At 35.8% G+C, this 122,032-nt stretch overlaps 3 protein-coding genes across 4 annotated transcripts; all 3 read right to left on the bottom strand.

Annotated features, from left to right (window-relative positions):
- Nucleotides 1–21,190: 21,190 nt before the first annotated feature.
- LOC110105050 (nucleolar protein 56-like) lies at nt 21,191–26,144 on the bottom strand. Its single transcript, XM_020834407.2, has 8 exons — nt 25,790–26,144; nt 25,493–25,707; nt 25,242–25,399; nt 24,967–25,154; nt 24,641–24,893; nt 24,162–24,310; nt 23,922–24,068; nt 21,191–21,754 (listed from the first exon to the last, which is right to left on the bottom strand). The coding sequence occupies exons 1-8, from the start codon at nt 25,992–25,994 to the stop codon at nt 21,390–21,392; spliced, it is 1,680 nt and encodes a 559-aa protein (XP_020690066.2). The 5' UTR covers nt 25,995–26,144; the 3' UTR covers nt 21,191–21,389.
- Nucleotides 26,145–31,639: 5,495 nt separating this feature from the next.
- On the bottom strand, nt 31,640–76,645 carry LOC110105057 (exocyst complex component 5). Its single transcript, XM_020834417.2, has 24 exons — nt 76,299–76,645; nt 75,985–76,224; nt 75,789–75,863; nt 74,786–74,887; nt 74,597–74,647; nt 74,403–74,508; nt 65,659–65,778; nt 65,472–65,563; nt 57,972–58,140; nt 57,812–57,888; nt 57,606–57,704; nt 57,418–57,508; nt 48,053–48,138; nt 47,780–47,953; nt 39,033–39,086; nt 38,786–38,914; nt 36,703–36,795; nt 36,484–36,630; nt 34,513–34,610; nt 34,359–34,443; nt 33,037–33,095; nt 32,329–32,427; nt 32,131–32,214; nt 31,640–32,058 (listed from the first exon to the last, which is right to left on the bottom strand). Exons 1-24 carry the CDS (start codon nt 76,362–76,364, stop codon nt 31,983–31,985), a joined length of 2,472 nt encoding a protein of 823 aa, XP_020690076.1. The 5' UTR covers nt 76,365–76,645; the 3' UTR covers nt 31,640–31,982.
- Nucleotides 76,646–78,916: 2,271 nt separating this feature from the next.
- LOC110105056 (chromatin-remodeling ATPase INO80) lies at nt 78,917–107,176 on the bottom strand. Of its 2 annotated transcripts, none has more exons than XM_020834416.2 (22): nt 106,752–107,176; nt 106,333–106,420; nt 105,243–106,108; nt 104,964–105,164; nt 104,707–104,817; nt 93,199–93,620; nt 92,895–93,003; nt 92,713–92,793; nt 85,149–85,321; nt 84,917–85,042; nt 84,437–84,598; nt 84,304–84,361; nt 83,581–83,811; nt 83,203–83,349; nt 82,547–83,098; nt 82,161–82,418; nt 81,785–81,892; nt 81,269–81,363; nt 80,973–81,129; nt 80,624–80,821; nt 79,785–79,937; nt 78,917–79,707 (listed from the first exon to the last, which is right to left on the bottom strand). In XM_020834416.2, exons 1-22 carry the CDS (start codon nt 106,818–106,820, stop codon nt 79,414–79,416), a joined length of 4,659 nt encoding a protein of 1,552 aa, XP_020690075.1. In that variant the 5' UTR covers nt 106,821–107,176; the 3' UTR covers nt 78,917–79,413. The 2 variants fall into 2 exon arrangements, with proteins under 2 accessions (XP_020690075.1, XP_028549356.1); XM_028693523.1 differs by having other exon boundaries at nt 106,329–106,420; nt 106,752–106,794.
- Between the last annotated feature and the right edge of the window lie 14,856 nt (nt 107,177–122,032).

Genomic DNA, 122,032 nt, shown 5'->3' with positions numbered 1-122,032 from the left:
TGCCCGCGCGCTTCCGCCCGCTGCCGCGTCTTGCGCCGCTGCCGCCCGCTACCGCGAAACCGAGCTCTTCTCAGCCGCGCGGGTCGGGTCAACCCGGCAACCCGCCGGGTCGGGTCCGGGTTCGAATTTTCGACCCGTTTCTCTACCCGGGTCGGGTTAGGGTCGACTCGTTTGCACCCGGGTCAGTTCGGGTTCGACCCGAACCTGACCCGTAACCCGAAATTGACACCCCTACCTCTAACTGTAATCTCTCCATATCTCGTATCAGATAATCATCAGAAGTGAGCTGAATACCTGATAATCCAGAAGACTTCCTACTCAAAACATCTGCTACCACATTAGCCTTACCAGGCTGATACTGAATAGACAGATCATAATTCTTGATCAACTCAAGCCACATTCTTTACCTCAAATTCAGATCCTTCTGAGTGAATATGTACTTTAAGCTCTTATGATCCGTAAAGATCTCACATCTGACGCCATACAAATAGTGACGACATATCTTCAAAGCAAAAATAACTGCAGCCAATTCTAAATCATGCGTCGGGTAATTCTTTTCATGTGGTTTCAACTATCTCGAAGCATAAGCTATTACCCTACCATGCTGCATCAGAACACAGCCCAAACCTTTCAGTGACGCATCACTGAACACCTGAAATCCTTCCGTACCTGACGGAAGTGCTAACACTGGAGCAGACGTCAAACAATCCTTCAACTTCTGAAAACTAACCTCACACTCTGAAGTCCAAACAAAAGCTACTGACTTCTGAGTCAGTCTCGTCATAGGCGTAGAAATATGAGAAAATCCCTTCACAAATTTTCTATAATATCCGGCCATGCCCAAGAAACTACGTACCTCAAATACCGTAGTAGGCCTTGACCAATTAGCGACAGCTTGAATCTTCTGGGGGTCAACAGAGATACCTTCACCGCTCACCACATGCCCCAGAAAAGAAATGCTCTTCAACCAAAATTCGCACTTGGAGAACTTAGCATATAGCTGATGCTGCCTCAAAGTCTCCAACACAATGCTCAAGTATCTAGCATGATTTTCCTCAAAAGCAGAATACACCAGAATATCGTCGATGAAGACGATCACAAACTGATCCAGATACTCCTTGAACACTCTGTTCATCAGATCCATGAAAATAGCTGGTGCGTCGGTTACCCCAAAAGGCATAACCAAAAACTCGTAGTGTTCATACCGAGTACTGAAAGCTGTCTTCAACACATCAGCTTCCTTCACCTTCACCTGATAATATTCAGATCTCAAATCAATCTTTAAAAATACAGAAGAACCAGAAAGCTGATCAAACAAGTCATCAATCCGTGATAATGAATACTTGTTCTTGATCTTGACCTTATTCAAATATCTGTAATCAACACACATACGGAGTGTTCCGTCCTTCTTCTTCACAAACAGTACAGGTGCTCCCCAAGGAGAAACACTAGAACGAACAAATCCTTTATCCACCAACTCCTGGAGCTGAACTTTCAACTCAGAAAGTTCCTTCGGTGCCATCCTGTACGGAGCTTTCGATATAAGAGCTGTACCCGGAAAAACATCAATAGAGAACTCAACATCTCTATCCGGAGGTAAACCAACCAGCTCCTCAGGAAATACATCATAAAACTCCCATACAACCGGGATATCAGAAAGAGAACCCACATCTATGTTTATATTCCGTACAGAAGCCAAAAATACCGGGCAACCCTTCTTCCACATTCTTCTAACTTCCAACACAGAAATAAGACAGGATAAAACACCTCGTAATCCTTGGAATACACATCTCTCACCATCCATGAGCAAGCTAACTTGTTTTTTCAAACAGTCAATCTAAGCCTCATACAGACTCAGCCAATTCATGCCCAAAATAACATCATACGAAGAGATAGGCAACAGAATCAAACTTGACTTCCACTTCTTACAAGAAATATCAATATCACAAAAGCAAAACTTCTGGGTGATCAAATTGCTTCCAGCCGGCAAAATAACAGAAAGCGAAATCGGTAGAAAAACAGAATCCATATGCAAAGCATCAAAATAACGCTTGGACAAAAACGAATGACTAGCTCCAGAATCAAACAAAACTCGACAAGGATGTTCAGAAATATAAATTGTACATGTCGTTACCACATCCGGAGCATCACGAGCCTCCTGCTGACTCAAATTGTACACACATGGCTGAACTGGAGCTGGAGCTACTGAACCACTAGACTCTCTCTGACTATCAGTAGGTGGTCTCCGTGCCACAGAACTAGATCCACCACCTCTACCAGAGGATCCTTCAGTCATAGTACGTGGAGGTACAGTCCTCGGCCTTCCTGCTGAACCAACAGGTCTACTATCAGATCGGAACTCAGACCGTCTATCAAATCCAGCCTGTGGACACTCTGCAATCCGATGTCATGGCTGACCACATCTGAAGCACTGACCAGTCATCCTGTAGCACTGGCCAAAATGTCGTCGTCCACAACTTTGGCAAATAGGTGCCCCACTAACTGATTCAGAACTGGTCGTACTTCCACCACCAGAAACTATAGTGGATCCTGACTGTCCACTCCTCCTGGAGTCTCCGGAAATAAATCTCCTCTTGCCAGAGAAACTACTGCTAGAAGTATCACCCCCAAACCTCTTCCTACTCGCAGTCCACCGCTGGTGAGTAGCCATCAGATCATTCTCTACCAAACGAGCTCTCTCCACAAGCTCAGAGAAATCAGAACTGTAAAATGGTACTAGGGGCTGCCTCAGACTATCTCGTAGTCCCCTCAGAAATCGATAGCACTTCTCAGCATAAGTACTCACTAACTGCGGAGCATATCGAGCTAAGGCAGAAAACTCAACCTCATATTGCATCACAATTCTGCTCCCCTGAACAAGTCTCAGAAAAGTCTCATGCATCTGCTGTCGTGCAGAAGGAGGTACAAATCACGATCAGAATTCCTCAGAAAATTTTTCTCAAGTAATCAAAGAATTTAGCTTCCCTTGGAATTTCGCCTCCTGATGGCCTATCCACCAACGCTCTGCTTCCCCATCCAACATAAAAATTACCAACGGTACTTTCCTGTCTGGCGGACACTGCATACCGTCAAAAGTCTTCTCCAACCTCCTCAACCACTCCTTAGCTGCTCTGGGCTCAACAGTGCCCTCAAACCTCGAAGGTTTCAATCTCAGAAACAATTGTAGATGTTTATATATATACTCAGATCGAACAGTAGAGGCTCTACTCTGAGTCTCGCTCATCATCTAGGCAATTAATGTTGCAAACTGAGAAAGTGTATCAGAACCAGCCACTGGGATAGTACTGCCCACTAGGGCTGCCTGACTAGCACTCTGCCCGTCTATCATATCAGGGTCTGGCGGATCCATGATCACACAGAAAACTAAGCACAAAAGCAACACAATAAAAATCCAAACAAACCAGAACTGCCCTGACATACTCACAGATCACTTCCTATAGCTCTGTCTTACAATCCAAATTCCAAAACCATTTCTCTGATACCACTAAAAAGGCTTGTCACGACCCAACCCGACCAGGATGGATCCCGCTTGCATCGGGCCGCGACGGAACCTAAACTTGAAATTCAGGATCTAGTTTTGAAATTTGCTTCAGAACTTTCTTCCAAATATTACACAGACAGAAAAACACAGAGCTACTATAAACATCCAAACACAGAAAAGTTCATCTATCTTTACTTTCCTCAAAATAATCATATACAGATACAGTACATGACTTACGGACATAAAGAACAGAAAAGTCATGAATGTTCAAAAATCAAAAGTATCAAGTACCTAATCACAGATCCGACTCTGAACTGCTAATCCACGACTTCCTTCCCTTTCCCAGAACTTAAAAATCATGCAGAAAACAAGGATGAGCTAACAGCTCAGCAAGACATCACTCACCAATAAAAATCCTCAGAAATCCATACTAGAAAAGCATCCGTACAGAATTCGAACAATCGTACAGAAATCGTACAACAGATAGAACATATAACAGCTCAATCAGAAATCAAATATCGGATACGAAAAACTGAAGTCATGTCGAATCGGAGTTCAGAACAGATATCAAAAAGCTTTCAAATCACAGAGCAGACAGAATCGTACAGAATAATCAGAATCGTACAGAAATCAGAAATCAAATAATTCACAGAGCAGATTCAGATATCAGATTTCAGATGTCCCTGACACAAACAGAATCTCGACGGATTCTGGCCCCTTATGCCTCTCTTCCCTGACACAGACAGAATCTCAACGGATTCTGACCCCTTATGTCTCCCGTTGTGCTTATAGCACCAGAACAGAACAGATATCAGAGGTTCCGGAACATTTTCAGATTTCAGAGCTCATTTTAGATTTCAGAATTATCTGACCTAGACAACATAATCACATAGGATTCCGGCCCCTTATAACTCCATTCTGATAGCATAAACACATCAAATATTCAAATCATCTTATTGCAGAAAATTCAGAAATCGCACGAAAATTCAGCGGCATAAAGGCAGTGTACGGAATTTACAAAAAATTCACAGATTCAAAAATTTATCAAATTATCACAGAACATTCACAACAATATTGTAAGACTTTTATTGTACTGACAAAACATTTTTCAACATCCTGATAATTTCCAGTTTAATTAAAACACCGCAAAGTCCAAAATATCCGGTAAAAATCTTCTGAAAAATACTCAAAACGTGCACAATTATTATCTCAGAAACATACCAAAAGTTACGCGGCAAAACCTTTGTCAGACAAAAATAATACCATAAATTCGCTAACGGAAATAAAATTCGGAACAGAAAACACGTCAAAAATCTCATTTCTGAAATTGAGAAAGGCAGAATGTGCCTTACCTCGAGTCGGTCAACTTTCCCAACTACGGCGACGGACGGAAACGGACGGAAGTCGCCCAAAAATCAACTTTTCCTCTTTTTCCTTCGTTTTTCTCTCTCTTCGAAATCGGCACTATTCAAATATTTAATACACAGGATCGTCCCGGATGATGTCCTGTTCGTCCCGGGACGATCTCCCATATACACAGATCGTCCAGACTAAATTAAATGCCAATTTCGTCAGCCCGGGACGAAACCCTCGGGTTGGTTCGTTCCGACTGTTCGTCCCGACTCTTCCAGGTTCGTAAAGACGAACAGACAGATTCTTCACAATTCTGTACAGATCGTCCTGGACGATGTCCCTGATCGTCCCGGAAGATCCTGGGAGAAACAGCCTTTACATTTATGCTGTAAATCCATAAATCTAGTATTTAAGTGAGATTGAGATTTACGCGGCGCTCTGAAATTGTTTGGCAAGATTCACCATCAACCTGACATAAATCCAAGTACAAATTTGATACTAAACAGCCCCTTTAGTATTTTAAAGTAAGATTCACATATTTTCAAGCATTGATGTCAATTTATATCATTGAGAATAATGAGGTCTAAAAAGATGTTAGATGAGGGAGGAGGAGTGTGTTAATTCAAATTTTCAATAATAAAGATGATGCACAATAGTGTGCAAATTATAGAGGAATTAAATTAATGTTAAAAGTATGGGATAGAGTTATTGAGCATAGGTTATGACGTTATACTAATATTTCTCAAAATCAATTTGGAATTAAATTAATGATATTATCAGTAGAATCCAAGCTGAATTGAATGGTTGAAGTGGAGGATTTTATCGAGCCTATTGTGTGATAGAAAGGTACCCCTCAAACTCAAGAAAAAATTCTATAAGACGGTGGTGAGACCTGCAATGCTTTATGACATATAATGTTGGCCATTAAAATAGAAACATAAAATTAATTTTAGTCAATACAGGAAATTCAGGCATTACCAGCGGTTAATGATAGATTTCCGGTGATTTTGTAAAAAAACCGGTGGCTTTCCGGCGGTTCTAAAACTGCCAGAATAAACCGCGTAGGAAATAATTTCCTGTGGTTCATTTCCAGCGGTTATACGTACCAAAAATTTTCTGGCGACCTAGACAGCTGGTAATTTTTGGCGGTCGTAGCGCCGGTGACCGCCGGTTAATCACTAGCAGTTTACCAGGCGTCCGACCATCATTTAAAAGCGGCGGCCCTGGCCGCTGGTAAAGGCGCTGATATAAAATTAAACTGGCGCCTAGCCCGCAGTTATTAAACCACCGCTAATTCCGGCTGCGATTTATTAAACACCATCGGTTAAACCGCCGATTAATACCGGCGGTATTATCGACGGCTATAGGACCACCGATAAAAGCCGTCGGTAATACCTAAATTTCATGTAATGAGTGTTGCAGAGATTAGAATTCTTAGATGGATGAATGACTTCACTCTTAGAGACATAATGCAAAATAAGAATATACATGAAAAGATTGGACTAGCTCTAGTGGCAGATATGATTAGAGAGAGTTGTCTTAGATGGTTTGGACACATAAAATACCAACCTTCAGATGACCTAGTTAAGAGAGTTGATGCAGTAATCCAAACTCTTAACTATTGAGGTGCTTCCCACTTTGTCCTAATGACCTCATGATTTTATCTCATTAGTGTAACTTCCTAGATGGTCTCCCATCCAAGATTGCTCCCACATAAGTACCTTTAGTTTAGAGTTTCTTAATAAAATCTCAACCATTACACCAAAAAGTATCTTGATGTTTAAGAGCATAACTTCTTTTTATTTAAGGGGTTTCACAATCTTCCCCACTTAAGTAATTGACCTCCTCGATCTTCAGTATCCCTATCCCAGAATCATCTACATGGTAGATATAATTCTAGAAGTGACCTCTACAAGTTCAAGTTGTCTCCTACCATCTAGCACTTTATCTTATATAGGATTTAAGAGGTGGCCCCCCATGGCGTAGCATTTTGTCATTTATGACACTTAGTTCCCACTTATGGCAGATGTATTGAATTGATTTCATTTTGAAACAACTCAAACTTTTAACTATCGGATTGTTACATGCTTTGGTCTAATGGCCTTATGATTTTATCCAATTGCTGTAACTTCTTAGGAGGTCCCCATCCCAGGATAGCTCCCGTATAAGCACACTTAACTTTGGAGTTTCTTAATAAAGTTTTAGTAATCACACTAAAAAATTCCTCAATATTTAAGAGTTTAACTTCTTTTACTTAAGGGATTTCATAGCAGATGTATTGGATTTGGCCTATGTTAAGAAGGTTAGAGATAGACCTAAAAAGGATAGATAAGGAAATGACACATTAAAGAATTTGAATAAAAAATATTTGACTAGAAAATATTAGAAATGACTTTTTATTAAATTTAAAGAAAATATGACTTTTAACATGACACAATGAAGAAAAAAAGATTCATATAGCTAGCCCCACGTAGTGGGATATATATAGGCTTGATACTATTGTTGTTGTTGTTCAATTATATTTTATAGATAAAGAAACTACAAAAAGTGATTCAAAGATGGGCAATGAAAAATCCCAAACTGTTAGTGATAAGATGATTATCAATAGAGGTGATCAAAACTAATAATATACACAACTCTCCTTGGCCTATTGGTTGAGAGCTAAGGCTTCCATCTAAGAGGTCTAAGGTTCGAGTCTATGTGTATGCGTTGTGTGTGTGAGTTTGCCTTAAATGACCTAAATGTCCCAAAAAAAAAAAAACTAATAATATTTGATATAAATCTATTGTGGTGAGGGGCACCACTAGATCCGAAAAGAAGCAAAAGAAAAAAATAGTACTCCTCCGTGGCAAGATTAGCAAATAATAGTATACAATTCTAAATTAAATTGAAATAAAGTTCCTAAATTTATTTATTTAAAATTCTAGATTAATTTAGCTTCTTTAGTTGAAATATTATATGTGATGAATTTCAACTTTTTAGATTAAGGATTCATTTAATTGCTTGTAAATTAAAAATAGATAATTTTAATTTTATCTATTATGAGCATGAAAATTAAATTAATTGTTTCAAAATAATATTAATATCTATCCACATTCAATTAAATAATATATTTTCTAATTGAATAAAATTTTAAATTAAATTTATATCTTCAAGATAAAAGTGATTGTAACTTCATCAGTACACATTTGATGGTGCTCTTATACTAAATGAAAAAGGTGAAGGAATAAATGAGATAGACAAGGAATAAGTTACTTGAAAGGAATATAATTGGAATCTATATTTATATTAAATGTTTATGTATATATTAAATGAAAAGTCCCGTAAAAGAATATGACTATTTTTATGTATGTTTAATTGATATATCATAAGTTGTAATTATCCACTAAGTTATTAATAAAAATTCGAAATGTTAAATGAAAATTTTCGATAAATACTATGAGAAATAAATAACTAAAAGAAAAAAATTAGTACGCAGAAAAAAGAGATCAAACAAAAATAAGTAAGAACTAGTTTATTGAATGCTCAAATTGGAAAGTTTGTTTTACTGGATTTTCACTTATATGTTAAATATTAATATTTTAAGTAGTGTTTTATGTTATTGAAAGAAATGTATTAACCGTCCGATCATCTATTCTCGTCTCATTAATTTGAGCATTCAAGCCGGATCATGACCCAACAATAGGGTTATATTTTGGTAGGAGTCTGAAGATGGTGGCGATTACTAATGGTGATCGCTGGTGGTGATGGTGATTGTCGGTGGCAATAGTTGGTGGTGGTCATCAGAGATGATGGATAAAAAAAGCAAAAGAGCCTCTCTAGTTCTCTCTGTTCTTCATCACTTAATGTGGAATGAGGTTCTATTTATAGGTTTTATGAGATAGGCATTTGATAATTTGATCCATAATAAAAAACACTCCATATTACGACGTATATTGATTCGCTTGATCATGAAATATTTATTCAGCATTTAATTATATTAATGATGTCAAAATTGAGTAATATTGGGCTCTTTGGATTCGTTTCGTCGAACCGCTCAATTCGATTATAAGCATGTCTAATTTGAAGATCTCCGGTCTTCCAATTAATGTTATGAATCTTCCAAACTTGCTGTAATCCCTTGATTTAAGCACATCTAGGCTTAGATTGGACTGATTTTGGTGCAATTTGGTTCGTCTTGCCGAGACATTCAGTTTGACTACAAGTTTGCTGAGATTGGAGTTCGGATGATCACAAAATTAATTGTGAAAGTTTCCAATTTAAATAAGCTTTGAGATTCGTGTCTGAATAAGATGATTTTTTATGAAGTATCATTATATATATATAATCATAATTTTCCCCTTTTTTTTCAAAGTTGTATATAAAGCAAAATTTTAATTTCGAATTTCTTATGATAATTAGCTTGTCATGTTATATATTATAACCGAATATACATCATAAAAGAAGCTTGCGATGCTCTGATACTCGAATAAGCTATTTAGACTTCTTTTTTAGAACCGATGAGATCCATTGAAGCCACGAAAGTGAAAGGGAACCCAACGTTAAATGATTCGTGACTTATTAATAAGAGGAGAGAATTTTTTATTAAATATCATTAATTCAAATCTAATACTTTGAGATTTTTATATGTCATTAAAAATTATATTTTAATAAGCAGGAGCGAAAAGATTCATTTAAATTTGATTCTTAAATAAAAATGAAGAAGTTCTTTCTCTGTAATTTGACTTTTATGTTATTTCTCTTTAATAATTTAATATTTCTCTTAAAAAAATAACACCAAGTTCTTCAGTTGTCGTCTAGTTGATTTAAGTTTGAATAGGATTGAAGAATGGTAAGTATTTGGAACATCTTTCTTACTATTTTATTTTTTAAAATATAATCATAATTTCTATTTGGTCACCTATTTTTTTCTTTGCTTTAAAAAAAAAAAAAAAATTCATTAGGAAACTGCTTTCTATACCAACTTTTAAAAGTTGTTTTATCTATAGCAAGTTCAGAGTTTGTTTGAAACGGTTGTATCTTTTTATAAAGGTGGTTGTAAAACTCTGATGGATAAAGTAACTTTTTTGAAAGCTGTTGTACAAAGTAGCTTCATTTCAGAATTTTTTTTATTGTAAAAAAAAAACATCCAAACAAAAGCTGTGATTGCAATTTGAAAAGCAAAATAATAATAAAATTGTCCCAAACAAGGCCCAAGAAAACATTTCATCCACGATCAACAAATGAAAGACAACCATTTTATTAAGAATCACATGAAACAATACAAAATTCTATTGATGATAGAAGACAACCACATGATGAACGAATGCAACAAAATCTAATAAGAGCTGATCATTAAAGCGTACATACAGATTTATAATGCTAACAACGTACAAATGCTTGATCTAATCTATCTATTTGTTGTATCTGGCTAGCTACATGCTTCATTACAGATATTTCCTCTTCCCAAAAGCATCCTAATGAAGCTTTTAAGTATCAGATATCACTATCAGATTTTCAGTTCCGCGTACTTCCCTGTAACAAAAAACATTAACTAATACATATCAAATATGTTTCTCATACATATAATTAACGTTGAAGCACAAAAAAGATAACTAAATACCTCATACAAATCCAACAAGGCCAAGGTCTCTGCAATTGACAGTTCAAATCGAAATCTATTGCCATAATAATGATGTAAAATAGGCCTAAATGCATGTTCTTCAAGGGGCTTGCAGATCTTTCTGGTACGAATCCTCACTTGCGCAGGAAACATAGACTCCCCTTCGCACTTGAAATCTTTCCAGGCTGTTGGATCTATATTAGAACCTCCAAAACTTGCAGCTTCGAAAACTCCATGAAGCCGACGAGTTGTGTAGTTGTACAGGAAAAGAGGTAATCCTGGAGTAATGGCTCTGACAGAGTCGCGGAATCTTGGGGGCAAACAAAATAGCTGGTTCTTAAGATCTTCCTTCATGGTATCACTGTTGCAGATAAAAATATAACCCCCGAGAATCTCATTTCTTGGCAGCGTCTCAGTTGAAGGCAATGTCTTAAAACGCTTTCTATTGTTCTTCTTGTTTCCATTTATGATTTTTACATTATTTGCATTGCTTTTCTCGCAGGTGGAGTTCATGGAGTTTTCAACATTGAATGATGTGTTTGTTGCAGCTTCATTCATCATATTCATCAGCAGGTTCTCAAAAATGGCATCTTCTAGGAAATAAAGCTTTTCCCATGGTTGGGTCTCAGGAATGTTCAGAGGATAATCGGAGTTTTTGATCTGCTCACCCTTTGATTTTGTCATCTTTGCCAGTTTGGAAGTAACAACAGACCATTGGCGATCGTCTGAGACCTTGGGGAATTGTTCTGGTCGAAATTCAGAACCCATTTGCCAGAGGCTGTTCTCCATCTTCTTATCTGAAGTAAATAAATAAATATTAAACTTAAAACTACTTGACATTGACAAGAAAATAAAACATAAATATATGAAATTATTTTTCCTCATTTATCATATATATGTTATTGAGGAAAAATAAGCTATTGACAAAATGTTTTTATTATTATTATTATTTCTGGGTATAAAGAAAGAAAGAGAGAAAGAACATCAATGTTTAAAAAAAAAAAAGAATTTTTGTAAAGTTCTGGGTGTTTTTTTCCCCTTAAACCACCAAAATTTTCTTTTAAAAGAAACGCAACAACAAATACAAATAATAATAATAAAACCTAAGCTCTTCAATCTATGTTTATAATAAAATTTGTTTGTATTTAATCAGCTTATGCAATTTATAGATTATGACTTCGTTTGAGATGACTCTTTTATAATTTTCTAAAGCAATTTTTTAATATAAAATTTTTAAAAATTTTATACGGAAAAAAAGTATTTTAAAAAAATAATAAAGAAACTATCACATTGTCAACAAAAATCATAGATTCTAATGGAAGTATCGAATATGTAATTACTATTCAGAGAAAGACTTGACAAGTCAATAAGAAATGAGAATCAGATTCAAAACCCTAATGCAAAATGCTAAATGAAGATCAGATCAAAACCCTCGTGTTTAGCAACAGCGATTTTAGAGCTCTCGAGAGGGGTCAAAACCCTAATGAAAAATGAACACTTGAAAAAAGAAAATTTGCTTTGCTCCGAGTTTGCAGAAGATAACAAAGATGAAAGATTGAGAAAAACCAGTTTTTAAAACTGTGATATGTTTTATGATAAATCCCAAAACTTTTATTTTAAAATTAAGAAACTTGACATGAAATTCATTATAAAAAAACATAGAAACTAACTTTTATCAGATTATGCATCGGCAATCAAAATTAAATATAGTGGAAGTATCAAGCTGTATGTAGTACTATTCAGAAGGAAAAAATATTATAAGGAAGAACTGAGAACTGAAGAAGAAATGCTTCAGTTGAAGTCGGAATCAGATTCAAAACCCCAATGTCCAATGCTAGAAGGAGATCCGATTGCTTACCAGAAGCGATTATAGTGCTCTTGAGAAGAATAAGCAGAGATTTCTCGATCTTTTGCAGACGCTGAAGCAGAAGAAGGATTTCAGAAGGAATTAGTAAACAACCAGACTCTTCTTCACTAATTAATGACGGATCAACAGTTCATTATATAGAGGATCGGGTTTCCTTTTTTAAGATTTTGTATATTCCGAATCTTTTCGAATTTTTATTTTTTCCGCCTATTTCGTAACGGTCAACAACCTTCACAAGCAGAACGCCGACTCATTTGGGGTTGGGTCATTAGTACTTATTTAGTTTTTAATTAAAACAGTTTTAGTTCAGGTAATTATATTCGGATTAATTAATTTTAAATCGTACACAATCTTTAAAGTTTAGTTAAATCAGACTAATTAGGACAAGAAAGCATGAGATTTTTAAATAGAATATTTCATATTTAATTAGACGGTAAATTCAGTCTCATATTTAAACTAATCTAAATGGCCTAAATAATTAGTAATCTTAAATTAATTGGCTATTAACTAAAAAATCAGAGAATTTCGTGTAATCTGTCTATTTTATTAATAAACTTTCATGTTCGGGTGCCTAATCTGCCTCTACTGTATTCTTTTCATTATTATGCGGGTACTCTATTTTTATTGTATTTAAAATAGCACTTTATTTTCTAATATTTTTTTTTGGACATTTAGGTCAATTAAGATGGACTTACACACACATTGCATTACACAATACTCGAACTTAAGACCTCTTAGTTGACAGCCTAAGCTCCCAACCAACATATTAGGATGAGTTGTCTTATTTTCTAACAATGCATCGAGTGCTTGAACAATGGTAATATGGAGAGCAGTTAAGTTTGTGTTCTAAATGTTGAGTAAAATACTTAGAAAAAATATTTATTAAGTTCTATTTTATCTTGCAATGGTGAACTAGATGAGATTAAACAACAAGTTCATTATTTAGTTTTATAAGGACACCTTAATAAAGTTTCTCAACCTTTATCGTGTGATTATGATCCACCCATTTACAATATTTTTTTTTTGGTCAAAAATCACGGAGGGGCCTACGCGTTAATAACAAAATTGAGATTACAAAATCCTTAATAGGGACCTCCAGCTTACTACTGCTCATAAGAGCTACAAAATAAAAGGAAAAATAAAAACTTACAAGCCGGTGGTCCCTAAATCTAATAGTTACAAAATTACCTAATAACATGCTAGGGCTGAGAGAGTTCAGCACCCAAAAAAATGAATTGACCAAAATTAACAATCAGAGCACAATTCCTACAAAACTTAAAAGCAAAACTCGGTAAAATTTTAGTCTTCGACATCTCAATATTTTTTCCACAGCAACAGCAGCATAGATATCCTTCGAGCTACAGTCCTGCAAAACAAATAAACTCCAAAACCACACATTGTTGTTAAAATACCCATGTTTCTTATCATTAACAGAAATAATTAAAAACTTAAAAAACCTGCTAGCGTAGATCACAACCATCTTACTGTGCCCATTCATTAGACTGACATAATGATCATCAACACATTAAAACAACCAGATGACCCTAACCCTGCTAACACCCCAAAAATAACAGCTGCTCAAAAAAACCACAGACCACCTGGAGCAAACAATATCAACACAAACCTGCATAACCCCGTCCCAACAGCTATACCACCGCCTGCAGACAAATAGACTCCCAGCCTCCACGAGACCCGCAAGCACAGCCCAGCAAAAAGAAACAAATAACAGCAAAAGATGACAACCACCACCACAACACCAGCTAATGATGCCTGATATAAGGTAACCTAGCACGGTCCAATCTAGCCAATCCTTTAACAACCATAGGAATATCATAGTCATTAAACTCACGAAAATCCAGCAAATTGCAACCTAATTTAGCCAGAGCATCAGCACAACCGTTCCCCTCAAGAAAAATATGAGTAAGCTTAAAATCAATATAAGAAAGGTCCTGCTTCAGCTGCCTAATCAAATAAAAATTCTCAGCATTAAACAACTTATTACTGTTAATATAATGTAAAAGGAGCATAACATCAACCTCAATCCAAACTCTGTTATAACCCAACTTAATGCATATATTGATACCATAGCTGAGCCCTTTTAACTCAGCCACAAAAGCAGAATAACCAGAAACAGGACCCGCAAACACCTTAAGCACCTGACCCACATACAAATCTGTGTCCGAATGTGCTGATTAATAAGTAGTAAGAATGCTGCTCAAAATTCGTATATCTATTTTGAAATTATCATAACATTAGTTATCTTGGTATGTATTTTATTCATAAATAAATCTAAAAATTATGAGATCAATCAGACTACTTAGAGCTCGGAGCAGGAATTTAACATTATTTATTTAATTTTTAAATGTCTATACCACAAAGTTATCGTCAAAATTGAATGTGGCATTCCAGAAGGCTAGGAGTCAAATGTTGGTGCATAATTAAAAATAACCTAAGGAAATATTCCTCCCATGATAAGCAAAAGTGAGACAATCATTTTATTAAGTGCACTCAAAACAATACAAAATGGGCAAATTTGTAAAAGGATTAGGCTTTAGGTATAAATTAAGAGAAGGGATACATATAATTAAAATTTAAAAGGGGTAAAAAACGTAAATGTGTAGCTCGTTTTGCCAAAAACGCAAAGCATAAAAGTGTTTTTAGGAAAAATGCAATTGCCCTTTGCGTTTTTAGGAGAAATATTCATTTTATTTCGCCTCGCCGTAAAATATTGTATTTGATCTTGTTGCTCTACACTGAGGAGTTGTTGCTGCAGATCAATGCTGCTTTAAGAAGCAGTAAGATTTCATTTTAAATAGCTTTTTAGAGCAATTTTTAGTACAGAAATTTTTGTAACGGATTTAGAAAACAGAAAGAAAACTGTCCCAAACAAAGCGGGTGACTTTTTACTGTTTTCTAAAGCAATTTTTTAGTACAAAAATTTTTCAATTAAAATTTTTGTGCTAGAAAATTACTTTATAAAGCATTAAGAAAACTGCCCAAACGAAACAATGCCTTAGTTTCTTTAGTGTAGAAAAGAGCAACAAAGTATTCATTGAATACAAGTTAAGCTCTATTTTAGTTAATTTAAGAGAAAGTTTCATTTTGTTTCTATTTTCACCGACATATATTGGTTGTCGATAAATTGCAACAAAAAGTAAAATTAAGTATTTATTAGATAATTCACTATTAACCTCACTTAATTTTTTGAAATATATTCTAAAATTTAAAAATTTAGTAAGTTACAATTAGATTTTAATCAAATTACACTTCCTCTAAAGTTATTTTGTATTATCTTTCGAAATAATTAAGTTAACGAATATAGAAAATCTAAAATATTTAAATAAAAAATTTTATAATTTAAATATACCCTAAACTATTTACTTTCTTTCATTTTTAACATTAAGTATAAGCACTTATTATAATGTGATAAGAAATAAATGTCTCTCTAAAAAAAATAGTAAATAATTTCAGATATTTTTTTTGCCTCGAAGATTCTGTGACTCTGTCCGAGCAATTACTACAGGATTACCTCTTTTCCTTTACAACTACAGAACTCGTCGGCTTCATGGAATTTTCGAAGCTGCAAGTTTTGGGGGTTCTAACATAGATCCAACAACCTGGAAAGATTTCAAGTGCAAAGGGGAGTCTATGTTTCCTGCACAAGTGAGGATTCGTCCCAGAAAGATCTGCAAGCTCCTTGAAGAGCATGCATTCATGCCAATTTTACCTCATTATTGAGATATAATCAAAAATTAATCTTGATCATGCGCGCTCTGAAGGCAAATTTGAGTTGGAAACTTCTGAAATTTAATCTTTGATCATTTAAACTCCGATTTCAACAAATTTATAGTGGCCGTCACCCTACTACGATCTTTCTGACTTTTGTTGCCGGCCAACTATGGTCCTTCCGACCACTGTCACCTGGCTACAGTCCAATCCGACCTCCGTCATCTGCCAATTATGGTCCATTCTGACCACCATCATTCAACTACGGTCCTTCCGACCATCGTCGCTTAACTTCGGTCTTTCTAACATCTGAAGCCCACTAACTACGGTCTTTCAGACTACTGTCGTCTCTCGACTATGGTCCAATCAGATCTCTATTGCTCGCCGACTACGATATTTCTGACCTCCGTTACCCGCCAACTACGATTATATCTGACCACTGTTATCCAACTACGGTCCTTCCGAACCCCATCGTTCGATAACGGTCTTTCTGACCTTCGTCGCCCACTGACTATGATCCTTCAGACCACCATCACCTGACTATAATCTTTCTGGCATTCGTTGCCCACAGACTATGGACTTTTCTACCTCTGTCGCACGACTACGGTCCTTCCAACCAATGTCACCTGATTATGGTCTTTCTGACCTTCATTGCTAGCCAACTACGGTCCTTCTGACCACCGTCGTCCGTCTATGATCTTTCTGACCTCAGTTGCCCGATTATGATCTTTCTGGTCACCGTCGCCCGACTATGGTCCTCCAACTTACATCGCTCGTCGACTATGGTCCTGCCGACCAAACGAACATGTTAGCACTGATTCCTCCAACTCCCACCATGCAATACACTCTATATAAATGTATATTGGCTACATTAAAGCCAAGGCTTTCCCCCCCAAGAAAAAGCCTCATTTTTAATCGACTGTAAACATTAGTGGATTCATTTAAACTGAGCAAGGCCCCATGGTTTTTCCCATTTTCTAGAATTTCCATGTAAAAACTCTAGTGTCTCTTATGAATGCTCACCCTCGACTATTTACTGTTTGTTTGTTGGACTTCGTACAAAACTAGGGGCGTTAAACTTTATATATCTCAACTGCCGCGAACACTCCAAGACGCAACAATTATTATGTTACCAGATGTTGCTTTGAACTCTCAATTGCAGAGACTTTGGCCTTATTGGATTTGTATGAGGTATCATTTTCTCATTGACTTTAGTTTTAATTATCTTTTGTGCTTCAAACTTAATTACAGGAGGTCCGTAATTGATCTATATTATATTATGCATTTTTCACAGGGAAGTATGTTGAACCGAAATTCTGATATTGATATCTCATACTTGAAAGCTTAATGATGCTTTTGGGAAGAGCAAACAGCTGCAATGAAAATATGTAGCTTGCAGCTAGATACAACAACAGATAGATTAGATCAAGCTTATGTTCGTTGTTATTATTCTGTAGTAGTCAATTATGTGCTAACATTAACTGCAATCCTCTTCGAACTTTAATATATTGGCTGATCTTCAGGCCAACAACTAAATAACATGTCCATGTTTTTTAAGAGAAATATTAAATTTTATGTTGGATCTTAGACTCAAAACTCTCTTACTTTATTATTGTAAACTTTTAGTATGCAATAATGCTGAAATATGGTTCGGACGGAACTGAGCAAGTGGAGGAAGTCGCTCGACTTGTTCAGAACAAAGGAGACAAAAGACGAGCATCAAAATTGGGTTTCTGAATAGTGCGACGTCAATATTAGCTTCGCATTGTACACTGCTGAAATAAAATGCAAAATTATGTTTTCATTTGCCTTTCAAGTTGACATTCGCCGGAGCTGCAAACGGACGAATCACGTTCGGTTGAAGATGTACTAATTACGTAGCCTTAACCAAATAACGAATTAGGACAATAAAGCCCTAGCTGATAAATCAAGAATAATGCATATATTATAATTAATTGGGTATGCTTGAATTTGTACCAAGGTTTATTATTTCATATTCATGATAAATATGAAGAATATGAAGGTTCTAAAAGTCGATGAAACTTTCTAAAATATTTGCGACAAACAATCAACTTGAAAATTTTATCATTGACATGAAATTTAAAGAGAATTGAAAAACTTGCACAAAAATTAGAAGATACCATGAAGAATAATATTTATTCTTTAGCATTTTTAATCATAAAGTTTTTTTTATATTACTAATTGCTGCAACAACAATTACAAGGGAATTCTATATATTTGAGAGATTCTTGAATAAATGATTATTTAATTACATTTATATTAAAAATTTTTATTAAATGATATTTAACTATCAATTTCAATCTAAAGCTCAAAGGAAAAAACAAGAAATACTTTTTTGAAATTATCAATTAATACCCACTAGTAAAAATTTCAAATCTCATGCTTACACCTTGTAATAATAACTAGTCATATTCTCAGTGCAGAGAGATTATTACACGCGGAGTCCGGATACAGATAATTGTTCAATTTTGTGACTTTGAGCATTAAAAGCACAATTATTGTTCATCATTATGCTTTTATTGTTTAACAATGCATTTTTACTGTGTGTTTACTATTTACAGTCACAAAATCGAATGATTTTCTGTCTCCAGATATCACACGTAATAATCTCTCCAAGAGGCTCCCATGTTAAATATAGAAAATAGGCTGACTCGACCTTGCTTATTTCACCACTGAAACCTATATTGAAACCTATATATCTTTTACTGCTATCAGCCTACTAAGTGGTGCCCAACAAGTCTAGAAAAATCATAAATAATTGGAACTATAATTAGACGAACGTGTAGAAAAACCAAAACATGACAACTATGTGATAATATAATATGATCACAATGCAGTAGTTATTATTGATCAAGAAGGAAATCCAAACCGAACTCAAAATTTTCGAATGATTGCTTGGAAATTGCGACAGTTGAATTTTATCATAATAGTTCCATTAGTATCTAAAGTCTATAAAGAACCCAAATGTGACAACTATATGATAATGCAATAAGGAAATCCAAAAGAAGCTCGAATTTTTAATGTGATTGCTCAGAAATTACGACAATTAAATTTTTTGGTGGATGAGATATTTTGATAAACTTTTTAATAAAGAATGTGAAAATACGATTGACTTTAGTGACCATAGCATACTAAATGAAAATAAAAAATTTTGTTTTTATCGGAGTAGTAGTAAAATCGAAGTTAGAGAGACTTTAAAGAGAATGAAGTGTGAAAAAGCTATTGGATCTAATGATATTCAAATAGAGGTGTAAAAATGCTTATGAGAAGAAGGAATTTCTTTGCTTATTAAACTTTTTAATATTGTCTGGAAGACTAAAAAGATGCCAGATGAGTGAAGAATAAGTGTTAATTCCTATATTTAAGAATAAAGGTGATGCACAAGATTGTGTGAATTATAGATGAATTAAGTTAATTTGTCAATCTTTAAAACTATGAGAATGAGTTATGGAGCGTAGGTTGCTGCGTGATACTTATGTTTCTCAAAATCAATTTGGATTCATGCCAGGTAGGTCTACTATGGAAGCCATACATTTATTGAGAGATTTGATGTAAAAATATAAAAAGAATAATGAGGATCTACTTATGATATTTATTAATTTAGAGATAACATATGATAAAGTTCCAAGGAAGTGTTATGGAGCATTCTTGAAAAGAAATGAGTTAATAATATTTATATTCAAATCATTAAAGATATATATGCATGAGCTATTACTTGTGTTCAAACACAATATGGTTTGATAAGTATTTTCCTATTTCAATTGGATTACATCAAGGATCAACCTTAAGCCCATATCTTTTTGCTTTACTCATGAATGTTCTCACTAGATATTTGCAAGAGGATGCATCTTAGTGTATGTTTTTTTTATGATGATATTCTTCTTGTTGATAAGACTAGAGAGGGAGTTGAAGGTAAACTTGAATTATGGAGGTCAACTTTAGAGTCTAAAGGTTTTCGCTTGAGTAGATCTAAAACTGAATATATGAAGTATAATTTTAGTAATGATAGACCTAAAGAAGATATTGTGACTTTGGACGATCAAGTTATTAATAAGAGTACACGTTTTAGGTATCTTTGATCTATTGTTCGGAATGATGGTGAAATAAATGAAAATATGATCAGTAAAATTCAAGTTAGATGATTGAAATGGAGAAATTCATCGGGCTTGTTGTATGACAAAAAAATCTTCCTCAAACTTAAGGAAAAAATTTATAAGATGGTGGTGAGATCTGCAAAGATTTATGGTGTCAAATATTGGCCATTAAAAAGAAGCATAATACTAAGTTAAGTGTTGCAGAGATGAGGATGCTCATGTGGATGAGTGGCTTTATCCTTAGATATAGGATTTGAAATGAGCATATACGTGAAAAGGTTGGAATAGCTCTAATGGAAGATAAGATTAGAGAGAGTCGCCTTAGATGGTTTGGTCACATAAAATGGTGGCCTTCCGACTACTCGTTGAGAAAAATAGATGTAATAGATTTAAGTTATGTTACGAAAGATAGATATAGACCTAAAAAGACTTGGTTCAAAAATATTAGAAATGATCTTTCTTATTAGAATTAAACGAGAATTTGACTTTTAACATGACACAATGAAGAAAGAGAATTCATGCAGTCGACCCTACTTAGTGGGACAAAGGCTTGATATTGTTGTAGCACCCAAAGTCCATAAAAAACACTTAACATGCAACGACATAACAATATAAGATGATGACAATGCAGCAGTTATCATTGCTCGGAAATTGCGACAGTTAAATTTTACTAAAATAGTTTCATTACCATCCGAAATATTTTCCATGAAAATAGGACATATCCTCTACAAATAGAAAGATATAACCTATACAGATAGAATATTCAAATATCTGAAAGAAACCTTTAATTGTTCAGGACTCCAAGTTGTTTCATCATGATTCACAACCACGATTTGAGAATTGTAACTGCAGCTTCCTATTCACTCTATAAAAACATAGCAAGCAAATGCCACCAAATGCAACGAATGTTATTTCTCTGGACATGCTAAGTTAACCTGAAATGACACGATAAAGCATACCATCCTGGATGGAATCATGGATGAAAGAAAACTCCATTATAGCTATGCTGAAACACAGAAAGGTGGTAAATGCAAAACAAAATTTCATCTTAGATTTCAATTGAAGCAAAAAATTTGTAGTACTTGAGAGGCACAATTAGCTAAGATTTCTGCGGAAATAATACAACAATAAACTGGAATTAATTTCAAAGAAGAACAAAAACAAACAGCTGTGGTGTTCAGAGGTTCTCAAAGGTAATGAATTTCAAGCTTCTCCAGAAAAGAGTCATTCATCAGGTTCAGCTCTTCCCTTTTTCTTCTTTTTCTTCTTACCTTCAGTGGCCATTTCCATATCACCAGCATTTACCTCTTCCCGATTTTTCTTTTTCTTCTTAGCAGTTTTGTTTTGGTCAGTATCATGGCTAATTGTCCCATTCACTGCCTCTTTAACGGTAACTTCCACCAAATCCACATCCTTGTGCTTCTTTTTCTTCTTCTTTTGATCAATTCCTAGATCAGCAGATGCATATACATTTACCACATTAGAAGGCTTATCCTCTTCCATTGGCTCCACTTCCTGGACCTCACCTTTGGATTTATTCTTCTTTCTTTTCTTTGCAAAAGGCTCCTCTGTGTCTTTCTTTTCACCACCTATTTTGAAGGACAACTTAAAAGGTGATTTACATGAAAACAAAAAACAAAAAAGAAAGTGCCACTATATATATATATATATAATATTTAAAAAGAATATATCAATATCCAGCAGTGAGAGAGTAATTTTACTTAAATGTACGGCCTGGATTATAACCCAAAAACACCAATTTCCCATCGCTAACCAGCTTCCCTTCCTCTCCTTCATCATTCCCTCGTCTCTATTATTCTTCCTTCTTTGATATGTTGCATGGCATCACAAATGCACAAGACCATTCTCTAACGTTCTCAGCTCTAAGCTTCTTCGTTTACACCTTCTCCTATCTATCTTCGTCTCCTTTCAGGTCATATCTTCTGAAAACCTTGATTTCTGGAAGAGGATAAAAGAAGAGGGAAATAATAGGGATTTTTGTTTTCTGCTTTTTGGTTTTTTGTTTCTTGTTTGTGCTACATACTAATAGCTAGGTTTACAATATTGAGATTGAATGTTCATTGATGGTGTTTTCCAGTTCTTCTGTATCATGGGTTGATAGTAACCATTCGTTCATTTTTTACTTTAAATGTATGACTTAGTTTATAACTGAACGCTAGTCCTATAAAAGCAGCACAACGATCTCCCTCCCATTATTCCACAATTTCTCATCACTAACCAGCTAAGACTAAATCAAATCAACTTCCTCATTGGCCATTCCTTCTTCATTATTGGCCCGTTGGCTTGCTAGTTTTTTATCAAAACTTGGTAAGATTATTCTCACATCCTAGGAGGAGAAGGTCCTTTAGCTTTTCACTGCTCGGCTTCTTTCATACCTTCTCCCATTTAATTTACTCTCCTTCACACTCGCATCTTCAATGAACGTTGATTTCTTGGAAGACAACAAAAGAAGAGGGAAGAATAGGATATTTGGCTTTATGCTTCTGGCTTTTTTGTTTCTGTAATTGGAGTTTGGTGAGATTACCTGAAACGCTTGTGCTAACATACTAGCAAATTAAATGATCAAAATAATCCCCAGAATTATTAGGTGTTCCCAACTGTAATCCCAAACTTTTAATGGCATTCAATTTAGTCCAACTTACCAATGTCGACCCAATTTGGTCCCTATGGACAACTTCTTCACTTATTAGAAAGATAAATTGGTGGAGAGATTGTCTACAAAGGCATTTTTAAACTTTTGAGAGTAAATATCATTAATTTAAGCGAGCATAAAGTAGTGAGATTGACCCTACAAAGTTCAAAATACATTCATGGAAAATTCCCCCCTCCAATTTATATCCAAAGAAATGTCAAAGTCAATGGTAGGACCAAATTAAAGGAGTAAATTGAACACCTAAAATGTCTGAGAGAAATGAACACACCTTAATTAGGGACCATTGTGGATATTTACAACAAAGTAAACAAACTGATAGATAGTTAGGTGTTTCCCTACAATGTTTAGATTGAAGATAACTATAAGCATACCAGTGTTTACATTATATATGTTTTTTCTCTTTCCTTATTGAGTCATTGCCCCTCTAAGAATGACTATTATTTTGCTTTTTCAATTGGCTCAAATAGTCGAATGAAACTCTAAATTCACTCAATCCATCACATAATCGAACAAAACTGATCCGAGCTATAAAATAGAAGAATGGGGCTTTTGGCTTTCCGCTTCTGCCTTCATGTTTCTACAACTAGAGTTTGGTGAGATACCCCAAAATGTTTGTGCTAACATGCTAATAGTTGATATTTAAATTGAAGGTTCATTAATGGAATTTTTTAAATATGACATGTACCAACGTGTAGAACATCCATATTGTAATATTTATTGACGGGGTCACTAACTCTCTATAAATAACTACTAATTTGTATTTCCAATTGGCTCAAATAGTCAAATGAAACTCAATTCACTCGAGCAAACTCATAATAAAACGAAATCAATCATAGCTAGATCAAAACCAAATGCATATGATCCATGAGCCAATATCGAGCAATCTATAATTTGACTGAGTAAATATAGATTCAATGTTAAATTAGCTCAATCTCACCTCTTTATCATATTGGAAATCAAATTAGTATTACACTAACAAGATGTTACAAACAATAGTAATTGCAAATAAAGGCAGTTGCACTTTGACGTCTAAAATAAATAAATTTAATTGTAAGAAATTTTATTAACTGACAAACACGAACCTTGTTCCTCAATCTTTTGTAATGCAGACTCAATGGCAGCTTTCATGACATCAACATTCTTGCGTGGTGCAACTCCCTTATCATAGAAGTCCAATCTCTCTTCAACCTGCTCCCGTAGCTTTTCCCCAAAAATGGTGGAATTCATATCTGAAAAAAATTTAGGAATGTGTCAAATATGGGAAATGCAACTTAAATATATAAGCATTTAAAGAAAAATAATTTCAATGAGGATTTGCTTGCCTGAAAAACAATCAATACGAGATGCAATTGAACACTTGTTTGCAAGGTAACGAGCTAATCGTCCTTTGTTACGAGCAGAAGCGCGCCCAATAAAAGAAGAATGAAAGATTAACCCATACTTTGGAGTATTTCCTTTAGTTTTTAACGCTCTAGAAGACCAAAAAATAGTGAAATAGATTAGTGATGATAAGTAATACAAAAATGATAGGAAATCTAAAAAGCATTAGAGGTAGCATTTACTCTTTATGGTCAATATCCTTCACAAAATGCATATATACTACAACAATAGGAACAAACTTATCAAGGAACATGACTACATCTAAATAATCAAGTCCAACAGATCAAATTTCATAACTGAAACATGAAAGACAACCCTTGACAATTTATTTTTTTTAATAAAGAAGCTTAAATAAACATTTTTTAACTTTTGTTCAATTGAAAAAACTATAAGAGAGAGATGGAAAATTTCAAATAGCAACCTGAATAGCGCCTTCTCAGCCCCAAGTATCTGAAGGGTCGAAGATGGGCACTTAGCTAGATTTGAGAGACTTCCAGCATGAGAAATAAGTCGTGCTCCCACAACTTCACCAATTAAAGAAGTCAAATTCGGTGCAATGTCATTCATCTTTGTAACTAGATACTCATATAACTTCTTCCTATATTCAGACAAATCCATAACCCTCTGTGCAAACTGCTGGACATTTATCAAATCAATTGGAGACAGGTCCTGCCCTGTGAATACATAAAAGTGAGCAGAATAACTCGGATGTCCTAAACAAAATAAGAGGGTTTTTAAAGTTTTCACCCATGGATGCTTTAGCAGCTTCCACAATTTCCTTCGCCTTCTCCTCATCACCAACAATATCAGCCAACTGTGGAATATGATCCTCAGACAAATTTGATTTGTCTTCCACAAACTTTGAAATTTTGGCATATAGATAGTTGTCATTGACAATTTTAACAAGTTCAGGAAAATGCCACGAATACCACTCCCTAAACAAAACAATTAGACATTTACAAAACACAAAAGGACTAAAACAATAAGATTTCAAAGCACTGCACCATCAAAGTCTAACAAACCTCACTCTCATTGAGAAAGTGTTGATATCTTTGTCAAGGGTATCAAGGAGAAAAATTGCCTGAATAACCATGTTATCCACCCTGTTGACATTGAACTTAACCTTCGCCCTGCTATAACTGTGGCCCAAACCAAGTTGAGCTTTTTCCAGGTCATTTGGCTACAAAATAACACAAATGAGGAACTTTAAGCAGAAATTAAACAAACTTCAAATAGAAATCAACACAAACGCCGAGCCCCCATAAGAACCAACCTTTAAATCCTTGATTAACCTATCAAAGTGCAGCCGGACACCACGAAGAAGCTCTAGGACGAAATCGTTGCTCTGGCAAGGGATCTTCGTCACCTCCAAGATCTGCGACCCGACCTTTGGCTCGGCGACTCCAAGGCTGAAGTTGGACTTCTTCGCTTCCTTGCCCTTAGGAAGGTTGAGCTCTAAGAAATTCCTCAACTCATCCGTCATTATACCTGCATCATCAAACCATGAATCACGTAACCTCCAACATGAAAACATTAGCAACGGTTAAGGCTAGAGCTAAAAGAGCAAAACCTTCGGAAACGGCGTTGCACTGGTTCAGAGCATCGAGTGCGGAGGAGAAGGGATTGAAAGCTACAAGCTTGACGACCTTGCCGAATCGACTAAGGTCGAGAACCGATTCGCGGATGGCATCCACGCTCAGGCCGATCTCGTCGAGGCCATGAGCGAGGAAGAGAGAGTACCCGGAGGCCGATTCGAAGAGGAGGTAGAGCACCATCGGCACACGACGTAGAGAGATACGGCGCCAACGCTCCCCTTCTCCCTGCGTACGCTAGGGTTTTACTTGGGTTTTGCGAGTCTTTTCGGACTCTGGGTTAGGTCCCTTCCTTCTTGGTTTGGTTTTCGCCTTTTCGGTGCAAATAGCGCGAACCGCATATGGGAAAGAGGAGTGTAGAGTATTTAAAATATAAAGATTTTAAAAATATTAGTGCTTAATTTAAAGAAAAATTATATTATAAATATTAGTACATATTAAATTTATTTTTTAGTTTATTTGAAAGTCTTCTCTTTCAAATACATCATATATTCATCATCATTGTTTCCGCTCACTGCCACCTCCCAACGAGAAATTATTAGGTGCAGAGTCTGGACGTAGAGATACGTCCGGACATCTACTTAAAATATGATATGTGGACTATGCTTTGGTTGCATTTTTTTCTGTGCTTTACATGCGCTTTCGTTGCATTTTAGTTGCGCTTTAACTATTCTTTTGTTGCACTTTTTATTGCGCTTTTACTGTACTTTACTTGCGTTTTACATACGCTTTGGTTGCACTTGGCTTAAATTTCCGCAGACACATTAAATATATAAAGTAAAAAAAAAAAAAAAACAAATCCATTTGAATATCTACTTGTACACTCCAAATCTTAATAAGAAATAAAAAACTTGCACTAACACAGTGGCCATTCGAACGAAGAAAGAGTCGTTATTGCCTCACTCCAATGTTGTTGAGTCTTGCTCTGACATCTCGCCCACAGTGGCTATTTCTCTTGTTTGAGGCATACAGAATCCATAGACCATCTAAAATGAGATAATCAAAAGGAAAATAAATTTAAGAAAAAATATATATCAAAGAGTCACTATTGACGTGTTCGTTTGGTCGGGAGGACCATAGTCTGGTGACAGAGGTCGGAAAGACTGTAGTCTGCGAAAGACGTAAGTCAGAAGGATCATAGTCGGCTGGTGACAGGGGTCGGAAGGGTTGTAGTCAGTGGGCGACGTAAGTCAGGAGGACCGTAGTCGGTTAGCGAAGGAGGTCGGAAGGACTGTAGTCGGTGGGCGACATAAGTTAGAAGGACCGTAGTCAGTTGGCGACGGAGGTCGAAAGGACTGTAGTTTGTGGGCGACATAAGTCAGAAGGACCGTAGTCGGAGGGTGACGGAGGTCGGAAAGACCGTAGTCTGCGGGCGACATAAGTCAGGAGGATCGCAGTCGGCTGGCGATGGAGGCCAGAAGGATTGTTGTCCGACGACGAAGATTAGAAGGACGGCGTCAAGTAGAAGTCCAAAAATGGAAAGAAATTCATCTTTGGATAGATGTCCAGCGATATTCCGATAACCGGTAGAAGTCCGTCGACGGGTAGAAACTTGGCGAAGAGTGAATGTCCGGCGTCGGGTAGGAGTCTGACGTTTGTTGGTGGCCGAGGAGAACTCCGACATCACTTGGGCGGAGTTTCGGCGTCAGGAGGGATCTCTGTCCTTAATTGGGCAGAATTTTAGTATCTCGTGGAAGTCGGGCAAAATTCTGGCGTCCCGTGGAAGTCAGGCAGAATTTCGGCGTCATTTGAAGTTCAGGCGGAACTCCGGCGGTGGTCGAGGAAGAGTTTCTTCCCTCCTAATCTTCTCTCTTCTCTTCTCCTTCTTCCCTTCTTCCTCTTGCTTCCCCCTCCTCTCATGAGAAATGAGAGGTCTATTTATAGATTTTCTGGAGTGGCATGGCCCGTAAATAGATGAGAGATCATGGGCAAATATGGAGGATGAACATCCGATATTGAATCCTTCGATCGTGGACCGTTTATCAGGCATTTGAAGGTCTTAGTGACTTTGAAATTCGGCGATCTTGGGCTCGTTGAATTTGTCTCGTCGAGCCGTTCGATTCGACTATAACCTCGTTAAAATCGAAGACCGTTTGGTAACTCAAATTTTGGTACGAGCTTTCCAACAGCACTATGTGTACTTGATTTGGGCTCATTTGGGCTCGGATTGAGTTGAATTTGGTGTCATTGGGTTCGTATTTTCGAGACGCTCAGTTCGACTATAAGCTCGCTGAAATCGGAGTTCAGGTGATCCTGGATTTAATTTTTGAAATTTCCGAATTGATTTTTGCCTCGAGATTCAAGCCCGACCAAGATAATTTTATAATGACGTATCTAAATTTAATACATTTACAACTTAAATATAAAAGGTCCAATTTAAATATGAATATATATAAACTATTGAGAATAGTTGAAGGCTAATTGTATTAGAATAATAGTTCATTTCATATAAGATATCTCATTATGAAGAATGTATGTCTGCCGAGACATTTGAAAGGATGAGCTAAGTATGGTTCTTTGAAAGCTCCAAATAATATATGAATCAGATTATAAACTTTTTGTGTGATATTTTTATGCTAATATTGAAGTAGCTCTTACAAATGAATTTTTTTATTATAATTCATTTAAATTTGCTAATTGTTTGCACATTGATTATAAGTTTGTTGTTCGGTAGAAAATATTTGATTATTTCTACTTTGACTTCATTTGGAACAGCTTTTAACTACTTTTTAAAGTAATTTTTTAATACAAAAATAAAATTAAACTAAAATATTTTAAAAAAAGTTTTGCTAAAAACTACTTTAAAAACCAGTAAGAAAACCATCCCTAATAAACCTTAGTATTACTAAAAAAATAAAATGATCATCCAACAAAGAGTGTAATGTTTCAACTAATACTTATTTTGTAATGCCTCTAACATCTCCACTAAGACTATATAAGATCAAATGGGGAGAGAAAGATGAAAATTTTTTTCAAACATGAAGTGCTGGAGGAGTCAATACCTTCAAAGTTTAGAAGTCTCTAACTTGGCAACTACAATAATTATGAGATACCTATTGATCTAATGGAACAATATTTGAAAGGTTTGGAAGATACAATGACATTATGCACTATATCATAAGTGCTTATGACAACACTTGTCTAATTTTACTTTAAACTTATTGTTTTAATTTGTTTCCAACATTCGGTTAAAATTTAGTGTTTTGAAGCCAATTGGAAGTTGGAGGTAGCTGAATTAATAAAAGCTACTTGCATTGTGATAGAAATATAATTTCTCCTCCTTTATTCTATGGCCGACCCCTCATCCTCATTATCAATACAACGAATAACAAAAGTTCAAGTTCTCACTTTTTTCATACTACACTAAATCCTAAATCTAACCTAATGTTGTCTCTCAAGTCCATAAGAAACACTCAGTATATCATCGCTCTCTCTCACCTAAGCCACAACAAATTCCATCTCTTCGATCTCACACAAGTTAATGATCAACCAATAGTTCCACCTATTTTTTAACATTCTTATTTTTTTAGTTTTGGATGCAAACTTTAACACATGCTAGTTTAACTAGTCCTATAAAGTCCAAAATCACAGCCACAAAGTCATAAATGAAAGTCACCCTCAGCCCCTACTTCCACCATTTTGAAAGGACAAAGAACTTGGAGAGCTAAGAATTGCATGAACACTCAATCGCAAAATGAACTAGCGAGTATGATTTCGCCCGTAAAAGATCATAAAATAAAATGCGGAAATGAAGGAAAATTAGATATACCAATTGCCCAACTCTTCTTGTCCCAAATTTCTAATATCAAATCCGAATCTATTCTTGTTGACTTTCTCTTGGAATTTAGCTACACATATCAGCTTGTGTAAATCCCTTTTTTATTGTTAGATCAGGAAAACTGTTTGGTATTTAAATCTTGATAAATCTTTGAAAACTATTTGGCAACTTAATTCAATGTTTTGAATTTAATTTGCAAGGCTGCTTGATAATTAGATAATTAGTACTATAATAAATAATTTGATAATTAACAATTAAATATTTAATTTTAATTTAGCTAACTTCTAATTATATTACTAATTATCTAATTTAATGAAAATTATATAACTAATAACTAATTATAGTCTTAACTTCTAATTATATTAAACTAATTTAATGATAATTATCCAACTAATAAATTACCAATATTAATTAAACTAGTGTAATGATAGTTTGACTACTAATTATTAATTTATAGGGATTTTTACATACATAACACCTAAAACTATTTAAAATACAAATTTAACACCTAAACTAATTTATTTACTAATATACCACCTAAATTAGTCATTTTAAATCATTTATACCACTCCGTATACAACTCCGTCTTCAAGAAGTTTGCTACGTTCGGCTCGTCGTCTTCGCTCTGTCTTCCCTTCGCTCCGGCCATTCGCCACTCTCCGAGCCTTAGTCACGGCTGTTTCGCGGCGACACTTCCAGTGCGAACAGGTGATCTTCTCCATGCCAGTCCTAACAGGTGATCTTCTCCATTACGGTCCCAACGCTGTCACCGCCGGTCCCGACGCTGTCACCGCCACCCTCGTCCTCATTGCCGGTGCTGACTGACAAGAGGGCCTTCGAAACTTCCGGCCGCCACCCCTTCGACCTTATCCCTACTTCACTCATCTTCCCCTGTGTCAAGTATGCTTTTTCCGCCTATGGCCTGTAACGAAAACAAATCTTCTTCAGTCCAGATTTATTTAATAGATTTATAATCATTTACTTTTTTAATGTTGATGGTGATCTTCTCCATTAGTCCTTTAGGGTAAACGTATCAAGCTTCTTCAACTATTTTGTGTTTGTAAAGTTAGAGATGCACATTTGCTGTTTGATGAAATGCCAATATATGTATTTTCTGTTTGATGAAATGCACAAGTCTATTTTCTGAATGAATGGACTGTAAATGAGTTCTTATATATGATTTTCTTTACATTAGTTGTATAAGACCTTTACTCGTATTGTTTACTATTTGGAGTTGATGGCGAAGAGACGGAGTGTTATTTTTGATGAGATAATTGTTTTCAGGTGGTATATAGGTAAATAGAAAAGTTTAGGTGTTTAATAGGTAAATAGAGTTGTTTTAAGTGTTAGGTATGTAAAAATCCCTAATTTATAACCTATGGTTTGACTTCCACTCTTTTCCTCATCACCATTTCTTCGTGATGTGCGTGCTTCACACGACAGAAGCTCTCTTGCTGCTTCCTCTACTCATGGCGGAGGTACACGAATGGAGTGAAGAAAAACATGAGAACATACTTCTTCACCTTATCAACTTGTCCAATGCCGGCGAAGCCCCACGTGCCGCTATCCAAAGTCTTGGGTATTCCTCTTCGCGAAGGTAAAGATTTTTCTCCCCTTTCGCTCGCGTCTGATTTACATTAAATCCTGCTTAAATCTCACGAAAAATCCGATACCAAACAGCCCCTTGCTCCGCTAAGCAAATTGCCACAACAAACGATTAGATTGAAAAGGAAAAAAAATTGCCAGAGTCAAAACGTAACAATAATCTTAGTGGTGCTAAACAACTTTTAGATTTATATTGACATTAATGCAGCCCTTAAATATCATATGTAACACTAATTTCATAGCAAATCTAAAAGTTAAACTTTTTTTTTCACATAATAAGCATCAGAAAATTCTGACATAATTTTTTTAATTAAAAAATTACATCAACAGTTAAATAATGCACCACATATGTTCTTCAATGTCTACCAAGCAAATTGTCACAGCTACAATAAATTGGACCTCATCATCATCAACAGCAAGCTTTCAACATATTGAGATCCAGTAATTGAGAGCACAAAAACTAATCCAATACAGAATGCAACTTAGTGCAAAAAATAAAGAATCAAGTGAACAATATAAGGTTTCTTTTTGGCCCGTGGAGTTCTTACAGTACATGGCCAATTAGGATTATAATTACTGGAACTATAGCGCATCTATTGTAAGCTAATTCAGTTCTACAAGTTCCTAAGGTATTAAAAGATAAACTAACATTGTAGAATAAACAATAATCATCTTAGAACTCCTCAAGGAGAATTAATATATATATGTGACTAATAAGGAACTCCATTGGAGCTATGGAACATGGAACAGACAAAGCCTGGCCATAATTTAACAAAATTCGATCTTGATTATGACTCTGCTACAATACCACTGATTCTGGAAGCAATCTTGGCAGTTCTGTAATCATCTCTAAGTTGAACAAATCTGCAAATTAAGAGATGATTTCTTAAGCTATTCGTTTCATTTGGAAAGCAAATTTAGGTGGTGAGGTCGTACCTTAATCCATCTTTTTGTATGCCTGGAGTTCCTTCAAATAGGGAAGCAAGACTTTCAGGTGCAACAATAAACACATTAGCCATGCTGGAGCAAAAGTAAGAAGTTTGTTAGAAGTTGTCAACAGCAGCACTAACTGCAACAATGATGAAAATCATAATAATAAAATAAATTAGAGCAAAGGTCGGTTGTGATGCATACATGCCCAACAGTTCAAATTTTTCATCAACGCTTGGTGCATTGAAACGCCTGACGAAGTCCCCATATTCTGTTATGTCTCTCTTCAGCCGCAAACCACCACTGCAGGTAATTTATTATAGAATAGCTAAACATTTCACAACAAAACAGGCACAAAATTAATACTAAATCTCCTAGCTAATGGTCCCCATAATGGAGAGAAGTACAGAAAAATAATTATTTTTCCTTTTGTTTTGAAAGGCACTGTATTATAAAATCGCATCTATTTCCTTTTGTTTTGAAAGGCACTGCATTATAAAATCGCATCTACACCAGAATAAAAAAATAGCTGTTCTTTCTCCCCGAAATTCATGTTTAGCAACGAAGAGCATAAATCTAGCAGAATTCAGTTAGCGTCATAGATGCCCTAAAATGTCATCCATAGCATGTTTCATAGAATTTGTATAAAATTTCAAGTAATTTAGAAAAAAAAATGCAATTTAAAGCAATGCTGCACCAACAATGATCAAGGACTAAGGCTTCGTTTGAGATGACTTTCTTACTACTTAAAGCAGTTTTTTAGTACAAAATATTTTAAGAAGCAGTAAGAAAGTCGTCCCAAATGAAGTCTAAGACCTAGCAAAATTAAAAAGTTCAAAAGTACGTTAACTGAACAGGAATGTAGATCTTTAAGAGCAAAACATGGATAGCATAACAGGCATGAAATATTACCTTGGGTTGAAAGTGAACTTCTGCCAATGAAATAACAACCCTCTATGCAAGCGATCCCCCTGAAGTAAAGCATTCCGTCTTCAGTTCAAAAATTTAAAACCAAACTAGCTTACGAACTATTACCACCAAAGAAAAGATGTATTTCCAATAATTCTCAAACGAATGTTGTACAGAACGGATGAAAGAAATGATGGCAGGAAATCACTCGTATCCCAGTCAAAGCTGGATCATGCAGAGTATATGCTTGTAACAACTAAAAAAAGTTCTATGAAACCGCAATTGCGTGCATGCAATGTCTATAGTATACTAATGATGACTGCATGGCCTTGACGTTGAGATTATGCTCTATCAGTGAATCAATAGCACCTAACCTCAATGCTGAGACATCTCAGACCCTCCTAAGACAGAATAATTGAATGCCGGAAATGATTGCAATGCCTAATAATGACTTGAGACATAAATGTATTTATTTGTTTCATTATTGAAGTATCAATCCATATTTAGAAAGCATTGCACCCTTTCAATGTTATCACCATAATTTTTATATTGCTAGATGGATAGACGGCAAATCCTAAAAGCTCTATTCCACCAGCTGTGGCAAAATTCCAACATATGTTAGTTACATCTAGCAATAAAGCTGTCAAAATGCAGGATGTTTTTTTGGCAAAGATTTGAACCTTAAACCTCCTCTTTGGAAGTCAAAGGCAATAGCACTCAACTAAGTGGCTGGCAGTTACAAAAATACAGGATAATGCAGCACTGGACATTGAGTATGTGTTAGACCGGTCCAGTCAGGCCATATGGGATTGGCTCACCTATAATAAAGGCGGAGGAGTTCTGCCTCCCCAGTGATTCTGCCGTCCGTGTGGGGTTCAAAAGGAAGCAGTTAAGAAGGAATTAATGAGAGTTGGAAGGAAAAATTTAAAGGAGGGGCTAATTAGAAATTTCCTTTATGATTATATGATTTAAGTAGGATGTTCTCCAAGGGTTAGGGGGTTAGGGTATCGAGGATTTTTCTAAATTGAGTTGTTCTTCTCTAATTTGGGCTTTAGCGGCATCTAGAGATTTTGGAGAGCCGGATCCCCCTCTCCAATTAAGGATCCATTGTATCTTATTATTTTTCTTCTCTATTTCATCAATTGCAAAGAGTTTTCTCACTTATTTCCCTTAAATTTGTCTTGGAGATTGTTTTTGGGGTGCTGAAATTCAATTTCAACCAAGGGGGAATGGATTTCTGCAGTGTTTCCTATCAGTCTGTTCTTTCAATCTCAAGATCTATTGCAACAGTATAATGATACAATTTCAAAGAACTGTGGACTTACGAGCTCAGTCAGAAAAGATTGTTTGTTGAGACCTTCTAAAGCAGAGAATGCAACCTCTAAAGCTCGAGATAGGTAGCCAACAACTCTGAAGCCAAAAAGAGGAAAATGAAAGGGCTAATATTAGCATTTCAAATAACATATAAGATAAACATACCTCATGCATGCATTTGTCGGTCGATGATCAGGAAGATTTCCATCATCAGGTGAACGATAATCAATTGTCTTTTGCTCTGTGGAAAGTAGCCTCTCCACCTGCGTAGGAGTTGGGATAAGACATACAGCAAAGAAGCAAGGAAGTTTTTTCTTTAATGTAAAAGCTAGGTAGTAATACCTTTCCTATTAGAGAAGAACAAAAAGATTAATACAAATTAATAACTAAAGTGTTAGAGATAACTCGGGAAAAAATAAACCTGGTACAGATGTGAAAAACTCAAGAAACTAGATATTAACAGAAAAGCTGAAAACAGAAAATCAAACAACAAAATTCTGTTGATGTACAACATCCTAACATCAGCAACCACATCACAATTTTCCAAGCTCTTTCGTATTCCCAACATCAAATCCTTCAAAATCTTTGTTATTACTACTTTAGGTACAAGATTTTTCCTTGATCCAGAAAAATACCTTGTTGATGATATCAAACTAATGGGCTTTTTCAACTCTAGAACTGTCATTAAAAGTTCAGATATTTCTTTCATCCCAAATCACTCGAGCCACCAAAAGGATTAGCATACTATCAATATCTTTATCTCATCTTTATCCGGAATAGCAGTCAAAACATTGTTATTAACCTCATTCTGCAGATTCAGTAAAAGGGCATCTCTAACTGAAAAACTTATTTTTTTACTTGAAAATATAATAACAGTCACATCAAATAATAACTTATTTCCAACCGAATTCCATTTCTTAACACCACAACAACATCAAGCCTTTATCCCACTATGTGGGGTCGGCTACATGAATCCTTTTTCTTCATTGTATCCAATTAAGAGACAAATTCTCATTTAGATCTAATATCATTTCTAATATTTTCTAACCAAGTCTTTTTAGGTCTACCTCTACCTTTCTTAACATAGGTTAAATCTAATACATCTACTCTCTTAACCAGGTCATCTGAAGGCCACCGTTTTATGTGACCAAACCATCTAAGACGACTCTCTCTAATATTATCTGCCATTGGAGCTACTCCAACATTTTCACGTATTTGCTCATTTCGTATCATGTCTCTAAGAGTAAAGCCACTCATCCACCAGAGCATCCTCATCTCTGCAACTCTGAACTTAATATTATGCTTCTCTTTTAATGACCAACATTCTACGCCACAAAGCATTGCAGGTCTAATCACCATCTTATAGAATTTCCATTAAGTTTGAGTGGTACTTTTCTATCACACAACAAGCCCGACGCATTCCTCCACTCCATCCATCCAACTCAAATTCTACTAAGAATATTCCCATCTATTTCACTATCATTCTGAACAATAGACCCAAGATATCTAAAATGTCTAGTCTTATTAATGATTTGATCGCCCAAAGTCATAATCCCCCACTAGATCTATTATTACTAAAATTACACTCCATATATTCAGTTGTAGAACTACTCAAACGAAGGCCTTAAGACTCAAACGTTGACCTCCATAATTCAAGTTTACCTTCATCTCCCTCTCTAGTCTTATCAAAAAGAAGAATTTTGGGGAGGTCAATATTGGCGTTGCATTGTTCACGCCACGAAAATGCAGCTGAAATTCTGAGTTCGGGTGGAACTGGTGGGGGACAGCAAACCCTTGTTTCACGTTCTGTCGGGGATGGCCTAATACCCCAATTAATTCCAACCAGCTCGTTTGGAGTCAATGTAAAACGGTTTTCAAAGAACTCAACAACAGAGCTTTCAATAGCATCAGTATCAGACGATGTGCAGTTCTTCTGCGCTTAATATGTTGAATGCCAAAGAATAGTAAACAACACAAAGCCCAAACAGTAAGGAAAAGGCAACTACAGCTGGATGATGCTCAGGTACTGATGCTCATCATTGTTTAAATTAATATTATTCTTATATAAGAACAAGACGAGTGCCTATATCATGTAGATATGTAATTTTTTTCGGGAAGAGTTCCCAAGGTACACACCTCAGCCATTACAGTGTCAATACACTGTAGGAGCCCCTTGCGCACAGCAACTTCAACATTGGATATAGCTGTCCCCATCTCTTCACAGGAAGACGCATGAGCACCATCCACAGGAAGCAAGAGACGGGCAATACTATTTGAAAAATACTATAAAAAAAAAAAGTTGTTGGCGCCGAATTTATAACTAAAAAAGAAACAATGTAACATGCAAATGGTTACCTGCTGAAGTATAGCTATGCTACTAGCACAACGTTGCACAGCAATCATGAAAGATTTGAAACTGCTTTCACCAGCAGCTGCAGCCGCCTCTGCCTACAAAAAATTGAACTTAAAAATTTTCTAACAAAGTTTCACTGCACAGTTCAATGCATAATGTAACTGCAACAAAGTATCAGAAAGAAACATAGAATTGAACAGTGGATAACAACTATATTGTGATAATTACTTCAGATTTTCAAAGTGTTTGCTGAAGATTCTCACATTTACGCTAGGATATAAAACACTTCTAGAAGCTGTTAATGTATATCTCAAACATTTTTTGGACAATGGCACCTAATAGGAATGCTCTAACATGTTTTAGATCATCATCATAAATCATCACTAGCCTAATCCAAGCCCCTATTTTTCATTAATTCATTCAGGTAGAGTATTGTATAATAAGTTCAACTTTATTTTACGCAAAATTTATACCAGTTCCAACCATTTGATTTTGGTCAATCCCTTTTCCTTTCTTCTAAATTCATCTTTTCTATCCATCTTATTGGTACTTTTTTTGCTCTCCATTGTACATGCCAAAGCCACCATTTAGCGGGCGCTATTTCTACTGTCCCTTAATATATTCATTTATCAATGTATTGATCGTTTTCTCACACATCCACCTCTACATTCTCATTTCCATCACAAGTTATCAATGACTTTCTATTACCAAACTGTTAGGCCGGTTCAGCCTGAACCGGCCCAGCCGGCTCAAAGGCCACCTCTTGTTTACAGGAGGCGGACAAAAGCCGCCCCTTTGATTTTTCCACCCAAGCTAGTGGGCCCCACTAGGAGCCAATTAGAGAAAGAGAGGGGGGCGGCTAGGCATGAGAGAGAAATTTTGAATTAAGAGTTTGAATTAGGAAATTAATGTATTAAATAGTATGGTTTTTTAGGGTTATGGTTATGCTTTGTTTGGTGGCTAATTTCGGAGTCTTGTTCCTTGGTTTGTTGGGCTCTAGCTTTGTCTAGAGATTGGGAGAGAACGATCATTCTCTCGAATTGAGGATCAAGTGTATCTTGTTTTCGTCACTCGATTAGATCTATCCTTGATATAAAATAACTGTTTTATTGAAATTTCCCTCAGATTTTGCATTTTTTCCTGCTGTTTGTGCCTCTATTGTTAGGGAATACTTGAGAACTACAAGTATTTCCAAGCACAAACATGTATATCGATATAGCATTATCGGTTCTAATAGTAATTTTAGTTCTAATAGTAATTTTAGGACATTTCCCTTTAAGTCTCCAAGATATTCTATTAGTCCATAATAATTGAGATATTTTTCAATTTTAACCACCCAATCTTAGCAACTTATATTTCCATCTTCTATATGGTAGATCAAAAATAAGTAAATCAATCAACTAAACTTCACTTGATCTTCAGGTGAATATTGATTGATAACTATTAATTTCATACCCACTAAAATAATTTATCATAAAATTAGTCATTGTTCTTCTATTTGTAAGACCCTTCTTAAAATTTTCTCAACTATTCTAACTCTGGCGTATGTTAAACATTTCAAAAGATGGTATCTATTTTTTGATAAAAAAAATGAAACAGCATGACAAAAGGCAAGCTCACTATGGTATTATAGGACAAGTCCCTAACAGCTCCAGGACACCAAAAGTTCAAGAATCAAACCAGCTCCTCCATTGTATACATACGACAATGTTATAGACTTTGTCTGATCTATAATTTATCTGGTAAGCAAATATTGGTGTCAGACATTCTTTTACGGCATAAAAACTGAACTAATATATAAAGCAATTCATGCTGTACGTATTAAGATATTCCCCTCTCCACTTCCCGAGCCAGTATAAATACTATCGATTGACTTCCAAAAAACTCACATTATTTGGGTGAAATTAAGCCAGGTGAACTCCTTTAGGTGATAGGACAATTATTTTCTTGCATGGTGAATTGAAGCTCAATGATAACCCGTCCTATTTGTATCCAATACATTGAATAAATCGAATTACTGTTGAATTAGGATTTCTGAATTTATGAGGTCGATATGGACAATAATGAGCAAGAGATTGTTCATACAGCTGAAGCAGCCGCTGCAGCTACCCTTCTGCTAACGCTTGCCCCAATCATAAACCTATCCCTCAATGCAGCTGCTTCATTCAAACTCTCCCTGGCCCGCTCCAGCCCATCAGTCAAATATTGGCTCACCTGCACATATACCAGCATTAAAATTATTGGAAAGATCCTCAAGACAGCCCATCCTAATTGAAAGAAGACATTTAAAAATAATACTAATAAAGAATAAAAAACTTCATACATAACTTACTTGATCCAGCAAGCAATTAAAAACAGATTTTACTGTAGCAGCAAGACTGGCAGACTGTCCAATAGAAGACCAAGATGGCATTAAAGTGCAAGAAGAGCTTGCAAAAAGAATATACACAGTTTCCATTAGAAAAATATTACAGTAGCAATAGAGCACATTAAGATTAATACACAGCAGTCTTACATAACCCTCATAAAAAGATGAGAAGTACATTGTACCCAAAATCAATAGGAAGATGGTACTCCATTGGAAACAAACCTAAGCAACACCCCCAAATTGTCAATATAAACTCCAGACACACTTTTAGAAGTATAATAACGATTTTTGTGCCTTGAAGGATGAAAGTTATTTAGAAAGGAAGTACAAATTTCCTCATCCATGTCTCTGAATTCTGTCCCTCTTGTTCTCCATAACATTGCGCTACTTCAAGAGTTCATGCTATTTCTTGCATAAAAACAAAGTATTTGTAGATGTATCTGTAGATGCCATAGAAGAAGAAGATTATGCCACTTCAAAGAGATTGAAGTTAGAGTATTTAGCATTCACCTTTAACCTACAAGATAAAAGATAATGCCCGGGAAGTAGTGATAGACTTTTAACTGTTGCATACAAGATTAATTTATTTTGAGTTATTGGCAGAACTATAAGGATATGGCTGAGGACACACTCTAAGAGGATTCAAGCCTGGTAGGTCAAATTTAAGAAGGGTCACGAGGTCCAGCAGTTACATGATAACTGATTATAAGCAAACTGATACAGAATTACACAATCGAATGAATAAGACTTGCACAATATGATTTAGAGAGTTACTCAAAAAATAAGGCAACACTAAGTTTTTCTTTTTAAAAAAAGGCAACATTAAGTAAACTGGATACTAGAGAATGGATGCCAGGAAGTATTGTATATTTAGTCGGGGAAGGATAAAGTTGAACCAATAGAAAAAGCGTATGTAAGACCTAGTAAGAATAAAGATTTAGAAGGCTAGCAAAATAATTAATTAAGGATTTGAATTAAAGCTAGTTTAGCATGATTTTCCTCAACAGTGCATCTGAGTTAATGTTTCAAAAAATGAAAGGTGCACTAAATATGATATTATTAGAAAAAGAGAAAGTGTATTAGGATTGGTCCAATTTTAGATTAAGTGATTCCAAAAAGATACCACATCGATGTCAGTTCTTATATATAGAAGTATATGATGATGTATAGATGCCCCCTAGAATAGCCCAATTTGAATAAGGAAAATAGAATTCCTGTGCAAGCCCTTTCCCTTCCATGCCTCTCTCTCCCAAGAAGCTGAAGGAGCTTCTTCTGCCTCATTCAAGATTTCATAGCAAGTGGTATCAGAGCCTCTTAGAGGCGATCTCAAGGTGGAAGAAGGTTCTTGTCCAAGAAAGAGAGGAGGTGGATGGGAGGACTTACGCTGAGTTGGGCCAGCCACAGGAAGGCAGGTGTGCGAACAAACCACATGCACAATGGAGCACGTGGGGCTGGTAGCAGGCCGACCCATGCAGACTTCGCGTGAGGAAGGCGAAAGCCTGGGTCGCAGGCTGGCCATGTCGAAGGAGCATATTATGTCACAGGTTGGCCGCGTCAGAGGTTGGGCGTGGGAATGCCTAGAGCTGTGACACGAGGCTGAGCAGGCCGAGTAGCGGGCAAGGAACAAGGACCGCATACTAGTAGTTTCGAGTAGGATCAAGTAAGAAAGAAAAAAGATAGTTCCAGCGTGAGAATAGGGACGCTGGGTCAGATGTGCGGTGTTGTGCGCAGGACCCGGACGAGACTTGGGCTCGGAGCGCGGAAGGCGCGGGCCAATTAGAAGCGGGAATTGGTTGTTCTTGATTAAAGATCTATTTAGATCTTTTTTATGTGGATCCTTCTGATCAAAACGTGAGCAAAGCAACAACAGGGTCATCAAATTTGGTGTGTCAAAGCAGTGGATCAAGAACCTCGGAATAGATCACGCAGGAGGCAACCACGCACACGAGTGCGCAAGAAGTAGGCGTCCGCCTCAGGATCGGATGGGTGGCTCATGCGAATTCTTAGGTTGGAGCACGCAAAGGTGTCTAGGGAAGAGAGGCACTGCACAACAGCACAAGGCAAGAGGATATGGATCACAGGAGGAATAGTAGCAGGCACAGGCGCACTTGGGTTAGAATGCGCAGGAGCATGAGCTGGAGTCATGGATGGGAATGCACAATGGAGGTCGAACGCGAGCATGATTGGGCTCAGCTCGACGGATTTGCTCATAGAGTTAGTACAGGAAGTCAGTCAGATTACAATAAGCATGTATTATTGCGAACAGGTGATTCGTTGATCTTTGATTGTAAAATATGAACCAAAGTAAAGATTGTTAGGATTGATCCTCTGTTTAAAATTGCGCAACAAGAGGCGCGCCTCTGCGCAATTTGCCCCAAATATGCCTCGAGGCTTATGCAATTTTCCTCTTGGCAGAGGCGTACGCCTCACCGAGTCTGAGGCGCGCCTCTAAGGCGCAATTGCGCAATTATAGGTGAGGCGTACGCCTCATCAACCCGGTCCCACAGTGGGTTAAAATTCACCGCACCAATCAGTATAAGCTGTTCGACCACTGTTTAAACTTCCAATACCGCTCGGTACCGAGCGGTACATGCTTGGTATTTTTTAAACAAGTCGAGCTCGAGCTTATTAATCGAGGTCGAATTCGAGATCGAGCTCGAGTTCAAGCTCATTGAGGGTTAAACGAGCCAGGCTTGATAAGTCAGATACTCGACTTGACTCTGACTCGTTTACACCTGTGACGCCCACCTACTTAAAGTGATGGGATATGATTGGATATTATATGCTCCTTAATTGTATTTTGGGAGTTCTGATAGACTATAATTTTGTGGTTTTGTGCTTTAGAACATGTTTTTATTGCATCTTTTTTCTTAATTTCCACTAGTTCCACTTATCATTTAGATGTTTTTATTGTATGATTGAATCTTAATATTATTTACCTGCTAAAACTCTTAAATTCTCATTTACGCAATTCTGCGTCCGTGAGGCTTACGCCTCAGACCGCCTCGAGGCTTATTTACGCAATTTTAAACCTTGGATTTATCCAATTTTAAATTAAGTGGTTCTATAAGGACATCACATTGGTGTTAATTCCTATATATAAAAGGATATGATGATGTATAGATGCCCCTTGTAATAGCCCATTTTGAATAAGGAATAAAGAATTCTTGTGCAATCTCTTTCCCTTCCTTGCCTCTCTCTCTCTCTCTTCTAAGAAGCTCAAGGAGCATCTTCTTCCTCATTCAAGATTTCATAACAAGCAATTTTGTTGGGATTTCTTGAAGAGGAGAGGAGACCTTAATCTTTCTTGGATTTAGAGAGAGAGAGAGGAGAGAGCAGATTTTTAGGAGGAAAACATTCTAAAGTTTTATTCAATTTTTCCCACCAATACATCAAACTATAACATCTATATATAGGATTGACAATGGCGTGATGCTTCAGGAATAACTTAACCTAAAACTGGACCAATCCTAACAATCTTCACCTTGATCCAGATTTTACAATAAATATCAAAGAACCACCTATTCGCAAGAATCCGCCCCTACTGTGATCTGACCAGCCGAGCTGAGCCCAATCCCGCTCACGCCCGACCTCCATCGTCCATTCTGATCCACAACCCCAACTCGCACTCTCGCGTGTTCTAACCCACACCCGTCTGCGTACATCATTGTTCCTCCTGTGATTCATGTGCCCGCGCTCTAACACTGAGCAACCTTCAGCTCACCTGTCTTCCCCAGACACTCGTGCGCACTCCGACCTAAGACTTCGCACAAGCCACCTATTCGATCCCGAGCTTGGAGCCCGCTTCTCGCACACTACTGCACGCGACTAACTCCTGCGTGATTAGCTCCAAGGTTCTTGATCCTCCCGCCCGAAGTAATTGACCCACTGCATTTGTCTCCGTTGCTCTGACACGCCAAATCTGAACTTGTTGATATGCTCACGTTCTAACCCGGAGGCTCCACCTCAAAAAGATCTAAACAGATCTTTAATCAAGAACAAGCAAATCTTGTTTCTAATCAGCCCGCGACTCCCCCCCCTCTGAGCCCGATTCTCGCCCGAGTTTCACCACAGCACCGCATGTATGATCGAGCATTCTCACGCCGCAATATTTTGTGTTTTGTATTTATTGATCCTTCTCGAAACCGCCGATCTGCGGCACTTGTTCCAGCACCGCCCGAACTCCAAGCCTTTGTCCACATGCACAAAATCGCACACTCGACACGCCCAGGCTTAGCATTCACTCCACGTGCTCACACGCCCAGGAAGCGCCTCACTCTTACAAACCAGTCGCTACGCCCGTTCCTTCTGATCTCACGCCGACCTGCGCGATCGAGTCTCCCGCAAACACAACTATCGGCCCGTATGCCCAGGTAATCCACGTGTGACCACACAACACGCGCCAACAACCACGTAACCACCTCGTTCGAGCCTAATATGCCTGTGCGAACACATCCCGGCCAACCTCCGTGCAAATCGCGAATGGCGACTTCGACCTCTCCGCCTCACACAACTGAAGTCGCGGTACACACAAACCATGGCTCCTGAGTGTATTATACTGTGCAACCCAAGCTCCCACAACCGTCGAAGCTCCCAACATCATGCATATCCCGCACTCACACCAAACGCAGCCCGACCAAACTTTATCATTAATTTTCTTGATCCTAGAAAGTTGAAAAAATAATGTTCAAGCTTTAGGTCGAGGGAGCTATTAATAATTAATAGGTTAGATTGTCCAAACTTTATCATTGATTTTCAAAGTCAATGAACCAAGGGACAACCAATAATATAAATGTGAAAGCTTATATGACCTTTCTAAGAAAACATAATTAGTAATAACAAAAAAGAAAAGACACAATGGAGGAAAAAGATTCAAGTAGCCAACACTACATAGTGGGATAATGTTTGATGTTGTTATTATTGTTGTTGAAAAAGAAAAGAAATTGGTGAAAGTGGTGTAAGAAATTGATAAGTACACTTCATGATTTAAGACTTCACAAATGATATCATGTTCTTATAGATATTCATGTTCATTGCTTAAAATTAAGTCTTTTATTTATTCAAATGTCAAAGAAATGTTTTTAAAGTTTATTATTGTACTAAACTAATATCTATAATAAAAATGCTCATATTAGTTCAAAGAATCAACATGCATATTATTACTTCTCTTATATATTTGAAACTCACATCAAAATTATTTATTTGACTGGGTTTTTAGCTCATCAGATATTACGATGACTATTTTTCAGGGAAGTCAAAGGAGTAGATATGACCATAGACATATGACCCAACTTATGTTATACCTTGATATTATGGATGGATGTATAATTTTGGGATGCAATATAAAAAAGAATGCATGTGAGATAAATTAAAGACTTCTAGTATGTATAAGTTTTCTATAAAAGTATAAGAAGTTCTATGATCTATTTTAATGATTTAAATTACGCATGTTTTCATATCAAGGAGTATGTAGGAAAATCATCTGCCTAAATTATCCGCCCTTGTTGTGCCTCATGGTTGACTAGAGATAGAACAAAAATGGGACTTGACATTATGTTCGCTAGTTTAGTGGTTTCATTAAGTCATGGAGGAATGAAGCGTGACATTATGTTGGCTAGGTTAGTGGTTACATCAAGCCATGGAAGGCAACGAAAGGAATCAGTCGCTCTTTTTGAGAAATAGTAGCAAAGTCATCATGGGAGACACAAGATGTGTCTTAAAAATCTGTCATTGTCCACCAAGCACAATCAAATAGGACAATTTTTTTTTCGTGTGTATTATCTTTTTCATTATGACGTGTGTATTATGCTTGGGCCTTGTGTATTTTCAGCATTAAATTTCCTGTCAGGTGTTATAGAAATCAACAGGTCACGTACCATTTAAAACATTTGAAAACCTATTTTTTTGTTAAAATATAATTTTTAGGTAACCATAACTTTTTACTATTTTCTTCTTTCAATTCCCCACAGCGTGAGGCCTCCGATTGATTTTAACAAAGTATTACAACAAATAGGCATTTCAGTCATTTTTCTGGAAACAACATTAGCAAGGCAACCTAAGAAAATAATCATTCGCTTTTGGAGTTATAGGCACCCGGACAATAGGACTTTCAGGCGATAGCAAAAGCTTCTCAGCTTAACCAGAGTGCTTCTCAGCTTACTTTACTGACAATAACAACGAAGTGACACAAAGTCTTAAAGTGAAAGGGCTGGAAGAAAAAGAAAGTACAGTAATTCAAAGAAATCATATAGACAAGAATGCATGCCAAAATCCGCTATTAATACAACTTAAAGTGAAAGAAAGGAAACCAGAGGGGGGGGGGTCATGTGAATTTTGAATTTTCAAATTAATTGAAAAAGGGAGAGAAGGGGTCGGCCAAAGAGAGAGGAAAAGGAGATAGGGTGTCCAGGTTCAATGAATGTGAAATTTGAATTGATTCTGAATTAATTTTTGATTTACCCGAGGTCATGTGAATTTTGAATTTTCAAATTAATTGAAAAAGGTAGAGAAGGGGTCGGCCAAAGAGAGAGGAAAAGGAGATAGGGTGTCCAGGTTCAATGAATGTGGAATTTGAATTGATTCTGAATTAAATTTTGATTTACCCAATCCTTGATTGAAGGAAGGCTTTCCAAAATTAAGCTAAATGATTAGGAAATAATTTGAAATTTCAAACTTGTTCGAATTTGAAAAATTACCAAAAATTAGAACAACTTAATTTAGGAAAGAATAAATTTTAGAGGGAAAGGGATTTGATTAAGAGCATTAATTGAGGGGAATTAATTAATATGTGAGGGAAAAGGGGGGCAGCCAAAGGAGGAGGGGGAGAGATGTCCACATACGATGTATGTGGCCCAAGGCATTAAATGAGATTTGATATTAAATCTAAAATTAATCTCATATTTAGAGGAATTAGGGGAAGGCTTCCAAAATTAGATTTGTTAATTCGGGAAGGATTTGAAATTCAAATATCTTTGAATTCAAATTAGAAAATTTCCAAGTTAACAATAGATTAATTTAGGAAGGTAATAAAGAGGCTATTTTGAATTCAAAATTCAAAATTTGTAGAGGAGGGAAGAGGCTAGGGGTGAGGTGGTTGGCCGACTATGGAGGTGGAGGGGTTGATGTTTGACACCAAAAGAAAAGTTAACCAAAATCAAACAAAATCAAACAAAAACGGATGGTTAATGATGAAGACTAGAGATGAGAGGACGAAAAACAAAGAAAAAATAAAATAAAAATGATACAAACCACGAGCCCAGACTCTTTCTGCGGCTGGTGGATACTACATTGCCCTCCCCGAGGGACTTCAATCCACGAGCTCGGATCCATCCTGCGACTGGTGGAAACAATATTGTCCTCCCATAGGACTTTTCCTCTCCATAACTCACATAGAGATCAAGACAAATGCTCCAATTCTTTTTTTTATTAATAATCCATCATTACATTACACAAGCAAGAACCTCTATATATAGGCCTAAGAAACTAAAACAAGACACATATGCCCCTAGGGCTTACATAGGACGACTCTCTTAAGTGAGGGTAAAAATGAAAAATTCATAATAAAAATAAAAATTACAGATAAAATTTAAGATAACGTGGGACGATGACGGCCGTCGATCTTCAGCTCCTCCTCGGATAGGCATGGATGGTTGGATGTCCGCATCATGTTAAGGCAAGGATGAGGACATTTTTTAAGATCGAGATACTAGAGGTGTAAGAGGCATCGAAAGTTAATTTGTTAGCTTTAAGTGATTTTTGCCAAGATACAGCAGGGGTGAAAATACATTAAAGATATCATACCTTTATGGTGAAAGGGTAGCCTATCAAATCAAATTAACAAATGATGATTTGCAGATCGCCATATCATAAAACAATCCAATTTTTCATCTCCCATCATTCTAATGTGATCACAAATTATGCAAATGAAAGCTTTATGTAGTTAATATGATAGAAACTTGGTTAAGAGTTAAGACTACTAAACATATGGCTCACCAATTAGGATTTACCAATTCATTGTATTTATGAGTATCAAACTAGCCTACTATGCATTTTGGTGCTGAAAAATGGTGCGTTATGCTCACCACAAACTCATCGTTCAAATGAAATCCTTGTCACTTGAACGATATTTCTGCTTTCATTAGGTGAAACCACATTCATTTTGTTCAGAAATTTCCATTGAACCCTATATCAGATAGAATTTTAAAAGCTAGCAATAAATTAAAAAAAAAGGAAATGGTTCCTCTCATAAAAAATGATATTACACGAAAATAAAATAATGAACACAAACAGCATAAGTTATCAAAGCAAAAGAATGAAACTTCAAACAATTAACCACTACCAAGAATATAAACAAAGGCAAAAAACCAGTTAATTCACTCCCTCTTTGATCAAATTTCCCAAGTAATAAACAAATCATACATTATCAAATAAATGCAATGCTTTAAAAAAAAATTTTGCATGCCTTCTTCCATCACTCACAATAGGCAGTTTCAATAGCCTTGTAGATGAGAAATGTCATCAATAAGCAATTTACTGGCCTTGAAGATGAGACAATGTGGTTGAGGGGAGAAATTCATGAGATGAACTTAATCTTATCTTCCATTGCATTATGCTGAAAACTAAATAAACTTGGTTCCCAGGTTTAATTAAGCTTACCTAATTTTTCAATAAAAAAACCTTCAAAGTGAAAAAAATGATAATGCACCCCATACCTGTGAGGAAAATAAAGAGCATCTAGATACTGCCTCCTCATTCCAGCGGACAAACTCGGTTACTATAGTAACAGATATTTGTTGATGAGCAGATGCATTGGAGCCTGACTTTGAGCGTGAGACAGTTCCAGCTGCTTCAGATTGCTGCTGGGCTTCAGCACGCAGCTCTTCCACCTGTAAGATTTAGTCATAAATTGGCTTGTTGCTGCTAATTAACAATCTGATAGTAGATGAAATCAAATAAAAAAGATTTTGAGTAAGGATATAAATAACCTTCGCTTGATAAAGTTGTCTGAGAGATGCCTGCTCATGTTCCGGGTAATCATCTTTATGAGCAGAAAATAGAGACTCTGTAAGACCTGGACAGAAAAAAAATTGTAGGTGAGGCATTGAGAGACGCATTTGCACGCAATAACTAAAAAGAAGATGAGTATCTGGGACATAAATTTTTAGAGCAGGTTAGGCCCTTAGTTCCACAGGATCATCCCTTCCCAAAAATTGAAAGCATAATTTTTCTTTAGTAAAATAAAAGCAAGGACCAAATCCCTAAAAGTAGTAGAGATGGAATCCAATCTAATTTAATCTAGCAAAAACTCATTGAGGACCTCATTTGCATGCAGGTCAGGCATCTGGTGGCAAGAATAATCAGGCATTCACGGACTGGCGAGGGAGTGATAACAAGGAGGGGTTCATATCTCAATGTATATAATGCTGTGGTTATGGCATTTGAAGGCTGGGAGATTGTTGGGCGGGTCACATATACTTATGGATGATTTGCCTTCTTATACGAGAATAAATGCATGTACATAGAGTGAGGCTACAATTATTTTAGAAGGAACGATTCAGTTCTCCTTGCACATCTTTCACCCTCCATAAAATTTAAATGGCAAAGATTTGAAGTAGCTAAAAGTTATATTTAAGCACATTCAAAGCATAGCCATTCAAATTTGTTGGAGGCTGGAAAATGTGCAAGGGAAGCATCCGTCTAAAAGACACCTCTAGCTATTTACATTATTAATAGGGTTGTTAAAATGGGTTGACAGATCAAGTTCGGATCAGACCAAAAAATTGACCTGTCGCAACTACGATCAACTTGAATTCAACCCTTTTAATAAATGAGTTAAAAACACCAACATAAACCCGATCTGCTAGCAACCCGAACAATTTGAACCCGACCCATTAACCAATGTTAGTTTAATTTTTTTTAAATAACTTAGTAACTATAAATTTAACATATTTGATCAAAAATAAGAAGATTATACCTACTAGTACAAAAATTAAGGAAAACAAATAAGAAACAAATCATTTTCGGGACAAAAATAGTTTCGCAAGTCAACTCGAACCCGATCCATTTATTAAACCAGTCAACCTGACCTCGTACCGTTTATTAAATGGGTCAATCCAAACCGGATTTTTCAGGAGAAGTTCGAATCAAGTTGAAGTGCTGGATCATTTTGTGACACCCCTAATTATTAATAACTTTTATCAACTTCAAATCTTATTCATTCAATTTTTTTATGAAAGATAAAAGATGTGTAAGAAGTAACTCCATCCTTATATATATGTATATAAGGTGCTTGTCAATTATGATGGAGTCAAACCAAATTGAGTTGCCCTTTTCAGACTATACCAACTGTGCAGAGACCCCGCCAACTCAGAAAAGGAAGGGGTTATATACAGTCTTACTCTTGCTTTGCAAAGAGGCTGTTTTCTTGATTTAGACCATATGACTTCTTAAGCACAGTGGATCCAGTATAATCAAAGACCTAAACCCGCACTAGGGAGAAATTTTTTCAGTGTTTTCAAATCAAGAGACAGCCAAAAAAAATATAAGAATACATCTAATATAAATAAAAGTGTTTTATGTATACAATCAAAATTAAAATAATGTATAATATAGATATATAATTAAAGTTATCTATTCATGCCACGTCTCTAACAATCAAGTATAGTTTACTCATTCAAGTTTATCCCTATGCACTTGGGCATGTGCAAGACAGTTTCTACAGATAAAAAAAAATATCTGAGAAAAACCTCTCAATGTACAACATTGGGAACCAAAACAAAACACTACACAGTCAAAGAAATTCCCGATAAATTAAGTTCTATTCAAAGAAGGAAAGGGCTTATAAAATTGACTCCAAATGGTTAGTCTAAGCTTAATGATCACAAGTTGCTTAAAGTTTGTGAATTTATGTATGCATGAACCATGACAGCATGTGCACCCTTATAGTAGAGTACTAATTGTAATCGTATCTCACCCATAATTCTTATGAAATTGTGGGCTCCAAAAATTCATGCCCTAATCTCTACTATGATAGAGAGTTTGAATGTTTCTTGGTCAATTTTTTTTAAGGCTAATTAGATTATAGATAAAATACTAGCAAAATATTTCGCCCTCATTTCGCAAAAACTTTATAATATAGTTCCAAATGTCACATAAGCGCAAACTGTTATAGTTTATTAACTATCTCAACGATTACAAAGAATTTTCAATTAAGACTAACCTTTAGATTGATGCTAATTGTTTAGTGTATAATAGCATGATGTGAAACTATATGCGAAATGATGTGAATCTAAAATGACAGCCAGGATTGCACTTAAGAATTAATAACTATTTTGAACTTAGCGTACTTCCAATAAAAACACGTTTACTCAAGTAGGGTTTCAGAAAATAGCATGAGAGACAAAGCAACAGTAATTGATTACAATTGAGATAACGAGAACTTGCAAACTTAATAACCAAAAATACAGATGATGCTAAAAGATTATTTTAACAAAGCCACACGTTTAACATATAGATCCTTCACCTGGAGGTCATTCAATCGCTCTTGAAAGTGGGGGCTAACGGAAGATGATTGTAAGCAAACTTAGCGTTACCCCTAGTACACAGGTGATGCCGAGAGGACTCGTCGCCGGGGAGGAAATGGGAGTTAGAGAAGCGGGTGGATGGTCGTTGATGGTCCAATCGTAGTCCTGGAATTGATCGTCTATGACATCCACGAGAGTGGGAAGGATGCGGTTCAAATAATCTTCAACAGTGTCGTCGGAGCCAAACCCGACGTCGAAGAACGGGTTCAAATAATCTTCAACAGTAGACGTCGAGTACCAATCCGCTATCAATTTCGGGATCCGCCATGCATCACGGGAGATCGTGGCGTTGAGGTGGTGTAAGGAGGGAGAAAGGCCACCTAGGGGAGGTGGAGCCAAGGGGGACGGGTGGGGGCAAGGGCTTGGGTGGTGAGGAAGAGGGGAGCGGACGGGTGGAGAGTACAGAGACTGATGAGAAATCTGAATTTGAATTTCCATTAAATGAGGTGGGAGGGAAATTAATTTGTGAATTCAAATTAATCCCATAATGGGGCCGGCGGTTTAAGAGGAATCAAGGAGTTTAATTGGGGAGCAATTAATAAAATATGAGAGAGATTAAGCCCAATGAAGGGCCGGCCACATAGAGAGGGGAAAGGATTTAAAAATCATAAGTGGGGCCCATATTACTAATCAAATATTTAATAAAATCTGAATTAATTTTCAGATTTTTGTAAGAGGGAAAGTTTCCAAAAATTTGAGGCTAGCAATTAGAAATAATTTGAATTAGTCATTCAAATTTAAATCCAATTAATATTGAAGCCTTAAATCAAGGAGCTATTTTAGGAAAGCATTCAAGGCCTCGTGAAACAAATTTAAATTTCAAATTTGAAAATCAGAGGGGGAAGTGGGGGCCGGCAGCTAAAACAAGGAGCTGGGCTAGGGTTTTTCATTCATCAAAACTAAACTATTACAATGAATGAGGCCTCATATAAGTAGGCAAAAATAAAACACAACTAAAATGACATAAATGCCCTCAGGGCTACATAAGAGACTCAATGCCCTCAGGGGTAAACTAGGAAATAAGGAAAAAAATACAATCATAAAAATAAGATGCAAATAAATCAAAAATAGAGACTATGGATCGTAGCCGTCGATCTGCGTCTCCGGCGATGGTACACGTGTCGAAATCTGATGTCCTCATCATAGCAGCAATTTGATCTAAAATTTCTAGTTAACCATCTAACATTTAAAGCAGATGGTTTGAGAATAATGACAAACTCAATCAAGATCACATGATTCTATCATCATGAGTTGTCATAGTCCTTAGTCTACTCAGTCATAGGAGATAGTCGACCCAATCTAACTGAAATATCCTTATCGGGAACCATTGCTTCTCCTAAAAGAAGCTTCTAGACTTAGGGTGGATATTTGTCTAAAGGGATAAATTGAAGTTGACATTAGTTAACAGAGAGATTTCTGTCATATAAAGTGCATCGTATGATTCATTATTCAATAATTTTTATCAATTCGGGAACTTACATGTTTTGAGCCTGACAATAATTTAATAGTATCCTTTTGCGACAAAAATATCTTATTAAAGATCCCCCATCATAACTGTTTACCTATGATACCATTTGGTGGCAAAACTATCACTTAATGAACATATGTCACATCTTTATTGGCGAGAGAGTTTAAGAATGAATTGTAAATAGATGCTTGACAAGACATTTAATCTTTCTAAGTAGAGAATATTCTCAAATTTATTACCCTCGACATGTTGTCATGGTCTCTCGTCATAGGAGGTAGTTGACTCAACCTGACGGAATGATCCTTATCAGCAGCCATTGGTTACATCATCCAAAGGTACCTTATAGACCTGGGATAGATGTTTATCTAAGGTGGTAAATTTAAGTCAACCTTAGCTAACACAGGGTTTCATATTTTATCAAGCGCACTCTATAATTCATCACTCAATGAGCATTTAACCATTAGGGAACACACAGACTTAGGTCGTGACTGTAATATAGTGGTGCCATTTTACGACAAAACTACCCAGTTAGTGGGCACATGCCATGTCCCTGCTAGTGATAAATCGATTGATAATGAATTGTAGTAATATATTCCACAAGACACCTACTCTTTATGAGATTAAGTTATTCTTTAATTCATCATCCTCGTCAAACCGTTGACAAAGTGTATATGGGTTTTTGTTTTTAAGTTTCTTGTGACGAATTTTATTCTAAGTGTTTAAATTCTTAGTAGGATTTGAGTTTAGGTTTTGACGGGATGGCTTTTAGAATTTTGAGCGTATTTTCAAAATTAAATAGCTATCTCCGATTAAATTTTCTATCAACAAGTCTATTGTTAGAGTATTTGAGCACTTTTAGAAAATCCACGAAGCATTTTCAGATCTCACATTTAGGAGCTTGACGTATAGATCGGAGCACATACGGAACTTGGATAAAATTCTGATGTGTACCTACTCATCCAAGTAGTCGGGAAGTTTCATTATTTACATATTTGGTGCATTTCTTGGAAAGATTAATTTGTAGTTTGAAAGAAATGATAATGATTTACACCTCCCAAAATTCCAATTTCCACATTTTGAAATTGCTATTGAGCTTAAGAATTCATTAAGAGTAAGCCCTTATGTAACTTGGGGCAGGTTACATACAAAAGAATCGAACTAGATAGAGTAAGAGCTTGTTGAGCTCAAAAAAGGGTGGATGTTATGATCCCTTTACCAAACTAAAATATTTTATTATGTTTCATTTATCTTAATTTCATCTCTCCTTGATGTGTTTCTTAAATATTCTTCCCATAAAAAAAAATATATAATACTTAGACACTAAACTTGGTACTTTGCACTTGAGTCTTGCTGATAAGTCTCTTTTTACTCTATTTCTAAATGAATAAACTCCAAGTTAATCCAACTCTTAAGTAAATAATCACCAGGTTGATCTAACATATCATTCTTGTAATGTGTGCTCGTGTAACGTGTAACATGTTGGAACGCTTGGAAAATCATATTAGATGAAAGAGTATACTTGGCTGTAATTGTCCAATTAAAAGTAAAACGCACATGAGTCAAATAAGCACATATGGTCAACATTTTTTTCTCTTCTTCTATCCCTTGTGCCTTTTCTTTTTTTAAGTGCTAGTACATGCAAGCATAAGTCCAATTGAGGCTGTGTGCATTAGTGAAACATAAGTGATGCCCATAATGAGTGATTTAATATCATTTGAAACTGAAACGCACAATTATGTTTCATATAAGTTATGTACTACAAAATAACATAGTTAAGTGTTGCTTGCTCTTTTGTAACATCAATTGGATACTCGATTGATACTAGATGAGCATAAATAAACATATGTGATTCTATGCTAGCTACATTTGAAGTATGAAAATTAATAATGGTGCCTTCACTTCTCTTTCATCTCATCGATGACACCATTAGTTAGTGATTGCCTTCCCCATAGCAAGGTCCTTTTATTAAAAAATAGATTGAGAATATGTCATTTAGTACATTAACCAACAATCATTTCGAATGATAAATATTTTCAGTTGGTTAAAATATTAAATTAGATGTGTATGATTTTACTTTTAAAATTAATTATGAAGGGATCCTTTGTCATTTAAAATTTTGACAGCCTCCCTATATCCCACCCCCCTATGTAGAAAATGCCAGGTAGGCACTTGACTTTGTTCATGCCGGCCGGATAAAAAAAACGATGATGCAAGGTCTTCGCATAATTAATTTTTCCTAGCCATATCAAAGATATGACGGCGCAAGCCTTCATATGTTCTCTTTATTTATCTCCAGGTCGACTCAAAGATACAACCAAATGCAAGTCTTCGATACTTGTTGTTTAAGCAAATAAGATATAATTTTATACATTTTAGTGTAAAAATATTGATAAAGACAATGACGGGTAGGGCTAGAGTTGCGGATGTGGTCATGTGCAAATGACATCGGATGTTGATGGCTTGGATCAAGTTGATGGACTGGGATTTGTGCAGTCGATCGGGTTGCAATCAACTAACTGGGTGACTTCAACTAGAGGGAATCGAGAAGGAGAAGAATCGAGCTGGTTGTGTACGTGAAGATCGGGCGAGAGGGAACAAGCGAGCGTCTGGGATCGAGCGGGACGAAGGCGGGTCGGGTTGGAGGCACGAGCACAAGCAGAGGAGTCGAACAGGGCTTCTTCGTCTGGGTTCCTACAGTGCGAACTAAGTCATATTCTTGTTGCATACTATTTGTGTTATAGACTGGGTTCCTGCATACTATTTGTGTTTGTTGGCAAGCTACCAAGTTCTATTCTTGCTCGCTAGCGAACTATCGAATTCCCTATAAGTTTTCTTTGTATTCAATTTCACTTGTAAAGCAACAAACATATCATGATATGTAGAATGCTCAACTTTGGTCTTATCTTGCAATTTTTGTACTTTTTTTTTTGTTCATTTTTCATTCATTAACTTTTTGGTCACTTTTATTCCTAGAAGTTCATATAAACTTTGTTATTTACAAGTTCATTTAGGAAAATTTTCAACCCATCGTCTCCCCAGTGCAGAGGGAATCTACTAGAGTATTAGGCCTTCCCAAAACACTTAAGAAACAAAAGCATAGTCAATGTCTAGGACATCATAACCCCTTCATACCCAGCACACTTAAAAAAATGTGCATGTCTTTAGCTCCCACACGAAAATGCATACAACTGGGTTTGCTCGCCCCATTAGAATAGTACATATGAGTAATTATTTGAGAGTTCTTTCGACACATTGGAAAAATGAGCATGGGCTTAAATTTTATAGAAGTTTTTGCATTTTTACCTCACATATGAGGCAATTAATGACAACATGAGGTGACAAGATTGCAACAAGGAGATCAAACATAATACAAAATTTTCCTTCTCTCTTTTCTTTTGGACCTTAGTTTTTTCACTTATTTTTTACGAAAAACTTTCCTTTTGAGAGAGAGAGAGAGTGAGAGAGAGAAAGTAGAGAAAGGTAGATAGAGAATAGAAAGTGATATAAAGGGATAATGAAAGTTTGAGATAATGTGATGAAAAAGGCAGTTTGGCTAGGTGAAGGTTGGTAGCAATTGGTCGACAACTTGAATTTGAAGAAATCGAGGAAAGGACCGCATATCAAGCGAAGGTAGATGGTGCAGCTTGTTGGTTTGGACGAAGTGAAGAATTGACGGGATGGTTGTGTGAGTTTTCCAGCAAGGTTTAGAATAAGCTACAAGGTTGGGAACTTGTCAGCAGGTTTGTTGTCGGCAATAATGATAGCTGGAGTTCAACGGAAAATAGATATTAAGCTTGTTGGATAGTTAGGTTGGCATTGGAGATCTATAGCATTTGGAGGGAAGACATTGCGGTTTTCGTGTGAGGAAGAGATGCCTTTCGTGGTTGTTAGTTGTGGTCAACAAAGAGTTGGAGATGATGGGTCACCAGTCAATGCGGGGAAGAGACAATTGGGGTCGACATTGTAGAGTAAAATGCAATGGGTTTGTCATAGTTGATAGGTTTGAACATATTCAACTCAAATATGCAAGCATTACAAACTCTTTTTCTTCTTTATACATAGTCAATCTTGTCAAAACCTTGTCCAACAAGCTCTGATTGTGGCCTTCTAACTACCCTACCGTCAAAAGAAAGGGTTTCAGGATGTCGGGTAGGAGTGAAAGAGAAGAGGCGCGAGGTGTGTGTACCTGCACAAGCAAGAGCTAACGTGCAAGAGAGAGAGAGAGAGAGAGAGAGAGAGAGAATGTTTACAATACTAATTTGCAGGCTGGGCACAAGTTAGACTATGGGGCAAGGCTAAGCAGATACGTGCATCTGAGTTAGATAGGGAGATTTGAGGGCCTCAAGTGCTATTTTGAGAGGAGAGTGATTGGGCAAAGGTAGCTTACAGGTTGTATGAATTTTGAAGAGGGAAGGAGTAGGGGTGCTTGCAGTGTGTTGTGGTGAAGCGTAGTGCAAGGAAAAAAAGGGGTTTTTGGGTTATTGTGGGCTAGGAAAGAGAGAGATTGTGCGAAGACTAGATCAAGAAAGAGAGAGGAGGGGCTGGCATGGGGTGCAAGAGGTTTTAGATTTTTTTAAATTTTAAATAATTGTTATTATATGTAAAATAAATTTATATACATATAAATGGACATTTTTTATCATAATGAAATTCTATTTAATAAATTAATAAATAACATTAAATTTAAAACTTACGCATTTATCAAATCTCATTTGCGAACTCTCACCGTTCACAGATTTTGATTTTTTACATGTAACCTCGCGTGTAGATGAACTTTCCACATTTTTCTCTCATGTGGCGACCTGGGCAATATGGGTGTCCTAGGGTATTTTCGACATTCCAGACATGACAATCAGCCCATTTCATGAAATGACCACCAGTTGAATAATTTTTAACAATGTCACATACGTTTGTTGTCGGTTTTGGTAGTACAACAATTTGGTGTCATGAGAGATATTTTCTATATATTGTTTACATTCCAGGCACGTCAACGCAGTCAAGTTTTGAAACAAATGATGGTTGGCTAATTTTAACTATGTTTGAGGTGTTTCAAAATGGAACCCCGTAACAGTGCATCTGTTATCCACCATTTTCATCGCTATTGAACTTATTGATCAAGGGATTGATACGAAGGTCAATAGAGACTAGTTAAAAACCCCTTTCCATAATGCTACAAACTCTAAATTACTTCAAACCTATCATTCCCTGGTTATTTATCATGAATGAGAAATCTATGAAATGACTGTCATGGAGCATAAAGATGGTCTCACTTCAGAAAGCAACAAAAGTTTATCTCTACCTTCAACATCTAAATCTCCACAACCAACAGCTCGTAAATCTTTAGCCAGTTCCTGTGTCTTCTCGTATGCAACTGCAAGAATTCTCAAATACTGCAAAGTGAATTCAAAATCACATATGTTACCATCAAAAGAACCCCAAGCGATGATATTACACTCGGAAATACAAATAGACAACATAATCGCTTACGATTAGCAGACCACCGTGTTCAACCGGAGGTAAGTTTACAAGGGATGGCTTTATTAATAACTTATCAAGGATGGCTGTCACACGCTGCTCCAAAACACGCTGCACACAAAGATAATATATTATTACGTGGAATGCTACATTTGTGAATTGCAAGTTTTTTTACATGAACATTCAATCTTCAGGAAAAAAAATCCCTTTTAAGTTACCTGCACAAGAATTGACATGACATCATTAGCAGAGGGGAACACAGCTTGTATAGTTGCTGACTCTTTGCGAACAGTCTCTGCAAGAAAGTTATAGCAGGCTAGGTCACATATAACTAATTACTAATCACATTTAAACTTGATTCAAAGAAACTCTTCTAACCTGTGATTTCTTTGTAAAGTGTAGAAAGGCCACGTGCAATGTTGCTTGGGCCTGCTTGCAAACCTTGATCACCAAGAACCATTTTTGTGTCTGTGTTCATGACTTCCACATCAATAAACATTGGCCGAGATGCAACATAATGTTGCATGGCACTGGTGCCCCTGTTAAACTGCAATCAGTAAAAAAAAAGGGGAGGAATTTTTAAATGGTAGTCTACCAAGAAAATTTGAACCTATTGCTAACCCACAGACTTAAGTTTTACTTCTCGCGTCATTTTTTGAGATATTTGACATTGCTGTTAAGACTTCCCATGAAGAATTTGGCACTAAATACCATGACTTTAGGAAGGTTGTTAAGTTATTTTGATTGGAATAACTGATGCTACGCCTAATTAGATAATACATAAATTAAATGGTAAAGGTCCGCAAAAAACTCTCGGTCGAACATCTCGTGGAATATATGACAAGATTCATAATCAAAATACAATTTTTTTTATATATATATATATATAGTATATAGTATATAAAGTTCCCTCCCCATGAAAAGGCCACCCACTCCAACAAAAACTCTACTTGGAATTCCACAAAATTTTATGAGAAGAATAAGTTATTTTAAGTCCATGTCAATTCGGAATACAATTCATATGTATTACATTTTAGTTTTTGTTTCCTAGTACATTTCCAGTATAAAAGCATGCCTATAATGCCAGCTCCAATATGAACCTTGTGCGTTCTCTGGTGTTCTAAGTAGTCAGTTAGCTACTACTAACTGATCATTGGACCGACGCCATGTGACTTGATCTCAAACCTCCAAATTATGAATGTCGCGCATCTTCCTCAGCTACGTCGATGGGATTTGGAATTAGGTTGTGGCTCAGTATAATAATATATTAGGAAAATTAATTTATAATAAATGATAATTTAATAAATTTAAATATAAATTATAATTTTAAATTTATAATAAGTTAAAATAAATTGTGGCTCAATTTGCACTTTGCACCAAGCACTATTGCTCAAATATGACGCAACTAGCATACACTATTTGAACTATTGCATTGCGTCAAGCCATGAGCCTTGGCACGTACCATTTTGCATTATTGACATGTATGGGATCCACTAAATAACGATTATGACCAAGACCTTCTAATCAAGTGGTTTCGCTATCAAATGACATCATTAATTTATAGTCACAAATAACGCCTAAACATTCTCTAATAGCCCCAAATCCCCTAATTGGTGAATTATATAATGCACTTAATAAGGCAAAAGGTTCTCTTTTATTTAAGATTGAATTAAAATTATCCTCTTAAACAAACATCCACATCAAGTCTATTAGATTCCTTTGGATAACACAACTTATGAATGCTGACAATGATCCTTTAGTCAAATTGGGCCGACTACCACTACTGACTAAATAGACTAGAAATCATAACAACACGGGACGAAGAGATCAACACATCTTGATCGACTTCATCTTCATTCCCCTACCATTCACTTTAAGGTAAAGGTGGTTTTTTTTAATCCTAAAACCAAAATAGTTGCTGCTATATGTTAAATTCTTAGCGCATATTAACCAAAATTAATCAAAAGTTTTCTTTTATCACTGGGACAAATAATTAACTATAAGGACGTATGCAATCTAATCACAAATCCTCATAAAATAAGAGCAAAATCACTTATTAGTGTCTTATATACAATCTAATCTGTCTTCTAAATATTTAAAACAAAATATAACTCTCTCAGAAGAGCCAAGGACGAGTTTTCAAAGCAAACATTAGTTCCTAGTTTTTGTTTTCTAATTTATTTCAAGTGTAAAAGATATGCCTATGATGATTCCTATATAAAAAGGATGTATGCTCTAATATTTTAAGAAGTTTATTAGGCCTAAATCAATACAACATGATTTCAACCTAGCATAATTAGGGCTGCAAATGAACCAAACGTTCGATAAGATGCTCGTGGCTCGACTCGATAAAAATTTGTTTATGTCTGTTTGATAAACTAAACGAACAAACTTGAACACTTTTGATAAATACTCGATCGCTAAATAAACGAGCTTGAACAGCTTGTCATTCGGTTCATTTATATTCACAAACAGTATCATTTAAAGCTCATGAACATGCTCTTTAAGAAGTTCGATTAGGATTCATATTAGACTTCATTTAAATCTATATTAGAGCTTGATTATGTCTTATTTAATTAAAAATAAGATTATACCTCATAAGTTGATTAAATATCACCTTATTTAACTCATTTTTAAAAAATATTATAAAAAATTCCATTTTTTTTATTTCCCGTCGGACCCGCTCACTTCTCTCCCCTTCATTTCCATTTTTTACTTTCCCGCCCGCCAGATCTATAAACCCAAAAAAAAATAGTGGGACATTTAGTCCCAGATCGCATGGATCAGTTTAATTTTGCTCCACAAAAGAAAAGACATGCTGAAGAACAGTTACTGTATAGTGGGCAGCGGGTGCAGATGGATTGGATGTTGGTACTTGTGATTTTAAGTATTTATTTTGTGCTAAAAGAGCCAAATGACCGGCTTGTTAAATAAGGCCCTGTACAAGTTACGAGCAGCTCGATAAGCCTAAATAATCGAGCTAAAACTCGAACACGAGCCGAGATTGAGCATGGGCTTTTTAAACGAGCCTGAGCTCGAACATCGGCTAAAAAAGCTCGATTCTTATCGAGCCGAGCTCGAACAAGGTTCTCGCAAACGAGCTTGAGCTTGAACATCTTGAAGCATGGCTCGACTCGGTTCATTTGCAGCCCTACGCATAATGAATTCCAATCAACATATGAAGTTCAAAATCATCAACATAATATGAAGAGCAAACAGCTACCCACTTTTATTCCTATTTTTCACTAGTTACTATTGCATTTTCACAATGTTCTTGCTGACCTGATGATTTCCACTATTGAAGATATATAATTTCCCTTGTTGTAACTATGTTTCCTCTTGTTGATATCACTATCACATTGTTCCGACTTCCGACTTTCTTTTCCACTATTGAAACCTACCAACTTAATGGAGGTAAAAGAAGAAAACTCAGCATATACATGAAGCGATCCACATTCAAAATTGATCTAAAAAACACTTAATTGATCACAGATAATTTTATTCATTCTATATCGATACAAATAATAAAAATAATCATAATTACATATCATTCATCCCTATTAGAGAAAATAAGTTACATAGATAAGGCCTGAATTTAAAATCAAACATAATCTAGTCTAGAAATCAAGTTAATCACATCTAAAATTCAAACATAAACTTATCCAAAGTAGATAATTCAACCTAGCAAAATAAATAAATTAAAAATAATAGGAAAATTAGCCATAATTAAATATGATTCTGCAAAGAACTAAAATTAGTTTTTTAAACTATTTCATAGCCAATTTCAACTTCTTTTAATTAGGCTAGGTAAATTTGAACTTTTCTAATCTAAAACAGTTGATTTGTACAGAATTAATTCACCTACTCAACAAAAACTCTTCCCTTCAATTGTTTAGTGGAGGCCATGGTAGAGGGAGTGGCATCTTTGGATCATTTAATGGAAGAAGCGTTCATACAATGCAGAAAACAACAACAACAAGTCGAATGGACACAAAAAGATTTTGAGGTTTATGTCATGGGTGGCTACAAACTTCATACACTCACAAGATCAATACAATACATAACAAGAGTATATTAGATGACAAAGCTGACAATAACAACACAATTTCAATCTTTGGAAGGTGTAATGAAGCAAATTATAATCATCCAAAGCAGTATACATCTGCAGATGTAATGTTAAACGAATTGAAGCAGAATCCTCAATTGAATTTGAAGGGGGCATTGTCCCTCATTGAACAACATTCTCAAGCTAAATAGGAATCTCACGTGCTGATAAATAGTTAGTTCCCTCAGGTTTAGTTCATCATTAGAAACACATAAGCATCATCAAAAAAGAGAATGGGTCAAAATGTTGTGTCGCATACAACTGAAGAAGGATGTGAAATGGGATTTTTTTATCTTTTTTTATAGGATTTGACATGGGAATCAGGCCGAAAGTCACACAAATCGAACATGCGAGATTTGTTGGACAAGATCTTCAGACTCATATCAAAATTAGAGGGGGAGGAAAAAAACTCAAAATTACTTGCCATCAATCCCTATTTTATTGAAATAGGGTTACATATATAAGGTCTGACCTATAAATAAAATCTATTCATATCTTCAAATTAAAACCTAAACTTATTTAAAGTAGATAATTCAACACAATAAAATTTAAAAAAAAAAAACTGAAAATACGACCATAATTAAATTTGGTTTAATAAAAGAGTTAGAAATTGGTTTGGTTCAACTCCTTTATGACCCAGATTGACTCAATTTGATTGGCTTATGTAAATTTAAATTTTTTGGGCTAAAATCGTTGAATCTACTGATTTAATTCGATGAAGAATAAAAAGAAAATGAAAACTTTGCACAAATAGTTTGGAGCGATCTGCGTGCTAAACTTGGATCTAAATACACTAAGTTGGTCACAAATACTGTTATTCATTCAATATAAATAATTATTATTATTATAATAATTAAAACCAATAATCAAAATCTATGTTTATAGATATAAGATTATATAAATATGCTTGAATTTTAAAAAATTTATTCATATCTTAAAATCAAAACAATCTTTATCTAAAATTCAGACATAAACTTATCCAAAGTAGATAATTCAACATAATAACAATCTTAATTAAATTAGGGGTGTCAATATTTGACACGACCCGAAAATTTCGGGTTAGGGTCAACCCGTTTTGCAAATAGGTCAGGTTCGGGTTACAGAATTTGACCTGTTTGAAAAAATGGGTCGGGTTCGGGTCAACCTGCTAACCCGAAATTGACCTGGACTAACCCATTTGCAAAAATAAAATAAAAATTCTAGCAATCTCCTACACCCATTTGCCAAATTTAAAAAAAAAAAGGTTCTTGCATTAAAAAGCTATTCATTTATGATTTGATTTCAACAATATCAAGATTACGCCTGGCAGAGGCAATATCAAGACTACGCCTGGTCCCGCTGCCTCTGGAATAGTGAATAATTAATATGAAGTTGCATGCCTACAAGCGTTTAAAAGAGTTATGTCTGCACGACGTCTGTACGCCTGCATGTACGCGGTTGAATAGTGAATATGACGTCGTCGTCGCCCTCGCCAAATGCCACCACCTCTGGACCGAACGCTGCCGCCGCCTTTGGACCGAACACTGTCTCCTCATCAAACGTCATCGCTCTCTCCAAACGCCGGCCTCGGGAAACGCTGGCCTCGGGACCAAACGCCGCTGCCCTCGCCAAACGCCGTCACCCTTGCCAACGGCCAACCTGGCCCTCGACTGCCAGGAGCCAGCGGGTCCTTGGGCACCGCCTCACCTCGCCTGCCATCGCACTCACCCATTTTTTGAATCAAACGGGTCCTCGGGTCAGGTCGGGTCAACCCGGTAACCCGAGCGGGTCGGGTCCGCGTTGAAATATCTAACCCGTTTGCAAAAAACGGGTCAGGTTCGGGTTGACCCGTTTAAACCCGGGTCAACTCAAGTTCGACTCAAACCCAACCCGTCGACCCGTTTTGACACCCCTAAATTAAATATGATTATGAAGAGAGCTAAAAATCGGTATGGCTTTGTTCCTTTACGCCCAATTCAACTACTTTTGGTTAACCTATGTAAATTTGAAGTTTTTATTGGTAAAATGATTGCTTTCTATTGCATCACAACTACTACTACAATCTCAAGTGTAGCTTTGCAACTAATTACTACCCACTATTGATGCCTCCATGTCCCGCTATTGAAGCCTTCCAATTGTTCCGCCTTCCGCCTCTATTTATGTCACTATTCATGCAATGCCCCCCTTAGCATCCTAGAGCCACTCAGATCCATATTGCCTCCTTGCAACCTCTATGTATTGTAGTAAATAATTTCCTATTTCCCAATGGTACCTAAGCAATTCAAGAATTGAAACTTATGAAAGAATTTCAATCGCTTGAATTAAAAAAGATATATTTAAACCTATTATTTTTAGTAGATTTTGACAGATCCCAATAAGTTTCTCATTTTTGGCCCTTTGTACACTAAAATAAGAATCCTAAGGAATGTTAAAATTATTGAGCATTGAATATTGAAATATAATTACAATTTCCCCCTCTTATATGTGCGTATTGGTGTGTACTCTTTAAGTGCTTCACAATTGTCAACAATTACTTTCGGAGGGAGACTCCTTATATCAAAATAGAATCGGGTTCATCCATTTGGGGTAATTTATATCCTTAAGTGATTGGTTTTGCATATGCAATCTAAATTTTGTCAAGTAAGATTTGTGCCCTTTCTTTTTTTTTTTAATCATGAACTAAGTTATTGATGGAATTTTATGTTTGTCATTATTTTCTCATTAAATTTTGCAATTTGGGTGATTGTTAAATTATATTTTGTAATGTTTGTCATCCTTATATTAAAAGCCACAAAATTCTCACTAAAACTTTTAGTAGTCTATCAATAATGAATTTTATTTGTAAATTTCATCCTAGGTGGCATTAAAAATCCTATATCCTTAACCGTTGTATATCAGTAGTCCTATTAACCTAAAACTATATGAAGCAAATAATAAATCCAAAGGCATGTATAGTCAATGTCAAACAACTGACACACTGAACTAAATGGTCAACGTTCCTTATCCATCCCTGCACATACCTAAGACACATTTTGGAGGCAAATGAGATATACCCCATTCCAGTTTAATGCAATAAATCCAGAATACACCTTGCTCTCCCTTTCACTTTTATTCTCTGCATCATCATACTCTCAAATTTTGCATCTAAGTTTTGTAATTAACATAGCTATCAGGCATGACTATTTTATCATATTAATATCCACATCTCGACACAAGTGCCATTAATTTTTATTTATAATTAGATCAAAGACCATATTCCAGCTTTATCTTGCACCACTTTTCATCAATTTGGCATATGGGGTCTCCATGTCAAGCCATGTAGAGATGTCATTCCAATCTACATTATTCGTTGGCAAAAGTCCACATAAACTTACACTGAAGATATCAATACTTGAAGTATATTTTGAGAAAAATATGGTATGAAGTAGGATGACTGAGAAGATCATAGATGTTTCTTAAAGACTACCACGCCATTGACAGCAAGATATTGTTCCATTGCTTCTAAAAATAAATTAGCAACATGCTATATTTAAAGCCAAAAGGACAATAGATACATATAAAATGTGATAAAGCATGATAGAATCAAATGTCAAATTCAACTTTCCAGATATGTTAATATTGAAGATCTTTCCCAAAAAAAAAAAACTGCACCATATTTATTTCAACAAACTGGTTATTAATATATTTAAAGCTGAGATAAAATCTGTAGGATTCGTCCATGCATCCTTCAATTATTTGTTCTATTATTTAACCTAATTTAACCCAAAATTATCATATTAAATAGAGAAGCCTACTTGGGATAGAATTTTTGCACATTCTGCCATGGTTGATAATTCTCTCCTCTGTGAAGCTGCATCAAACCGTGACAACAACCTATTCTCCAATTCTGCAGAAAACAAATTTACAAAAAAAGTCCTTAAGAAAACTCAGGATAAAAACTAACTGCAACAAACTGATAGGAAGCAACTCAGACGTACAGACCATTACAATAGTCCTGAAGATTTGCAACAGCTACTTCTAAACCTCTGCTTGCATTTGTAGCTCCTACAGTAGATGGCACATTAATACCATGCCTACCAACATCGTCTTCAGCAAATGATCCTATACATAATCAAGTCAATTTAGCCTCTCAGAGAAGGGTCAATACAAAGAAGTATTTCCTTCAAGTAAACCTCAAAATGTATGAAATAAAAATTGTTTTATCCCAATATCAAAGAAAAACATGTCAAATTAGCAACATTAAAATAAACAGATAGTCTACTTAAAAAAGCAATGTCAACGCACATTGCAGTCCTTGATGGTGGATGCAAGAGATTCTCCGACTCGTGCTGATATAAAGTAGTTGATTATAGTGGTAACAATCAAAATATGACTAAGCAGCTCGACCCAAGCATCTCAGTGGCATTGCTGCATTTTTTGCAGCCTTGAAGTCAGGTTGCAATGTTGCATCATTGCAGCCACAAGTGTGGATCGCTCCACTTTAGCATTGAAAAACCAAGGAGGTGACACTGCCATCACTTTCAACAATAAGTCATTCTCAATTTGTCTAATTTTCCCCTCTTATTCTAACTAATTAACAATTAATTAATTTAATAGTGATAGCTATCGGACAACTAGACTGAAATTTAGTTAAAAATTAAATTTTTGTAAACTTACTAGTTCATAAATGACTAAGTTAGGGACCATTTGGTTGTTTATAGGTGAAAAATGCAATGTAAAAAGTGAACAAATCTACTAGATTCTACGTCTGGTTGGATGCATATAGAAAGCAGCATAGATTTTAATCTCCTCAAACCCCTCAATGTAATGATGAAGTTTTCACATACAAAATCAGGGGACATAAAGTCATTATTTTGTAAACATGTTTTATATCTACAACCAACCAAATAAGCCCATGTATTGGGTTGATTTAACTTCAATAATTATCAGAATTTGGCTTTTAAATGAATAACTCCAAATTAAGGATTTCTCCCCAAATAATTAACTAAGATTTGCTGGCACTGAATTTATGAATACGGGAAGAAAGACAAAACTGGGATACAGTTCCAGAATTTTTATGCATTTGGGAAAATTTTAATAAATTCATGGACTCCCATCTGGAAAAGTATATGTGCAAATGCATGGATAACTAGGGCCTTTTTATATTGTTTGGACCGGTTCTAAAGTGGTAGCAATTAATTGGATCTCAAAGGAAATTTGGAGTCAAGCACTATATCTCAAAGCTAGGGCGAGTTCATCTTGAGCGATATTGATAATTCCAATTCATGACCAGCTCAAGTTCATCTAAAAATCAAAATTAACTCCAGTCAAATTAAAATCACTAAATTTTGAGTCAAATTGATTCCACCACATGTTTTCACTAACACAACAGGAGGCAGGAGTGGCAACTGATGTAATGACAGGTATAACTTCTATTATAAGGCAACTAGAAAGGTTTTATTTGACTATGGGAAAAACTTCATTGGTTTCTTAATAAAAATCTAATTTATCATTTATATCATTCGATTCATGTATAGTCACTTAGTGTTTTAAATGACCCGAAACCGAATTTTCCGAGTCGAGGTTCGGGTAGGGTTTTCGGGTTGGATCATAAATTGACATTCCTAGGAGTCACCATGACTCGTCTCTTTCAAAATCTGACTTCCCAAAAAATATTGAGGAGAAGTTATTCTAACCTCTACATATCTAATTAATAAAATACAATCAAAAATGATTGATTTCCATGAACTATCTACTGAAATTTTTTTAACAAATAATTTTTAATGAAAACTTTCTCTAAATATTTTTAATTGTCATATGTTCATATACACAAACAACGTTGGGTAAGTATGATTCTTGAGCACTTTAGCGTGTCATTTTTAGATTCACATTCATTTAAGGATGGTATCAATTGTATCATCTAACTACAACAATCTTTCACTGAAAAATATCATTTTTGATGAAAAACAAAGTTTATTTATTCGAACTTTTCAAGGGAGAACCAAATAGAAGATAAGTTTGATGAACTTAATATATTCTCTCTTTACATCTTAGCTACAAAAATGCAAGAATAATATTACTGCTATCACTAAATCTCTTAAACTCTATACAGGGAGGACAAAGCCTACCCTAAGTCTATGGCAAGCCAAAGATTTAGTACTGTTGTCAGTTAATTCTCATAACAATGACCAAACATTTATCTCATATTCTCATATTTACCGCAAAATCCACCCACATTTTTCAAAAATTTTCTTTTGCACATAAAGCGTTCCTTATAAACATTAGCTTAGATGCCATAAAATTCTACAAATTCTATTTGAGGCATTATAAAATAAGAATTAGAAGTATTTCATGACAGAGGAGATGATTGTTTTGAAATAAAATCAAACTTGGAGATTGTTGTGCTATCAAAACTCAAAAGTGAAAAAACACATACGATGCAAATGTGTTTTCTTGTTAAATATAAAGCAGATGAAAGTTTGGAACAGCAAAAAGCAAGGCTAATTGTAAAATGATATACTCAATTTGATGAGGACATCTTCAGCATTTTCGACACGTGTACGATCAGGAGACGCCGGAGATCGACGACCACGATCATGAGTTTTATTTTGAGTCATTTTATGTAGTAGTTTCTTTTAATTTCAGTTTTTTTCCGCTTTTGCCATTATGGGTATTTGGTCGCTATTGTAGCCCAAGGAATATTTTAGTCTTTTATTTTCTTTGTCATTTGGAGGCCTATATATGGCCCTTTTCTTATGTAATAGTTAGTTTTTGAATGGCCCTTTTCTTATGTAATAGTTAGTTTTTGATGAAATGAAAATTTTATTTTTGAGTTCTCTTTGTGAGTTCACCCTCCTCGATCTCTTAGTGAGTTCGTAGGAGAACTAGATCTCTTTGTGAGTTCTAGGTTTTTCTTGTCTTTCATTTTTTCTTTAGTTCTCTTGAGCACTTCGTGTTGTGGAGATTTGGATTGAAGCTTTTCGTGGGAAATTGCGTTTTCACTCGCCGAATCCCTAGAAATTTTCCCTCTCTTCTTTCCTTTGCTCTTGCCGCCGCCCCCTCCCTGGATTGCCCAAGCCGCCGGCCTGCAGCCCCAATCCGCCGGCCAGCAGTCACCGGCCAGCCCAACCCGCTGGCCAGCAGCTGCCGGCCAGCCCACCAGCCCGCCGGCTCTCTTCCCCCCTTCCTGCCGCCACCTCTTGCCCCTCCTTTGGATTTCAAAATTGAAATTCAAATAGTTATGAGCCATTAATTGTTTCCTAAATTGCTTCCCTAAATCATGCCCTCAATTTAATTGGATTTTAAATTTCGAATTTGAAATTCGAAATCAATCTAATTGAATGTCTTTAATTTAGGAATCTCTTCCCAAATAAAAACCAAAGTTTTAATTTCAGATTTTATTAAAATCTTGAAATTAAGACTAGTGGTCCCCACCTACTCAAAACCTCAACGCCACCTCACCTCCTACATGGCCGGCCCCTTAATGGCCACCTCTCTCTCTCCTAATCACCTTACTAGCTCCACAAATTCAGCCCAAATCTTCTCCCCATTGCTGCCCCTCTCTCCCTCATTGGATTAATTTGAAATTCAAATTAAATCCCTCTCCTAAACCACTAAAATTTGAATTTTATTTCAAATTTCCTGCATTTTCCTCTTAGCCCCCACCATAGCCGCCTCCCCCCCCTCTTCTCCTCTTTTGCTTCAACAAGTGGTCGGCTCAAGGGATCAAGAAGAGAGTTCTCCACATCCATAGACGGCCGATCCCGACATCAACCACGACTTCGTCTTTGATGATCAAGGAAGAAAGGATAAGACGTTGGATGCTCTCTAGTCATCCCATGGACTACCCGCCATCGGCTCCCACTCCAACGGACTACACTTTGTGCGCCATTTGTCTCCTAGTGACATCGCTCGGTTGCTCTCAATCTTCCTCGATTAAAAGTGCCACCAACAAGAGAGTGAGTGAGAGACCCAAGGTGAAAAGTTATATTTGTTAATTGTGGATTATTGTTGCTCTCCATAACATTACTATCTAATTCTATGTTGTCAATTTGATATTGTCCCATTAATCTAGTTGTAACCGCATGCCTTACTTAATTTCGACTGATAATTCCGAGAACTTAATTTGGGTAAGCTTTAATTCTATAACTAGCAAAGCTTTAACAATCTTATATTAAAATTCCCAAGCAGTTTTTGTTTCCATGCATTACGTTTCACATCACAATTCTATAAAGTAGACTACCAAAAAGCATTTGCTCCTATTGCTAAAATGAATAAATTTTGCGTCATAATTTTTCTAGTTCCTAACCTTGGATGGTTTATGCAATAATATGATGTGGAAAATACTTTTTTACGTGGGAATGCTGAAAAAGAAGTTTGTACAGATTGTCTACTAATATTCAACATCTCTTTCATAGAAAATAAGATAAGCAGATTGAAAATTACACCATATTATCTTAAAAAAAACCCAAAGAATAAGATTTGACAGATTTATAAAGGTAGGTGTGGAAAACTGCTGATCAACACAGCCGCTAAGCATTGTATGATCTTGTCCCAACATAAGTATCCAGCAGGAGCTCTGACTGTAGCAACTTGTGGAGGAATAAGAAGTACAGAAGAACTATAGGTCACTAAGCATAGAAGAATTTTATCATTTGGAACAAACCCATCTATAACTTATTGAACTGGAACTGTATGAGTGATAAACATCCAATTGTTTTGAAAATTATGATCTATAATTTACAATAAAAATGACCGCATAACATAACACTACAACAAATATAAGTATGTGACTGCAAACTTAAGGTGGATGGCTATGTAAATTTTAAGAAAAAGACTTGTTGCATGCTGATTACTGGTTTCTATACTTGAACAAAAGTAAATAAATAGTAAGCATGGCTGAGAGCCTCGGACTCTTTCTTGAGAATGGTATGGAATATTAAAAGAATATTTGACCTCTAATATGACCTTCAAGTTTCATGACCCAAAGAACTTTACAACAACAAAAACATCAAGCCTTTATCCCACTATGTGGGGTCGGCTAGATGAATCTTTTTTCTCCATTGTGTCCTGTTAAGAGTCAAATTTTCATTTAAATCTAATAAAGAAAAGTCTTTTCTAATATTTTCCAACCAAGTATTTTTAGGTCTACCTCTACCTTTCTTAACAAAAGCCAAATCTAATACATCAACTTTCCTAACTGGGTCATCAGAAGGCCGCCATTTTATGTGACCAAACCATCTAAGGCGACTCTCTCTAATCTTATCTTCCACTGGAGCTACTCCAACCTTTTCACGTATATGCTCATTTTGTATCATGTCTCAAAGAGTAAAACCACTCATCCACTTGAGCATCCTCATCTCTGCAATATTTAACTTAATATTATGTTTCTGTTTTAATGGTCAACATTCTGCACTATAAAACATTGCAGGACTTACCACCATCTTATAGAATTTTCCCTTAAATTTGAGGAGGACTTTTCTATCACACCACAAGCTTGATGCATTCCTCCACTTCAACCATCCAACTTGAATTCTACTAATAATATCTCATCTATTTCACCATCACTCTAAACATTAGACCCAAGATATCTAAAACGTGTATTCTTATTAACGATTTGATCGCCCAAAGTCACAATCCCCCTACTAGATCTATTATTACTAAAATTACACTCCATATATTCAATTTTAGATCTACTCAAACCAAAGCCTTTAGACTCTAATGTTGGCCTTCATAAATCAAGTTTACCTTCAAGTCCCTCTCTAGTCTTATCAACAAAAAGCATACAACAGGATACAACCTCTTGCAAATGTCTAGTGAGAACATCCATGACTAAAGCAAAAAAGATAGGGGCTTAAGGTTGATCCTTGATGTAATCCAATTGAAATAGGAAAATACTTGGTCAAATCATCTTGTGTTTGTACACAAGTAACATCTCATGCATACATATCCTTGATGACTTGAATATAAACATTATTAACCCCGTTCTTTCTAAAATTCTCCATAGCACTTCTTTTGGAACTTTATCATATGTTTTCCCTAAATCAATAAATAACATATGTAGATCCTATTTATTCTCTCTATACAAAAGATGTGCTTAGAGTATCAAAGAGAAAAGCTCATAATAGTAAAAATAATTTGCGGTGGAGTCAAAATGTGCAAGAAAAGATAAAAACTAATAAGATTTATTATAAAATTTTATTTAAATGTAAAAATTCTGATAATTGGGAAAGATATAAGGAGGCTCATACAGAGTCTAAGAAAGTAATATGCGATGCAAAGATTTTAGCTTTTAATGAATTATCTAATAGATTAGAAACTAAGGAGGGTGAAATATATATGTATAAATTAGTCAAACAAAGATATAAGAGTAATAAGAATTTAGTTCAAGTGAAGTGTATTAAGGATGAAAATCAAAAAATATTTTTATTAGAAGAGGATATTCAATAAAGACGGATAAGATATTTTGCTAAAGTTTTCAATAAAGATTGTGAGTGCAATTTATTTTAGTGACCTTAGCATCCTAAATGAAAATAAAGATTTTTATTTTTACATGTGTATTAGTAAAACCCTATGATGCACCGACACTTCTCCTCAAAGAGGCGTGCAGTGTCCGACGCCGTGTCCGACACGACACTCCTCCGACACGTGTCGGACACGCCGAAAATGTGTCCGATTAAAAAAATATTAAAAATAAATTGGACACGCGTGTCCGACATGCACGCGTATCTTAAATATTTTATAATTTTTTAAAAATATAATTTCTTATATTTGGCGAGATTTAAACTAAATTTCTTATTTCATATCCATAACACCAAATCAACGTCTGCATTTAATACCCATTCATCGAATATTTTCATTTTCATTTCTCTTTGGCAGTGAAGGTATTTTTATCTCCTCTCTTTTTGCACAATTACAAATCTTTCTCTTATTGAATCAGAGTTGAAAGTAGTGATATTCAATGATGATGATATTGAAGGCCAAAAACAAACCTCTAAAGCTAATCATAAAAGTTGAAGCTTGAATGCTTGTTGTTGTAGTAAGTGATTATTTGCTTATATTTTTGTGGTTGTACTAGATATTTTGTACTAAATCTTTTATATTATAAGATAGACAAGTTATCATGTCATTCATTTATTATTGTTTGTCATTTTTAATATGATATTACATTAATATATATACATTATATAAAAAAATGTATTGTCATGTCCGCGCCGTACCCGTGTCCTATATTTTAAAAGAAAGCCGTGTTCCGTGTCCGTGTCGTGTCGTGTCCGTGTCGCCGTGTCCATGTCCGTGCATCATAGGTAAAACCGAAGTTAGAGAGGCTTTAAAGAAAATCAAGTGTGGAAAAGCTGTTGGACCTTATTATTGATGAAATAAAAATACAAATATAACACAAACTAATATTGCAAACTAAAAATAACTTTATTTCCCAAAACATTGACAAACATAAAATAATATAACCATGTTATTTTTAAATTAAAAACACAACTCAATGACACCCTACAACTTAAAATAAAAACAACTTATCAAAGATTTTAGAAGAAAGATATAAGAGAAATGAAAACCATGGAGAGAAGAATAGATAGAAGACTGAGATGAAATAGAAGAAGTGAGGTAGAGGAAGATGGCTCGCAAGCTAAATAACCCGCAAATTATAGTGTCCAAATATTATCACCATTCAACATCCAAAACTCCAGCAACAAATCAACCCTATTAATAGGGGAAAAAAAAAGGTCCAAATGCCCACATAAATGTGCCACCCCAAGCAGCCAATAGAAGCCAATTCTTGAGAAGATCAAACATTACTCTAGGAAACAGCAAGGAGGGAAGGGGAACGGCCAACAGCAGGAAACCAAGCCCAAGGAAAACCAAAACAACATGGGAAACCAGTAGCAGGTATTCCTAGCATAGGAGAAACCGAAATCTGCCTGGAGAACTCCAATAGCTATCCGAAATTTTCTTGAAAAACCAACATCCAGCAAATGGAATCTAAATATTGCCTAGGGAACACACTACAATCAGCCATCATGGAAAGATATGGGCCAAGCCCATCAAGAAAAAAACAACCCAAATATTAAATACTCATATAGCCAACTTGGAAGCAAGGAAACATAAAGAAAATTTTAAAAAAAATCTAGCTTCGCCCGCATCAATTATATTCCATTAGAGATCTAAAAATGCATAAGAGATGAAGGAATTTCTTGGCTTACAGAACTTTTTAATATTATTTTGAAAACTAAAAAGATGTCAAATGAGTGGAGAATGTGTGTTGATTCCTACTTTTAAGAATAAAGGTGATGCACAAGATTGTGCAACTTATAGAGGAATTAAGTTAATGTGTCATACTTTAAAACTATGGGAGAGAGTTATGAAGCATAGGTTGTGGCGTGATACTAATGTTTCTCAAAATCAATTTGGATTCATGGCAGGTAGGTCTACTATGGAATGAACTTAACCATAAATGGAATTTAATAAATGTTGAATTGGGTTTTTCGGGACAGTTGAAGATCTTAAACTATTTCAAAATAGCATTGTTCAAGACAAGTGAATAAAAGGATGATTTGATAGATACAACCCAACAGTTTGTGAGTACTGGGAGTTTTAGATATAAAAGATTACAACAAAATTAATCGATCTATTATAGATGCTGCAGAATTGTTGTTTTCAAAACAGCTTAAGGGTCCTGAGAGTATTACAAAATAAATAAGCTAGTCCTGAAAAAAGTAAAACAGGGAACTAACGTAATTTTTGAGCAACTGAAGCTGCCTCAGCAACACGACTATCATCAGAAAACAGAGGTGAAAGTTCCATCAGGTCACCAGGGCTGCTATTGAACTCCATCAGATACTGCAAGATTATGTAAAGCATAGGATGACTATTTAAAAAGAAAATATAGATAAAAACTAAAAGCATCCAGAAGAGATCAATCAGTCACCTTTATGAGATCAATCGTTTGACTGGCTGTTTCACGCTGGGAATCTGCAGTCTGAAAATTAAGAAATCTAAACTTTTGCGTTTCTTAACAAGTGGTAGCGATCGGAAGTTGTACTAATGAATCATGGAAAAGAAACCATGAAACAATAACAATGGCTTTATAAAACCAAATTTGATAGAGCCAATTTACCTGGAGATGGTCTCCAATTTTTGCAGCAGTCTGCCCAACACTAGAAATTCTAGAATCCAATCTAGCAAAGCTATCAAACAAACCATCGACGCCTTTTTCTAGCTGTGTAAGAAACAAACGAAAACAACTCAACTTACGAAGCAAACCTAATATTGCATTTGATAGATCTATGGCACAGAATAAAACCCATAAATGCATGTGCTCAAAATTTACAAGAATGGAAATCTATTTGTATATCATGCCAGACTCAACCATGCACAAATAAAAGCAAAAAATATTAACCGAGAATGAAAAGGAATCATGCTTCATCATTGCATACTCATCTTTCTATCAAAATGAGCAGTTTACTGCTTCAAATACACGACTTTCTTAGTCTTAGATTAGAGAAGCACTAAACTTACTGAGCATACAGAAATAATTTGCATCTTCCACTGGAAAATGGGATCTTTTTACCATATACTTGCACTTGCAAAACAGGTAATCTTTTCAGAATTTTGACATGTGAAGTTGTGAACAGAAATAGAAACATAATCAAATGCAACATATGGATTATTTATGGTATACTCAAACGTGGGAGGGCACCAAAGGCTAATAATAAACATGCATAATAAGCTCACTTGCAGCATCTGCTGTTGTAACAACAGCTTGTCATGGCATGAGCCATGAACTCGAATGAATAACAAAGATGCATATTTCAAAAAGAGATGCCTGAGATCTTGGATCGATTGGATCAACAGGCCTTGTTTTTTCCTTATATTAGCACATAACACTTCTGTGATATAAAAAGCAATGTATACGTACGAAAGCAACAAACTAGCAGTATGTGGAGACTAAAAAGGAGCATAATAAGAGGCTCAAAAAAGCACATAATCAGAGATCAGCTGCCTAAACACTATAGTGAAAGCGGTAAAATGCTGAAATTCACTTAAAGAGCAGAGAGTCAAAGTATGCAGTTTTCTTTTCATCTAATTATTTGAGAAGCCAAAACAAAAACAAAGCTGACCTCTGAGAGAGTCTTCCGGTGCTTGGAATCTTGGATGGCCACCTCCTGCTTCAAATTCTGAAGCCTGCCATCAATCTTCAAGATAAAGGAGATGCAGGCAAGCATAAGCAAATGCTAGATGACCAGTAAATTTTCACAAATCATAAAAGTAAAGATCAATCAATATTGTACGAAATTTCCAGTTCTTGCTGGGTACCTGTCGTTTAAGATCGACAAGCTCCTTGAAAGAATCCCTAAACAAAGCACGAAGTGCGTCAACTTCCGGAAAAAGAGGTTCTTGATCCAATTTCACGGTGTCGGACGGCACCCTCATGTGGCCATTGGGCAGGCCATCATGCCCGGTTGCGCCGTCAATTAAATCCGCGTCCTCGTCTTGGAAAGACGGTAGCAGCTCATTCACCAAGTTTCCAAACAATGCATCGAATGAGAAATCACCCTGAACAGACAAAAATACGGAAATCAACCAGAACCAGGAATTGACGGCAAAAAACAATCGCAAATAGAAATTACCTTAAAATCCTCAATAGTAAGAATGTGAGGAAGGGATGTAGTAGAGCCGGCCCTCGAAGTAACCATGACTGATTAATGCAGAGCTGAAATTTCCTCCCAAAGTTCTTTTACAGATCAGATGCCCTTCGTGGACTAACCCCTTCAACTGTTAGCGAGAATCAGTTGGAACTGACTAGGGTTTTAGACCAGGATCTCTCGTGGAGAGCGGTAGACGAAGAAATGGCTGCGAGAGATGAAAGCGACGAGATGGAGCGCTGCCGCAGCTGTGCAGAACCCTCGATCGGGTGCAGGCGACGCGTTTGGCTGTTCTGGATTAACTAACCAAAAGTCGATGTCCAACCATGTCGTACAGCTGTCTCGTTTAAAAAAAACTAGTGGGTTTGGCTTCATTGGAACATAAGACAATGACATTAGAATTTTATTTTAGATGACAATTAATTTATGTGATAAAAATATTACATTTTTTTGGAAAAATAATTTATAATTTTGAAATAATGAATAATAAATTATAAATATATAATATGAATATATTCAAGCAAAAATTATCATATTTGAAGCAGGAATGATTTTATTGCATTGAATATTGACCAACACAGTTCAACTTGTTCAATAGAATAAGAGATAAAAAAAAACTAGTGGGCTTGGCTTCATTGGAACATAAGACAATGACATTAGAATTTTATTTTAGATGACAATTAATTTATGTGATAAAAATATTACATTTTTTTGGAAAAATAATTTATAATTTTGAAATAATGAATAATAAATTATAAATATATAATATGAATATATTCAAGCAAAAATTATCATATTTGAAGCAGGAATGATTTTATTGCATTGAATATTGACCAACACAGTTCAACTTGTTCAATAGAATAAGAGATAGAATTATCTGTTAATTTTGATATATCATCAAAAATTCATCTTAATTAGACATGAATCTTCAGACAAAATTGAGTTGAAAGTTTTTAAAATTAAATTTGAGATCATCCAAACTCCGATTTCAACAAACTTATGGTCGATTGAACTTCTTGAAAAGATGAACCCAACGACAGCAAAATCAATAAAATCTGAGCTCAAATAAGCCCAAATCAAGGGTCCAAAGTATATTTGGAGGATTCAACGCATAAATTGGAATATCATACAAATTATGACCGCCAGTCCGCCAACCACCATCAGACTTCTGCTTGTTTGTCAACCACCTCTAGAGTTCTTCTTGACCATTGCTGAACTTTTACCCAATCACAGGAATTTGCTGGACTCCTACCCGGCCATCGATCATCATCAATTATGACCTCTCCGACCAACATTGTCAACTACAATCCTTTTGACCACCGTCGCCCACTTACTACAGTCTTTCCTACCACCACTGCCCAACAAAGGCCATCCTGACCTCCGTCGCCCGACTACGGTCCTTCCGATCACTACCATCCGATTATTGTCCTTTCGACCTACATCGCTTGCCGACTATGATCCTACCACCCAAACGAACATATCAACACTGATTTTTCTAACTCCCAACATATAATGCATTATGTATGATGTATATTTGTTACATCGAGCCAAGACCTTCCTTCTTGGGAAGGGCCTCATTTGTAATCAATTGCAAACATTAGTGGATTCATTCAAACTAGGCTAGGCCCCGTAGTTTTTCTCTTATTCAGGGGGTTTCCAGTTAAAAATTACGGTGTCTCTTGTGATTGATGCAACCATCTTTTCTTCATATTTGTGTGCTGGATTTTTGTATAAAGCTTGGACGTTAAACTTTATCTTTCTCTACAGCTGCAAATATTCTAGGACGCAACAAATGTGAAGTGGAAGCTTTGAACTAAGGCTTCATATAATTTTCTTACTATTTTTTAAAGCAGTTGTTTAGCACACAAAAAATTTAAAGTTGTGAAAAAATAGTGGTAAAAATTATCCCAAATCAAATAAGGCTTCATTTGAGATAATTTTCTTATTACTTTTTAAAACAGCTTTCTAATATAAATTTTTTTAAAAGCAACAAAAAATTATTCCAAACAAAACCTATATTTGATTAGATTGAAGTGCTTATAATGGCTAATAATCACAACAAATAGATAAATAACCTCACAAAAGTACTTACAACAGCCAATCCCTCAATTGACATGAATGAACTCCAGTTACTCCTATGATTGAATTTCAGTTTAATTTACTCTCTTTTTTTCCTTTCTTTTGCTTTTCCATTATACAGTTCTTATATGTTTTCAAACAGTTTTATTAGAAACACATACTAGAAAAAAAAAAAAAAAGAATACCAACAGTTCTTCATTACAAAATGACTTAGCAAATCAGAATCACCATCAAGCTAAAATTACTCACTAATATAACTAATCTAATTGAAAAATTAGAGTAAATATAGCATAATTATACATAATAAAACTATACATAATAGGAAATATATGTTTTTTTTCTACATACTTTGTTAGTAAGGACTTGCTGCTGTAATACTGTCGTGGATATAGAGCTACAATTGCGCATAGAAAAATTAAGAGTTTTTGTTGGCATTATTTGTTTGGCTTTTTTTCAAACACTAATCATTAGTTCTCCCCATAGGAAAAAAAAATAAGGGCAACTTCTCGTTCAAGCAATCAAACTGAGTATAATGAAAAGCTGTGGATAGAAGAATACTAATAACTTGTTCAGGTATTAGTGTAGACCATAACGCACGCACAAGTAAAGAATTACAGATAAATAATTACACCATATAGAAAGTTCTTTTCATTTTTCCCAACAAGTAAAGTGCAGCGTGCACTCTACTTTAAGTCAAAAAAAAAAAAAGAAAGATCCGTTAGACTCAGCTGTACAACAACGACTCTCAAAGTGTAGACAAAATTTTAAATATACAACGCAACATCTTCCAGATACCCACAAAATGCCAACAGGGAAAGCGCACATCTCTGCAGGATTCCATTGATTTTAAGCACTCTGTACATCAATTTTCAATGCAGCTGGTGATGCCAAATCTGAAGAAACTCAGCTGAAATCAAAGAATTCCTCGCGAGCACAACTTTATTCATCTGTGCTCATGGCTTCGAGGCCTGGTTCTCTCAGTCGTTTCGGAAATCATCTAAAATGCTCATTTTTTATGTTATCAATAGTGTTCTATTGTGTTGCCAGATTGTAATCCCATGGCTTCCTGAGCTATGGCTTCATCAATGGCGCGAGTGTGGTCAGAAGAGTTCACAGTGACTGATCCTGAGGCAGAAGAAGGTGATGGCTCAAGGTTTCTGTTGACATTTTTCTTTGCTCTCTTTGGTCTGGATGGCTTCTCCTCCAAAGCCAGGGGATTGGCTTCATCTGCCTCCATAGGTGAATTTGCAAGGGTGGAAGACTCCTGAGGATTCTGAGATTTTGCAGAGTTTTTCTTATCAGAACCTCGTTTCCTCTGTTGAAAAAATAAGGGGTTTAGAGAAAATAAAGACAGGTTGACGTTTTGTTGCTAAACAAAAAAAGGGTAGATACCTTTTTGTTACTGGATTTTCCACTCTGCTGCTGAGCAGATTCATCTTCTGCAACTCGCAATTCAGCTTTTTCAAGTTCTTCCAAAGATACCAATCCATCAGCATCCACTCGTATTCCTTTGTTTCCTCTCTTCTTTTTCTGCCGATCCTTAATCTGCGAAAATACTAATAAGAAACAGCAACTTTCACTTGAATCCAGCGGTTCTGATTAGAAACATAGCATGGTTCAGTTCTAATGGTATAGGCCAATTTCCAGAAGAGAGGAACCAGCATCAGCAAGAGTCATCAATTGAGTTAAGGGTCCAATTGGATGCAATTATTCCATGTGGAATCCGGATGGTAAAGAACCGTCCGGATGTGACTATACACAGTGTGCACACTGAGTATAATTTTGCACACAGTTCGGTTTTTTTTTACACTGTGTACACTCACATCCAGACGGTTCTTTACCGTCCAGACTCCGCACGGAATAATTTCTCCCAATTGGAACAGTTTTTATATGATTTTATCTTTTAGCAGCTGTTATACAACTATTTGACTATAATTTTCTTAATACTTTTTCACAAATGTTTCATGGTGAGAAAGAGGTTTTACAACCAGACCCATTAATGTGATAGTTGCAATAAAATAGCTATAATACCTACTGCGGTCAGTGCACTGACATGCAACTGAAATTACCACAAACGGACCCTAAAGTCAATAGTGTCAAAAGCTATTTCCTTGAATGATCAGTTACAGCATGGTCAATGTTCTGTAGATTCCTTTCTCGTTTTCCTGATATGAATAGGCAACTAAATGTACTAGTAATCAATACTCAAGAGGAGAATGAAGACAATCAACCTGTGGTGGTATTTCTCTGAGTTTCTGCTCCAACTGGGAATCATCAAGTAACAAGGAAACTACATCTTCAGGCTTCAATAGATCACCTTGAACATGGCCACCTGTCATGACCAACTGCTGTACAGTGTTCTTCTGGCTTGCTCTTTGCAAAATCTTTTCTTCAACGGTCTCTTTGCAAATCAACCGGTACACGGTTACCTTAAATAAAGAGGAAAGACATGAATGATTCAAAAGAAAAAGAAGCACACATAACAGCTAATATTCTACATAAACTGTTATCACACCATTCTATTAATTAATCCACAGCAGAAAATGGCAGGTGACCAAGTTCAATTTTGTATTTGCTTACCTCCTTAGTTTGACCTAAACGATGCGCCCTATCCATCGCTTGTAGATCTAAAGTTGGGTTCCAATCGCTTTCATAAAAAATGACGGTATCAGCAGCGGTCAGATTTATTCCCAACCCTCCAGCTCTTGTACTCAGCAAGAAAACAAAAATGTCATTCCTGCAACATGCAACAAAATTGTCAAATTGCAAAAAGTTCAGGGAATATATTAACTAATAATTTGAATAAGGGGCAAAAACATGCTAAGCATTGTCAAAAGAACATTAAAGAAGTGCAATTCAGACAAGGATTTGCAGACCTGCGTTGGAAGTCTCTGACCATGTCACGACGGTCCATGATGGTGGATGATCCATCAAGTCTAAAATACTTGTACTTTCTGTAATTCATATAATCCTACAGCACAATTAACAAGCCCTTAGACCATGTGATCAACTAAATCAATCATGAAAAAATTAGAGTGGAAGGATTCTAGGAACAGTTTTTATTGAAGCTTTTGAAGAGGTAATAATACCTAAACTAGAATATAGAAGCATGGGAGTCATGAGAGTAACAAGGTGAATCATCTTGCATATTGGAAATGGATTTATACTAAGCTAGAATATAGAATCATAAGAGCCATGGGAGTGATAAGGTAGTAGTATGACATGGATGACTCTTGCGTAATGCAATCCTAATCCATCAACCATCTTCAGCACACAGGCATACAAACATTACTCTAACATGAAAATGTTTTACATTTTCAAATTTGAAGACCGTTGAGTATTGTATTCTAGAAGGTAACAAAGTAGCAACAAGCACAAAAGAATGGAAATACCTCGAGAATATTCAACATTTTTGTCATCTGAGCGAATAGAAGCACGCGATGATTTTCAGCACGAAGGCGCTTCAGTAGTATATCCAATGTTTGAAGTTTACCAGAATCCTATGATAAAAAGAATTTTAGTTAACTGAGTTAAAAATCTTCATCTTCTCTGGAACAGAAGTATAATATTATGTTAATACACCACAGCGACATGCTACTCCACATGGTTTCAGGGAAAGAACCAGCACAACATGGCCATTACCACGAGGAAGGCTTTACATGCCAATGATGTTCTCCATTCTTCAGATAACTAGCAAATGTGGTGCAAGTGCATCACACCAAACATACACTTTTAAAAAAAATACTCGAGAGGGTGTGTTTCTGTTACCGTAAGCATTTTAGCTGGGTCGAAACTCTGCATGGGAGGACTAGAACCAAAGATTCTATGTGATAGCTCAAGAACAGGTTTGAAAGAAAATTCTTTAGTGTCAATCTCTTCTATCAAGTGATGAGGATTGATGGGCCTTCTAGGGCCATTAAACTCAGATGTACGAGCAAACCCAACAAATAGCCGCTTTGCCCAAGGGTGGTGCAATGCTTCGACCGTTTGATATGCAAAGTTTCTTTCAGGGCAATAAGCATTTATCTGTGAAGAGAACAAATAAGATGAGAGTAAGATGTAATACACGAAGGCAACAATAGGTTGCTAGAATTTCTAAGGCACTATGATCTTCATGAAAAAGGAGACTAGTTTTCTTTTATTTCAAAGCATACCAGAGGAGCTCTTGCTCGAGGAATAAATGCATAGGATGAACGCAAGAGCCTGATGTTTGATGTTAACCTTTCCTGATGAGAAACAACTAAAGGTTCAAATGGAGCTTCTCCAGGACCTGTTGCATATCTTCTCCTGAGCAATCTAGCCTCAGAGTTTGTTGGTAACAACAGCATTCGTGTAACAGCTCTTACTTTCCCTTTCTCCAATTTATCATATTCAAGGTCATTGCCCTCCAAATTCATAAAAATGTCCAGTATGTCATCTATAAATGGTCTATCCCAACACATTACAGAAAAAAATAACCTCTCAAGTAAAGAGCAACTTGCTAGAAATGAGACCACTGAGGGAGAAAGATTTATCAGACGGGTAAAACCGAAGGTTCCAGAACTTCTTGAAGAAATATCTGTACAGTTTGAAAAAGTTGACTGGTGAATATTTTGGGGTGAAAATATATTAAAAAGCCTCTCTAGAGATTCCTTAGGTGGAAGACCAGAGACAGGAAAAGGCGTTCCAGCACTTCTAACAAATTCTCGATATAGAAGCTTTGGAACCTGAAAATATGAATTCACCAAAGAGGTCATGTAATGAAAGAAAAGGAAAGCAATAAAAGGTCAAAAGCGCACAATAAGAGATCAATTAAAGAGTTAAAAAGTACCTTGTATGATATAGGATTACAATCTCCAGAGTACCAAACGTCCTCTAATTCCCCGAAGGAAGGAGGAAGCAGAGAGTTGGGAATATCTGCGAAATGCAAGTATGAGCTACCCTCATTTCGTTCAAATAACTCTGGATGGTTGCACACCTGTCATTTAACAGGAAGCGAAAGTTTCATAAGTCAGAATCATCTGAACTCTAAAAAATAAAAAAGCAGGTTATAGAACAGAAAAGTGCAAATCGTTGAAGCTTCTCAATTTCAACTTGACACTGGACAGATAAAGCAAAAGAAACAACAGCAAAAGCAATACACAATGTCATAGCCTGATTCTTAGAATGCACCAAAATACAAACATTTTGTCGAAGAAATAAAAAGTACCTTTCGTAATTGAATAACAATATTCATCAAGTTAACAATTTTTTTATCATTTAGATGCCCACGATGCCCATCTAGAAGCTCAGATAATGAAATTTTGTTCTTTATAGCCTGATAGAAAGCTTGTTGTCGTGAACTTAGTTTACAATGCACCGTAATTTCCTTCTTCAAAGTCATTTCTGATATGACGTCTTTCTTAACTCTCCGCAACATGAATGGCTTGAGGACAGCATGCTGTCAAAAAGTAAAATAAAAATTGCAGTTTCATGAAGAGTTGAATAAATGACACATCATTATCAATCTAACTCGCAAAAGAACCAGAAAATTTAGAAAAATAAGGCTAAATTTGTAAATAACGTATGCAATATCTTTCTAGCTTGATTTGTAGTGTCTTCTTTAAAAAGATCATAAACAACGAACAGTTTCAGATAAGCTCCAGCAGGTTCATAATCAGGAAAACTAAAAGCATAAGATTCAAAAACTGCAACTAGTTCATTTTCTTCTTCATCAAATCTTTTCATCCTCCATTATTTCCCTTGATATGATTGTCATTATAATCAGAACCGCCATCATCATATGCCTTATTTCAATAAATTTAGGATCTGCTTTATTAACCCTTCTCCGTTCTAATTAGTGCATGTGGTGTTAACTCCATCCTAAACAAGTATTTTCTATGCCATTTACTCAAAATAACGCTATCAAAATCAACAAAAAAATAAACAATACCAGTCTGTTAAGCTGATGCTCATTTAGAGTACCTCCATGCTCTGCGTGGCTCTCAATGCTGCCAAAGTTAACAAGAGCATAAGAAAAATACAATATTTGCCACAAAAAAATAGATACAAGTAAGAAGCAATACCCCTTAGAAAACCATTCATTAAATTGCTCGTGACTATCGAACAGTGTTGGCATGATGAAATGAAGAAGGGCCCATAATTCTGCCATGTTATTTTGTATGGGGGTTCCAGTCAAAAGCAAGCGATTTCTACAGTTGAAGCTGAGCAATGTCTTCCAACGTATGCTGCACAGATGAATCAATAAAGCAGAAATGCATCAGGTAAAACAATCTCCTAAACCATGAGTAAGGCTTTGTTTGGCACAATTTTTTTGTTGCTTTCTAAAACGGCTTTCTAGTAAAAAATTTCTTAAATTAGAAATCTTTGTACTAAAAAGTCATTTTAGAAAATAGTAAGAAAGCTGTCTCAAATTAAGCCTAAATCTAATCAACCTAGCGCCACTTTTACCAATGACAATGATTAACCAGATTACAGACAATATTCATGTTACATATGAAAGAAACGTCAAGACAAAACACACAAAGAAATGCAGGTCAGCAAACCTATTTGAACTCTTTATGGCTTGTGCTTCATCTAAAACCATATACTGCCACTTCACTCGACGCAAATACTTCTCATCAGTCACGAGCAGCTGATAACTCGTAATCAGTATGTGAAATCCAGCTTCCCTAAGAATGAAAAAAAAAAATTATTCAATGCGATAAAAGAATTCAAACACAGGATTTTCTCAGGAAATTTACCATTTTGGGGAAAAAAAGAGGAATATTAACGTACCTTCTATACAGGCGCTTTGGGTTAATATTTTTCCTAAGAACCATCCTTTCAGGAAGTGCACCCCAGTATGGAAGCGTCTTTAAATCAGGACAGAAACGATTGACTTCATCAGCCCAATTATTTAGGACGGATGCAGGTGCAATAACCAAAAAAGGGCCCCATATATTTTTCTCCTGCATGGAATTAAGAAAAATAATTATGATACACCCTAAAATCTTATGTAGTCTTCATCTCTGTAGCTACAGTTCCACCACTGTTAGTTATGCCTGCCAATTTTTGCAGCTTCCGTTACAATTCAATTCTGCTATTTTTGGAGGTTGTCCTCACTGTTAAGTCTCTGTCATTTGAGAGATTATTTTGTACGTACATTGGACGGGAGAACCGTCTAGTTACTGAGTACCGCTCAGTATTAGCTCGGTACCGGACGTGGCCCATTTTCATTGGGATATGGACTCTGCACAGAATAATTTTTCCTGTCATTGATATGCCTTCCATTCGCTTGGGAATTCCTCTATACTTATGGCCAGCCACAACACTCAATGCTTCTACGGGCAAACTACATCTAAGGGTTGTCTGTCGTTACACCTCAGTTTTTTCCGGTGCTATCATATCATCTTTTCCGGGGCTGTTACTTACTCCAACATCCGTAGCTTCATTTTTCTTCTGCGCCTTAACTTCTGCTTGGGGTATTTAAAAGTTCGATTTGATAATTCTTTGAAATTAAAGAGAATTCATCTTTTGCCAACCATATAAATTAGAATAGGAATGAGAAATATGAGGCATTTAATTAATAACTTTGATTAAATAGAATTTCTTCTTCAAAATTTTGATCTTATGTCTACAAGTTTGATGCGTGATTTATTCGAGTATGGTGCAAGTGACTAATTGACACCCAGAAGAGCCATCTACTTGAACTAGCGTGAGGTCCATATTACTTATTTTGGTAAATTCTTTCATTGACTTAATTTCTTCTGCCTACCGTGTTATTGGCTTCGCTAGTGCTTATGATTTTGTTTAAATTTAACACAACAGAAATTATAAATGCGGCAAATAAACTGTAATTTCTTGTTGATTTTTTGTTGTTCTAATTTCTCATTGATGCATTCGAATATATTTATCATTTTATTATCATTTGGGAGAGATTTATGGAGCTAGTTTATGTGATACTAATGTTTCTCAAAATCAATTTGGATTCATGCCGGATAGCTCTACTATAGAAGCTATACATTTATTAAGAGGTTTGATGGAGAATAAGGAGGATCTACAAATGATATTTATTAATTTAGAGAAAACATATGATAAAATTTCAAGAGAAGTAATATGGAGAGTTATAGAAAAAAAAAGTGTCAATAATGCTTATATTATAGTCATTAGTAATATATATGCATGAGCTGTGTTCAAACACAAGATGATTTGACCATGTATTTTCTTATTTTAGTTGGATTACATCAAGGATAAGACTTAAGCCCATATCTTTTTGCTTTGATCATGTATGTTCTCACTAGACATTTGCAAGAGGTTGTACCCTGATGTATGCTTTTTGCTGATGATATTCTTCTTGTTGATAAGATTAGAGAGGGAGTTGAAGGTAAACTTGAATTATGGGCGTCAACCTTAGAGTATAAACACTTTAGTTTGAATAGATCTAAAACTGAATATATAGAGTGTAATTTTAGTAATAATAGATCTAGTGGGAGGATTGTGACTTTAGGCGATCAAGTCATTAATAAGAGTACACGTTTTAGATATATTTAGTTTATTGTTCAGAGTGATGGTGAAATAGATGAGGATATTATTAGTATAATTCAAGTTGGATGGTTGAAGTGGATGAATGCATCGGGCTTGTTGTGTGATAGAAAAGTCCCCCTCAAACTTAAGGGAAAATTCTATAAGATGGTGGTGAGACCTGCAATGCTTTATGGTGCAGAATGTGGTCCATTAAAAGATAAGCATAATATTAAGTTAAATGTTGCAAAGATGAGGATGCTCAGGTGGATGAGTGGTTTTACTCTTAGAGACAAGACACGAAATGAGCATATACATGAAAAGGTTGGAGTAGCTCCAGTGGAAAATAAGATTAGAGATTGCCTTAGATGGCTTGTTCACATAAAATGGGGGCCTTCTGATGCCCAATTAGGAGAGTAAATGTATTAGATTTGACTTATGTTAAGAAAGGTAGAGGTAGACCTAAAGACATGGTTAGAAAATATTAGAAATGGTCATTCTTTATTAGATTTGAATGAAAATTGACTCTTAACAAGACACAATGAAGAAAAAGGATTCATGTAGCCAACCCCACAATGGGATAAATGCATGATGTTGTTGTTGTTTACTATCGTTTGGGTTCTAATTCTCAGATTTTCTAGTTCAGACACAAATAAATCAAGCTTTTTTGTATTTAGAGGGGCCATTGGTATGTGAACCTTGGTTCATTTGCTATGTCTACATACTTTCCATCTTTCTAATTGCATTACAAAACCCAAGCCCAAGATTTTCATGCATCAAATTGGTAATAAAGCTTATGACTACATCTATTTGTCAACTCAAAAGTATAGCATATGATGCAATTTTAATGAGATAGAAAACGTGTGAGGTTCAAGCTAACAAAATAAAAAACATCATAATAGAAATATCATGAGGTTCAAAATCACAACCCTACATCTAATGCGAGGTACAATCTTGGGGAATTATCAAGGTAGAATGATAATTTGAAAGAAATTTTTTGACAAGTTATCATTTATTTGATTAAAAAAAAGTTATAAGTTGGTGAAACAAAAATATTAACAATTTAAAGGAAAATATCAACCATTTGGTGAATATTGGATAAGTAGCATATCAATTTTAGAGTTGTAAGCAAAAAGATTATATTCTACTTGAATATTATGCAAGGCTTGCACGTCTGGAATTGCTTTTAGACTATTTTGTCATTACTATGCTATTCATTAAAAGTTTTAGCAATATTTTAGTAATAAAATAAGCTAAAATTCACCGAAAACACAATTTAAAGCTTTATCAAGATATTTGAATATTGAGGCATGTTATGAGCATTTTATTAGGGTTGTCGCACATGTGTCAATGCTATAAGAAAACTCAATAAGACTTCATCTGAAGCCAATAGAAAAAGAAAGTAATGCAAAAATCATGTTGATGGGGACATCAGAGCATGGAAGGTTTATCAGAGGCGTAGTCATCGATCTACGGCCACGATCGAGTCATTGTATTTTTTATTTATTTATGTTTCTTCTTCTTTATGTATTTTCTTATTTTCAGTGTCGTGGATTTGTTTTATGAGATTTTCAGTTGTACCCTTTTAGTGAGGGATGTTGTATGTAAGCCCCGAGGGCATTTTCATCTTTTATTTCTTGAGACTCATGTACTAGGAAATTTATAGCCCCTTGTATTATTTTCTTGAGGTAATAAATGAATGAATGATTAATTAAAATTTCTTCCGTGCATTGAGTTCTTGTGAGAGCTTGAGAGTGTGATTGGAGAGAAATCCCTAGGAGAGGTAGATCGGATCACCCACCAACCTTGGAGAAGGCCGAGTTCGTGATTTTCTTCTTTATCTCTTTGTCCTTCCCCTTCCACCTCCGCTCCCGGACACCCTTGCATCCAAACCACCTTCATATCCAAGCCGTCACCTCCTCCTAACCGAGCTCCACAATTTTTTCCCCACAAGCCACCAGCCACCTTACCCGAAATCCCCTCCTTGTTGCCGGCCCTAGCTCCATAGCCGCCGGCCATCCCCCACTCCCCTTCTCCCTTGAGTTTCCTAATTGGGTTGAGGATTAATTTAGGATAATTTTCAAATTCAAAATCATTTGAATTTGAATTCAAAATCTTTCATAATTTAACTCCTCAATTTTAGGAAAGTATTTACTCTAAGTCTATTTTGAATTTTAAATTCAATTGTATTTAAAATAAAATTTTCCTAATTCCCAAAACCTCAATTAAGAAGCCATAATTGCTCTCATTAATTGCTCCCCTCCCTCTATAGCCGTCTGCCCCCTATCATGGATTTAAATTAGGAACTGCTTCCTAATTCCCCCCCCCCCCCCCCCCCTCGCCCCCCCCCACCTCTATTGGAAACAAATCAAAATCCTCTCATCCCTCTTTGGCCGAAATCCCCTTGCCCCTATTCAATTAATATCCTCTCCTATTCAGAATTAATTTCCAAATCCCCCTCTTCCTTCTCTTTAATTATTGCCAACCCAAGGGAATTAATTAAAGGAGGGAATAAGCAATTCTCTTCACCAAAATCTGAAATTATTTTCAGGTTATATTTCTTCTCCCTCTCAGGTCCAAAGCAAAACCGTTTAAACCTTTTCTCCCTTGGCCGGCCTCCTGCCCCCACCATAATTTCTCGAGAAACTTCTTTCTCGTCCGCGATCTTCAAGAGCATTAGCAGCCTTGGGAAGACTTCAGTCATCAAGCATCCATGCATGGCCGATCCGAAAACTGAATACGGCCTAACCTACGACGAGGACGATTTCATAGACATTCTCCAATCCACTTTCTTTGACGTTGATACAAGGGTCGATCACACTGTTGAGGATTACATCGAGCACATTTTGGATACTTTGGTGGAAGCAATCGAAGAGCAGTTTGAAGGCGAGTGGAGGATCTCTACCGATCCTTGACAAAAGGTTATGCTTTTCCCTTTCAACATACTTCTTGAGTCGAACTTTATCTTGTGTTTGATTGTAGTCACGAAGGACGATTCCTCTTGCTTCTGCTAAGTTTAGTAAACGTAGGGTTTTGAATGTATTTATGTGCTTACTAATCTCACTGTTAGACTAGAGATTTTTATTGAAACTACTACTCTGGCATAACGTTGTTTTTTATTTCATTTTGAAAGTTTCAAATATCTGGTTATGTGATTTAGCCTAAGCGGGCGTGACCCCTTGTTCGTTTTATTTCGTTGTTCAAGCTGCTAATAGTTTCTTCACTTTTATTCTAATCAAGAGTTGTGCAAATTCTAAACCAAATCATTGCATCCTCACGTAGTCCTACATCACATGTGATTCAATATAATTGCATGGACGAAGTTACAATTCACCTATGCTTGTTTGAGGATTTTTTAAATGCAAAATATGATTAGCAGTTATATAATGAGTCTAAATTTGATGTTATTAGATTTGAATTGGCGTCTACAATAGATCATATTTCAATTAAAACCTACACACTCACAATAGTTAGAATTGGAATTTGAAAGCAATATTTGAGCATGAGAACACACATAAACTTGAACTTATATGCGAGATTCTATCAACGCCTGAATGTGAAACTGAACTTATTAAGAATACTGTAATTGATGAATCAAATGGGAAGCTTGAAAAGACAATTCATAATGAATTATTTGTTTCCATTGTTATTATGATGAATGAAAAGTAAATTTGATTTCATGTTAGGCTCTAGGCTCCTTGGTTCCCTAATTTATAAACGGAACCTCATAGAGAAAGTTAAGTTGCATCATATTTCAAACAGTTCATTAAAATGAATTCTTTAAAAGAAATTTGAAATTTAAAACTCCATGCACCCAATTAATACTATAAGTGTCTAACTCATCATCACAAGTCATATTTAAACAATTTGGCTTCATTTCCTTTAAAACTGTTTTCGATATTATAAGCATATCATATAATCATGGCTTATTTTATTTTAAGTTCTTCATCATAACTTCATTTAGGAATTAAATAGAGGTATTTATTAGTACAACTTCAAACACAAAATAGAATTTTAACATTTTTCATTACTTATTTCATATCATTTCAGTCATTTGCATGATTTTCTTGATGTCCATAAGGTTATTCATTGAAAGTTTGCTACTATATATGAAAATTATAAGCTTTTTGAATACGTTAACAGAAGATGCATTGAATTTAAACCTAGTCATTAGGTCAAGGTACATTAAAATGTTATAACTAGGAACCTTTAAGAAATTAAATACAAGAAAAGCAGGGCCATCTCTTGCAGTACATTATCCTACCAATTAAAAATTAAAAAAACTATAGAATTAATCTAAATTCAATATGTCTAACTTGGTCTTATTTCATGAGCCCACTGCCAACTCCTTTGGTTATTCTCTCTTTTCATCTCTTCTTAGTGAATGAGTGAATCTACATCCATTCCTCTGCCACATAATTGCACTCAGCTTGTTATTGAAGATAGACTGTGCACACAGCTTAGGGTGGATTTTAGAAATATTTAGTGTAATTACAAACCTATTTGTGATAATTTATGTATGACTTTACATGAAGCACGATTTTTAAGCATTGATTTGCTTGATGAATATCAAAAGTTCAATTTATTATAGCAATATTTTTTCAAGTCAAGAATATTGATGTCAGAAAATAGTTGCTTTATCATCGATTATTGTAGCTATAACTAATGGAGGTTGTTGCAAATGTTACTCCTTTATTGTTGTTATGCAATATGGTTGGATGGGAATTCTATAACTTGGGGCCACTACACCACACTATCTGCATCGAGGGGCAAACTACTATGAGTTATCGAATTGTTATATATCTGGTTCTTGAAAGTGTTATTTACCATATTTTCTAGGTATTGTTACTAATTCCCACATCAACAACTTTCTTAGGCCAACATATATGAATTATGGATAAAACCTAAGTTAAACTTGATAATTATTGAAATTGAATTAGGCGTATCTTGTGCCAAGTGTATCTACCAGGACAAGTAATTTATAAATAAATGATATGAGATGTAATTGATAACTTTGATTCATTTAAATTCCTCAGTTGTTTATCTTGTCTGTGTAAGTTGGATATGTGATTCCCATTAGTATGACAAAATGAGATTACCTAATTCTGAGAAAAGTTGTCTCCAAATATTAGTTTAAGGCTTGCCATTTTTAATTGGGTAAATTCTTTCTTTGGCATAATTTCTTCAACATAACTTATTATTGGTTGTTAATATTTCTGATTTTGTCTAAATTTTACACAATGGGAATTTTAATTGTGGTAAATAAATTATAATACTTAATTGATTTTGTGTGGTTTGAACTTTCATTAATTTCTTCAAAACTATTTGATCTGTGCATTATTTTTTGAGTTCCAATTCTCATATTTGTTGATTTCAATCTAAAGAAGGTATGTTTTTGCATAAATATTGGTCTCCGATCTATAAATATTTACTTCTCTTGTGTGATTTATATACTTTGCAGCATTGTAGTTATATTTAAAAACCCTAACCCTAAACTATCCAACATCATGTACCCAATCCATGGAGCTCCCACCAATGCGGGGTTTGGGAATGGTTGTTGTACACACCCTGGCCCTAGCATTTGCAGATAGGCTTCCAAGAAGGCATACCTTTGGAGCTTAACAATAGAAGAAAAACATTATATACAATCATAGGGCATGGTGCTAATGATGCATCTGAAAGAATAAAGAGCAATAAGAACTTATAAAAAACAAAAAATTTGAATTATTGCTTTTTTTTAATTTGAATTATTGCTTAGTTGAACGGAAAAGCCAGTTGGTTCTTTAAATATAATCAATACAAAAACTAAAATTTCTCTTAAATAACATAAACAACAAACCTCAGCTAGATGAGCCAAAAATGCCATGGCCTGAATGGTCTTTCCTAATCCCATTTCATCAGCAAGGATGCCATTCAAACCCTTTATATATAAGAAAAGAAAAATGTCAATTAAAAAAAGCTCATATTCTTCAGAATCTCGTTAGCAAGGTGACAATACTTTTTCCTGGCCCAAAAGATTACCTGCTCGTAACAATTAACAAGCCACTGCAACCCTTTTAATTGATACTCTTTAAGCGTGCCTTTAAACAGCTCTGGCGTCTGCACAGAAGATTTTATGGGCATTGTTGATCTGCAAATAATAATATACTATTTAGTTCATTCAAAGTGAAATTCCACAAAGAAATCTAAGTGGCGTGGGATCATGAAGATGAGGGTTTTCATTGACTGGAATAGGTAGTGCCAAGCAAAAAATCAGTAATATATTCACCCTTTCTTCTATTTACATTCTTAGTTCTTATTTATGAACAGAGTTCTTTGATCTTACGGGTGCAGGAGATCCATGTTTGAAGATCCAGTAATTGAAGATTCATTTGCTACATCTGTAGGTTCCACAGCTTGCCTAAGCTTCAAACATTCACTATCAAATTCATTTGTTATCTTTCTTTGTTGTGAAGCAGCATGTTGTGCTGCTTTTAGAGCTTGCTTCTTGAATTCAGCTTCTTCAGGATCCTCTTCTTCCACAGATTTAACATCTGCACTTGATGTCCTTTCTGTATCTTCACCCTCTGCCACAGGTAAAGTTTCAGTGGATTGTGAAGAAGCCTTGTTCTGCATAAAATGACTGTAGAGCTCAGTTTGTGAAAGTAGAAAGTTCAGCCTCTGCTGCTGCCTCTTTGCTTCTCGAAGTTCTTCTTCACGCTTCAGAGCTTCAGCAGCATCTCGTTCCTCTTTTTTTCTCACCTCCGCCTGCCCACACATGTTTGGTATTAAAAATCATCACAAATACCCAAGTATTTTTTTAGTGTTGCTAACACCACAGGTACATCAAAAGATCAAATTTGATTTCCAGTCACAGCGCTTTAAATTCAATGCAACATAATAAAGTCACTGCAGAAAATCCAACAAGTACAAATCACTAAATTTCAAGCTAATTAAGGCATTGAGATACCCAAAAATATCAAAAATCAAAGGGTGCATTTCCAAACCGTTAGATGTGCTGTCCCAAATTATGATAGAAATGAACAGAACAAACTCTATAAATATATAAATAGATCATGTTTATGCACCTAGAGGAGAAGATTCTCAATAAAAAGAAATCTGATATTCATAGAAAATTCAAGAGCTCCATCCACCATCCCCCATCTATCATATGCAGCTGACCAATAGTGACATCCACAACCGTTTGTTTGTCATCAACAACCATCGACTCATGTTGACATCATAGTTTCTAGTCCTCCATCGCCCACCAAAGCCATGTCCATCACTGCTCGTCCACCACAACTAATGCTAACGTCCATCACCCATCATCGAACCACATCGACAATCATCATCACTCATCCCCCGTTGTTTGCAGTCAAACAACGTCGGAGTACTCTATTGCCCATCCACCAACACCTGTTCTCATTGACGTCAACGTTTACCACCTACTGTCATCCATCTTCTATCACCCGACATTGACACACATTAACAATCATTGTCACTCATTCTTCGTCATACATCATCAAATAACACCAATAACCACTATAACATGCTTGTCATAATATGTCTTTGGTCAACACCAACATCCGTCACCTTTCCCCCATCTACCTAACAAACACCAATACACTCTACATCATTGGCATCCCTTACAATTAAACCTTGTAATCCCACCTCCTTTAATTATGGAGACCGGTAGTTATTTATAATCTTTAACCTATAAAGTTGAATGTTTTAATTGAGTTATGCCTTAAGAATTTTTTTTTCTTTCAGAATTTTCCATGCAATAACACATGAGCTTTGTGGTTCATTTATATATATGTGAGATTTTCATGCAATGCTGAGACAATAAACTCCATTTTCTACCGCTAAAAATATTCTAACATGCAATAATTTGGCATTGCCATTATGAACTAAATCAGTGCTAAGGGGCGGATCTAGTACAACCAGCAATAGACATTCGCATTAAAGTCTCAAGCAGGTTTAAAATCAAGCAACTCTTTCCCTCTACTATCCGTTGAAGCATCAAGGCAGCCCCACATCGCCAAAAGTAGTTTAAAATTTTTCAAGATGGTCGTTCATATTATTGGAAAAGTTGGCTTGATACTTTCTAGTTTGTTGTCCCAAGGGAATATTCACTTTGATGTCTGGAAATGATTGTAGTTGAAGGAGAGCTTGACCAACTACCATTTCTACAAGACTTCATGCATATAGAAAAAATTATTCAATAAACTTTTGAAAGAATCTCATCTCAACATACAGTCTCTTAATGGAATGCTACTTGCTGAGCAGAGTGATATTCATTGCCTCAAAAGGGTAGTAATGGCCTAAAGAAAAGCCAAATATTTCCCTTGATTAAAGAAACACGCAAGTTCTGTTGCATCCCAACCAAGGTATAATTGATCCCATGGGTATTTAATTTGACAACTTATACTATAATTGAAGTTATCGAGTAACACTAAGTGAAATAACCAAGGAAAGATAAGAAATGCATAATGAATTTCACTTATGGTATGTTTGGGGGTGGTTGTAGCATTTTATAAAGATTGTTGTGAAGTTATTGTGAGAAAAATAACTTCTTAGAAAGTTGTTGTGGGTATTCTAACATGTTCTATTTTGAAAAATCGAGCGGTAACTTTCTTACAACTTCCACACATTAGTGGATTTAGTTATAAAACGCAACTTAACACGAGAAAAATTTCAAAAAAGCAAAAAAAAAAAAATATAAAGAAAGCAATAGCCAAACAAAAGTGTGGTTGCAGTTTGAAAAGCATAGCAATCAAAAAATTGTCCCAAACATACACAATCTCTCACCTAGGACTAACAATCTAAGATAAGCCTATTTTTTTAAGGAGTTCCTCACAACTCTCCTCATCATAGACTAGTCTTCGAGAAAAACTAAGGGCAATGGTTCAAGGAGCTTAATTAAACTACCAAAAAAACCTCTAAACCTTAAGAGATATCTCATGGCAAGATTGTTGGTCACTATCACACCAGGGTAAAAGTACAAGGTTATCATCCCTAATACGACAACTACACTGAGATCCAACAAAGTTCCCCTAATAGTGGTTGGGGAGCATTTTCTAACACAAGAGATATAGTGGTAGGATATCGGAGTTCATTCGTATTTGAAAGCCACGAAGGACACCAAATGCGAGATAGACACCCCATTAAAAGCACTTTATAAGGGCATATAACCCCAGAAATGCACAATGCAGTAAAGAGTGGTAAAGACCACCCAACTATATCAATCGAGATTTTGAAACCTCTATATTTCAACTGGAATAGAATATTCTCTAACTCCAACAACCTGGACTTTTATCAGTTCAACCAAATCAAGAGGTTTCATGGCATTTTCAAAGACATTTAAAAGGCTTTATCTCCCTTAAAGTCCTCAAAGACCCTAGTCACTCTTATACAATGATTTTGAAGTTCCAAGTTATCACACCCAATGCTACAATAATATATGCATTGAACAAAATCTTTCTAGATCCTACAAAGCTACGAAAATGTTAGGAAAGATTTGCAAAAATCGAAAAAATGTAAGAACGTGGCTGAAATTTGGAATTTCAGCAAGAAAAAAAAACAGAAATTGAGAAAATTTTGATGGAAAAACACCGGAAAACATGATAATTAATAAAAGATGGATGAAAAAAAAAATTAAGATACAACGAATTTTCAATTCGAGAGGAAGATCTGGCTCTCCCAATCCCTAGCCAACAGCTAGAGCCCAAGAAAACTAATTCAGAAAAACAAAACATAACCCTAACCCTATGGAGTAAAATCTACTTAAAGCAAAACACAATCATCTAATCTCTAAACAACCCTTTACTTGATTTTTTTCTCCCAAACCCATCCTTAATTAGTGCTTGATTTTTGTCGGGCGCCACCAAAGAGTTTCACCTGCTGCTGGACAGAACCTTTGTTCTGCTTGATGTAAACATGAGCCGGTCTGGACCGATTCATGAACCAGTTTAATAATACCCCCTCCCAAAGATCCACCTTGACCTCCAACATCTCCCGGATCAACTTCTCATTCTAATCCTTCTGGATTTGGGGGATAATTGTAAGGCCTGATACCGATGGGTGATACCCCTCCCTCAACGTAATGGCGTGCTCCTGTCCCCGCAGCAATGACAATTCTTGAGATGGCTGAAAAACCTCACTGTACTACAGCATAACCGGCTATACTGAAAGAGGGATCCCCCACTCCCCCTTCTCCCCTTTGATCCCCTCCAAACTCTATAGCTCTACTACAAATCCTCCTCCCACCTCCTGTAAGGCCCTTACCATGGTTTTTAGAGACACCATGGCTTTGAATAACCCTGCATAATCATCATCCTGCTCCCTTCCACCATCAGCTCCATTGTAAGTCCCCCCCCCCCCCCCACCGACCCAAAAAAAAAAATCACCTTAGTATCCCCCAAGGTCTGCAACCATCTCATACCTAGGATGACATCAGTGTTCCCCAGCTCCAATGAGAAAAAATCAACCCTCACATGGATCCCCAGTATAGTTAGGAAAGACGGTGAGAACCTGAAGAGTTTGGTTCTTACACCTATGCCTCAGCGTGCACTTCTCATCACATCTAAAACATAACCCCTTTGTTCGTTTATCCTGCACCCCCGCTTAAGTGAGTCGCCTGAAGTTGCACCTGAGTGAACTCCACCACTTTTCTCTCTAAGAGCTTCTCTCTGAAAGGATGCTGTAAGGATTCTTGGTGCTAGAGTTGTAGAGGTACTCCTATAGGCCCCTTCCATGATGTTGCTTATGTTGTCCTCCCTCCTATATTTTTCCTCCACCCTCTAAGCGAGCTCCATCATCTCTCTCAACCCTAGACCTCAGTACCCTAAACTCTGCCCGTATGTCCTCTTTAAGCCTCTTCATGAATTTCCCCTCCAATCATTCCTCAGAGATTCCACTCGGTCTCCTGAACAGCATGCTGCCGTTATGCCGTATATTGTCGTTATGCCGCTAACGATTTTTCTAACGTAATCCGATTTTCTGATTAGAATGCTTTGATGTGTTGTGATATCAGAAGAGATTTATAAGGGGCCAGAATCCTTTGAGATTTTGTCTGTGTCAGGGAAATCTGAAAAGAAAACAAGTTATGTTCTGAAAATTCTGTATATCTGTTCTGTTTTGGTGCTATAAGCACAAAGGGAGGAATAAGGGGTCAGAAATCCATTGAGATTCTGTCTGTGTCAGGGAAGGGAGGCATAAGGGGCCAGAATCCGTTGAGATTCTGTCATGGTCCGGGAATCTGATATGTGTTATGTGATATGTGATCTGATCTTGAAATGTGATTTTATCTGATCCGAAATCTGTTCCGTACGATTCTGTTTGTTCTGTGAAATCTGATTTGAATGTTCTGCTATGTAATATGAATTCAGTTTTCTATACCGGCTAATTGATTTCTGTTCGATATTTGTTCTGTATGATTATCTGAATTCTGTACTCAGGGAAGGGAGGCATAAGATAGCAGAATCCGTTGAGATTCTGTCATGGTCCGGGAATCTGATAAGTGTTATGTGATATGTGATCTGATCTTGAAATGTGATTTTATCTGATCCGAAATCTGTTCCGTACGATTCTGTTTGTTCTGTGAAATCTGATTTGAATGTTCTGCTATGTAATATGAATTCAGTTTTCTATACCGGCTAATTGATTTCTGTTCGATATTTGTTCTGATGATTATCTGAATTCTGTACAGCTACTATTCTGATGTATTTTTTTGTTGTGAATTTCTGGAGATTTTGATTGGCGATTGTAATCTTGCTGAGATGTTAGCTCATCTTTGTTTTCTGAGTGGTTTTCAGGTTCTGGGAAAGGGAATGAAGTCTTGGACTAGTAGTTCTGTGTCTGATCTGTGATTAGGTATTTTGTATTTTTGATTTTTGTACAGTCATGGCTTTTCTGTTATGTTTTTTATGTTTGTAGCCATGCACTGTATTGTACATGATTATTTTGATGAAAGAAGAAATTGATAAATGAATGTCTGTATATTTGGATGTTTATAGTAGCTCTGTGTTTTCTGTATGTTGATATTTGGAAGAAGTTCTGAGGCAAATTCCAAAACTAGATCCTAGATTTCTTCTCATTTGTCGCGGCCCGACGCGAAAGGATTCGTTCCGGTCGGGTTGGGTCGTGACATGGCAGATGCTAGATGCCAAGTCGCGTCCGTCGTCATTTGTCCGGGTCAAGGGCGTCAATCGCATCGTCTGTGAGCTCCGTCTGCGACTCTGCGTCACGTCGTCAAATGTGGACTTTCCGCCTATTTGTCGTTCTCTTCAAGCAGCCTCTGCCGCCGCAGCTTCTGCCAGACTGATGCCGCAACCAGCCTCTGCTGCTGCCCCTCTTGGCCATCCACCGCCGCCTCTATTGGCCGAAAGCAGTTGCAGTCATTGCTGCCAGCCCGCCATCCACTTTCCGCCTCAGACCTAAGCTATTAACGCCAAGCAGCATGGTCGGGTCGTGTTGACCCGAAGCCGAAGCGGGTCAGGTTCGGCTCCTAAAAATCGGCCCGTTTTCAAAAACGGATCGGGTTCGGGTTGACCCGAATAATGCAGGATCAGTTTCGGGTTCGACCCGAACCCGACCCGTGACCTGAAATTGACCCCCCTAGTTTCAATAAGCACTCCTTAAATTCTCCTCATGAGTAGATCGGATATCTAGCCTCTCTCCATTGGAACCAGGCTAGGGGGATTTCCCTTCCAAACATACACTCGTATCCATGAGTTTTTCCCCTTAAGTCACTCCGTTGATAGCAAAGTAACGTTCCACTTGGCACAACCAACCATGATCATACTCCCCTTCAAAAACTAATATCTTTAGCTTCCTCGATCTCGCATTCATATCCCAATTTCTTCCTCAGTTGGTTCCTCCTGTGTAGTGGTAGTGTGATATGCTTCCTTCCTCCTCGGATTGAGTTGAAGCCCATGGCTTCCCCCAACCATGCCCTTCTCCATTTCACCCCTCCCCATGCCCGGATAGTCTCCTAAATTGTTCGACATCCCTCCTCCTTATTGCCCTCCCTTCGGAATATCCCGATGCCCACCAACAAAGCCCCATGTGGCGCTCCTTAAAAACCGGACCGAACCGGCCAGTCTGGTTCAGCCTTGAAAACCGGCTATGTACTGAACCGGCCAGAACCGGTTTGAACTACCGGTTCAACCGCGAACCAATCCCGATTTTCTAAAACCGATCAGTTCAATTTTTTTATTTAAATAATTAAATAAAGTATTTAATATTAAATAAATGTTAAACTTAATCAATTAATATAAATATTATATATTAAAACTCTTAAATAAGTATTAAAGATTATGATTTAATATTAATTGCAACATTCCCACATGGCTCAACTAGTCCATATGAGCTCCTATCATGAGTAAAAGCAAAAAAGCTATATAAACTATATAAATCAAAACTTCATTTTAAAACCTTGATAATTTATATTTATAATTTACATCTAAATATGTAATATAAATTAACAATAATTTATATTAAATTATATGGTTATTATATCTCATTATTATGCTAATTTTTATGATAATATTATTATTTATTACATCATCTGGTTCGACCGGTCGAACCGTGAACCTCTCCTTCTGGCTTGTTGTCCAGTCTGATTTTCACAATGTTATGGAAAACACCTTTCAATTCATCACCGTCCTCCTGAATCTCCTTTACTCTTGGTTCCAACCTAGGAATCGCTGGCGATGCTTTCGACTGCATCTCAAGCATCTTTTTCATCATATCCTCAAAGTTTCCAAAGCAGTTTTCGATGGCTGAATTGTTCCATCTCGCCTTCCAACGCATCCATCTTCTTCGCTGTCGTTAATTGGATATAGGCTCAAATCGCAAAAACAGCAAAGACAACTTATTCGCTCTAATATCAATTTGTTATGAAAGACTTGTAGAAATTAAAAGAATGTGGCTGAAATTTGAAGTTTCAGCAAGATGAAGGCAGAAATTGAGAAATTTGGTGGCAAAACACAAGATAACTTGATAATTAATGGAAGATGAAAGAAAACAAGCAAGATAAAATGGATCTTCAATTCAAGAGGAAGATTCGGCTCTCCCAATCCCTAGCCGGCGACTAAAGCCCAAGCAAACCTAAGAGAAAACCAATTCAACAAAACAAAGCATAACCCTAACCCTAGGGAGAAAAATCTACTTAATGCAAAACACAATCATCTAATCCCTAAACAACCTACTTTGAATTTTCCATCACAAACCAATCCTTAATTAGTGCTAATGCTCGAAACACCACTCTATTAATCAATAAAGGATTCCTGACAAAGAGAAACATGATATTCTAATAGAATTCCAAAGCTCCTTCCCCATGCACGTTTATCATAGACCAACGTCAATTTCCACCACCACCCATCTACTATTGCACATGGTCAACTAATGCTAACAATTATTGTTACTCATCAGCCAACGCCTATTTTCATCACAGCCCATCGATCATTGCACTCCTTCGACCAACATCAAAGTCCACAATTCTAACTATCATCATCATCTATCCTTCATCGTATGTCATTGATTGACGTTCAATGCCGCTTGTTATCAACCACTATGTTCATTGTTGCTCGTCTGTCATCACCCATTGTCGACTAATGTTGACCATTATTGTGCAAATTTTTAGTTGTTCGTCGTCGACTGGAGCAAATGTTTGATGCCACCTAACCATGCTCATTTATCATCGACTAGCCCCAGCAATTCATTGCCTCCCATCCACCATATCCCACAATCAACCATCATTGATGACAATTGTCTTTCACCTATGAACAAATCATTTCCACCAAAGACGGCAGACACCAATGGGACTTATAGTTCAGTGGAGAGGAAAACTGGAGACGAAGAACATGTGGATTGATCGGGATGAGTTACAGAGGTTGGACCCCAATCTTCTCGAGTTGTACGAGAGTTCCCGAGATACTTACTCGACGGGGTCGAGCTTTCTCCTACCCGGGAATGATGAAGACATTAGCGGGAGATTTTGGCGTGTCTGTCATCGGAGGAATCGTAGATCGACGGCTACGATTCATAGCCTTTATTTCTAATGTATTTTGTTGTATTTTATTTTCTTTATTTTCGAGTTTATTATTGTACCCCTTGGGGATGAGTTTATGTTGTAGCCCCAAAGGGCATTTGAGTCTTTTGTGTTTTCTTTTTTTTAGACCTATATATAGAGGTATTTTCTATTGTACTAGGTTAATGATGATTTGAATGAAATTTCAGCTTTGTCTTCTTCCTCTTGTGTGTGCACTTGAGAAGAGAGAACCCTAGATGAGGGTGAAAGCAATACCCATCAGCCATCAGAGGGGTCCGGGGCTCGCGGCTTATCTCCCCCTTCCTCCTCTATCCGCCGGCTCCTCCCCAACATCTCCCCAAACCGCCGGCTACATTTTCCCCTTTCCCCAAACCCACCAACCCTCTCTCCCCACCCCTGTCAACGACCCACCTCCCATCTAGCCGCCGGTCCATCATCCAAACCCAACTGCCCGACTTCCCTTTCCTCCCCTCCACCACACACCGCCAACCTCCCTCACCAGACCCAACCACCTCCTCACTCCCACCAGCCAACCACCCCTTCCACCTAAGCCCGTCGGCCTCCCACCAAGCATAGCCGCCAGCCTTGCCACCCAACCTCCTTCAATTGGCCATGAATGTTTTCCTAATTTAGACAATCCAAATTTGGGAAGATCATTTAATTCAAATTCAAGAGGGTTTCAATTTCAAATTCTTTTCAACTCAACAATCCTTAAATTAGGAAACTCCTCTAAATCAATACAAATCTGAAATTAATTTCAGATTTAAATCTCCAATCTAATTTATTGTTTGGGCCAACATGCAATCCACTTGGACCCCTCTTTCCCTCTTCTCTTGGCTGGCCCCTCCCTCTCCCCTATTTTAATTATTCCCTTCATTGTTAAGAAATCTAATTAAGGGAATAATTAACCACTTCTTTATCCTTCCCTCCATCTTATTTGAATTCCAAATTCAAATTCCTTAATTAATGGAAATCTAAAATTTAATTTTAGGTCATTAATCTTAATTCCCTTCCCTCCCCATTGAATACCCAAATCTGAAATCAAGTGGAAACCCTTCCCCAAGCCAAGACCGAAACCAATAGCCCCTCCCACTAGTCTGGGCCACCCCCTCCAGCTCCCTTTCCAACCACATATTGTCCCCCCCCCTATTGGTTTCATCACTTTCGAAAGAAGACGAACACCTTTTCCTACTTTCCATCAAGCATGAATGCCGGAACCCAAGTGCTATCATGGGTTTGTGTTTGATATTCGAGGCCATCGAGGAGCAGCTACTACCGATTCCGAGACAAATCCTATTACAATCCCTGGCTTCTACTTCTCCAAAATAAATCTTCAGTGATTTGTATTGTACGCGTTTACTTTATTTGGTGGCATCATTATTATTGCTTTAATCTTTCTCCGCAACTTTTCCCGAGAGTGAAGAGTGAGGGAAACTCAGGGTGAACTATCTAACTGTTAACTTGTGGATTAGTGATTCGCACATTGTCTTTACTTTATTTTGTTATTATTTTAGGTTGCTCCGTTAATCCAATTTGTAACTGCTTTCCTAAACAAATCCACAACTACGAAAAATTAAAACTAATCTTAGTGAAACACTAAACTATAATTTGTAATGCTTAAACAACTTTTTATTCAAATCCGGCAATTCTTGTTCATTGTTTCACATCAACAAAATCTATAACAACAGGGATAAATAGAAAACTCAATAAAAATGCAATATTTATCCTTCCAACAAAATTAGGGCTGCTCTAATATACATTGCCAAAAATGCACGGTAACTCCATATGTGTGATGTATCCATAACTAATATTTATTGTATTTGCATGTATGATTATACATCATCATCATCATCATCAGCACTAGGCTTATCTCAGCTATTTGGAATGATTAATTTGTGTGATTACACGCCATTGATACATTTAAAATAAGCAATTTTGTGCAGAATTCTGATTAAAAAAATTAATTATGATATGGGCTCAACACAGCCAGATATAAAGTCCATATGTGGTTAGATAAGGAACAAAACATAAGCAAATGAAATACCCAAATTATTCCCTAAGGGTATGAGATTTTACTCTTTGCCATTTATTTTAAAGGGTTCAAAGTTCAATTTACATGCAGTTACAAATCAGCTGTATAATCATGGCTGGACCAAATTAATCAATCCCTAAGAGTATGAGAAGTTCCTCTGTCATCTATTTTAAAATGTTCATAGTTTAATTTTCAAGCTGTCAACCTAATTGCTACGTGTTATGGCCTTATAAGATTCATTTTTAACAGATCATAATCTTGCTGAAGGCATTGGAATATGGCCCTCATCGGTAAAGAATACACTAACAAATGTGCAAAATGCCCTTTGACAATAATTATATTTCCATGTAAGATCTGCATACAATCAAACATGCATATACAGAATACAAATATATATATCCCAGTCAACTGTATATCATTTTTCTTCTATGTTATTAACATTGTTGAATCTGTAACATATTGAATTCATATTTCAAATCATACCAATGATGTACACGAAAAATGACTACTGTGGTGCAAATATGAAGTAACTCATACATGCTCGCGAGACTCAAAATTTAACTTTAAACTTGGCAAGCTTTTGTATTCCGCAAAAGTTACAAATACACTATCAATGATTGCAGAAGATCACAACTACTTCAAAAAGAATGGACCCATGTATGTTTAACAATGGATGAATAAATCAATGGACTAAAACTTAGCATTATCACAAAGTACTGACAAAAGCAACAAAAAGAGTCAAGTAATTTATAAAAAGAAAAGTTCACCTGCTCTTTATCCACTCTCTTCCACAATATTAGCATGTCTCTGGCTAGCTTCCTAGTGCGAATTGCAGCAGTTCTCATCAACTTAAGTGACCTGCTAACTTTCAATTTTACCTAACAGAAGTAGCATGTGTTAGAGGCAAGTAAAAGCAACCCATCAATGAGAAAAGAAAGGAAGGGAGACTGAGATAAAGAGAATAATTAACTATTGCAAAAAGAAATGAACTGTGAAAAGTAAAATTAAATCAAAGTATTGATACCTCTCTCTGGCAGGTTTCTGACCAGCGTTTGGCATCAGCTATTTGCTTACGAAACAAATTTGTTAATAACTTGTGATGTTTAGGAATATCTCGTCTAGCAATAGTAACCCACGCTTTCCCAATCTTATCCATCTCCTCTCTTTCAATCACAGAAGGATCTTTTTTCACTATTTGAGTCTTAGGCAAACTGCGTTCAATAATCTGAAGCATCAACGAGAAAGATATCACATAAAAAAATACTAGGATAAAAATGCATCTTGATGAGTGATAATAACTCACCTCATATGACTCTCCTCTTTCCAAAACTTTAACATAATAAAGCTGCAAGGTACCAGATTCTGACATAATTAACCGTCGAATCCTACCTGCTGCACCTTCAGGAATTGAGTGAGGATCCAAACTAACATCAACCTTGAGAGTAAAATTTTGATTTGAGTTATTTGATGAAAGAGCCTTCAATCTGGCTTGCAGTGATTCATATTGGGGTTGAGGTTCACTCAACCCTCCTTGATTTTGACTCTCCTGTTTCCTATTGGAAGCAATCATAGCTGCTAGAGACCGTAAATCCAGGGTACCTTTAAGAAAATTCTCTTCTATCTTAATTTCTGAATAACTTGGTAGCTTAAATAAAGTCAGAAGCTTATCATAAGTTGGAGGAATACGATATGCAACGCCATCCCCAATATCCAAATAAGAAAAATCCAGGGAGGAAGCAAATCTATTGCTTCCCCCATATTCTGATTCAAAATCAGCTTCATAGCATTCAGGCGACATATCCATCTCACGAAATGTCTTCTCCTCCTTTACAGAAACTAAAGGTTCATTGCTAAACTTCCCCCCTTTCAAGCCATGATTCCTTCTAGAAATAGGAACGGCCATCCGCGCGGTACCTGAAGCTGCAGAAGAATCTTTAAGCTTCACTCTCCTGTACTTCTGCACATGTTCACTAAGCATTGAACGATAATGCTCGTCAGAGATTCCAGTTCCGTAGTCATTGACATCTTCATCATTGTTTTCAGAATTTTTCCGTTTGAAAGATTTCAAACCACCCTCAGAATCAAACATCGCCTTATTTAGCCGTCTTGTTGGGTCAGAAGGCCTGTCTATCACAGCCCCATTAGCACGATCAAACAAGGTTCCTTGTCCTGATGACCCAAACACAAATGATCAACAATACAGTCATATTAAAAAAAAAAAAAATCAGCCATGCATCACAATTTTATATTACGCAACGCATCCTTACATAGAAATTCAAAATAAACCAATTCTCCTCAAGTTTACAACAAAAATTGGCACGTACTAAACTGAACTTAAATTTAACAGAAAATACAAAAGAACTAATTGAGATATGGCTAACAAGTATACCTACCTTGGCTGTCCTTGCTCTCATCCTGACTACTGTTGTCATAATGATTAAAATCATCATCAGGTCGCGGGAGTTGATAGTTCGTCAAAGACTGCATTGAAACCAAGAAGAAAAAATAAACTTTAAGAAAATAGGCATAAATACCTAAAATTTCAACGAACAAAGAAACAAAGAAACAAAAACAAGTGCAATTAAACAGCACCTCCAAGAACAACATGCTCAAAACATTTGCGCCACTCTTATTACGTAGACAACCAAACTACCACCGTATCAATTTATAAGGGGGAAAAAACCCGTTTAACTGCTAGCGCAATCCAACATGGAATTACAATGAAAACCAAAGGCACGGAAGAACATAACTCCTGGTGGGGAGAGAACCCATAACTTCCCCAACCACAACAAAGCGGAAAACAGAAGGTTACCTCGAGATTGAAGAGATTCGAATATGAAAGCCCATTCTTGTTGCCTCGCCTCGGCTGCCTCGGCTCCATGGTCGGCCTCGGCTTCAATCCACACGCACGGAGAGCGGAGGAAGAGCAAGAGGAACAGGAACAGCAAGAATCATAGGGAAGCCCTAACCCTAGGTCGCCGCTGCGTCGCCGTCTAACGACGGAAACGAGGGTGAGGAATTAGAGGAGCACGAAAGGGATGGCACGTGACAGCTGCACGTGTGATCCGGCGGTTGGAGGTATAGAGGAAACGATGGGAAGCTAGGGATGGAAAAAGGCATGGCCAGCGTGTGACGAGACATAGATAGAGAGAGAAAGTAGCGAGGTTGTGGAGGTGGAGAGAGAAGCAGGTAAAGGGAAGCGGTGGATGCTATCGTGTACCGCAGAATGGGCCCCGTTATCCGGCGCCCAGGGCTTCGGCAACCTTAGGTAGTTAGGTTGGAGGAGGGGAAGGAAAAAAAGGGTGCGCAGTGCCCTACCCGTGCGTGAAATCGATCGAGCTTAGATTTGTTTAATAATTTAGACTGGCTGTGTATTTGATGAAGTTGAATGATTTGATTTTAAAGTAATTAATTTTATTATTGAACAGATTAAATTCTATTTAAATGTTTTATATATTAAATTTTTTATAATAATAGAATGGGTATTTAATATCTTATTTTTTTATAAAGATCCAAAATATTCAAATAGAAGTAGTAAAATATTAAAAAAAATTCATGATTGCATAATTGAAAATAATTTTTCTTTTTTTTTAATAATTTTCTTATTTTTTTTCTTAGGATTACAAAAATTTGATGTCCACGAACTCATTATTGAAGTGCAATAATAAGATTGAATGTTAGTAGCTAAGTCAGATAATGAAGATGATGATGATAGTGATTCCTAATTATTGTTGTTAACGACGATTGCTGAAAAAATGCAATTGAGTTATTACTTATTTAGTTCTCTGCTCCCAAACTCTCTCCATGAAGAAATGATGCATTGCTCTTTATTGGGACATTTCATAAATTTATCTATAATTCAAAACGCTCTATCAAACGATTCAAGTTGATCCGCTTGATCCTAAATTATTATCCTGTGGCTTAATTATATCATAATTAAATGATTTTGGTCGTAAGGTTCATCTCATCAAGCTATTTGATTTGATTATAAGCATGCAAGATTTGAAGACAATTTGATCATTAAATTACTTTTTTAATTCATTAGTGCACAAGTCATGAAACATTTACAAGGTTTTTATATAAGCTAATCATCCTATACTTAGATAATCTGGAATGTGTTAGGCATGTGTGAATGCAAATCAATTCAAAACCCAGTCAACACCAAATCCATAGAATTTGAACAATCTTCAAATTGAGGGGAGCTGGTAACAATACTATTCATGTTACAGGCAAGAGAACTTATTGTAGTAGAGTAAGAGCATTTTGCATCATAATTTTGCATGAAGATACATCACATAAATAGAAAATTGAAAAAGAAATGATAATGCCAGAATTTTGATGTGGAAAGCTAGAAAATGGGAAAAACAACGGGATATTGTCCAACTGAAATGATTCCATTGTGCAAGTGTTAATTAAAAAAGATTTATTTGTCCCTTAAATGAGGATTTGTTTGGTAAGCTAAAAAAAGAATGCATCATAGAAGGAATATAGTATAAAAGAAATACTTTAGAGTTGTTTAGATCAATATAAAGTAATGTAGGTTATTTTTTTTTTTTTTTTTTTTTTTTTGAAGTAAAATGAATGTAGTATAAATTCTAAAAATAGTGGTGGTTAACGGGTGAAGGCAGTGGTGGTAGTGGCGGGCAGTGGAAACGGTGGCCGGCGATAGGTAATGGCAAGTGGTGGTTGCCGACAGTGTTGGTGGTCGGTGGCAGCCGGCAGTGGGTGGCTACAAGTCGACCCTATAAGAGGTGGTGGAGGTCGGCAACGGGTAGCAACCGACGATAGTGGTGTTATGCGACGATGGCGGCATGTGGTGACCCGACGGAGGGTGGCAGTGGCCGGCAGTGGTGTATGGTGGTGGACAGTGGCGAGTGGCGACTACTTGCGGCGGTCAAGAGAGCTTGCTTGTGGTGTAAAAAGTTCTCGCTCAAAATTGGGCAAGTTTAGTTTACCTCAAAAATGAACTAAAATGATTTACATTACATCTAGTTTACTTTGGATTTCTTTTCATCCAAACAAACACCAATATTTTTAAAACTCATTGATTTTGAATAATTTACACTTATTTTACTTCCAACCAAATAGCCCCTTAAAGACATCATAATTATAAGAGTTTGAAGAATTGGTAGAAAATATGGCAAAGTATGCTCGTACATTTGGACCTGAGTGATAAGAAGTTCGACAGTGGTGATTGGGCAGCACAGATTTTATGATGGCGATTAACAAGGAAGGTCCGACATAAATGGTCAGATGACTAAAGTCTGAAGATGATGGTCGGGTGGCAAGTGTCTGATGGTGATGGTTGGATTATGAAAGCTCGATGACAATAGTTAGAAAACAAAACTTATGACTGTGGCGCTTGGGCAACGAATGTCTTATGATAGCATTCAAGCGGAGAAGGTCCAACAACAACGCCCGACCAAAGTCTAATGGTACTAATCAACAGGAAAAAAGTTCATTTCAAAGGTTGGTTAATCAAAGGATGGTTCGAAGGTGGTGTCCATTGGCAAAAGGTATGGTGACGGTTAGTCGGTGAAGGTTTGATAATGACGGTTGGTTGGCAAAAGGTCTGACGAAAGTGGCCGAAGGGCGAAAGGTTCAACGACAGTGGTGCGAGTGGAGCTTTCGGATTCTTCAAGTCTTTGAGTTCTCTTGAATCTCAAACCGAAGGCTCCCTTCATATAGAGAGTCGTGGCCTATTAATAGACTTTTTTAAGGTAGCATGCCTTATACATATGGGGAAAATCTAGAACACTCTATTGGACAACCTATAGTGATTCCCTTGATTGTAAATTGTTTGTTCAACATTTAAGTATCTTAATATTGTCAGAATTTATGGATATTGGGCTCGTTGAATTTTCCATATTGTGACACCTGATTTGACTTTAAATATGTCATATTTAGAGGTCATTTGGTCCTCCAAATAATGTTATGATTTTTTTAATTACACTTCTAAGTGATTGATATAGGCTCATTCAGACTTGTATTGGACCGTTTTTTGTGGTTATTGGGTTCATCGAGTCTAGTAGATCAAGCTAACAATAAGTATATTCAAATCAAAGTTCGGATGATCATGAATTTAATTTTACAAGCTTTCCAACTTATATGTGGATTGAGATTCATACTTGATCGAGCTTATTTTTAATTATCAATTCCAAATCAATATAATATCGTAAAAGTTGCTTCATAAGTAGCCACAATAGCTAGATTTCATACTATATAATCAAACTGAACTATCTTAGGGGTGTCAAATATGGACCTGAACTTGACCGAAAAAATTTGAGTTTAGGTTAACCCAACATAGAAACGGGTAGGGTTCTAGTCCAATTTTTGGACCCGTTTATATTTTGGGTTGGGTTCAGGTTAACACGGGAATAATCTGGTTGACCCGTGTACCCCCAAACCCCCCCCCCCGTACTACACCCCGGGAGCGCGGGGACGCTGGCGCTCGCCGGCAGCACGGGAGCGGGGTGGCGGGGGCGTTAGGATTTTTTTTTAATTTGACCAACAGTTTAAGCCCGCCAGCAAGCCACCGGAATAATTTGCCGTTGGAAAAAACCGCTTCCGGCGCGATTTTTACCGGCGGAATTTTAACCGCTGGAAAACCGTCGCTAAATTACCAAACTACCGGAAAATGCTCAATTTTCGTGTGAAAATGCCGCCAGAAATGGATGATTTTCCTGTAGTGCTCCTCCCTTCTTGTGTTGTTGTATTCCATATTTCTATTTATTTTTCTTTAAGCTTTTCAAATTGGGTTTTTATCTTTTTTATCAATTTTTCAGTTTACTAGTTTGGTCATTTGGATTGTGAGATGTGAAAGTGATTAAGTGAAACTGTTTTTGGAGTTTAGGGTTTAACATTTTAGATTTTTGAAGTTTAGGGTTTTAAACTATTACATGTATAAATAGTAATAGTCTAATGCTATGTTTGTTATCTTATATTCTTGCTGACTTATTTTTAGAGAATGGAGAATGGAGGTCATCAACCCATAACCCAAGGCCAACAACCCTAAATGGCTAAACCCTTATTTCATTTTTTTGTAGATTGTGAGTATCTCTATCTCTAAGTTTGATTTTTATAGGAGTTTTTTGTTGGCATGCTGGGAATTATGTTGTTAGCATGTTGTTGGACATGTTCTAGCTTGGTTTCCTATTATGTATTGTTGCAGTGATGGGGTTATGTATTGTTATTCTTTTGATACCAATATTCAAATTTTCACACAAACTATGGTATTTGTGATGATTTGCATATTTAAGACATCTTAGACACTTCATAGTGGTATTAATATATGTAATGATTTGCATATCTAGATATTTGTAAACTGACTACCTGAGCTTGATACAGTAACAAATGACATTAATTTGCAAGAAATATTTATGATTAGTAGTTTATGATTTTTTTTTATTTTTCTGATGTAACATTAGAAATTATTGTTGCTTGATCTTATGGCACCACATTAGTAAAATTCAATTGTTGCAATCCAAGATCTTATGACTTCATAATATATTGTTCTATACTTCTATGTTCAGGCTTTGAGTTGAATTTGTGAAGTTTGGAAGTTGAAGTTTAAAAAATATTATAATTCCAATATTGGACTATTAGAGCATGCACTGTAAATTTATTTTGCCTTGTTTTGAATTTTGATATTATAATTTGTAGTATTGTAGACTTGTAATGAGTATGGAAAGCTGAATTTTCATATTGTAAAGAAGTAATCCATTTTATGTGCTATTTAATTTGTTTTTCTTTGTTTTTGTGCTACACTTTTCAATTAAGTTTTTGGTTCTATTGTAATGTGTGGATCTGCTGCTTTGTTCATCTCATGTAAGTTGAATTGTTGGGTTGTTCCTTGTGGAGTTGTGGGTTGTGGCCTTTGTGGGCATGCTATTGAATTTTTCATATTTTTTGTTATGTTGTGGACTTGTTATTATATTGCTTAGTTTATTTCATGCAACTTGTGGACTTGTGCCTTTGTGTGTTATGGCTTTTATGGCTGTTTTGTTGTATGTTTACTACTTTGTTGTTCCTGTCAACTAAAATAAAAAAAAAATTAAGGAAAAAACTTGAAAAACTTTTTAAATTAAGGGGGTTGTTCGCGTCATGTAAAATATTGTAAATTTTAAATAAAAATATTGTAAATTTTACTACTTTGTTGTTCGTGTCGACTCGGGTTGAGTTCAGGTTCAATAATTGAACTAGTTTATGAAAACGGATCAAGTTTGAGTCACCTAAGATGGATTCTGGTTAATTTCGAGTTTGACATGAACCCAACCTGATTACCCATTTTAGCACCCCTAAATGAAATGGTGCTTTTTAAGACATGCAAAATTCTTTACAGGAAACTAGATGATAATGATTAATTGTATGACATGCAAAACTTTACATAATTAACATTTTTTAAAGTACTTATATGCAAGGGCACATCCAGCATTCGAGCCCCCATTGCCCGGAAAAAAAAAATAGTATCTCATTCGACCGTTCTGCTTTCACATGCTTAGCTTGCCCTAATTATTTGCAATAAAGAGCATTGGGCATTCAGCCTCTTGCGGCATGTAGAAACTCTCGCTTCGTTGCATGTACCTCTAGCCTCTAGTGGTCCAATAGTTCAACCCCAGCGGCCAGCAACTTTCACTCGCATAGTCCGCAATCGCACGAGTTGCTCGCCTAGATCCACGCACGAGGATCACCTCCAACGGTTCATCCCGTGGCCCCGTGCCTTTGAATTTTGAAATCGCCGAATCGACTCAGCCTAGCAGCCTAAACTTCAAGGTAAGAAGTTTTCAAATATTTGTTGGTTCGTTTTACAGTTTCTATTTTGTTGTTTTAGTTTCAATTTAGGACCAAAATAATTGCAAGTTATTTTCGTTAGCATACACATGGTGATTGTAGTTTCTATCTGCTGGTTCAATTAATTTTTTGGTTTTTGTTTGCTGGTTCGTTTCACCATAAATATTTTCACATGTACTAGTTTGCTAAGTTCCTCCCTTAGAAGAACTTATATATAACTTATATATATTTTAGGTAGTTCGACTTTGCACAAAGATTATAAGGATATATTTTAAGAAGTCATCAAAATCTTGCATGGTAACACCTATAGATGATAAAAAAATTGATGATAAAAAAAAAAGTTGAATAGATTTTGAATCATCAAAAATATAGGAAATAGATACATAAAATCTTCAATCAGATCTTAGATTATGTATACATATTTTGGAATTTAGTCATAATATTCATGATCAAATTTGAAGATCATATTTACATAAAGGGTCATGTCAGCCTCACAATCATGACTTTCCGAAAAGTAAGTTTGGGATTAAAAATAGACGTTTCAATTCGAGGTGGTTTGATAAATACTCTGATTGGTTATAGTATTTAGAAGGAAAAAAACATATTATTTATATTGTTATCTTTTTGGAGTAGAAGGAAGAGGAAAAGAAAATAACCGAGGCATTTTGCATAAATGAATTCTCAAATAGAAAAAACATGATATATTTGATCTTCATATAGGAGGATCTAATAGTGACATAATAATGTAAGACAAAATTATGAGGATTTAATGAAACAAGATCAACATATTAACTTATTTTTCAGATATAGTTTGATCGAGCTACAAATACATATTGTAATCACTTAAATTCTTATATTGATTAGGTGAGATTTCTTCTAAGACAAGGATTAGCTTTTCGAGTGCATAATGAGAGTTTCAACTTTAAAAATCAATGAAATTTTCTCGAGTTATTACAATTTTTGGCAAAATATAATGAAGATATAAATAATATTGTATAAAAAATACTCTTGATAATTTGAAATTAATTAAACATGATATTCATAAAGATACTAGTAGAGCGATCTTTATTACAATTACGGACTATATAAAATAAGAAGTTTGCGATAATTTGTTCTTTATTCTTGTTGATGAAGCTCATGGCATATCATGGAAAGAAAAAAAATGGATGTCGTTGAATGATATGTGAATAAGAAAGACCAAATTATTGAACATTTTTTGATGTTGTATATGTTCCTGAAACATCAGCTAGATATCTCAAAATAGCAATTGAATAAGTCAACTCAAATTATTATTTATCTCACTTAAATGTTTGTGGTCAATGTTATGTCAATGTTATAATGGAGCAATTAATATGAGAGGAGAATTTAATGACTTTAAAGCACTTTTTCTAAATGATAATAAATCTACATATTATATTTACTGTTTCTCACACCAGCTTTAGTTAGCCTTAGTAGCAGTTGTAAAAATCATATTTAAATTGTTGTTTACAATAATTTCAAATATGATTAATATTGTTAGTGTTTCATATAGTTGTGATTAGTTTAGAGAGAAACAACGAGACAAGACTTTAAGTGCATTCATAATGGTGAAGTATTTACTGGATGATGATTAAATCAAGAAATATCTTTAAGGCGTGCTGGTGAAATAATATGGTGTTTTCATTATAAGTCACTAATTAGATTGATTACAATGTTCTCTTCAGCTATTGATGTGCTTGAAATTATCATGGAGGATTATATAAGCTCTGAACATAGAGGAAAGACGTTTGTATTATTAGAATCTTTGCAATCTTTTGAATTCTCTTTTTGTATGTTCGTAATAAAATATATAATTATAATCACTGTTGAATTATTAAAAGCTTTGTAGAGAAAAAATAAGACATCATGATTCATGAATGTCATGTCTTTAGCTCAAATATAAAAAAATAGGTTATAAGACATGAGAGAGAACAAGTGGTATGACTTCATTAATAAAGTGACTTCATTTTATAATGAACATAAAATAATCACTCTGAATCTAAATGATAAATGGGTTGCTTATGCACTCCCACAACATGGACTTCAAGAAAGGACAAATTTACATATTTTTTGAGTTGATACAGTAATTGATATGCAACTTCAGAAGTTGATAATCGTTTCACAGAGGCAAATATTGAATTACTTTTGTGTATTGTTTGTTTGAATCCATCTAATTTATTATATGCATTCAACAAAGATAATTTAATTAGAATGGCAAGCTTATATCCAATTAATTTCACTCCTTCAAATTTGATGATTCTTAATAGTTAATTGGAAACTTATATTATGAACATGCAGATTGATGTTTAATTTTCATTGTTAAAAGATACATAAAGTCTTACTGAAGAAAATGATTAAGAGCAATAATAAAATACTATATTCCCTTATTTTTAGGCTATTAAAGCCCGTATTAGTACTACTCGTTGCAACATCATGAATTAAAGAGCATTTTCTACAATAATTAGCATAAAAAATCAACTGTGAAATTGAATTGGAGATTAGTGGATAAATAATACTTTAATCACTTATATTGAAAAAGAAATTATACATTGTATTGACAATAATGTTATTATTCAACTTCTTTAGAATATGAAGAAAACATACGTTATAAATTGTAAGAATTTTTCACATTATATTTTTAATAGTTTATATTTTAAATAAAATTTTTAAAATTGTCAATGCCGGTTCCAAGCTCAGATGAAAAAAAGTTAAGGAATTTTTTTAAAAAAAAAATAAGACCCCCTCTATGAAAAGTTTTGGCTCCGCCACTAGAAATAAGCGGGGATATAATGTGGTAAGCGGTGCTACAACATTGAGCTTTTAGAAATTTTGGTAATTAATTGATGTCGCAGCACTAGTGGAGGTGCTGTGATGCTAGGAGTGGTGTTGTGGACTCCCATAGGGAGCATTGCGACACAAGCGATTGGGCGCAGTGGCGCTCAGCCAAATTTTAATAATAAAAATATAAATTCCTTCACTATTTAAACACATTTTATCCAATTACAATAGTCAAATAGAGAGAGAGAGAGAGAGAGGTGAATATTCGTTTTGAGCCACTTTGGATCATCTTTTTTTAAAAAAATATGATTCTAAAAGTTGTCCAGCTTGAACTAGGTTGCATTGCCTATCTCAATTTTTAATAATTTGATGATTTGAAATTTTTCTAATTAAAAAAATAAATTTATGTTGTTTGAACAAAGATACTTTTTACACGGGAAAATTTTAATCGCGTAACTTTTGACATGTCGTATGGAACGTAATTATGAATATTTAAGTTTTTTTTTTACAAAAATTTTGTTAGCTATTTTTGAAATGCTACTTTTCTAAAACTTTTGAAAAATAGTGAGGCACTAAAAATAGTATTGTAGAACAATTCAACCTCTTAAACGTAATTTTGCACAATCTTTAGTAATTTGGTAGAATTATGAGTTAAAAAAATAGTTAAATTATAGTGGTCCAACTGCTAAAATGCTGCCCTAAATGGCAAATCTTTGAAATTATGCCTAATTTATGTTCATTATGCATTTGTGCATCTCTGTATGAATCTAAGGAGTTCAGGGGAAATTCTGTTATATATATCCGCAAATTTCTATTTAAGAAAATTTGAAAGTGTTGTTAGCACTAAAAGGCCTAATGGCAAGGAGTTTTGAAAGAGCGGCATAAGAATTTTTAAGTTTTGAATTGGAGACATAAGGATTAATTGAGTTTTGCTATTTCTGCTATGGATTGTATTTATTTATATTCCATTTAGCATATTGTGCTCTAAATTCTATAAACTACTTAGTTATTTGCAAAACCCTGCACTATTCTGACATTGCTTTAAGTAAGCTTGTCATTGAGATTGGAGTGTTTATTATTGAGTTTGGAATAAATGCTTTACTTTAAGTCATTCATTTTATAATTATTAAGAAATGATTTGGATAATATAATCTGCTGAGCTGCATTAGCTCATTTTGCGTTTTGCATTTCATTTTCAGGTAATGTCAGGGGTAAAAGGCTAGTCGAGTAAATAATGTTGTTTTTTTTTTTAGTTTGGCTAGTGTGTAGGTACATTTTTAAATTTTTTTTTTTAGATTTTTTGATAGTCTTGCCATTTCTGTGTTTCTTATCATGTATATGTTTGTTGCTAGGGATTGAGATAACAAGACTTGTTAATGTACACTTTTTGTGGAATAATAGAAAGAAAATTTTTTTTATAGACAAGTAAATTTATTTATAGTAAAAAAAATTAGCTATAGTGTCTGTTATATGAAAGTAACATTGGTATTTCTCCAAATATAACATCTTGGTCTGTTATGTTCCGCCTCTTCTCTATCACCATTCAACACGGTATGACCCGTATTTGTAGATCGTATCAGGTTGGGTTGTGGCACCTATGTATATTTTCTAAATTATGGGTTTGTTACATTGAATATCGTCTCTTCCTTCGTCCTTATTTTTTCATCTTCTACTATTCTAAAATTTGTTGAATGATTACATTAAGAGTTGAAATGTGGTTCGTACTCTCCATTTGAAATCCAAGACCAATAATCTTGTGAGAATTCTCTACAATATAATCTAAAGTAACATCATGACATGTAAGGTATGCTTGCTTTATGCTTAGAATAAGGTCACCTAAACTTTTTTTTTGGGTAAAATCACCTAAACTTTCAATCTAATAATAATGTAAACAATTGACATGCCACATGAATGGAATACACAACTTTATTGACAAATACTTTTGTTAGTGCCTTTTACCTAAATAACAATCTATTATACATCTACGACCTTTAACTTCAGGATATCCCTGTGAAATCGAATATAACAACTTAAATATATTTCTCAACAATGATTTCACCAGTAACAAAAATAAATTCCAGCAAATACATCATTTATTAATTTCAAAAAAAAAAATGAAGATTGAATTTAAGGAAACCCAATATTTAATTTTACTGAATATAAATCTTGAGTTAAAAAAATCTAAAATTAAAATTCTGCAAATATTTAAACAGATATGAAGAAATTATTTCAACACATCTAAGATCTAATTTCTCCAAATATGATACAATAACAACAACAACAACAACAACAGCATCAAGCCTTTGTCCCACTATATGGGGTTAGCTACATGAATCCTTTTTTGTCATTGTGTTCGGTTAAAAGTCTTCATTTCTCTAAATATGATAAATGATTTAAATACATCCAATAGTTAGATTTAGAAAATATGAAATATGATTTCTTTTTTTAATGTATTATTAGCTATTTGAGCTAATTAATATTTAATTAACAAATATTTTTAAATGATAATTTTTGATGTAATTTATTATTTAGATGTCAATTTACGTCTACATTTGAGAATATCCAATGGCCAAGAAAAATGCTTACAAGTAGAAGTGGGATCATCTAATGGTCAAGAAAAATAACATCAAAATGTGAGATAATAATTATTTATTTTTTAATAATATCATATTATGAATTTTACACATAACATTATTATCTAATAATTACAAATATTTTTTTTAAAGAAAATCTAAGTGATGAAATATTAAATTGATTGAAACTATTTAAAAAAAAGATCTATAAAGTTTACCTTTAATTAATCCTTGATACGTCATCACAAAATTAGCTTAATCGGGCACGAATCTCGAGGCAAAAGCTAGTTGGAGACTTCAAAAATTAAATCCGAGAGCATCCGAACTCCGATTTGAACGAGCTTACAGTCAAACTGAGCGTCTCAGAAGTACGAACCCAACGACACCAAGATCGATCCAATCCGAACCCAAATGAGTCCGAATTAAGGGTTCAAAGCGATGTCGGAAGGTTCAAACCGCAATTTGAGTTGCCAAACGGTCTCCGATTTTGACGAGCTTATACTTGAATCGAACGGCTCGACGAGAGGAATCCAACGAGCCCAAGATCACTAAATTCCGATATCATTAAGGCCTCCAAATGTCCAACGAACGGTGCACGATCGTAGGATTCAATATCGACCGCCCATTTGACCACTCCCTATTCGCCCTTGATCTCACACCTATTTACGGACCATGCCACTCCAGAAAATCTATAAATAGAGCCCTCATTCTTCACAAGAGAGCATCTAAGCAAGAGAGAGAAGAAGATAAGAGAAGGAGGGAGAGAAGGAAGGAGTTCCTCCTCGACAGCCGCCGGACCACCGCCGGACCACCGCAGAACCTCGCCGGACCACCGCAGAACCTCGCCGGACCACCGCAGAAATCTCGTCGGACCACCGCAGGGACCTCGCCGGACCACCACCTTAAGGCCCGACGTTCAGTCCCTATTTCCTGCTAAAGACCCGACGTCTTGTTCAAGGCCCGACATTCAGCCCATACTTCCTGCCAAAGACCCGACGTCCTGTTTAAGACCCTACACTTAGTCCCTACGTTCTGCTGAAGACCCGACGTCCTACTCAGGGCCCGACATTCAGTCCCTACGTCCTGCCGAGGACTCGACGTCTTACTTAAGTAATTAATTGTAATCTGTTCACCCCTGGAGGTGATCCAGTCCTTTGTAACCAATTCAAAATCTAGTGGAATCATTTTCAACTGGGCTAGGCCTCGTGGTTTTTTCCTTTTAAGGGTTTTCCACGTAAAAAAATCTTGTGTTCTCTGTGTGTGCTAGTTATACGTACAACGCTAAGACGTAGAATCAAATCTCTATCGCCGCGTAATTTCTAGCCCGCAACAATCCTTAAAGAAATGAATAAAAAATGGCGGAGAAATAGCTTCGAGCAAGCAAGGACGTTGGATGGCAGCGAGAAAGGCTAAAATGACATTCTGTCGGTTTTTGAGTGAAATGAGAGGTTGCAAGCGTCAAATGGGGGAAAGGGCTTTTTCCGGTGGAATTTTCACCAGTGATCGAAACTTCGATCCATTTATGTTTTCTCGAAAATTCATATTCTTCCTGCAGTGAAAATTATATTCATTCGTTTACTAAAATAATGTCATTGCTTTTCTTCTTCCTCTCCTCTAGAGAACTCAACCACATCATTCTTAATGTTCTATGATGGAAAAGCTTTCTCAAATGGTTTCTTCCTTCTCTACTCTATTGCCAACTATGCTAACAATTCATTTCCACTTTTATACACCATTTCATATCTCATGCTCTTCTTAAATAGCCATGCATTAATCATGATTTTAATTAATAATATTGTTATTAAATTATTTAAGTAATACTATTTATTATTACTATCATAAGCATTTTCTATCATAATTAAACCTACATGATCATACATAAAAATTTAACAAAGTTTGTATATATGAATATATTGGCCATATCTTCTGTATTTAGAGCATAATATTTTTATTTCTTACTAAAAAATTTTCTATATTAAGAAAGTTAATAAAATTCTCTATAACTTTCATGTTGACGGATTTATCCAATACAATCTTTTGGTGATGAAAAAAATATTAAAAATCGATAATATAATTTATTATTTTTGCATGCAAATTATTTAAATTGAAGTAAATTCACTTCATTTTTTTAAAAATTAATTTACTGCATATTTAAGTCATAATAATTAAGTCTTGATATTATTGTATAACATTTATTTTTAAATATATGAATATAAATTATAAAATTATAATCATTATTACTATATCACTTATTTTTAATCATTATTACTATATCACTATTATTATTATTATTATGATTTATTATAGTCCTCAATTCTTATAAAAGTTTCACCATGAAAAAATTTATATTCCATTCATTTCCTTAAAATAAGCCATGGATTAATTGCCTAGTCTCAGTTTTCTTTTTTAAATTCATCCTTCCATTGCACCTTTATAAAATGGTTCTTCTTACTTTTAAATTCTTTTATATAATAGGCAATGATTTGTTATAGCTAGAGGTGCAAGTGAATCAAGTTGGCTCAATAACGAGCTTGCAAGTCAAGTATATTAAGCCATGAGTTTGAGCTCGATCATATATTCATGCTCGTATATTAAACGAGCTTGAGCTAAGCTTGACTTGTCTCGAAAACTTGTTGAACCACATTCGATTAACTTAGATATATTTGTTGCGGGCTAGAATATTCATAGCGGTAAAGTAAGAGAGTTTTTCGTCATAGCGTTGTGCGGATACCCATCACATAAACAAAAAAATTATAAACATCAAGATTTTTCCAAAACCATCGGGTCACGTCTTGTTGAAACTATTCCACTATTGTTTGAATATGTTATAAAGATTGATCCGTCTCTAAACTTGAGGATGGTCAATTTACAATAGTACATGAAGCCGTTTACACTTTTGTGTGAGTTTGCAATAATGACAGTCGGGCAGAAGTCCGATGGTGGTAGAATAGAGTTTGACGGATGTCGGGTAGAAGTTTGGTGATGTTCGGTGGAAGGGCGGAAGTCTGAGAACGGTCGATGGTCGGGCGATAGTTGAGGAGTCTGATGGCAAGAGAGCTCACCGTTTTCTCTTCCTCTCTTATCTTCTTTTCTTTTGCTTGCTCCCTCCTTCAATGAAAAATGAGAGATTTATTTATAGTTTTATGGGAGTGACATGAATATTAAATAGGGAGAATATCAAAGGAAAGTTGAGAGTGTTTTGATGGATGGCCGATATCAATGCCCTCAACCATATATCATTTATTGAGTATTTGAGCATCTTAATGATGTCAACATTCGACAATCTTGGGCACATTGGATTTGTCTGGTCGAACCGCTTGATTTGACTATATTCATGTCACATTTGAATGTTATTTGATCACTAATTTATGCTTTAAACCTTCTAAATGTCATTCAGATCCTCGATTTGGACTCATTTGAGCTCAGATTGGATCAAATTTGGTGTTGTTGAGTTCTTCTCCTTGAGAGGTTCAATTCGACTATAAGTTTGAATGACTTTGGATTTAATTTCAGAAATTTCCAATTTAATTTTTCTGGTGATTTGTGCTCGATCAAAATAAATTTTTTTATAATATATCAATATTTAAAAATTAAATTAAATACTTAGAGAAAGTTTGGAGATATGATAAAGTTTTGGGCTATATCGGTTGTTTGATACTGACACTCATTGCTAACCACAATTGTTATTATTTGACCATCATCGTCCGACTATCACAATTCACTCACAATTATCCGATCGTCATCGACTAACTACCATCTCTCAACACAACATTGCATAATTATAGTGAACTGATTGCTGTCGTCTGACCATCATTGTTTGACTATTATCGTACGACCACCCTTATTTGATTATCAATAACCAACTGCAATTATCTAATTACCATGCCACAAAAGCACAAATAATATCTTTTCCCAATATCTCTAGCATTATCAC

The sequence above is a fragment of the Dendrobium catenatum genome, unplaced genomic scaffold (assembly GCF_001605985.2).
Source record: "Dendrobium catenatum unplaced genomic scaffold, ASM160598v2 fragScaff_scaffold_313, whole genome shotgun sequence".
NCBI classification, from domain to species: Eukaryota; Viridiplantae; Streptophyta; class Magnoliopsida; order Asparagales; family Orchidaceae; genus Dendrobium; species Dendrobium catenatum.
Note: the sequence above shows the minus strand (reverse complement) of the source record. Positions and strands in the feature narration are given on the sequence as shown.

Coding starts and splice junctions, on each gene's coding strand:
- LOC110105057 (XM_020834417.2), bottom strand. CDS start 76,364: ATGGTTACTTCGAGGGCCGGCTCTACTACATCCCTTCCTCACATTCTT. Junction 57,889..57,971: donor ACTTTACAAAGAAATCACAG/GTTAGAAGAGTT, acceptor ACTTTCTTGCAG/AGACTGTTCGCAAAGAGTCA. Junction 34,611..36,483: donor TTGACACTGTAATGGCTGAG/GTGTGTACCTTG, acceptor ACTCCTACGCAG/GTGGAGAGGCTACTTTCCAC.
- LOC110105056 (XM_020834416.2), bottom strand. CDS start 106,820: ATGGAGCCGAGGCAGCCGAGGCGAGGCAACAAGAATGGGCTTTCATAT. Junction 105,165..105,242: donor AAAGAGGAGAGTCATATGAG/GTGAGTTATTAT, acceptor TTGATGCTTCAG/ATTATTGAACGCAGTTTGCC. Junction 80,822..80,972: donor GTTTAGGTCAAACTAAGGAG/GTAAGCAAATAC, acceptor TCTTTATTTAAG/GTAACCGTGTACCGGTTGAT.
- LOC110105050 (XM_020834407.2), bottom strand. CDS start 25,994: ATGGTGCTCTACCTCCTCTTCGAATCGGCCTCCGGGTACTCTCTCTTC. Junction 25,400..25,492: donor GGTTAATCAAGGATTTAAAG/GTTGGTTCTTAT, acceptor GTTATTTTGTAG/CCAAATGACCTGGAAAAAGC. Junction 24,894..24,966: donor AGCTGCTAAAGCATCCATGG/GTGAAAACTTTA, acceptor ATGTATTCACAG/GGCAGGACCTGTCTCCAATT.